General features: G+C 34.1%; 16 protein-coding genes and 1 non-coding gene across 27 annotated transcripts; 6 read left to right on the top strand and 11 right to left on the bottom strand.

Moving 5' to 3' along the window:
- Positions 1-5,815: 5,815 nt before the first annotated feature.
- On the top strand, positions 5,816-7,823 carry LOC140882631 (DNA-binding protein S1FA-like). The gene is made up of 2 exons (XM_073288746.1): positions 5,816-6,010; positions 7,403-7,823. Exons 1-2 carry the CDS (start codon positions 5,957-5,959, stop codon positions 7,616-7,618), a joined length of 270 nt encoding a protein of 89 aa, XP_073144847.1. The 5' UTR covers positions 5,816-5,956; the 3' UTR covers positions 7,619-7,823.
- A 1,663-nt stretch (positions 7,824-9,486) lies between these two features.
- Positions 9,487-10,398, bottom strand: LOC140878110 (uncharacterized). The gene has a single exon (XM_073281715.1). The coding sequence runs from the start codon at positions 10,396-10,398 to the stop codon at positions 9,487-9,489; it is 912 nt and encodes a 303-aa protein (XP_073137816.1).
- A 1,474-nt stretch (positions 10,399-11,872) lies between these two features.
- On the top strand, positions 11,873-15,576 carry LOC140881329 (protein OSB2, chloroplastic-like). The gene has a single exon (XM_073286537.1). It carries the CDS (start codon positions 13,877-13,879, stop codon positions 15,290-15,292), a length of 1,416 nt encoding a protein of 471 aa, XP_073142638.1. The 5' UTR covers positions 11,873-13,876; the 3' UTR covers positions 15,293-15,576.
- A 1,130-nt stretch (positions 15,577-16,706) lies between these two features.
- On the top strand, positions 16,707-21,090 carry LOC140883874 (ribonuclease MRP protein subunit POP4). 3 transcript variants are annotated; one of them, XM_073290488.1, is made up of 9 exons: positions 16,707-16,962; positions 17,936-18,150; positions 18,673-18,708; positions 18,797-18,873; positions 18,996-19,258; positions 19,844-19,912; positions 20,005-20,063; positions 20,224-20,325; positions 20,808-21,090. In XM_073290488.1, exons 2-9 carry the CDS (start codon positions 17,955-17,957, stop codon positions 20,909-20,911), a joined length of 906 nt encoding a protein of 301 aa, XP_073146589.1. In that variant the 5' UTR covers positions 16,707-16,962; positions 17,936-17,954; the 3' UTR covers positions 20,912-21,090. The 3 variants fall into 3 exon arrangements, with proteins under 3 accessions (XP_073146589.1, XP_073146587.1, XP_073146588.1); XM_073290486.1 differs by having other exon boundaries at positions 17,912-18,150; XM_073290487.1 differs by having other exon boundaries at positions 17,899-18,150.
- A 973-nt stretch (positions 21,091-22,063) lies between these two features.
- Positions 22,064-27,446, bottom strand: LOC140883408 (uncharacterized). Of its 2 annotated transcripts, none has more exons than XM_073289855.1 (9): positions 27,215-27,446; positions 26,721-26,894; positions 26,355-26,624; positions 25,481-25,515; positions 25,257-25,394; positions 24,669-24,813; positions 23,897-24,558; positions 22,801-23,648; positions 22,064-22,406 (listed from the first exon to the last, which is right to left on the bottom strand). In XM_073289855.1, the coding sequence occupies exons 1-8, from the start codon at positions 27,303-27,305 to the stop codon at positions 22,839-22,841; spliced, it is 2,325 nt and encodes a 774-aa protein (XP_073145956.1). In that variant the 5' UTR covers positions 27,306-27,446; the 3' UTR covers positions 22,064-22,406; positions 22,801-22,838. The 2 variants fall into 2 exon arrangements, with proteins under 2 accessions (XP_073145956.1, XP_073145955.1); XM_073289854.1 differs by having other exon boundaries at positions 22,831-23,648.
- A 1,951-nt stretch (positions 27,447-29,397) lies between these two features.
- Positions 29,398-32,965, bottom strand: LOC140880342 (PWWP domain-containing protein 5-like). 2 transcript variants are annotated; one of them, XM_073284697.1, is made up of 2 exons: positions 32,717-32,965; positions 29,398-32,527 (listed from the first exon to the last, which is right to left on the bottom strand). In XM_073284697.1, exon 2 carries the CDS (start codon positions 32,516-32,518, stop codon positions 29,717-29,719), a length of 2,802 nt encoding a protein of 933 aa, XP_073140798.1. In that variant the 5' UTR covers positions 32,519-32,527; positions 32,717-32,965; the 3' UTR covers positions 29,398-29,716. The 2 variants fall into 2 exon arrangements, with proteins under 2 accessions (XP_073140798.1, XP_073140799.1); XM_073284698.1 differs by having other exon boundaries at positions 29,398-32,502.
- Positions 32,966-36,981: 4,016 nt separating this feature from the next.
- On the bottom strand, positions 36,982-39,719 carry LOC140880344 (nuclear transcription factor Y subunit B-1-like). The gene is made up of 6 exons (XM_073284699.1): positions 39,581-39,719; positions 39,223-39,483; positions 38,561-38,696; positions 38,246-38,323; positions 38,086-38,136; positions 36,982-37,283 (listed from the first exon to the last, which is right to left on the bottom strand). Exons 2-6 carry the CDS (start codon positions 39,468-39,470, stop codon positions 37,239-37,241), a joined length of 558 nt encoding a protein of 185 aa, XP_073140800.1. The 5' UTR covers positions 39,471-39,483; positions 39,581-39,719; the 3' UTR covers positions 36,982-37,238.
- A 4,478-nt stretch (positions 39,720-44,197) lies between these two features.
- LOC140880650 (large ribosomal subunit protein uL4-like) lies at positions 44,198-46,737 on the bottom strand. The gene is made up of 2 exons (XM_073285271.1): positions 45,558-46,737; positions 44,198-44,517 (listed from the first exon to the last, which is right to left on the bottom strand). The coding sequence occupies exons 1-2, from the start codon at positions 46,674-46,676 to the stop codon at positions 44,404-44,406; spliced, it is 1,233 nt and encodes a 410-aa protein (XP_073141372.1). The 5' UTR covers positions 46,677-46,737; the 3' UTR covers positions 44,198-44,403.
- Positions 46,738-52,992: 6,255 nt separating this feature from the next.
- Positions 52,993-56,461, bottom strand: LOC140879623 (probable protein phosphatase 2C 38). 2 transcript variants are annotated; one of them, XM_073283415.1, is made up of 5 exons: positions 55,703-56,461; positions 55,213-55,598; positions 54,567-54,934; positions 53,887-54,123; positions 52,993-53,682 (listed from the first exon to the last, which is right to left on the bottom strand). In XM_073283415.1, exons 2-5 carry the CDS (start codon positions 55,538-55,540, stop codon positions 53,446-53,448), a joined length of 1,170 nt encoding a protein of 389 aa, XP_073139516.1. In that variant the 5' UTR covers positions 55,541-55,598; positions 55,703-56,461; the 3' UTR covers positions 52,993-53,445. The 2 variants fall into 2 exon arrangements, with proteins under 2 accessions (XP_073139516.1, XP_073139515.1); XM_073283414.1 differs by having other exon boundaries at positions 55,213-56,116; positions 56,349-56,453.
- Positions 56,462-70,299: 13,838 nt separating this feature from the next.
- Positions 70,300-72,706, top strand: LOC140884755 (protein ALUMINUM SENSITIVE 3). The gene is made up of 3 exons (XM_073291603.1): positions 70,300-70,759; positions 71,765-72,010; positions 72,251-72,706. The coding sequence occupies exons 1-3, from the start codon at positions 70,526-70,528 to the stop codon at positions 72,563-72,565; spliced, it is 795 nt and encodes a 264-aa protein (XP_073147704.1). The 5' UTR covers positions 70,300-70,525; the 3' UTR covers positions 72,566-72,706.
- Positions 72,707-72,804: 98 nt separating this feature from the next.
- Positions 72,805-73,596, bottom strand: LOC140885134 (pathogenesis-related protein 1C-like). The gene has a single exon (XM_073292068.1). It carries the CDS (start codon positions 73,530-73,532, stop codon positions 72,918-72,920), a length of 615 nt encoding a protein of 204 aa, XP_073148169.1. The 5' UTR covers positions 73,533-73,596; the 3' UTR covers positions 72,805-72,917.
- Positions 73,597-74,215: 619 nt separating this feature from the next.
- Positions 74,216-78,275, bottom strand: LOC140880600 (uncharacterized). Of its 4 annotated transcripts, none has more exons than XM_073285178.1 (11): positions 77,937-78,273; positions 77,692-77,804; positions 76,855-76,961; positions 76,655-76,691; positions 76,419-76,514; positions 76,005-76,201; positions 75,720-75,803; positions 75,437-75,487; positions 75,350-75,394; positions 75,007-75,132; positions 74,216-74,861 (listed from the first exon to the last, which is right to left on the bottom strand). In XM_073285178.1, exons 3-11 carry the CDS (start codon positions 76,881-76,883, stop codon positions 74,411-74,413), a joined length of 1,116 nt encoding a protein of 371 aa, XP_073141279.1. In that variant the 5' UTR covers positions 76,884-76,961; positions 77,692-77,804; positions 77,937-78,273; the 3' UTR covers positions 74,216-74,410. The 4 variants fall into 4 exon arrangements, with proteins under 4 accessions (XP_073141279.1, XP_073141280.1, XP_073141278.1 ...); XM_073285179.1 differs by having other exon boundaries at positions 75,350-75,390; positions 75,445-75,487; positions 77,937-78,271; XM_073285177.1 differs by having other exon boundaries at positions 75,350-75,487; positions 77,937-78,275.
- Positions 78,276-79,661: 1,386 nt separating this feature from the next.
- LOC140884726 (ABC transporter G family member 20-like) lies at positions 79,662-81,860 on the bottom strand. Of its 2 annotated transcripts, XM_073291572.1 has the most exons (2): positions 81,599-81,815; positions 79,662-81,553 (listed from the first exon to the last, which is right to left on the bottom strand). In XM_073291572.1, exons 1-2 carry the CDS (start codon positions 81,813-81,815, stop codon positions 79,662-79,664), a joined length of 2,109 nt encoding a protein of 702 aa, XP_073147673.1. The 2 variants fall into 2 exon arrangements, with proteins under 2 accessions (XP_073147673.1, XP_073147674.1); XM_073291573.1 differs by having other exon boundaries at positions 79,662-81,860.
- Positions 81,861-88,736: 6,876 nt separating this feature from the next.
- Positions 88,737-89,840, top strand: LOC140885140 (probable membrane-associated kinase regulator 4). Its single transcript, XM_073292074.1, has one exon. The coding sequence runs from the start codon at positions 88,815-88,817 to the stop codon at positions 89,751-89,753; it is 939 nt and encodes a 312-aa protein (XP_073148175.1). The 5' UTR covers positions 88,737-88,814; the 3' UTR covers positions 89,754-89,840.
- Positions 89,841-92,272: 2,432 nt separating this feature from the next.
- LOC140881960 (ankyrin repeat-containing protein ITN1-like) lies at positions 92,273-95,261 on the bottom strand. Its single transcript, XM_073287656.1, has 4 exons — positions 95,024-95,261; positions 94,079-94,654; positions 93,470-93,879; positions 92,273-93,339 (listed from the first exon to the last, which is right to left on the bottom strand). Exons 1-4 carry the CDS (start codon positions 95,043-95,045, stop codon positions 92,515-92,517), a joined length of 1,833 nt encoding a protein of 610 aa, XP_073143757.1. The 5' UTR covers positions 95,046-95,261; the 3' UTR covers positions 92,273-92,514.
- A 999-nt stretch (positions 95,262-96,260) lies between these two features.
- TRNAR-UCG (transfer RNA arginine (anticodon UCG)) lies at positions 96,261-96,334 on the top strand. The gene has a single exon. It is a non-coding gene; the product is annotated as a tRNA-Arg (tRNA).
- Positions 96,335-97,198: 864 nt separating this feature from the next.
- LOC140881800 (uncharacterized) lies at positions 97,199-101,947 on the bottom strand. 2 transcript variants are annotated; one of them, XM_073287390.1, is made up of 7 exons: positions 101,824-101,947; positions 101,403-101,679; positions 100,657-100,742; positions 99,677-100,538; positions 98,553-99,583; positions 98,089-98,275; positions 97,199-97,882 (listed from the first exon to the last, which is right to left on the bottom strand). In XM_073287390.1, exons 2-7 carry the CDS (start codon positions 101,449-101,451, stop codon positions 97,302-97,304), a joined length of 2,796 nt encoding a protein of 931 aa, XP_073143491.1. In that variant the 5' UTR covers positions 101,452-101,679; positions 101,824-101,947; the 3' UTR covers positions 97,199-97,301. The 2 variants fall into 2 exon arrangements, with proteins under 2 accessions (XP_073143491.1, XP_073143490.1); XM_073287389.1 differs by having other exon boundaries at positions 98,553-100,538.
- Between the last annotated feature and the right edge of the window lie 30,102 nt (positions 101,948-132,049).

The raw sequence follows: 132,049 nt of genomic DNA, 5'->3' as shown, positions 1-132,049 counted from the left end.
GAAGCATTCTTCGGAATACCCCAATTCTGCACTGCCTCAACCTTCGACTGATCAACTGCAATCCCATCTCTCGAAATAATGTGGCCAAGAAATGCCACCTGCTCAAGCCAAAACTCGCACTTGCTGAACTTGACATACAAACGATGCTCTCTCAAAGTCTGCAAGGCTGTCTGAATATGCTGTCTATGCTCCTCGATGCTCCTAGAATAGATCAAGATATCATCAATGAAGACTATGATGAACTGATCTAGATACGGCTGAAAGACTCGGTTCATGAGATCCATGAAAACCGCTGGAGCATTGGTCATCCCAAATGGCATCACTAAGAACTCGTAATGCTCATATCGTGTCCTGAAAGTAGTCTTAGACACATCTGCATCTCTAACACGCAACTGATGATAACCAGATCGCAGGTCGATATTGGAGAACACCGAAGCTCCCTGCAATTGGTCAAATAAATCCTCTATCCTCGGCAGTGGATACTTGTTCTTCACTGTGACCCTGTTGAGCTCTCGGTAATCGATGCACAGTCTCATACTGCCATCCTTCTTCTTCACAAATAACACCGGAGCTCCCCACGGAGAAAAGCTAGGACGAACAAAGCCTTTCTCTAACAACTCCTGAATCTGCTTCTTCAACTCTTTCATCTCGGTAGGAGCAAGTCTGTACGGTGCCTTAGAGATAGGCACGGTGTCTGGCACCAAGTCGATGCCGAACTCCACATCTCTCACTGGTGGAATTCCTGCAACATCCTCCGGAAAGACATCCGGAAAGTCACGAACCACCTCTATCTCTGATAATGATCTGCTAGATGGCTCTGAAGTCGTGACGATGCTCGCTAGAAACCCCTGGCAACCTCGTCTCAACAACTTCCTCGCCTGAATAAGAGATATCACATGAGGAATATCACTGCTCTGAGATGCATGAAAAGTGAACGGGTCGCCTACTGTAGGTCTCACTGACACTGATCTCCGACGAAAATCAATCGAAGCTCCATTGACTGTCAACCAGTCCATACCCAAAATCAAATCGAAACCACTCAATGGCAAAACCACCACATCTGCTCGAATGGAGTGTCCCTGCAGCTCCAACTCCAGTCCTCGAATAACCTTCGAGGTAGAAATAATCTGCCCTGACGGCATAGTAACATCATACCCACTGTCAATAATCTCAGGTGTGATGCTTACCCGCCTGATAAACTCCAGGGAGATAAACGAATGCGTAGCTCCTGAATCTAGCAACGCAAACGTGGAGTTGCCTCCAACTAGAATTCTCCCTGCACGCAAAAAATTCCCAACAATTTCATACCACTACCAAATTTTCCCCAACGAGTCACTACTAATTCTTAATTCTAATCACAAGTAAAACATGCTTCCTATTCTAACATGCAGTTAAATAACCCAAATAACAACAATTTCAAAATAAAGACGAAATTTTAACCAAAGGAAAATTATTAAAATGTTAGGGGTAAGATATACCGGTGATCAAGGAGGTGTCTGGATTTACCTCCTCGGCCTGCATGACGAACACTCTACCAGCAGTGTCCTTCTTCCTCGGGCAGTTAGCTATCTGATGCCCTGGCTCCCTACAGTGATAGCAAACCCCTGCTCCCAACAAACACGGTCCCGAATGCATCTTCTGACACTTCGGGCAAGTAGGAAAACCTATGGCATTAGGGGCCCCGCCCCTCTGCTGCTACCGCCTCTGCTGCGGATTCGGGCCCTTAGCCGGCCCTGTAAACTGCTTCTTCGCAGGAGGCTGCGAAGATGGTCGCTGATACCCATCCTGAAACTGCCTCTTCCCCTGCTGCTCCCTCTGGATCTCTCTCCGACCCTCCTCGGAACGCAAGGCTCTACTGACTGCAGACTCATAAGTAAGGACATCTGCCATGCGAACGTCATGTCTGATATCTGCCTTCAGGCCCTCCACAAACTGCCTCAACTTCTCCTGCGGGCTATCTGAAATCAAGGGCACAAAGTGACAGCCCCTCTCGAACTGTCGCACATACTCCACCACTGATCGGTCCCCCTGCCGGAGACTCATGAACTCCCGGATCATGCGGCTACGCATATCCTCGGTGAAATACTTGGCGTAGAAGATACGCCTAAACTCTGTCCATGTCAGTGTAGGAATGTGAACTCCCCTGGCAGCACCCTCCCACCATAGCGCTACATCTCCTCTCAGCATGTAAGTCGCACAGTTCACCCTGTCGGCGTCTGTGATCCCCATATAAGCAAAGATGGACTCCAGAGAGCGAATTCACCCCTCAGCCACCAAAGGATCGGTGGTACCAAGGAACTCCTTCGGTCCCTTCTTCTGGAACCTCTCAGCAACGTCCTCCTCATGGGACAACCTAGGACGAGTAGCCTGCTGCTTTAACAGAGCAGTAATCCCTGCCATCATATTTGCATTGGCCTGCTCCAATGCTGCTAGAGGGTTCTGCGGAGGTGGAGGTGGAGATCCCCCACGTCTGTTCATCGGTCTGGGAGGCATTCTGCACCACCACATATTTCTTTACGTAAATCGCCATGCATAACTAAGTGGTTTAAAAGTAATGCCAACTTAAATCCTTAAAAAAATAAATCATACTATAAACACTTAAAACTTACAGACCGGTAGCGTGGATTTCTGAGCTCGCATAACAGTAATGACCCCTCCAAGGACCATGCTCTGATACCAACTGAAACGACCCTAACTCTATAATTAATAAATAAATATGCGGAATTTTTTTTTTTATATACTTACTAAATAAAATATGTACATATATGCCCATACATATATGCACAGAATAAAAAGATTTAAAAATAAATAAATAAATAAATACTTAAATAAAAATGCATTCTTTAATAAAATAAATATCTGAATCTACATTTAATTAAAATACTGTCATGAGGAAATAATTAAAAACTGCATGCACTAAAAATATTTAAAAGTAACATTCCAAAACCCAACCACTGAAAAATACTTAAAAAATGTAACATACTAAAAATATTCAAAACATGCATAACGACTCAGACATCTATCACGGTCACGGGGTCACTGCATGTCCGCTCATATGTTCTCGCCGCCGGTAGGAGCTACATCCTCCTCTACGTACTCACCTGCACCATACCAGTGTAGTGAGCCTAGAGGCCCAACATGCTAACATAACAAGAGTTTAAAATAATTTAAATCAATTTAATACTAATACATAACATATACATGAAGGTGCATGCTTAAAAACTTCATAACATATCATAACTTAAATTATCTTAAATAACATAACACATAAATATTGTTGAGCAAATTATTTTCTAACATCGCATGGTTGTATCCGTAGTGTAACCTTAAATCATACATTAAATACTGATCAGCGTGGAAACCAACGTACGTGGCGGTGACGAATCACCTCTTAAATTGGCAGTAAACTGCCCTTCAATAGATCACATATGGGGACAAATCCCCCTCAAATCTCAAATTGTCACACTACTTCAACTTTCAACATAAAATATTTTTTTATTGCTCAACCTTAAACATTTAATCGTACATAAAATTATTTCATGAATGCATGTACTTAATTAAAATGTGTGTCCTTCATATATATTTAATTTAATTTCATACTAACATATAAATATTAAAATAACTTCAATGCATGAAAAAAATAATTAAATATATATTCAGCACACATGCAATTTCTCATGGATTGTACTGAACTGCTGGCCCTAACACTCAAGCCCAATTACTTAAATCTGGCCCATTAACACTGAGACTGACCCATTAACATACTTAAGCCCAATAAAATTATTCTAAGCCCAATTAAATAATAAAAGCTCATTAACAACCTATTCTGGCCCAATGGGCCCAAAAGCCCAAAGACTGGCCCAATAACTTTCATGGGCCCTAAAGCCCATAAAAAAAATTAGTGGGCTCCCTTAATTAAAATAATTAAGCCCAAATAATTAAATTCAACCCAAAAATAATTAAATGGAGCCCAATTAAATTTTGAGATTTAATAAGGCCAATTAAACCTTTAATTAAACTAAAAACTTAAAAATAAAAAAAATACCCGAGCCCAACTAACTTAACCCGGACCCGGACCCAACTAACTTAACCCACTAACTTCCAGACCCGACCCGGACCCAAGACCCGACCCGGACCAACCCTGAAACCCTAAACCTGATCAGCCCTTCCCTCAACTCCTCTCGGCCGCGAGCAGCAGCCCTAGATCCGGCCGCCCCTGGCCGGAGCCCCGCCGCCCAGACGTAGCCCACGTCTGGGTGGTTCGAACCTGGCCCCTGAACCTAACCCATGCAGCCCAGACCCTAGCCGAACCAAGCCCCTCCCGAGAACCCTAATCTGCGCACCATGGAGGGCAGTCCGACCTTTGTGGCTTTCCTGGGCTCGTTTGGCTCGAACCACTCGAGCCATTCGAGTCCAGGCCACACCCACACACTCTCTGGACGCTCGACCAGCAGCCAAATGCAACCACGGAAGACAAACGTGAGTATGATAATTCAAAACACAAGGGCCATGCATCTTCAACAATAAAATTCGAACTCTTTCTGAAAAAAACAACAAAATTCGATGCATACACAATCCACACAACATAGTATCTGATAGGTACGAAAAAAATGAAAGAAGATCATGCCTTTCACCGAAATTAAAGAGAAACAACGTGCGTGAGACGATTCCAGGACGACGAACGACCAACTTGGAGCTTGAACAACCGAGGCTATGGGGTTTTTCTGTGGGAAGCCGATGAAGATGATGAATATGGTGGGGTGAGGTGGCTGAGTGAAGGGAATCGGTTGTGGGGTTTGGGTAGATTAGGTTTGGTTTTTGTTTTAATTAAAATATAGGTTAATTAAATATAGAAAAAAAAAGTTTTAAATATAAAAATATACAACTTAATCTTTCAAATAAAAGTTAAAATCTGATAACTCAATTTAAAAATATAAAAATCCCGAAATTACAAATTAAGGGAATTTTAAAAATAATTAAAAGTCATTAAAATGGCTAAATTTGGATAAAAATGGACTCCTAAAATTATATAAAATTAAATACTAAAAATTTTGAGGTAATAAAACTCAAAATAATATTTTTGGGCTCTAAAAATGCTCATGAAATAAATTGGCTAGAAATTTGTCATCTCGTCCGTCTACGCGATCAAAACAATTAAAATACTAAAAATCGTAAAATCACTAATTATGGGTTAAATGCTTAAAAAATAAATTAAATCATGCACAAATAATTCACATAATTATTTAACCCGTAAATCACAAATTTAAATAATTAAATATCATACTTATGCATGCGGATTTACGTATTTAAAATACCGGGTGTTACATATTTGGTGCAAAAAAAATATCAAAATATTTGTCCAGTCGCATGAGGGGCGCGTGCGCAACAAACACTCATGTGAAGGGGCGAGTGTGCTGATTTATTAAAAGGTTAGGGTTGAAGATGCCTATTAAAATTTCACAGGGGAGAAATATGCATTTTCAATATTTCAAAGGGGTGGTTTGTGCAAATACCTCTATTTTAAATTCACATAAATTAACAAACAGATGATATGAAATTCCTCTTATATAAATCTACATGACAAATAATAATCGAATAGAACATGGCTTCGAATCACTCTTTCATGGCAAGATCTTTAAAGCATATAACTTGTATGGATCTCCCAGTTTTAAAGGGAGTTAGATAGGCCCAATATCACTGGGCTTGATCTTAGTACCGAGATTGGGCTTACGAGTTTCAATTTTCGTTTTGGGCTAATATCATGTGGCTCATTTCGTAAATATTAAAAAGTGGAGGACTTGAAAGAAAACTCTGCCGCAGAGCAGAACTTCCACAAATACCGAAACACGCGCTTAATTGAAGACCCATCGGCACTTGTTTCTCCAGTTTTTCTCGTCCGATCTTATCGATTTCTCTTGTTTTTCTTTGATACGTGTCAGTGTCAACGTTGAGGGCCATGGATTACGAACCAGATTTTGACGATCGCGCGCCTCCGTCTTTTGATCGAATGGTACCTTTTTTTTTGGGTCAAAATTCATCTAAATCTTTGCTCGTATTTGTAGATCTGTTGTTCTTGGAATTGATTGAGTTGATTTCATCGAAGATCTGTGGATTATCGCTGGATTCGATATCGTATGTATTTATCTACATTTATTTTTGTAAATATCTGTTCTTGGGTTGATTTGCTTGAATTATTTTGGTTTATTGGGTTTGCTGTCGAAATTGATGAGTAGATGAGATTGCGGTTGCATGTTTTTGGTTTGTCGAAGGGAAATTGGAGAAATGATAGAATTCAGTTACAGATGCTTGGGCTCATTCTGTGAACATATAGAAAGAATCGTTTTTTACTCGAACACTATATCAGGGAAATTGGAGAAATGATAGAATTCAGTTACCCAATGCACATTCCTGATACATGGCTGGTTTGATATTATTTTCCCATGTTTTATTGATATGGCTTTGTTGGTCCAGTGGGATTTATTTCATGTCTATTATATGTGTGATTGACTGTGATGGCTAGCAGCCTAGCATGCATGTTACGTATATGATTACCCTGTGTCTGGTGGATCTGAATTTTATTCCTGTACATCGTTATATATATGGAGGAAACAATGTTTAGAATCTGTTTCCATGGCACCAATCAAATCCTGACACCACGGCTTGCTTTACGGATTCAGTTTAAAGCTGATTGGCTGATCTGATTTTAAGTTCATCTGCTTGGATGATCTTGTTTTGCTTTTTTGAGGCTAACTCTTATTTTTTCCTCATTGCTTCCTGTTCTCGATCTTGTCCAACTTTCCCCCCCTTGCATTTGACAGTGAAGTAGATTTTTTGGCATTAAATAAAAGCTACATTCAAACTAGTATAGGAGATTAGAAAGCCTCGGCATAATCTATTGATGCCCTTAAGGTCGATGCTTTAAAATTTTACATGGATTAAACCATTCATTTATTGGTTTGTTGACTTGTGGTTTGTCCGTCCCTGCTCCCCATCACCTGATAGGTGGCTGAATTGAAATCGATGGTCATACCTAGAAGAATTTTCTCCTTTTATATCATGCTACAGCATTCAACTATTAGGTTTTATTTTACTATTGTCAGACTCAGCTGATATTGTTGAGATAATTATTAATGCAATGCATAAAGCATCCACAAGATTATATATCTTCTGCGCTGGCTCTCATAATTTCCTCATGTCCCGTTCACTCAGTTTGACTCGTGCATTTTGCTTTGGCTAATAGGTATACAATTATGTAATATATCCTTCAGCATGGATTATGTTGTAACATGATTCTGCTTGAATCAAATATTGCATTAATTCGAATGTAAACTTGGCAGTTATATGATTCAAAATTTTGGCGGTTATTTTATTGCTCTTGATTTCTCATTCTATGGATCAACAGAAAAATGTTGCCCAGGACCTTGAAGCGAAGGGATTCAACCCAGGCTTGATTGTCCTGCTTGTCATAGGTGGGCTGCTCTTAGCATTCCTTATTGGAAACTATGCTCTCTACACATATGCCCAGAAAAACTTCCCTCAGAAGAAAAAGAAGCCTGTTTCAAAAAAGAAGATGAAGAAGGAAAGGCTGAAGCAAGGAGTATCGGCTCCAGGAGAATAGATTGAGGTAAAATGGGATGGTCCCCCATAGGAAGTGAAGTTGTTGTTCTTTGGATTTTTAATGTTAAAAACTTTGTCAAAAAATCATTGCATCGTTTTTAGGACCTTCGATGTCATCCAGCATGGAAAGAACTTCACTTGAGATTAGAATTAGACTCTCGGCTTTGCCTATTGATTGAGAAGGAAGATTGTTGTTTGCGTTTGTTCATCTTGTTGCCTTTCTTTCGAATTTTGACATTTTAGTTTTGTTGGGAGACCTAATACATTACGCTTGCGCGCACACACTGTACAAACTCACAAGGGACAGATTGGTTTATCTTGGCTTTTGCCTCTCCTCTAGAGACCTGTGCCATTACTCTCTCTTCTATGGGTGGATAAATTACTACTTCAATTCTAAGTTACCTTCTAAGTCACCATTCCAATGGAACTTTTAAAAGGTTCAAATTTTCATAATGCCGAATGACCTGTGAATATTGGAGTGAACTGAATTCACTCTACAAAAACCAATGAGTTGAGCTCTCATCTATTTTCAGATGTGGAGCTAAAATTTCTCTCATCCATATGAATTTATGTGGTGCATAATTTTTTTAAAATTAAAATGGATGATATTCACGTAATTTGAGTGGAAAATATCGTTATAACTATCTGAGTATTAATAAATTTTTTCCCCCTTTTTAACTTTAGAATAATATCTTTGTATAAAATAATCCTTTTAGTATACAATGGAGAAAAAATAAAATCAGTTTATGTTCACAAAAAACTCTTTTTGATGTATTATGGATCAATTTTGTGAAATGAATATCTTATCTGTGTTATTTATTAAAAAATATTAATTTTTTGTCAAAAGTTTTGATTGTTATTGCAAAGTTAACTCATCTCACGGACAAAGATGAACAAAGATTAGTGAGACAATGTAAAAAAAAAAAATCCCACTCTTTTATGTTACAGTCAGAATTATAATTTTGGGACAGTTTTTGTTTATGTAAGTGGGGGATAAAATTCATGCATCCTCAGTGGCACAAATTTATTTAAGAAAATTGAAGATTCAATATTTTTTTTTACAGAATTTGTATATGCCCTTCTGCTCTGAAAACTGGTTTGGACTTAATAACATGATCCATCAACTATATATATATGTGAAAAATGCACATGCTTTGTATGTATAAAATAGATGTTTTTTTATATGTAATTTTTTTTTGAAAACAAAAAATGGAGTGAGTGGGAGGTTTAGTGGGATAATGGATAAGAAGGGGTAATTATGAAATAAAAAATTTTGATTTCCTCAAAATTAGTTCATACAGAAACTCATTTTTTATATAATAGTATAAATATAAAGTTCACCGTTATGACCCAAAAAAAAAAGATAACCCAAATGAGATGGTAATTTTTTTTTAATAATTTTTTAGAGATCATACAAAAATCCATTGGATAATTGTCTCATAAACCATGATGGCGGCGAAACATTTTCGAAAATAACCAGCACAAAAAAATAAATACAAATGGAGAAACAAGATGGGATTTTAGGATGATGAACACGATCATTTCACAACCTGAAAGTAACTTTCAAGTATGGAATGACTTCACTGTATGTCTTCCAGTTCTCATTCGATCTTTGCTCAAGTTTTCTGCGAAATTTAATATGAAAAAGTTGCTTCATTGCATATTACTTGTATTTGTAAGACCTTATTGTGTCTTGCTCTTGTATCCTCATGTGGCAGTGGGAGTTCATCATCATTAAATACTCATGAGTCATGACAATGCTTCCACCAAAAATGCAGCAAAGATTATTAGATACAAGATCAATTTACATTATTTTATTTTCTGAAAGAAGCAGAAGCAACCATTTATTAATTACTCAAAGTTGGGATGTCAACCAAAACTGCGCTCTGGATTAAGCCTCTCACCTGTTCTTGCTGGTTCTGATTTACTTCTCGTCAGTACTAAAGGATGAACTACTTCACCTCCTTCAGTTCCCTTCGAATCTTGATCATTACTTTCTGTATTTGCATTTTTTTCAGTTTCCAACTTCGTACTGTTTCCGGGGCTAATTCTTGATTCCTCCGCCGCTTTCTCTGGAGAGGGATGAGATTCTTGCTCTGTTTTTGCCTCGATTTCAGTTTTGGCCGCTTCTGTTCCAGCAGGTTCAAATGGAGACCCCCAGATTCTTGCTGCCAAAGATGAAGATCTGTAAGGAGCAGATCTGCATCTAGTCAAGATTAGTGCATTTTTGGGTGGGCAAAAAACGAAATCTTTGGCACTTTCTTGAATCCCAACTCCAAGCTTTTCACGTTTTACACCGCCAACCTCATTCTCGCTACTACTACTACTACTACTACTACTATCATCATCGCTTTTATTAACCGAAGCACCATTGTCATTCTTTTGGCATTTCTGATTGGTATTAGCCCTGAAAGAATCCTCTCTTGCATCCACTTTCTTGCAATAACAAGACTTACAGAACAAAAACCAGCTGCCAAATCTTGAACCAACTTTGCTGCAAGACAAGGCTTTCTTGTGCCGCCACCAGGGACGGTGGCTTGCGGCGGCTTTGGCCTTCGCATTGGCGGAGCGGCGAGCAGAGACTTGACCAAAGCAAGTTACTTTAGGAGAAGATGGCTCTTGCGTAGTTTCAATCACACCAGCCGCGTTCTTTTTGGCTATCAGCATCGGGCTTGCACGTGGCCTGCCGCTGCTTCTGCTTCCCAAATCTCTTTTCAAGAACCTCATCAATGGCGGAGGAAAATTTTCGGCCCCAGCCCTGCTTGGACTCGAGACTGGCATCGATAAAGATTTCATCTTGCAGTGAGAATCGATTCTTGGCTTGCCTTATTATGCCGACGTATTGTGTTTTATGCGCGTCTTCTCTGGTTTGTTCTGGTGTGGGAGGAGGGGATTGAGATTGAAGGGGTAGGCTTTTTCTTACCGTATGCTATTTTTTTCTGGATTTTAGTTTTTGTTACTTTGTTGATTTTTGATATGACGTTAATGCCTCCTCGTAGTCAGTGTAGAATAAACTGATATAAATGTAAACACCTAAATATATATATATATATAGAGTTCTTTTATGGTGCCCAACTCATATGCCCAACTCCATGCCCACCATGTACAATATGTGAGTTGACCAACACAATTGATGAGTTGACTTATCACATATTGTACATGGTGGGCATGGAGTTGGGCATATAGAGTTGGGCACCATAAAAGAACTCTATATATATATATATATATATGTAATATAACATATTTTATGTTAAATTTGGGTTGCTTAAGAAACAATAATTCAATAAACGTGATTTTCCATCATGACTATGGTTTTAAGTTATCCTTTTCTTGATATGCAATCTCTATCATCGGTTGTTATTATGTTATCACTTTATGTCATGAATTTATAATCTTTTTAAGCATCTCATTTCACTTTTTTAGTTAACTACAAACACATTTTTTAAAATTTTTAAATTTATATTTTTTGTACACGTATTACGTGTGCATATAAAAAATATATACAAGGAAGGAATTACTTTCGGATATTAAACTTTACCAAACTAACTCTATGCAAAAATTAATTGATAATTTATATGATTAATGGTAGTTAATTATACATTGAGTCATGCATCCATTACGTTTGAAATTTACGTTTGAAATTATGAAATTATCTTTAAGACTTAAATGCATCAATAAAAATTTCTCTTCATTAGAATATTTTTTAATTATAAAAAAATACGTAACCGTGTGTAACTCATATAGTACCTATAACATTGGTGTCATATATTAAATTAAATAATCAATGCGGCATTGAAATGTAGATGTAATTGAAAGTGGAATTTTGCTGACCTGATTTTTACAAGAGAATCATGTCAAGGGTTGAACCATTAGATTTTCAACAATTGAATCATTAGTGACCCAACTAATTTAACCAGATTCAAATCAATAATTAATAACTTACATGACTCGACATAGATTCACTAAAGAACAAAAATTTCAAGATTTTGGAAGGAGATGTATGTTTGTAGAAGCAATAACTAAGGTAAAAGGCAACTTTGTCAATCAATAAGATAAAATAATGAAGTATTAACCATTTTTTAGTACAAACAACACTTTCTTTTGAAAAAAACCAAACCACATATACTCAGTGACTCCACAAGTGTGAAGAAGCCATTCTGGAAGAGATATTTTCCCTTTACATAATATGGCTGGTGATCCAAAAAGGGACCATCGAGTGAGCGACAAAAAGTGGATAAGAACATAGAATCTAATCACGAATTTGTTGTTCTTACTCAAACCCAGCATCCTAATAAATTTGAAAGGAAAATCCAAAAAAAAAAAAAGAGCCAAAAATAAGAACACAATCAGCCAGATTGTGTTAACACGAGGATTCCAAATGCAGCCACAAGGGAGAGGGCATGAAAGAGATGACAAAATTTCTGAAACAGAAAGCTCCCCCACACACAGTGGGGGCTCTAGTTTCCTTCATATACAGGAAGGATGTGAAAAGCGGAAAACTTCATGCGGCTTCATGAATTTTCGCTTCTTTTACACGAGTTACATCACATATAGTGAGTGTATGCTATAACTCCTTCGGTTTAGATTATTGCAGTATATGTTGTTGCTCTAATCGAATAGATCAAAAGTTCGAAATGTTTTTAAGAGAAAATCATATTATTTTAGTAAATTGAGTAACAATATACTAAGAATATACTGAAATCAAGATAGCTCAACGTTTGCTTGCATACAAAGCTCAAGCAAGTTCAAATGCAGTAATTGAAAACCTTCACTTACAGAAAATATTTTTAGTCCATGCTACAGCTAAGTCGGACAGCTGAAATGAAATACAGAACATAAGCTAAAAATATGCAGGTTAAGCATTTATAAATCATGTGTAAATTAATGGGATACTTATTGAAACCGAGTACCGATTGTTTATAGTGGCCCCTCCAGCAACTTGACCTATATCCCAAAACTAAAAGCAGGAGTAGAAAGTAGAGACTTCAGATAGCAAAAGATTCAAAGTCCTTTGAGGATTGTCTCCTCAATGCGATCCTTAAATCTCGACAAGCAACAATAAGACATGGATAAAAATTATGAGAAAAAGCAAAGTGTTCATGTCGTATCAACTCTCGAACCAACAAATTCAATATCAAACAAAAAAGCTACGCAACAGAAAAAGTACAACACATAAAGAGCCTCTTAACAAGTCATTCGAATCTTTTATTGTTACCGTTTTCGAAAGCAAGCAAAGGGAACTTGAATACATGATTCTCGTAACAACACTACCATAGACAATCACATTTTAAAGTTTTGACCCTCCACCCCAACTTATCGGCGTCAGCTAATGCACAGTCGTACTATGGCGAGTAAGGGGAGTATATTAACATAGGTATATTAACAGTAGTTTATTGTGCCTTTAGGCAAATAAAAACAGATAGAATCCAAGAATTGATTAAAAATAGAAATCACCCAGAAGCCTTCCTGGTGTTTTGTTGGAAAATTAACTTACAAAAAACAATTTACGCGCTTGGAAAATCCGAACACATCAATCCAAGTGGTTGCAAGACGCCTGTTTCTTAGCATCTCTTGCATTTTCGTTTTCAAACTTGAGAAATATTGAAATATGTGTAGTATCCTTCACATTCAACAGCCGGGAATTGCACAAAAAATCAAGTTATTCATAACCCAAAACAACCCATCCGCCCAGCGCTATATGCAAAGTGGCATCAAAGAACACCTGCGATACCGAAAGGTACCCCAAATAAACTCTCGAATACAAGGTCAGAGTCGCCAAAGCTCACAGAACAAGGAGAAAACATGCGCTACGAATGGCTCCTTCTGGACTGATTTCTTGATTACTTCGTCGATTAATTCTGTAATCAAACGGGCAAACCGAAAAACATGCCTTGAAGCTAGTTTAGGCGAAAAATTCGACGTTGTTTTTTTCTGGGAATCGTAGCACAATTAGCGGGATGGAGGTGAAAGACGAAAGGTCGGATCTTTGTGCTGGGTGAAATCAAACAGCTTGTTTAATATTCTGTTCAAAGTGTCGAGCAGAAGGCACACCTGGCGGACACTGTTATTTTTAGGTAAAATCGTGTGTAATAAAACAACGACTTTAGTTAAAAAGGTTGCATAAAAGCGTGTTTGAGCCATCGAGTGTCTCCCTTCCCTCTCCAAAAACCCAAAACCCTAACCAAGAAATTCCCTTGCAAATTTTTCCGTAGCATTTCTGATCAGAGTTTTTTTGCCAACTCCATAGTTTCTAATCGCCATGAATCTCTTAGCTAAAGCGAAATCATCGGCCCGCCTTTTCATTCCTTCTCCTTCATCAAGAAAGCATCCCTTTTTCATCAACCACATTACTTCCCTTCAACAATCCAATCTCTATTCTACCAAAATTACTGATAAGACCCAGAAAGCACAGCAATCTAGCAATCCTAAAACGCAGAAATCTTCTGAACCAGCCTCGAGTTTTTCTCAGAGAGTCAAGAAACAAGTGGAGGAACTCACTCTCTGGGCTCGGCCGAGAGAGATTCCATATCAAGCAAAGGTTGCGAATTTTGTGAATATAATTGGTCGTGTGAAGATTCCTGTGAAGTTCGAGACCTCTTCTGATGGGAAACACTGGGCTGCGACGATCATTTCGCAAGATAAGAACTCTTTGTTGATTCCGGTTGTGTTTGAGGGTGATTTGGCTCATGTTGTGGCTCGTCATGTGAAGGAGAATGATTGTGTTTTTGTTTCTGGACAGCTGAGTGTGGATCCAGTGCGATTGGTGTTGAGCGAGAGTCTTGGGAAGTTTCATGTCGTGGCGGAAAATCTTAACTTTGTTGAGGGACTGAAAATGACTATTTCGAATTATACGGGGAAGAAAAAAGAAGTTGCAACTTCTGATGTAGAAATGGATAAGCCTTTTAGTCCCGAGGCTAAAACGTTAAAGGTGAACATTTCTTCTGAAAGTGGCTATGATGGGGGCGATGGTCATGCTTCTCTAAATTCGGCATGGAGGGACTCGTTGGAACACTCAAAGATGACGAGTATGGGCAGGACAAATGAACGGGGTTCTGGGAATTCTGCTCCGGGTTTTGTTAAATCACCAGTTTTTGATGATTCGGAGGCAGCAACACCCGTTCAATCTTTGCAAGGTGGAAACAAAGCCGAAATGGTTTTCAACGATAACTCTAAACTGGAAAAAGAGAAGGAGATGAGTGGAGGGACTACTAGCAAACATAAAGATGGGGATTCTTGGAGGGATCTTGTCATAAATCCCTTGCAGTGGTGGGATTATCGTGAGCACAAATCTAATGGATTGGTTAAAGAAAAATTCCCAGATTTTAAACATAAGGCAACTGGTGAGAGTCTTTGGATCAATGGGGCTCCAGAATGGGTGTTGGCTGGACTTGGAAAACTGGAGTTTGATGTGAAACCAATCTATGCTAAGAAACAACAACCAGCAGGTCCAGGGACTGATGAAATAAAAAGGGACGAAAAGGGTGGTGATTCTTGGAAGAACTTGGTGGAGAATCCAGATAAATGGTGGGATAACAGACCAAACAAGAAGAATCCAAAAGCTCCTGACTTCAAGCACAAAGAGACTGGAGAAGTGTTGTGGTTAAACAGGTCACCAGATTGGGCCTTGTCAAGGTTACCACCGTTGCGAGATGGCCAAATTTCTCGAAGCTTCTGAAGAAACAGGCCGACCAATTAACAAACGATTTTCTGCTATTGAAGTTGGGTATAAACCATTTTGATGCTCTGTGAATCTCCCTGTGTTGGCCATCTGAACTTTGGCTGGAAAATGAAAATATGAAAGAATGATGGCCTTTGTAATTTCAATTTCCTTGTCCCTTCATTCCTGTGGTATTGTCTGCTGTTGTAGAAGTTTTTGGGTGCTAACTTCTTGTGCATATTGTGCGGATTTTTGGTCAGAGCTATGATAACTCTACTTTCTTTTAACTAGGAATTGATATTTGCTTTTTTTGTTGTTGCTTAATGCATCATATCATCATCACATTCAAAAACCATACTGAGATTCTTGTTTGAGTATGCATCAGCTCCATCTCCCTTGGAAACTCAAGAAAGTTCAGAAGATCTGAAATGGTTTCAAACCAAAGGAAAACGAGCTCGGAAAATCTTGTGATCCTAAATTTCAAATAGAAAAACAATATGATTTTACGAGTAATTTGCTGACAGATTCAAGTTTTGCCAACTGAAAATCTTTAAAAGTAGTTTCTTTACTTTCATAACTTAGGAGTATTTCTTTCACTAGCTCTTTGTTCCATTGGATGTTGTGGGTCTAATATTTTCGGACGATACATCGTTTGGGGAGAAACTCTAATGTGAAAAGAATTCAAACTTACATTTTTAGAATCTGTGATTGTAATTTTTTAATGCTTTAAAAAACTATCCAAACATGAAACATCTGTAAACATTTTAAAACACTTTTTTTGGTTAAATAAATTGCATTGATTTGTAAAGTAGGAGTTAATCACTTAATCCTTTAGTTATATCTAGTTGATTACAACTATGAAGGTAAAACAACTAACTGAAAAGGAAAACCATTTGAGTAGCACTGATAATAAATTTTTGAGAAACATAAATTATAAACAAAAAAATAGCAAATGACAATAATGAAGACTAATAATACTTCATCGGTGGGATTGAGATTTGAGAGAAGATAAATCTTGTGGATTTTCGCACTTTGAACGTTAAGAGGTTCCAAAATATTCTATTGAACATAAATATTTGGTTAAATAAATTTATGATTTTTGAAAAATTATGAAACTAGGATGTAGAATAACATCTAAAATTTTGAGATGCTCAAAAGAATAATGTCAAAGAAAACTAAGCATAAACATTATCCTCTCGAAATTTTATTTATAGAGATTTTTAAAATTTTAAAAGCTTTCGGGTGGATTCCCATTGGACTTACAAGATTTAATTGAAAGTTTAAATATAAATGAGTTGAAATTAATTGGGCTGGGCTTAATCTAAGTTATAGGTTAGGCTTTAGATCAGGAGCCCGAAACATGATTCTATAGTTCAGGAGAATATATATTAAAAAGTAAATAAATAAAAAAGCAAAGCAAAGCAAACAAAATTAAATTGAAGAAAAATTTCTCAAGCCGGCGTCCTTCCTCCCCACGCCTCCCCACGTCCTCCGGTTAGCCACCACCGCCTGAAGTTGCCGGAACTGTGACAGAAAGCTAGAAAAGGAACAACGGACTCTGCGGGAAGCAGTGCCGCGAAGAATTTGGCTGTGATCAGTCGTTTTGCTTTTTTCCTCAAAACATCTCGTCATGAAGACATCAATGGACGTTGATAGGCTGTTTTCGAGCACTGTTCAGGCCTTGTAAGGTATAAATATCGACTCGAGTTTATTTTTCATCTAACAAAGAGTTTTGGGCAGATTTTGAATGTTTTGATTTCGAAAATGCACGCAGCCAATTTTTTATGTTTGAACATTTATATGAATGTTATAGGGTCGTGTTAGGATTGAGAATAGAGCGGAGAAAGGATCTATAAGGCTCAAAAGAGCCGCAGATAAGGCCGCACATGAGCAGTCCTGCTGCATCTGTGACCTGCTGTTTTATAGCACAGAATTAAGTCCAAAACAGTACCGTAGGTTGTAAAAATTATGTTTTTGAGAGTAGTACGAGAACAAGTTTTCGATTCGAAAAGGTTGCATTTTCATACCGGAAGACCTTAACTTAAGTTCTGACCTAAAAGAAACATCTTAAATTCTTTGTTCAGCCTTTAAAAGTTACTTTGGCTTACTTTTGAAGTTTAAAAATGTTAGTTTAAGTTCTCCAAAACCGTAATGTTTATCAGATTGAGTTTTTGATGCTTTAGAGCCATCATTAGGAGATCCTCGTACAAAATTCCAACAATTTCAGGACATTGTGAAATCTGAAACTTTGATGCTATTTTAGGTGAAATTTAGAGAAACTAAGTAGTTGGTATTCGTTGACTAGGAATTAAATAATTATTGGGTTCTATTTTTGTAGAAAAAAATTGAGAATTACGAATTTACTGTATATTTGGTAAATTAAGCTATTTATCATGTTTATGACAAAATTTTGTGAGGTTATCCAAATGATATTAATCTCATAAATTGTCTCCCTGGTTCTGCTGTTTGATGAGTTTCACATCTGACATGTAAACTCTCGGTGGCTGTATTTTTTGAGTGATACCGTTATTAACCTTTTTTTAAAATGGTACTTGACTATTTGACTGCTGCTTTTACATTTGTATTTTTTTCGTTATTTCATTTAATTCTAGTTCACCATCCAGCTCTATTCTGCAGAAGTGGTTTGTTTACTTTATAAAGTATTTTGAGTGGGCCAACAATGGAGGATCAAAGGAAACGAACACTGGAAGCCCTGGAGCGAAGGTTTGCTCAAGCAAAGGAAGAATTTCATGCACAGCAACGGAAGAGCAAAAAAAGGCCAATTGAAGATACAAATCCAGTTACTTCTGATGTTGAACGTCCACCTGCAGATAATGTGGTTATAAAACCTTCCTTCAAGGACTCATCTAGAAAAGGTTTATTTTGTTTTTGCTTCTTTTTTTTTATTAAAAAAAACGAATAATGGTTGATTGATAGGAATGCAAAATTCCTAGATTTAATTCAGTCGTTGAACTGTTCAAAGTCTAGAGATAACATTATTTTCGGATCAGCATATTCTAGGGTCTGTTTGATAACTTTATAATAATTTGCCGTTCAAAACTGATTAAGCTACCAAAGATGGATGAGTGGATGTCTGTGTCAAAAGACAAAAGTAGATTGCATAACCTTGGTAAAATGACTGAATCACTGTCGTTTGTTTTATGAAGTTTGTAAGTTGACTCCTTGCCCTTTTCCCATAAATTGTGGATGTGTTTGGGCTTGTTGGGGTTATGTAAGAAGTGACAACAGGGTCATGCATGTGGCTTGTAGCCTCTAAGTACTTCATACATTTGAACTTTTACTGTGTCATGATTGGACTTCTAATACATTATAGTTGTGTGAACTCATTAGTGTATGAGTTTGTTATTCCTCATTGAGCTACTTCCTGATGCTTGCAGGCAATATTTCCTTCTGTGGTCGTACTTCAAAACAAGGTACAATTGTCTGGCGATTCCTATTTCTATATGTGTGAGGAAAATAAGTTTGGCAATGTTGTAATAAAACATGCACTGTAATTTACAGATCTGGAAGTAAATGAGCCTGCATACTTTGAACTCTCTCACTCTGTGAATGAAAAACTGCTACCATCTTTTAACCAGGTTACTCTTCACCATAGTCTGTCTCTGGGAATTTTGATTTTTGTAGAAGTTTTATGCCAATACGAACGAGACAGGAATTCATTATATTTACACTAATTCTTATTTTGCTCTTGTATATGCAGATTTCTGATAGAAAGGCCACAGTTGATCATATCTTGCATGATCTTTTTCAACATGGAGATTCTGCTCAGAAGTACATTCAGGGATCCAAAAGTATGAGAATTGAGAATACAATACTCCTTGATAATTATGTCGAAAAACGTGGCTTCTCCAACCATTCCAGTGTTCAGGTCCATCAAAAATCCTCAAAGCGCTCCAAAAAGCATATGTCCTTGAAGCAGCATAAGAAGAAGGGGACATTTGACCTGCCTGAAGAGTTCCATAAGTGAGTCATGTGGTCCATTTGTTTCATTTCTTGGTACTCAATTTCGCTGTTTTGTTACGCATTATTCTCTTTACTTGTAGTCAAGTATATTGGTTTTGTGATTGCAAGACAGATTTCTGTTTTGTTTTTTTTATGTATTTTCTTTTAGCAGTAGAATACTATTTAAATAAATCAAATAAGGCAAGAAAAGTTCTTTCAATAGGGAATTGCATGGTTATAATTTGCACCTAATTTTATATGTATAAACCCTTGTATAGGACTTCAAATAATTTTGTTTTACGGTCCTTAATCATCAATGCTGCTAATTCTTAGGAAAAAATGCCCATCATTTGCTTTTCATTCTCGTGGAACCACACAACTGGGATATAAAAATATGGAGGCGCAATTAAAGAAAACATATTTGGCTTATCTGGAGAAGTTATTTGAGCGAAATTTTTTAGACCTAGGTTTTTTGTGTCTTCTGACTAAGTTATAAATTTATAATCTAACTAGTATAATCAATGATATATATAAGTTTGTGTTGTTGGTTACTAAGTTTTCATTGATTTTTTTTAGCACTTCTCATATAGTTTGACTTGGTTTCAGATTCGAAATCTTCGAGTCTATGCATGAAAAGTGGAAATCTTACATATTGCGACTGCTGAATAATGTTGGGTTAGTGGCAATCTTATTATTTTCACTTATTATGTGTTATCATATCATCTCATATATGATGTTAATTTTTGTGTGGGTGGATGCCCTGACAGGAAAGATCATTTGGCTCAGTGTGTTCTCAATGCAGATCTTCATGGTGCTACCATTTTAGGTTAGAAAAATAACTCTGTCCCTGTAGCTTTCAGTATATGTTAAGAGACCCCTAAAGTGTTTTGGTACTTTGAACATCTGTAGCTCTAATGTAGCAATGGGTTTCTTGCATCATTCTATTCCAAGTCATATGATATAAACTTTCTGTTTAATTTTTTTAGTTGTTCAGTGTAAGGTAGTTTCCTACATTGGAACACGTGGCATCATGATTCGAGAAACTGAGCAGACCTTTGGAATTATTACCCAGGACAACAAATTCAGAGGTGGTGCCCTTGATCTTGATGCTTGTTTCTACAAGAACTAGTTTTGTGTTTGTACTTTCCATCTTGCACTGTTGATTGTCAAAAAAGAGTGTAAATGCCGGTTAATCATTTTTCATTACTCTGTCTCTAATCAAGTGTCCACGATAATACTGGGAAAGGGGCCCCCTAAATTCATATCTACGTCGACACTCTTCTTCAGATAATTCCAGTTATCCATGCTGTGTATTTGTCGCCTGGCTTTTGGTACATATACTTGAAGCCGCTTGCTCTTAGTGCTAAGCTAAAGCTTAGAGAAGACATTTAATTCATTAGAGATGCTACGCGAGTGTGTCTTGTTATATAGGATCAGGTCATGAGCCGTAACTACCATTTTATCGGTCGTATCCGCTGGGCGCTGGGCCCTGCTCTTCGGGATGTTCTTGGCATATAGTTGCACATGTTTTGATTCCATTTTGTTCTGATCTTATACTCATTCTTTGCAGTTGTGCCGAAAAAGTTATCGGTATTTGTGGTACTAGCTGATTGCTGGAAGATTACCCTACTTGGTGATAGACTTGGATCCAGAAGATTAGTTCCTTGGTCGTGATGTTTGTAGGAATCTATATAGTCGTAAGGTTCCAGTTTTTATTTCATTTATCCAACTTGTCATCATCGCCATTTGAAGGTCGTCGCGGTTGGAGCATACAAGGTTGGAAACGATTTTAAATCAATTTATTTAATTTTAAATTTTTTTGTTTATATAATTTTTTTTTGCATAAATCAAGTTTTATTTCTAATGATGATGAAATTAGTAAAATTTACCACGTTAACAACAAATAATAATCGAGTCTCCCAACGTGTAACTGTAAGATACTCAAATTTAAGACTTCCATGTCGGATGAGCTATAAGCCCGACAAAATAGATTGCATTCGTCCATGATTTAAACAAGTAGCCTGGCCCAAGCCCATGATATTAGTCTATAATTTAATCAAAGGCCGAAATCCATTATATGACACGTATATATTGGGCCTGGAGTCGAGCGGACTTCAGTTGGATATTAGACCAGCCAGCCATATGTTTCAATCAATCTATCCATCGTTGTCTATGAATTGTTTCGAATAAAAATGTTATTGTTGTTTTTACACTTTCAGGTTTTATTTGAATATGTATTTTAAAAGCGTTTTTAATATTTTTTAATTAAAAAAAACTTAAAATATCTGTTATGATAACATTCTTAAAAAATGTTTTAATTTTTTTTAAGTGTTATTCAATAATAGGTTTTAAAAAACATTTGAGAGTTACTTTCAAATGTTTTTAAAATAAAACTATTGATAGCAAAGATTAACAATATTATTTTTGAAATGTTAAAATATTTTTATAAAATAATTGTCCAAACACATTTATTCTTAAAACAACTTTTAAAACATTTTATAAAAATAAAAAAATTTTAAAAAACATTTTTATAAAAATATTTTACAAGTACATATTTAAACGTACCTCATTCTTTATTTATTTTCCCAAAAGGACGCACAAACAAGAGCCTGCATTTTTTAAACAAAAAATATTTCCAAAAAACCAATCTTCTGCATTCTCGGATTTTGGCATTGAAATTCCATCGGATCTTTGACAGATTATGACTTTTGTACAACTTAATGTAAAATTTTCGACAAGCATTTAACCTACAATGAGTGAATTGAATCAAGAAAAAAGAAAGAAGAGATCAACTAAATAATCAAATCCAGCGATCAGAAACCCTCGTACGATTCTAATACATACCTCTCTATTACAAGAAAAAAACATAGTAACTTTGCTGATTCTTGGGATTCGATAAAATAAAAAACACAACCTAGCTGTGACTGGTACCGGGAGATGAGCAGAGTTGACAATTTTAACTTTTGGCGAATATAATTCTCCTGCCGAGATTTGATATACATGCCAATGAAATGACAGGAAAAAAAATCTCCAAAAGCTAACCCATCCTCGTACCTATCGAATAAACGAGAATGTCATGACAGCACAAAGCATCAGTTTGGTGAATTAGAGACATTTTTCGACTGCTAACCACGCTCTGCACTTGATATCATTCTTCCAGCAGCCATACCTTCACGAGAAAAAAAGCAAGCCAATTCTTCAACAGACAGCTTGTTTCAAGCACCACAATCCAACATATTGACAAAAACAGAGAAAAAAAATGGAGCAACTTTCAAATGCAATTTATGTTGTTAATAAGATTTAACTCATTCTGTTTCTTGTATTCTTTAGGGGATTGGAGAACCGTTGAGATCTTTCGATAAATGGTGTTTCATGCATGTAGACGACACTTTGAACATGATTTTCCAGACAAGGATAATTTGTTTACATAAGCATAACAAAGCATGATGTCATGCCCATCTATGGCAATCCACAAGATGTGAGCGCATAAAAGTTGATATTGTGAAGTAACATCAAACAGTAAATTTCATGTAATGTTTTTTGCAAGAATCATCAATACGCACCGAGTACCCCGAAAGAAGAATACAGCTGACCTCTATTATTAGTTGTTGTTTTCGACCAGAGGCAATAGATAAGCTGTTTTATCTGCAACCATGCTGGCAGATTCCTTAGATATGTCAAGTAATTCTTCATTGTCACAGACATCATTCCTCGGAGCAAATGGGGATCTGGGGACTGCGGACTCGGTGGCAGTTTTAGGTGAGAGTTTAGCACAATCCGATATTTCCTTTAAAATTTCAGCCATGGAGCTGGGTATATAGGGATTTACATCTACAACATGCCCTTTTAACATCTCCCCTGGATCAGCATGATGATTTTCCTTGTCACCGGTATTGCAAGTTTGATCTGTATTATTCTCAAGGTGATTCTGCTCAACCCTTACGCCTTCATCCACCCTCCAACCAATACAAGGATTGATCCCTTCAACGAGAGGGATTTTGACACCCCCAAAGTCCATATTCGCATTCAAGCAAGTTTCGTTATTCAAGCCAGCTAATTTCTCATTGACATTTGCGCCTGAACCTGCACCAGCATCAACAGCTTGTTTCTGTGCTTCTGAGCAACTTTCTCCCGTTTTATAATCTTTACCTGTAAGAGACCATGCGGGAGAATCTTTTTCATCCTTCACAACACAAGGATTGAAGGATGTTGGAATCGTGGTTTTTGGAGAATTAGGTTTAATACTTGGCCCAGCACTAACTGTTCTAGCTGTTGAAATCTCGTCACTTTTCAGCTTGATGTTTGAGCCTCGATTTAGACAGCAGACAGCTGACCCACTCTTGGGAATCACAGTATGCAAGCTAGATGGAGATTGAACTGTTCTCTTAGGGGTGCAAACTGATGATTTCACCTGCAAAGGAAGGATAAATTGAACTCCCAGCGTTGTCAAGAAATAGTAACTTTAGAAATAAATTTTAGTTTTTTGTATATGTATCAGATGCACTTTCACAAAGCATCTGAAGATAGCAGCAACAAATATCATTTAACAATTCCTGTTTTAAATGAAAAAATTTACTTCATTTTCATTCATAAGCTCCAGAGCCATCCATTGTTGAGGATTTACAATTAAAAAGGAATAAGAGAGAGACTGAAGCTAACCCCATCGAAGTACCCAATTTTGGGGGATGGCATTCGTAATCCTGATGGTCTCACAGGAGCCTGAAGGGTGCTCACACGCGTTGAGGATTTTTTTGTTGAACTGTTAACAGACAGACCAAGTTCATGATTTTCTTGTTCATCTGCTAGTTGATCAGCAGAATGATTCCTTGGATCTACAAGAGTAGTGTCACTGCTTAAAGATCTACAAGAATCCGTCTCTAGACTGGTCCTTGAGTTACTAGATCTTTGTTTAATTACGGAAGAAGAAGATGATACTGAAGACCATTCACTAATCGAACTAGCTGGTGAGACACTAGAGGAGATCTTAGTTGACTTCACATAAGCCGAAAGAGTAGCTTGTGATGGTTTGTTTCTCAATGCCCCTTTAGATGGAACCTTGGGAATAGGACTACATGAAGCTGAAAAGGAGCTGCTGTTCTTGACTGTATTTCTTCTCGCTGCCACTAGTGAAGATTTTGCAGTGGCATTGGAGGACATACTACTGTAACTATCACTTGAAGTGTGGGATCTCGTAGATTGCACCCTGCTGGTAGTCGAAGAACGCAATGAAGTAGATTTGGATGGCAATGCAGGCTTTGGCAAAGGCCTTTGAGCACCACAAAAGATGGAAGGTTTGGGCGGCTGAGCCACCTTCTCTGAAACTATCAAGATCAAGATGATTAATAACGTAAACATCATTAACTGATTTAATTCTATGTTAATCACGTTCCAAAAGTACCAAAAGTAAATGACTAATGTTCATTTGCAGTACCAAGTTTTGAGCTTCCGCATTCGGATTTGGCATGAATTCTCCCCAAAGCATCCTGCTTTATTGCTGCTGTTGAATCTAGGGTTGACCTGCTGATAGCCTTGGGTGGCTTAGGTACTAAATTTGATTCACCATTCTTGGCCGTAGACTTCATCAATTAAAACAAATTGTTGGTGCTAGTCATCAATGAGAACAAATTCTGTTGTCTATGAAATTAATAAAATAATGAAAGTAACATTTCAACCTTCTCAATAAAAGAGGGGGGAATTAAATGTGTGAAGGGCATAGATCCAAAAGAACACAAAAGTTTCAACATAAACTGCATCTCAAGTCGAATTACACACCGACGAAGCAAATATCACCATGTTATTTGGTACATGAGAATCAAATGTTAAATCAATATTTTTTTATAGTATATCAAAATAAGGATAAGCAAAAATAGGTTTCAAATTAAATAAACTTGTTGGCTCTCTTCATATTAGTTTGTGATAATGGGATGTGGACTGGCAACACCCAAAGTTCATTTCTTTGCTTCGACATGATATTAGATCAGATGTTTCAGTGCAATCGAGTTTCAAGTCCAAAACATACCTGTGCCACCTGTGAATGACCACCATCCTGCTTAACAGCTTTCACAGAACCCAACTTCGATATATTCTGCTTAGGCTGACCTTTTGACAACCTAATAGTTTGCAAACCACTGTTTTTCTTTAAAGTTTGTTTAGGATTCTGTTGCATTGCCATAGTACCCAATCATAAGAACCGGAATAGCTATTGTCAACAGATATCTTTTCAGATGGAAATACCAGGCTCACCTTAGTTTCAGAAGCAAGGTTGCCCTTATGCAGAGCTGTTTATCATAATTGTATCAGTTCAAAAATATTTTAATACGCGATATAAACAAGAAGACCACCGTCAGGTTGCATGAAATTATATTAGTCGAAGAATAATTTAATAAGCAAGCTAGGTTCACACATTATAAACATCAAGCAGAACTGGTCAACTGCAGTTCTAAAAGAATGCAAATGGTTTCTTTCAGAGAAAAACCAGGGAATGACAACAACCCAAAGTTTTGGAAAACGAATATTGAGTTGGGACACAAAGCAGTAAATGTGCCCTTCAGACAACACGTTTTTTCCTCATTACTTTGGTCTAAGCATCCAAAACGTGCATTTCCTAGTTTAGTGCATTTGTCTAGATGCTTACGCCAATGTACTGAACTAGCAAATACACGTTTGCTTTCTAACAAAATAAAAAAAGTATTTTATATAACCTCAGATCCTGCATGTCCACCAGTAAAGAAACTTTAAGTACCAATATTATTAAAAATAATAGCTCGTGATAAAAACTGGACATAGCACCAAGACAACATATTGACTTTAATATTGTACTCTCTCTAACAGTGTCTACCTATAGGATTCAACATCTTGCACATACTTCATGCGCAAACCTCCAACACTTAGCTGAAACTAAAAGAGATGTCAGATTCGTAATAAGTGGCATAAAAGATACTACCCTAAAGTTAGTTTCTCCCAACTGATTAATTAACTTAGAGATAACCAATCACTAAGATGCAGAACATTACGTGAAAATCTAAAATCCCCATCGAGCACCTAGAGATCCGAAGAAATATCCTTACAATACATGAGGATATAAAATAACCAAAAGATCATAGAACTGTAAACTCACATGAAATGGCAGTGCTATCTGCCTCCATAGTGTTTATCTTCGTGCTAGAGTTTGTTGAGTTGGATGCCTTTTTATTGGATCTCTGGATGGAAGCTCTAATGTCGCCAAACAAGTCATTTTCGAGACTATCTACAGTCAAAATATCAGTTTCAAAAGTGGATATTGACTCATTTGACCCTGAAATATCTTCTTCAATGCTAGGCAACAATTGCTTCTCTCTTTTTTCTGGTCCTTTGAGCATGGTGGATAGTTCTTCTGGATCTAGAACACCTAAACATTGCAAAATAGACTAATTATTAGCTGCAAGTAGTGGATAGGACAGTTCCACAAACATTATTCACTTGAGCTTCAGTAGACAAATAGTACCTGCACTATTAAAGAAGGCACTGTCCCAGGCTAAACTTTTACGCAAGTTATACTTCCCTTTCCTGGGGGTTATTTCGGGTTCCATAGTTTCATGAAGTATGGGAAATTGCTCAGGTCTTCCTTCACCACTTGCATCTCCTGGAAAATTATGAGAGTCGTGGTCTGCCAAAATTTCTGAACAAAAACGACAAGTCAATGAGGCGTATAATCATATGTGCCAATGGTCATGGATACTGAATTCAACAAAAAAACACTTCACTATCGCCAAGTGACGAGGGCTTCGTACTTGGATTCAGTAAAACTACATACCCTTGGAAGAAAAAAGAAACTAAATAGTCCAATTCTATTCACATTTCTGGGATCCTAGTACTGCGTACTTTCACAAACACGGCGGGGTTCAAACGTCAGACCCAGAACGGACAACCAACACACACGTGGACGATCATCTACTTCACCATCCCAATAAAAAAAATCCAGAAATCACAAAAAAGTACCTGAAAATTGAAAATCGTTTTGAGTCGAAAGATCAATGAGACTGATGTCTATGGCTTCGAAATCAATCTTCTCGGGCAAATCCATCTCCATCTTCGCAATGGATCAGAAACTGTAAATCCTTGTACTGCGATCGTAATACCTGAATCTCGGGATTAAACTCGTAGGGTTTGATAGGAGAGAACACAATGGGAGAGAGTGTACAATGAGATGAAGCGAGAGCGCAAAAGGGGAAATTTTTTGAACTGCCTAAGAGGCGGTTTTCTGAATTATAATTTTATAATTAATTAATAATTAATAAAATAATTTACAAATGAGTTTGAATTTAGAATATTTGTGTGGAATAATTATAATTTATATCATGCACAAAATTCTTTTAAAAAAAATTGATCGATCTTATATAGCTTATTAGACATCAATATTTAAAGTTTGAGGTAATATTTCAAATTCAAAAATCAAGACTCGATTCTCTACCCGAGGTAAAAAAGAAGTCTACTTTTAAAATTAAGGAAAAATTACAAATTTAGTCCGGTATATTTGTCATTTTGTGATTTTGGTCCTTTATGTTTTCATATTTCATTTTTAGTCCTTTATGTTTTGATTTTTGGCAATTTCGGTTATTTTTTTTTAAAATGCTGACATGGCACTGTACACGTCGGCTTCACATCAGCATTGAATTGGTGCCACGTCAGCGCCACATCAGAAAAAAGACTAAAATTGCCAAAAAAATAAAGATAGCGGACTAAAACTGAAATCTAAAAATATAGAGGACTAAAATCTCAAAGTGACAAATATATAGAACCAAAAAAATAATTTTCCCTAAAATTAATTGATTAAAAGTAGCAGTTTAATTTTTATGCAATAAATTTATTTTCACTTTCGTCGCAATTGTTGTTCAAACAGTAATTTTGACGTTTTTATTAAAACCATAATTGTTTTGAATTTTTTTTGTTCTTTTAATTGAATTTTTTTTTCCTATAATTGGACTTTCAACTTGAAACTTTGATGCGAACTTAGTTTGTGAAATTTTGGTATCAAATAAACTATAAATCATCGTCACGATTTTGACATGTATGTGTGTAGCGAAGGTGCGCGTAAATTGTAAGTATATCTATTTACCATTTTATGATACTATTTTGTGTCACTACTTAATAATTGTAATCATCTAATTTCTAGTATATATCATATAAAACCTAAAACGAGTTAATGGAATGAAAAGTAACATAACTAGTAGTTACCAATCTATTGCATTTTATTTTTTTTTTAATAATTGGAGTTGATTTTAAAAACCTAGCCTGTTTATATATATATGCCGAAGATATTTTTTGTTATATCCTCTTGCATTTATAACAAATGATAATAATCTATAAATAATTTTTAACAAAAATTGATATTTATTTAATAATTTTATTTACTTGTATATTACGAAGATTGAAATTTAAAATAATATTTTTAAACATGTCCTAGAACATTAATTTTTTAATGATGTTACTGACCATTTATTTTGCTTCAATCCATTGTTTCTATTCACAATGCTGCCTGCTATATATATATATATATATCATATATTATATAATAAAAATTAAAACGAGTTAATAGAAGAAAAATAACTAGTAAATAGTAATTACCAATTTTGTTGAATTTTTTTTATATATATAATTTGAGTTAATTTTAAAATTTTATTTATATACCAAAGATAATTGTTGTAATATCCTCTTGCATTTATAACAAAATGGTAATAATTTATAAATAAAGTTTTAAAAATTCGATAATTATTCAATAAATTAATTTATTTACTTTACGAAGATTGAAATTTAAATTAATATTTTTAATCATGTCCAAGAACATTAGTTTTTTAATGATGTTACTAGACCATTTATTTTGCTTCAACCTATCGTTTCTCTTCACAATTCTGCTACTACGATATTCATGCAACCATACAGCACATGCTAACATATAATTTATTATCATTTATTTTTCGAAAAACTTTAAACCAGTTATCAACATCAAATAAACATCAATGACAAATCACTCTAATCTAAAATAACATCCAAACAAGTGATTTGAAATCTTTGTAATAAATACACAGAATATGATGCCTATAGAGGTCAACAAGAATCATAATGAGAACGAGAAGTTGAACAAATACAAGCAAAACATAAAGCAGAATATTCAGTACAAGAACAGGTATATATATAATATATTTCATCCACAACCCAATCAACTTTTCAAACCACCAACTAATAAAACATTGAACTAAATTCAACACCAAAAAGAAACAATAGGACAGCTGCTATATCAAACATATGTGCAATGAAGCAATAGGTGCACATATGTTTGATATAGCAACTCAATATTTCATCCACCGAAACAATAGGTCAGCTGCTATATCAAACATATGTGCACGCTGTTCTAACACTAGCCCAACGTCTGCGACGAATATTAGATTCTATAAAACATAAAATGGCTAAACTGATGCCCATGAGTTCAAAATGCAAAGCTTCTCATGGAATTGTGTTTCTTTTCCCCTTTGAGGTTGCACGGGCTTTACTAGCAGCATAGTGAAGGCGGTAACTTAGGAGTGAAGGCCCGAAAGTACTGTATTTCCCTGTACTGCTGAAAGCAGCTTCAGCGTCTGCTCTTCTCAAGAAGACAACCTTTGCTCGCTTGCTTTTGCTTAATATTTTAGTCTGTGTCTCATCCAAAGGTCCATAACGCCTGAATATCTCGTTCAGATTCACAACTGGTGGAATGGAATCTAAGTTTGTGAAGTTAAGGAGTAAAGCGGTTTGAAAATATTCATCAGACCCTTCATCAACTTGAGCAGAGTTTTCTGCTTCACAATGCAGACTAGCAGAACCTCCTTGCTTTTGATTGTCCAAGATCGCAGTCACACCAATACTGGACTCAAATTCAGCACCAGCGGCATCCTTTGTAGCAGGCATTTTTGGTTCTAGAGTCACCTGTTCTTGAGAGTACCCTTGAATCATTCTATCGGTCCAGTATGAGTCTTTTGCACCTTCAAAACGAAGATCAGCAGCCTCCAAGCTGAATAATTTTTCTTCTCCAGACTTTTCCAGGCATGCTGAATTTCGGAATTGTCTAAGCAAGCCAATTATTGGAGTTAAGATGAAATACCCTTGCCTGGGATTTATTGCAGCAGAGTTCAGCTTTAAAAGAACCTCATCAGGGTTGAACTCACCGGGAATCATTTCCTCTATCGTAGATTTTCTAGCACTAAAGAGTACTTCTGACTCACCACCACCGCATATGGCCCGACTAGAACATGTATCGCTAGGCCCAAGTGACGACATGTTTTTTTGTCTTTTTTTAGCATTAGAAATGGAATTGACCAGTCCACGTTTTTTACCAGCAGAAACAGCCTTCATGCCACTCACGGCATTCTTCTCATCATCTTGTAAACTCAAGTTCGCAGGTGCTTTCAAGACAGGTATGCACTTTTTCTTTATCTTTGAGGATTCATCATTTGATAAGTTCTTACGTTTTCGAGAAGAGACATCTTGAGAAGTCGATTTCCTCTTTTGAGATGGACCTTTAATGGCATCAATTGAATTAGAAAGGTATCCATTCACCAAATCCTGAGAATTCCTCCCCACCTCCTCCACAGTAAATTGAGCATTACTTTCTAGCAATCCACCATGTTCTTGAAAAATCAAAAGCTGGTTGCAACCTTTCCACCTACTGAAGGCCAAAAATTGAGCTTTCGCTATCTCAAATTGCAACCTATCTGTTTTTGACCTTGGTGCTTCAGCCAAAGACTTAAAAAACTGCAAAAAATCTCCAGGTAGAAACGATGCTGCCGTTGATAAAAAGTCTCCACCATATCTAACGCTTGATTCTTCTTTGACACCAGCATTTTGAATAATTTGGGACTGTATCTTATTATGCACCTCCTTGGGCAAACACTGACATGACAGCCCGAGCTCAACTCGCCTAGCAACCTCATCCAAAGCACAAGCAACACCACGGCAAAATCTTTCTGTATCACTCTGTTTCTCCATCTCTGAGAAATGCATCCGAAAAGGCTTGATTTTTGACACTTCATTCCACGCAAATGTCTGATCCCCAAAATACGCAATTAAATAAGTATCTTTCCTCAAATGTTTCATTGCCTTATCTTTCTTAAAATGTGTCATTGCCTTATCTGATGCCGCTGAAGGTGGAAAAATTTGCCCTGGCCACCATGGATGGCTTCTGACCTTTCCCCATACAAGATCTGACGCGTTATACACTCCTTCCCTTTCGGTCGAAAACTTTTCTCCACGTCCTCTCTGCAACAACACGTCAGCACTATTAACATTATTTAACCCCTTGCTCTCCAACACACCATCTGGCACCTGTTCAATTAAGACCGAGTGTAGCTTTTCGCTGAGACCAGCTCCCTCACGTGAACAACCTAATTTACTATCTAAATCTGTGCTGATAGCGGTTTCATTAATGGCCCTTCCATCTTCAAAGAGTGGTTCACCGACCAGATTCTGCCATGCGTTCCAATCCACTTCGCTGTTTCCATCATGGTTGGTACCAAAATTCTTCACATCTTCCATCTCATCGGCCACAATGCTATAATTCCCGGTTCCAAATTTCTTCACATTGCTGAGACCAGCTCCATCAAGTGAGCAATCTAAATCTGTGTTGATAACGGTCTCTTCAACGAACCTTCCATCTTCAAAGACAGACTCGCCGAACACATCCTGCCACGTGTTCAAATCCACAACGCTATTTCCATCATGGTTGGTACCAAAATTCTTCGCATCTTCCACGCCATTAGATACGCCCACGGTGCTATTTATATCACTCCCCATTCCAAGTTTCTTCACATCTTCCACCTCATCGGAAACAACACCGTTTATATCATTCCCAATTCCACATTTCTCCACGTCTCCCATTTCATCATCCATGCATAATTTACCGCCCAACACTTTCCCAACCAAATTCAGAACCCCCCATGATCCCCATCCATCATCACGTGCCATCATTTCCACAACTCTATTTTTCGTTTTATCAAGCCTGTCAGTCATTCTAAAACCCATACCACTTCCACCTTCTCCTGATTCAATTTCACTTTTTGCATTCACCAGTCGCTCTTCCCCAACAAAAACTTTGGACTCCTCTAAAATTTTATTTCCATCAGCCAAAACATCGCCACCAACCTGACCCGGGTAACCAGAGCTTTGTACTAGGGTTTTGCTTTCTGGATCTTCGACCTTACAACCATTCACCCCTTTGATACCTTCCTTCGAAGACCCAGCATTTACGCCCATTCCACCTGATATCGTAGACATTTAATGAACCTAGAAGCATACCATACACAAAAATCAACCACGAAACGAAATGCCCACAAACATAAATACATCGAAAACCACAGATTTATTGCCATAAGCACAAAAAACGCACACATACATGCTTGAACATTTACGGCAAATGCAAACGCAAGATTACAAAAAAAAAACAAAAACAAAAAAGAATGCATAGCGGATCACCTCCTGAGAATTGACGCTGCCGCTACGATAACAAAAGCTAATCCAATTGAGGATTTCTATTGGTTTCGCCTTTCTTCCCCACGTTTGAGTGCAGAAAATGGAGAAGGAAATTAGAGTGGAGGAAGAGAAAGGAAGCAACGGCGCTTTTATAGGAGGTCTGGGGTGAGCACGTGTCACTGTCTTGTCGAATGCTGACAGTAGCCCGCCGGTCGAACGACGCCGTTCTGGTGATTAGGTGTGAGCGGTATCTTTTTCATTAATGATTTGTTCCCCTTCTCGTGAATATCAATCTCAAGAGTAGATTTTTCAATTATAAAGTTGATTTTTTTTTTAGGCAATTATAAAGTTGATTTTGGCTGGTCTTTTTTGATTTCTTTCCATGGATGATCCTCTATCACAAGCATAAATTTTAATTGCCATCGAAAATTGTTACGCATAGTGAGTGCATTTGGATAATGCATTCGGTTCGGTTATCGAAAAATATTTGTTTTCGACATCGACCTTATTTTCCGATATTTGAATATTTTATTGTTCCGTCGAAAATTACTTGAATCGGGGTATGAAAATTGGAAAGTATTATAATTTAACATGACCTTCATCGTATATATGTTTTTCTGGATTTTATAACCCTGGTAATATTTGAACGATAACGAAGATACGTTATTGGCGTCATGCAGTACTCATATTTAGAGACGACGAGTGACAACGGTCGTGTTTTGTCAAACTCGGGACTTGCCAACTCGAAGCCCCGGTTCAAATATGTAATTTTTAATTTTAATCACTACAAAATAAAAAAAAACATATAAAATTGATTTATGTTAATAATATTTAAAAATACAATAATATAAAAAATCTATTGGTACCGTTTGGTAGCCTATTTTTTTAATTTATGTATAATTTATTTTATCCAATCTCGCGTTTTTCATATTATTTATCCATCTATTAATTATTTATTTTACATCAATCAAATCATTAATTATTTATCTTACATCAATAAAATTATTAAATTTAAATTAATATATTATCCTTTATAAATAATATTATTCATATTTTATTTATTTTTAAAAGGACAAAACGACAATTTATCATGTTTATATAAAATTTAATCAATCAAATCAAACAAACTATAATCTATCAATCAAATCAAATACTATATTAACTATAATTTTTTATTTAATTTTTATTACATTATATTACTTATCTATGTATTATATATTTATATGTATATTTAATCATTGACAAAAAAACTCATAATCATATTTACCATAATAAAATAAAATTATTTCAATCATAAAATATTATAAACTGGTATATTAGAGGTTAAGATAATTCTTTATTCGATATAATAACAAATATAAATAGACTCTTCATAATATTTAATATATATGTCCCAATGTCTTGCTTATGTGTCATATTTGAGATTTTGCAGACGAACATACCATGTACCGCTTTTATTATTTTAAATATATTAATTATAAAATTGAGTTTGTGGTTGGAGATGAGCTTATGATCGTAACAATTAGAAAATAATAAAGGTCATTTTTTTTTACACCAAGAGAAAAAGCTATTTGGTATGAGTCATTGATTTTTCAATTTCAATGGATAAAGGTCAATTTTTTTTCCTTTTATAAAGAATACGTTATTATATATGAAAGTGATAATCTTATTATGCATACGTCGTAAGTTGTTATTGATAAAGATTAAAGACTATAATCCTTGTAATAGAGATAGAATAGATTATTTTTGCGTATAATAATATCTTAACTAGTTTCTTTTCCCTTTTCTTCTTTGATACTCAAAAGTTTATTTATCAAAGTAAAAAGTAAGTTGTTATTGTTAAAGGCAATAATTCTTGTAATAAGATAGAATAGATTATTTATGTTTTTTAAAAAAGTAGAATATATTATTTTTTTTCCTTTTGTGTTTAATAATATCTCAACTAGTTTATTTTCCATTTTCTTCATTGATACTCAAAAGTTTATTTATCAAAGTAAAGAGTAAGTTGTTATTGTTAATGACTATAATCCTTGTAATAAAGATAGAATATATTATTCTTGCGTATAATACTATCTCAACTAGTTTCTTTTCCCTTTCATTCTTCAATAGTCAATACTCAATACTACAAAAGTTTATTTATATATCGAAGTAAAAAAATTCCATTGAAGTACGTACATGCATTCATCAATCATCATACACGACTACACGAGAAATACAAGATATGAGATAATGAGACATGGGTTAACCAACATTATAAATATTTTTTTATCGGTTACAAAATTAGCAGTTAAATTATGATAAACATTTGTTTTATATAAACATTAAGATATCACAATAAAAGAGCAAGAAAAAATCAAGTATGAATTATATAAGAAACCATTTTTTTACCATTTAAGCAAAATATTCATCCTCGTCGTAGAAACGAAGAAAAAATTATCATATTTCACATTGCCTTTCCATCATATATTTGTCTCAAAATCTCTGCTGTATAATATTCCATCAAACACAATTACGTAAGAGAGGCCCTTTTTTTCAAAAAAAAAGATAGAAATAAGGATGCGAATGAATCGTTCATGAGCTCTTCGAAGTTGGAGTCAATAAAAACTTGTTTGAACTCGTATAATTATGTTTGTTCATATACGCCTGAGAATGTTCATTAGAAGACCCATAAGTGATCACTCTTAGATAGAAAAATAATAATTTTGATATTTGATTTAAAGATTCCACCCTTGTACTTATGACAAATATATAAAATATATATTAAATTTATTTATTAGAATAAAATTACTAATTTTAATAAAAATATTATATTTTTCTATAAATATAAATTTTAGTTTCTAATGAATTTACTGAATATTTAAATTTATAATGTATATTTATTAAGATTATTTAAACTCGATTGAAGCTCGAATAAGCTCCGTGTGTAATGAATACATTCATTGAATAAAGCTCGAGTTCGACTCGATTATAAATATTCAAACTCAAACATTCAAGATTTTGGCTCGTTTCGCCCGATTACATCGCTAGATATAAAGGCCGCCGGACCAGTGGCAGAGCCACAAGCCCGAGTCACACAAATTTTTTTTGAAATTTTTAATATATTAATTTTTAATGATTTTGGATTAAATTTGATATTAGCCCGAGTAGCTCGATTCAAAAAATTAAAGTATTAGAGGGTTTAAAATTTTAGCCTGGGTAGATTGATATTTATGACTCTGTCATTGCGCAGACGAACTTCAAGTTTTGTCATTATTGTATGTGTTGCGTTCTTTTGAGAGAAAGAAATCAGTTAATTTTTTCCAGCATTTCTGCAATTCAGTATCAGGATGTTTAAGTAAAAATCTATACGTACCTAGCACTGCAGTAATATTTGAAACGACATGTGAAAATTAAAACTTCGATTATGAGTGTCTATTTTTAAAAAAATATTAAAACAAAAGAACTCCCAGAAGCAATTTTGTGATGTAAATTTTTTATTATTGTCTCATGGAAATATTAATTTTCTGATATAAAACTTTTTTTTCAGGAATAAAATATAAGTTGTCATATTGGTCTTTCTAAAATGTATGACCAAAAAATTTGTATACAATCTCAAATTTTGATCAAATGTTTGTTTAATAGGGCTCGACTACATCAACATGGAGCGATCGAGACAAGTGCATGAAATGTCGTAGAATTTAAAAATATTGGAGTTTCACTGCCAACTAATTTTTATTAATGTACGTGTTCGATCCTACTTTTTATTGTTTAATTAAAAATCTACCACCTTTAATAACTAATTTTCAATTAATATGAAACCTTAATTAATTTTACAAAAATAATCTCAAATCCTCACATTCTTTTATAAATCTCCTCAAATTTATCTTGAAAATATATCGTCACTTATCCATCATAATTTATCATATCATATTTATTAAAAAACATTTAGATTTTTAAATCACTAAATATAATTTTAATTTGGCCTAAACTTTTAATATTTAATTTATCATTTAATAATAGTAAACTATCGAGTTTATTCGAGATCTCGAGATTAAAAAACAGCATTTTCTGTTTCAAAAAAAAAAAAAAAAAACAGCATTTCCATCCAATCATAGAGAGCTTGGCCTGGAACGTCAATTTGATGATATTTAACCAAATTCAATTTTTCTAATTTGCATATGGAAAAATTACAACCCTTTTTCTACAGTTAGATCTCTGGGGCGATTCTATTTTTACGTACTTCATACTTCATAGTTCTAAAGGAATAAGAAGCAACTAAAACAAATTAATTACTATGATAAAAAAATATAATATAATATATATAAAGTTGAAAATTTATTTAACACATCTATATTCAGAAAGATTTGTAGTAATAATAATATACAAACTCCAAGTGCAATATAACTGACAAAACAAAACACAGAAAAAAAAAATAATATGCAAGAGTTACAGCACAAGAATACACAAAATGTATCTTGAACTTGAGCAAAATATTCCCTAGCAGAGGATGAAATGGTGACCTTGAACAAAGAGGCGCCAGCAACATCTAATCCATTCCATGCATTGGAACCATCATGTGCTGAGCTTGTGACTGCAAATCACAAAACACAACCTGTTGAAATGCAATATTTTCTAAAAGCCTAAGAAGCTTAGAGCCAATAATGAATTACGTGCGAGATTTCATGTTTTGATTTCAGATGTGGCGTACAATAGGGAAGATATATTCATACAATATATCCAGAAGCTAAGTCCTCGGTAAGTGAAGCTGTTATTCATACTCAAATTTCAGATGGAGCACAATAGGGAAGTGATGACCCATCTAATCAATCCAGCAGACTGATTCCTGGATGATAATGTCCTAAAAACAACAGATCTAACTCGATTCGATGACTCGATCAAAAGATATAATGATGCAGTTATTATCTTGCGCCTACTAACAAATGGATCAAGGTGTGGGCAAAACAAAGTTAGGTGTAGCTAACTGTAAGGTCTAGTTTTAAAACCGATGTTTTAACAAAAATAGTTCTTGGATTGAGCCACACCAAATTAGAGCAAATAAGTAACAGTGGAGGTCAGAATATCTTGATTTGTAAGTCACAAATTCAACCTTATTCCTTAAATTATTGATTACTTCAATCAACCTGACAAGAAAACACCAATTTAAAGCAGTTGAGAACTTTCTTCACAAAGTAGTCTCATTTCATGTTTCAGCAACAGATAATTGTTATGTCAATCCATCAATCAGATGTCAAAGTGTTTAGAAAGCTCCTATACAGAGTACTTACATGCATGAGTAACACGTACATAATAAATAATTTGATATACGAGAACAGGACATAGTGATCAGAAACAGTGATTGGCTAGAGAGTGACACCAACAGGAACGAAGTGTACCTGAGAGTGACCATAATTCATGCCTTGTGAAAATGAACCCTGGTTAACAAGCTGTCGAATTAACAGAAATAGCGATTTAACATTGCCCGTCAATAACCATTACTAATCTTGGTGGAAACAACAGAAAACAAATGAATATGAGATCGATATGATATGTGACCTGAGAAGCGGAAGTAGGTTGCAATCCATCCTTCCTTGCAGATCCATCACCACTCTTAGCAGATCCTTTGGTATCGCCCTGTTAAGGAGCAATGAAAATATTCCAAAAATTGTCACAGAAAAATACAAAAAGAAAAACAAGCTACCGAGAAATTTCATTGTTTCACTGACCTCCATCTGCCACACCACCATGAGCACCAAAACAAAAGAAAAGGGAAACAATCAGTTGCAGAAAGTAAAGATAAACCGACTAATTTACTTCAAGCAAAAGGGAGTAAAATAAATCAAGAAAACCCATAGAGACTGGAGGAGAAACAATTACCTCTCTGTACCTCGCCAGGTACATCTTGAGTGGATCAATGTAATCTTCAAAACCTAGAGTTGCCATAGCCCACAGCAAATCATCCCCGTTAATTGTCTTTCTTTTTTCTCTTTGGCACTTGTCACTTGCCCTTGATATTAGAATCATCCAAAAATGAGTAAGCTGTGTGTTTTCATTACCGTAGCTCTAAAGTATACCCACATTAATACACAAAACTATGAACATAGATATCCATGACTCACTTGAACTAGCCAACAAAACAATTCTCTGAACATACTCATACAAAATACAGAGACAAGGACTGCATATAATAAGAATAACTATATGCTTTAGTAAAATCGTGCATAAAAACCTGACAAAATTTTGTGCAATCATATGCTGTTCTACTCCACCGTATACTAATACGCATACTAAAGTTTGTTTGAGGGCAAAAACATAACTTTGGAGGAATTGTCCATGAAAAAAATGATCTTTATTTTGTTTGGGGGCAAAACATACACTTTCGAAGAATTGTCCATAAAAAAATGATTTTTTTTTTTTTCAATTGAAGGTATAATCGCGCAGCTGGAACTGCCAACTCCCCAAAGTTGCGCATAAGCTCATTCCCAAAGACAAGTAACCACACGGACATAATCATCAAAGCTCAAGAACCATACTCGCTGGTGACGAAACTGATAAACTCGGAGACACATTCCTGGACAGTTTCTTTGGCATCCTTGGCGACTTTCCCATTGGCGGGGAGCGCCTTCTTCATGATCCTGCTGATGTTAGCAATCGGCAGAAACCTATCCTGTTCCCGGACGCCGGCGCGAGGGCTCTGGTCGCCGCCGCTGTCATGGCTTCCACCGACAGGACTTCCCGGGGACACATGAACAGAAGAGCCAACAGGATGCCCGTCCGCCATGGAATCGAAAACCCTACCATTTCCCAAGAAAAACCCTAGATCAATTGAGCACACTCACACGCAGATGTGCGTAAAGAAGTTTAGTGAGCGGTGAATAAAGATACACGTACCTGTAGAGTTTTGTATGAGAATCGGAGGGTGGAGAATTGGGGGAAGACGACGACTCAGATGAAAGATTGGGTTTTTGATCTAAGATTATCAGCACCGTTGGTTTGTTAAGCGATTAACGATATTTAAGTTGGGTGATACCTGGTCTCCCTAATTACGACGACGTCTTCGCCTTATTATTTGAATTTTCTGATTTTTTTAAATAAATCGTGACACGTTTTTAACTTGTATTACTTAATTTCAATAATAAAATTTTTACTATTATATAAAATAGAGGATATCATTAACTTCTTTTGTCTGATTTAATTACACTAATATGATTTTATCTCAACCATGAAATTCACTTATTTTATTGGCAAAACGGTCATTAAAAAAACTCTCTACTTTTTTTCCGCTCACTCTTCTGCCTGCAAAACAGTTTTCCATGTTTTGTTCTTTTTTTTTTTTTTTTTTCTCTATTTTCTTTGTGCTGATTTTGCAAATATTGCATTACCATTCTACTGATTTTGCAAATATAGCAGTATGTAAATATTTTGTTTCTTTTGATTATATATACATTGTGTGTGTAGTTACTAATCAAAATTAATGTTGCTCACGTTCAGAAAACGAGAAGTGAATTCTTAATTATATATGAGTAATTTATATGCGATGATCTCACAAATATTTATATGTGAGATGGGTCGATTCGATCCATATATAAATTAAAAAATAATACTTTAAGCATAAAAATATTATTTTTGTATGAGTCAGGTATAAAAAAATAATCACTTACCCAAGTAACTTGCGATTATATTATTAAATAGACTTGATTCTGATTTGGTTTTCTCAAATATATAATCAAATTTCTAGATTTAGTAGAAAAAAATTGTGTTTTTCTGATATTATTACAATCATAATTTAGAAGAAGAATGAGTTGAATAAGGAGAAATTTAAAAGTTTCTTTATTTCTTCGTCAAATTTTAATGACTTTATTAACATATTCATATAAAAAATAAGTCCATATATTTTGGACATAAAAATAGGATTAAAAATTAATATATTACACGAACTATTAATTAAATATCAAATTTGGGTACACAAACTTTTGTTAATGGCTTAATTGATACATGTCTGTCGGATTCCGATCAATTTCTGATGACATTTATGTAAAATATCCAATTTGTCCTTTATTACAAAAAAATGTACATTTTATTTTAAATTTTAATTAGATATATTTGTATATTATATTTTACACGTAAAAATTGATTTGATTAAAAATTTTATTTGTACATAATATTTATTATATTAGATAGATTAAATAGATTATATATTTCAACGAGAAGAATTAGATAAATTATATTAAGGCATACAATATTTAAATAATTATAAATAAATAAATTGATATCATAGAAAATAAATAAATATTTTTTAGCTAAAATTCTGATTTTTGTATACATAATTTTCTCGATAATATTTTGAAAAAAATTATTAAATAAATAGTGATTGTGATAAAATATTTTTTAATATTTTAACTATGTAAAAATTTATTGAATATATTATTTTAATAAAAATATTACGTAAGTATTACTAAAAATTAATTTAAATTTTCAAATTATATTTATAAGAAAAACTCATCAAAACACCAATTAAACCGCGTCATAACGTGTCACATGTATTTTAATCAACAAATTAAATATTTAAAGTTTATTGAAACACGATAATTTTATAAGAGAACATAAGCAATAAAAAATTGAAAGTCGTTCTTGGTTTTTCTGACGGACAAAATAATGAAGCTCATTTTGAAACTAAAATAATATTTTTGCTTTAATTAATTTGTATTATCAAAATATTATTATACTCTTTTCTTTCTCATAATTTGGTCAAAATCAGGTAGACATGTACCAATTAAGGCATTAACAAAAGTTCGTGTACCAATTTGACATTTAACCAGTAGTTCATGTATCATATTAATTTTTACTCATAAAAATATTATTTCATGTATACTTAACGGTATTTTTACCATTTTTCATTTACTATTCATATGATCATATCATTAATTATTTTAGTTATATTCTATATATTTTAGCTCAATATCTTTTCTTCTTATTTATTTTTTTTTATTTTTACTAAGAGAAGAGTTACAATTGAGTCTTGAACTCAAAACTTCATCATACTTGGGATCTAAGCTCAATATCTATTAATACTAAATTTACCATTTAAATTTCTCCGTGTATCACACATTATTTTTACTAGTAAAAAATGCACACGCTTATTCGTATGTAAATTAGAAGTTATTTTTATATGTATATTTTTTTGTGGGTGGAATGAGTGAGAAGTTTAGTAGGATAGTTGATATAAATGAGATGAGAGAGTAAAAATACTAGTAAGGGCATCCGTAGCAGTAAACTCCACTCAGAGATTTATGTTGTGTCACGTCATTGCCACATCAAAAGTTAAAAACCTCACTTATTTTTAAAATTTATTTTTTTTTATCATAAACCTTTCCAACAATTTTTTACAGGTCCCACTGTCAATTCACTTATTTTATTTATAATTTATTTGTTTTTATTTATAATTTTATTAATCATAAATTATTAATTAGTGGTTTTAATCATATAATATTTAAATTTAATACATTTATTTATTTTAAGAATATTATGAAAAATTTACTAAAAATGATTTTTTTAAAGAAAAATCGTTACAAAAAAGAAACAATATAATTGGGAAATTAATAATAAAAAAATATGATAAAAAATTTTAAAAATAACAAATTGAAAAAAAAGAAAAAAAAGAGCAGCACGTGTCCCAACATGCATTCCCTTCAACAAATAATAAAAAAAAAACAAACATAAACCGGTCCCAAAATCCTGGGATCGGTTTATGAAAACACTTTAAACCCCCCCGAGGGGTGGGGTTTGTAGTGGGAGGTTTATATTTTTATTAACCTATCACTATAGATGCCCTAAAAAATGCACACGCTTATGCGTGGTGTGGAGTTTATAGTAGGAGGTTTATATTTTTATTAACCTACCACTATAGATACCCTAAAAAATGCACACGCTTATGCGTGTCTATTAATAAATTTTTTGAACACTATTATATAAAAATATTTTAACATTTCAAAGTAATATGTTTTGAGTTATATCATTGTTTTCAATTCTACTAATATCTAAAACCACCTGACAATTGTTTTTTTAAAAACTATAATAATTGGTGGAAGTTCAAGACACGGTCAAAACAGGGTACCAAGCTAAGATGGGAGTTTTTCGATCACATCCAGAGCAATCTTCCAATTCCCGACACAACTTCATTCCCTCGGAATTCAACCTAGCAAAACATCATGTTCCAGTCTTGGGTACGTGCCCCATTTGTAAATATATGCTTTGGCTTCAACATGTCATGTTCTGTTTTTCTGCCATATTAGTAAACCAGTTTGGAAAAATGAATTTTTTTGGACCTTTCTTCGGTTGTACCAGGAAAGCTCTTTTATAGATATAATCTATGGGGTGGCTAAGTCTTTCTCGAAAGATGAACTCTGTTTATTTTGTGTGCTCTCTTGGGCGATTTGGTGTGAAATTTGTCGAAAGAAACATGATAACTCCACTCAGTTTTCGCCCGAGAAGGTGGATTGGGTTAGCTATTTTATTTTGGAGTTCCAAGGAGCAAAACTAAATACAAGGTTGTAGGATTTTGTTCCGGAAGCAGAAGTGACTACTCGATGGGAGAAGCATCCGTTGGGTCAGTTTAGGTTGGATGTTGATGTGGTCTATAATGAGAATAGATGATGTTTCTCTATTGGAGCTATTATCAGAGACGGTTAAGAACGTATTGCGGTTGCCCTGGCTCGACCGATTAGCAATCCAGGTTCGAGGAAAACTCTGGGCCATCTTGTACGGGATGAAGCTCAGTATTCAACGCAATATGAGGAATGCTCGAATTTTTTCTGATTCCGTGGAGGCGACTGCAGCGGTACGTGAAGATTTTGAGTTTTTGGGTCCAGACGAGAGACTGACTACTGTATCAAAGATTTGTGGTTGAAAGGAAACTTCAATGAAATCAATCATATAAGTCGACTGGCGAATATGAGTGTTCATACATTAACTCAATTTTCTCTCTCACTGGTTGCTCCAAGCTGCTGAAAAAAAATAAAAAGGCAACTAGGGCTTCTAAATGAAAATGAATTCTGGAAAACAAATGAAAAATGAAGGATCAATTGGAAACCAATTCAAGACAATTGGATAATGGGAGATTAAGATAGTGTTTGCAACCTCTAAAAATAATTGATTATGAAGATTTTCTTCATTAATTTGTGAAAAAAATTTCCATAATCACTTATTTTTAGAGGTTGCAAACGCTACCTAAATCGTAAATGGAAGACTGATTTAGGACAATTGGAAAATGAGAGACTAAATTGGGATAGTAACTTAAAACTGAGATACTAAATGGTATAATAGGCAAATCTTGCATACAGGAGTTTAGACGATAAAAGCGAAAACATGCTTCGACTGAATTTCATTACTATTTACTCCAAGATATATACCTATGAAACACGGGTTCATAGTATATTTTTATTTTAGATTTTAAATGTGTGTGGCGATCAATTATTATTATGAATACTTAAAACGTGCATCAACGGAAAGTATAATAAACTGTAAATTCCTCCAAACAAATGTCTAAACCAAAATTTTCAGGGTTCACGATACTTTAGCAACAAAAAAAGCAAGAGAAGTTTTCAATGTCGTCCCGATCTCACTTCAGCTGATCAATGTGTTTCAACTCCAAAAACAGTGAACAAAATAAAATGACAATTTAGATTCTAACGGAAATCCGTAACAGAGACGCTCAATTACTGAGACACACCCAACCACTTTGTAAAGTTCTCAAATTCTGTGTAGTCGCTATCAGAGATCATCGTCTTATACCAATTCCTGCTAGCAGATTTGATCGCTGATGCCTCCTCCTATAAAGAAGAGGAGGGAAAAGGGAAAAGAGCAGCAAAATTATAAGTCATGGAAGCCAAGAATGAGGATATGAAGCATATTATACACATAGGGAAGACACAGTTAAGGACAAAATCTCAATAGTTATGAATATTGTCCATGCAACACGGATTTTACATTAACTTTTGTCAACACACAACACTTTATGCAGAAGACGACGAGACGTAATAAAAGATAACTGGAAGGAAAAAAATGAAATATTATGGACACACACATAACATCTCTGATTATCGTAAAATCAATGTAATAAAATGTTAAAAACATGTGTTAACAGTAAGGAATTTGTACATAGCATACAAGATTGCAAACTCTTGCAGGTATTTTTTTTTTTGGGCAACCATACAACTAAGTAAAATACGGATGTCTACAGACAGACATGAGCATACAACAAACAGAAAACAAAGACACAAACTTGCAACACATTTTTCATGAAAATCGAAATACAATCATTCTATCATAACTTCAGAGTTCCAATCTGATAATAAAGCAAAGTGTTTGAACTGATGGACAACACCCATCATAAACAAAATGACCAAAGGCTATGTTAGGATTGAAGAAATGGTTTCAAATCCATAATCTAAATTACTCACACTTGTTTGGATTCATTTAAATTCATAAGCCTCAAATTATAAACTTGGATAAATTGTTGCAATTAAATATTTACCACCTGTTTGCCTAGATGTTAATACTTAAGAGTTAGTAACCTGGGAGATTAAAATAACATTAAGTAGACACACACAAAAAGAAATGCCACAATGATCGAGAGCAAACAAAACTATTGGAACCAGACCTGCAAATGTAGCACATAACAGAACAAACAATCAATCTGTAAATTGTAATAACCACACGTAATATTGAGGCACGCAACATTTGACATCACACAAAGAAATTACTGTATAATATCGATCAACGAGATAACAGAGACTATCAGAATTAGAATAAGACAAGCAAGAAATGAGATGAGCTAAAAACAACAAGGTAATAACAGTAAAGGAAGTACCTTTGTGATCTGCTTTCTCTTCTTGTCCAGCTTCTCCTGCTTGGCCTTAACACGATCTGCCTCAGCCAAGAGGGCCATCCGCCGAGCAGTCTTTGCATACGGATTAAGCTTCAACATAACATTCAGATTCTTCAACGGGTTCTTCTTCAAAGTTGCCCTCTTGATTTCCTTCTTGATTGGTTTCACCACAGACTGCACCTCGTCGGAGTTGATGATTCTTGCCAAATCAGCATTGACCATCTTAGCCCGCGGCAACACGTAGCCCTTCTTCTTCTCAGACGGTTTATCAAAAGTACCGTAAACCTCATCCAACTTCTCAAAAGCAGACTTAGTCCAGACAATAAACCTCCCAAGATGACCACCAGGAGCGAGCTTCAGTAGATTTAGGCGCGAAACATGAGCAATCTCGACGCCTGGGATGTTGCGGAATGCGGTTTTCAGCTTAGCTCCTTCAGTACCATAGACGATAAGAGGACCCTTCCTCGAGATATACCTACGGTTACGCATTTTCCCCTTACCAGGACGAATAGCGTGGCTGTCCTTGGCCTTCTCAGCATCAGGAAAAGCTCCGATTTGCTTCAGAATTTTGATGGCGGCGTTAGTCTTCTCAACACCTTCAATAGAGTCTGACACAACCAGAGGAAGCTCCGGAACTTCATCGATCTTGTGCCCTCTCGCCAGTACAAGAGAAGTAACAGCAGAAGCGGCGATCGCCGAAGCAATGGCGTGTCTCTTCTGATTCACATTCACCGCTCTATGCCAGCGGCGCCAGATCTTCGTCGGAGCAAACATCCTTCCACCACGGCACTGGTTTCCGAAGGCACCCTGACCGGCGCGATGGGTTCCTCCACCTGGAACGCGGGGAATTCGCGAAACTGCGCGACCGGTTCCCCAAGACTCCGCTGAGGTTTGGTGTCCGGCGCGTTTCGACACAGCATAAGGCTGGCGTGCGTTGTTTGAGATTTGACCGTGGACAAATGTCACAATGTCAGGACGGATCGACGACTTCATAACGTCGGGGAGTGGCACAGAATTGGCCCCGGCGGCGGCCCCATCTGTGACCATGTCGTTCTCCAGGGTTAGCACGGAGACGAGCGGGCGAACGGCGGCGGCGGCCATTTTTGGTGTTTCTTGAGAAGCGCAAGGAAACTCGAGGGTTTTTGGTGACTGGCAAATAGGGTTTCAGTGAACTCCGCTTTATATTGTTCAAGGCCTTGATCAAAATGGGCTCTCATTTATCCGTTTACTTTGATGAGCCCAAAAACCGAAAACATTTAATTAGGCTTTTGGGTTCGAGTTATTTTTCATTTCCTAATTCATTTTATGTGCTTGCTTCGAGAAGGTTTGGATATCTTTAATTACTATACTAGTAAAAAATGCACACACTTTATGTGTATAGAAGTAAAGTTTTTTTTTTTTTTTTTTGCCCACAGGGGCATAGGCGAGTTGGTAAGGCCTGAGGTGACGTGGGAAGAAATTCCCCAGCGTTGCGGGTTCGATCCTCGTGTGGAGCATATTTCCTGCTGAAATATTGTGGGGAGTATGCTCTGGGGATTGGGCATGTGCTCCCTCCTTCAGGTCCCTGCCGCTCGTGCACATCCCTCGATTTACCCTCCGCATGAGCCAATGGGCCTCTGACTCATGTGGAATGGGGTCCCCTTCGGGGTCAACCTTTTTTTTTTTTTTTTTTAAAGTAAAGTTTTTTTTAAAAAGTAAATCATGAAGTTAGTGGGAGGTTTTTAGTTAAATATTGGGTAAAAAAGGTAATTTTGGAATAAATAAATTTGGTGTGCTCAAGGTAGTTACTATAATAGGCACATCTTTTATATAATGGTATAGATAACAATAACAACAACAATAATAATATATTTGACTAGAGATTTATAGTTTATATTATAATTAGTTGAGAAATAATATTTTTTCCTTGATTCTAAAAGATATTATTGATATATATTTGACTAAAGATTTATTGTTTATATTATGAGAAATGCTATGTATACATAGAGTTGTACACATGGGATTACATAATTTCTCATCAAAATCTTTTCAGCTAGACCTTAATTAATATCTAGCGATATTTTTGCTAACTTTCTCAATTATTCTACTAATCCAACTCAGAAGATCCGCTCACTGATTCGCTTCCCTCTTTCCATTATTCCTTTTTCCATTTATTTTTTGTGTGACCCGTTCATCTTTCGACCAATCATATCCCTGTCTCGGCAACCTCCCTGATGTCTGATAAGAGCATTGTAAATTCTGATCTGGATCTGGTATTTTCTTACATTTGACATAATAATTATAGGGTGTTCATCACCGTCCTTGGAATATCGATTACGGAGTACATTTAGTATCCAACTATGGAGTTGATCAAGTATCGACAACACTATGCTCATCAAAATGGTGTTCGAATGAGGATGAAGTGATGGGATCCGACGATGTAATCAGGAATGAAGCATGTTAATTGGACATGCAATTAGTACTTGAATTTAGATTAATATTTATATGTTGAAAGAGTCTGATATTTAAAAATTTTAAATTTATTCCACCCAATTTGATGTAGTGTGGTTTTTATATTCAGTTCGTGCACTCTATTTAGTTTGTTGACTGAATTTACTAAGAATTATATTGTTTTCATCAAATTTTATAAACAAATAAAATTTAATGTGTTCAAGTTACTGAACTTGATAGGCCAAATGCCAAAAAAAATGAATGTAATTATATTAAATTAAAATAATAATAATATTTGGGAAGTATAAATTAATTTCTCATGTAATTTAGTCTCTCAATGCGAAATTTGTAAAAGTGGACAATAAAGAATAAAGAATAAAGAATAATATTTTCATTAAAAATATTTTGTTAAAGCAAGACAAAAAATTGTTTGCGAAAAGTATTAATATTTTAAATAATTTTGAGATAAAAATAATATTTTATAGTTGCGTGTAATACTCTATGTATAACTCTATGTGCACGTAGTATTTTTCTTTTTTAAATTTTTTTTACATATACACGGAGGATTACATGTTGGGTTACAAGTTGCACTTGAAATTACATAAATATATTTAATGTATTTTGGAAAGAATTTTTTCAAATAAATTAAAATAAAGGATACATTTGTAATTTTATGTGTAGTGTGTAACCCAATATGTAACTCAACATTTACAATTATCATTTCAAAAAAAAAAGGCATAGAAAGCGTATCACTTGTCATTTTCCTTCAATTAATCGTAAATAGATTCGGAGGACATACGTGTTTTTCCGGCCTTCGAACCTTAGAAGAGATCATTTTATCCATTTCACATGATATCGGGGTGGTTTTTCGGTATACCATATTAAAAATATTGGTATGAAAAAAATTCATACCGATATCGATAGCAAAATTTTGAAATTTTGGTATGAAAAAAATCCATATCGATACCGTATAGATACCGAAAAAATGTCTGTATATCGAAAAAATTTCGATACGGTATGCCAAAAATTCGGTATTTTGATATGATATGTCAACCCTAGTTAGGGGTGTAAACGAATCAAACATGTTCGTGAGTTTTTCAAGCCGGCTCGATAAATATTTGATTCGTATTCGACCTTATCGAACTCTTACCGAATTCGAACATGTTCGAACTTTTTTCAAGCCGAGCTCGAGCCAAAATTATTTTGTTCGATAGTTCGCGAATAGTTCGCGAGCCTTAATATTTAATTAATATAATATAATTATATAATAAATATATATACATTTCAAACTTTTTCGAAAATTTTGAGTTTTTCGAACCATAATATCCGAGCAATAGTTCACGAATAGGTTCGAATATTTCGAGCCGAACTCGAACTTGAACTTCATTTCGAGTCGAACTCGAGCCAAAATATTTGAAATTATCGAGCTTCGAATCGAGCTCGAATTCGAATATACTTATATCGAGCCGAATTCGAGCCTTAAAATTTTAGCATTATTCGGCTCGATTCGGTTCGTTTGCACCCCTAGCCCTAGTCATGACTTATATAATCAATGCATATAGGATGAGTTATTATTAATTGGTTCAAGATTCCCGTCAGTTGAATTTGAACCAAACATATATATGATGTTTTAATTATTTGCCTCGTTTCCCTTAAAAAAAATCTATACCTTTATATTTAAAATAAAAATTATACTTTATGAATATAAATTAGTAACCAAATACTGAAATACAAGAGAGGGTAACCAAATACTGAAATATAAGAAAGGGGCCAAAAAATTTAAGTTATTCTTCATTTTTTAATGCGTGAAGACCCAAAAATTTGTGACTCATAATTTTTAAAAAATTGAAGCCCAGACACTAAATTTTTAAACCTAAACGCAAATGAGTTTTAAGTTTTTTAAACCTAAAAACAAATTGTTGAAGCATGAATCGTTAGCTTACAAGCTTGTGAGTTTGACTTTGATTTTACCAGGTGCAACAACTGTAGTGAAGAGAATTTTTTTTATGTGAAGATTATTACGAATATTATAAATTACTTATATTGAAAAATATATATTTTAATTTGTAGTTTGTCGAATAAAGTTATTAATAATTTTAAGAAAATGTCAAGTTGTAGGGGTAAATTGTAAGTTAAATTTGAAATCTAACAATATTATTTAAATTAGAATACTATATTTAACTTTTGTTTTGTGTGTGTGTGTCTATATATATATATATATATATATATATATATATATATATATATATATATGAGTTTCTTTCAAGTGCCCACCTATTATGTCCACCACCATGCCCACCAATGATGTGACACTATTCTATTGGATGTGATAAAGATGTGATAAACTGTAGGTCCAATAGAATAGTGTCACATCATTGGTGGGCATGGTAGGTGGGCACTTGAAAGAAACATATATATATATATATATATATATATATATATATATATATATATATATATATATATATATATATTTGTGATCTTTGGTTCTGTCTGTCTGCCCTCTCAGCTTGATAAAATTCTTGGAATCTGCATTGATCTCTACTAGTGAAATTTGACATTAATTAAGAGTATGTTTCACATGAGACAATCTCACATATTTAAATCTATGATACAGATCGACCCGATTCATATCTATACTAAAATTTTATACTTTTATATGTATTAGGTCGATATACAATTGATATAGGGTTTATGATATCGAGTTACAATATTTATCCAAACAAGTATAAAATATTAAGAAATAAATTTGGATCTAACCCAAATCCAAAAGCCAGCTAGCTCCATGAGAAGAATTGTCCTATACTGAACTCAGAGAACTCTATCCGGACGTGAGTCATATTTCAACATAAAATGGCTGATGAAGGGTATTCCAATAACTTGATTCAAAGGGTTGAGCATGATCATCATCTCCAAAAATTTCACCCAGGTCTTCCATGTCATCGTTCTCTATATATTTCATCATGTTTACCTAAGGCGTCAGGATCTGCCATGCATTCATCTCCATTAATTATGTTCCCAATCTTTTCTCCTGAATTTGCAGATGTGTCTTTCGCAGCTTTACAAAGCTTCATATCTTTAGGTTTACATGCGTAAACGATAATTGCTGCCGTTCCATGCTCCGTTGACATCATACACAGACAAGTGACATCGACAAATACTATTTGTTTCATCCTAAAAAAGCTAAGTTAGATCAATATAATACAGATATATCAAGAACATTCAGAACATAAGAAATTTATATGGTTAAATATATATGTAGATGCATTTGTTTTTTAAATTTTGAAGATTTCATATTAATATATATATACCTCACGCATCTCCAGCATGTATTGTTCGGTGTCTGTTACGAACTTGAAAAGCTTAAAATATACGTCAACAGATCCTTCAATTGTTGACGAGCCTCTCTTTTTGCTTGATTCTGGTGCTAATGTGCCATTTACAATCGGACAGCTGAACCAGCTTTGTGACCAATGCTGCATGAATATATAGACTTGATCATGTTCCCAAAGGCCAAAACAAAGAGAGAGGAAACTTCATTTTTTATGGAAAGAGAATATATATATATAATATATATAGATTATAACTTACATGACTTGTTGGATCTTCTTGTTTTTGGGAGTTTTCCTCTTCCCTGGATGCCATCACTTTCAAGATATCGAGCTGTTGTTTTGTTTGTTTGTTTTTTTTTCCGCTGCTCTGATTCAAATCAAAACTCACGGATGTTCTAAGAAATGAACTGCAAAATTTAGACTAGGCTAGCTAGGACCAATCGGTCGGGGGAGTAAATTTAAGGTTGTTTTGTGGGAAGATACAAGGGCAAATTAAAGTAGTCTCACAAATTAGATAAGGAGATATTTGTTGTTGTGAGTACATGAACGTGGGAGGGGCTCAATTTATAGATGTCCAGGGAGAAAATTCCACAAGATTTTGTAATATTACAACTAAATATTTGCTTTAAATTTTTGGATTTTGTGATTAATTCTGAGACGTAATAATAGTCCTTATTACGTAAGTAGAATGATTTTTTGAAACACAATTAGTAAGTGGAACAAAATATTTTGTGTTCTTTCTGGCAGAATTGAAATGAAGATTTGCTTAATGATTACGGATTTTGTAATCGAAAGATAGAATACAAATAGATTCTTATAATTATTTTTGCTTTTAAGGGATAAAAAGTCAGATTTTTTATTTAATTTTGTAGATTTACTGGAGTGTGAAATTACAATGAAATTAAAGGCATTTAATTCGGGATTTTTCTAATTAGATTTGGTGTGGATCATTCCCTCTGGCATCAAATATTGTCCAAGGGGCCGATTTTGTACCCGTGCAACTTTTTGTACAAGAAGTTCACGAAAACATCTCATTTTAAAACAAAAAAAAAATGTTCTCGTGGATATTTTGCAGAGACACACGAGGAGTATTGCACAGTATATCCTGTCCAAAGGGAACGTATTCAGATTTGTGTAGGGTCATCCCATCAAACAAAATAATTTTAGTTTTAATAGTAAATTTGATTTATTAACACTAAGGTTTTACATTGACACGGCCTTGATGCGGATGATAAGATATTGATGGATCAATCATCTTTATTTTGTTGAATGTTTGACTCAAGTATTGTAAAAAATTAGCGTGATGCATCATTATATTATTTAAATACGTTGATTTATCATCTTTATATTATGTATTGCAACCAAATTTGTTAGAACTGTTTGCAATCATAAAAATACATTTATAAAACATGCATTTTGAAGTCCTTGGGAAATGACAAAATCACTCTTTGAATATTGCCGATTAAGGTAAGAATACTGCAGTATTTTTCTAGCAAATGCTCTTGCCTCATCCAATTCGCCTTCTCCTGGAAATGGTAGATATGTGGCTTTGTGCGATAAATTGCTCACAGTTTTCTTGCATATAAGCCATGTTTTTTGTATCATTTACAAAACCAACAAAATTTGTCTTGTTTTTTTTTGTTTCAAACATAAGAGAAAAGGCAAACAATCTGCTTTCACAAAATCACCATGCGGAGAACATTTGTTTCTTGAAATACGAAATATATTTTATATCACAAACTGTATGTAAAGAAAGAAATCAACCTGTACAAAGTTAAGCGTTCACGCTGCTTTCTAAGACAAAAAATTTGGATACCCTTCACAGGAAAACAGAACAAATTGCATCCAAATTAGTAACTTCGAATTGTCGATCATCCTAATGACTTATTCCAGCTAATAAACCAGTACTCACTGCCTCACAAAAATCTACAAACAACTGAGAGGGAACAAGGCATTCAAGCTAACACTAACTGAATGAAACATCATCTGATCCACGACTAAAAGCGTACTGGAATATACTCGCCATCATGGAATACATGAGTGGCCAACATCCAGTTAATATGGCACTTCAAAAAGAGATTCACAAGAAGTATAAGATGGAGCTATTCTTAACAAATCGAGGAGGGAATGGCGCTCCCGCCTCCGCCTCTGATCGAAACAGTGGAACTAACACAAGAGGCTCCCCTATTCATAGCAGATGGATCAATAAAGACCACCACGACTGTGATATCATCGTGGAAATGCCTCCTCACACCCCGATCGATTTTCTTCAGGTCTGAATATCGCATTTCTCTTTTCTTTGCTGCTACTCGGAGAGCTGCTTTCACAAGTTTCTTAGCAACACCCTGCCCCCAGAAAACGAACTTCTATTAGTTGTAAAGCAAAGTTCGCAAAGAGTAAAAAGAGGGGCGTAAATTTGATTCGGTAGTGGCAGAGAGCATGGGAATTATTAAAAACCTGTTCTTTTTCCAGATACTCGTGGAACAATGATGGTTTGAATAGATTAACAGAAATAAACGTCATTTTGCAAAATAGGAGACCATTTGAACCTGATGCGGGTGGCTGTGGACAATGTCAACTGCTTCTTGGTTGCTAAGTTGCTCCCACAAACCATCGGAAGCAAGTATTACAAACTGATCCTTGGGATTGAGTTTGTGCGTAAATATTGATGGCTCTGCACTAAGAATCGGTTTGCTGAAGGGCTCGGATAGCCTAAACTTTGCCAATAGGGGTTCTTTATTGAACTCTGGCTTCTTGAGATAAGCATCCCCAATGGATCTTGATATCTGGTATGACAACAAAATACCATGCGTAAAAGCTCGTCAATTTGTAGAGAAAGTTGTCTATAAAATCTGGAAAATGGTTTGATCTATTAGATTTGAATACTTTTACATGGCAAATCGATGAAAAGTAGTTACAAGGGGAACTCTGTGAAAAGTCTCATTTTATGGCCTCCACCTCGTTCTCTGAAACACTGACAATTTGTGCTTTTGATAGCCAATGAAACTACTGGTGGAGCTACGGATTCTACAAAGGACTTGCTAAGATTCTTTCAAATGCAGTGAGTGATATTACATTTGCCTCTATGTTTATGAAAAGATTACACTGGATCAAGAAAATTTAAAAAAAAGGGGAGCAACTATCGCCACACCAGCCACTCCCTCCCTCCGCCACTGAATAAAAAACAAACTTCATCTGAAGGGAAATGAACAATATCAAAAGATATTACCTGTATGATACCCTTCACACGCCAAACTTTGTGCTTGAGAACCACTATTTGTGGATCATCCGAATGCAACGATCGCAACTCATCCCTGATATATTCTAGATTGGCATTGTGCTCGGTTGATAATTGAATAGCGGTCACCCCTCTAATAGCCTTATCTGCCCTGCCTAATACAGCACGCGAGTCTCCTGCATTGGCAATGTGTAGGAGTCCATTGCTTATTATCCCTACCAAACAACATGTTCCCACCGAAGCCATTTGCGGTTTATTGAGCCATTGCTCCCTCACCAGGTCAAGAAACTCGTCCTCAGTTTCCAAGAAAGCTTGTTTGATAACATTTGCAGATATTTCTTGATGCTGTGAGGCAAACTCTGTTAAAAGAAAAGGTCACAAACAGGATTATGACAAACATTCACATGCAAACTTTCGAAATTTCAAGATGCTACAACTACATTTTTTCCACGTTCATGGATTATTTGAACGCTGATTTCAACCAATATGCTGACTTCGCCGAGTCTTATAACATCAATGTAGCAGGCATCAATATATATAATAATGTGGGAAATGCTATATAGTTGAATATTGAATTCCAAAAATCTTGGGAATTAAAACTGATAAAGCTAGTAACTGAAGGGAGCAAGAAACTCACTCTTGAGATTTTTGAACAAGCTCTGGTTGACGTATCGAGATGTCTCAGGTCCTCCATGACCATCATACACTCCAATAAAAGTACCATAAGGCCCCGAATCAAGCGAACTCAATGGCCCGGATTCAAGCTGGCTTTGATCCTCCATCAAACCATTGGCCTGAATCACTGCCATTGAAAATTCTCCATTCACATGATGCCCTAAATCCTTATACCACAACAATCCATCATTCTTGCCATTCAAATCGCCACCTCGGCGAGTCCCGTCACCTCTTCTCCAACTTACATCACCCTCAACCAACGGTTTCCAACAAGGCTTCACCATTTTCATTCAACCACTAGATTTGAAGTAGCGATTTCACAATCTACGAGCTACATGTCCGAATGATCTAATAAACAACATGCACAATTTAACGACGACTCCAAAACTCTTACAGTAGTCAACGCCATCTATATATTTATGTGTGAATCAAATCAAGCCTAAAAAAAGTACCTTATCCAAACGAACCAGCAAACAATATATTCATCAATCCCAACCTCAACTCCAGCTTTTGCTTATGTTCCAAACCCACAACCCCGATTCTCAAAACTATATACCCACCAGCACTACAAGGCCTAGACACCATTAACGTGCACCAGACAGACAAAGGAAGATAAAATAATAAAATAATAATAATAAGAGGCTAAAAAGGTATGGGCAAAATCACACCCTGAAAAAGTGTCTCCAAAAAACAGAGAGAAACAGTAATCCGGGTTAGTTCAGAGAATATGGAGGTTTTCTTCCGCCTTTGAATACCTTGAACCTTGTTTGAATACGTGTGGACCTTCCATTTTATTGCGTTACCTTTCAACAACAGCCTTAGCTGTACAAACCCATATCAGATTTTGATGGCGACAGATTTTGTTCCTAGGTCAGAGAAATCAAATGGGCAAATGGATAATAAAAAGAAAAAATTGGGTCTTGGAATTTTTCGAGCGAAATAAAATCTCCAAAGATTGTTGTCAGAACTGAGATCACAGATTATGATTATGGGGGTTGAACGTAGATAGAAAAAGGGTTCGAGGAAAAATTTTCAGCTTAAACAACCAGTTTTTTGTATATATATAAGTTTGGCTTGGAAAATTTGTTGCAGTATTACCATCATTGAATGATTTCTGGCTTCAATTTTCCCATCAATGTCTCTTCCTCTCCTCTCTTGTAGGTTTCTAGGATTTCTCCCCCAAACTTACTTGGTCAAGATTTCATCTTTTAACCTAATGTGTAACAAACCACCATTCTAGGCAAATTTTGCTCATCTCACCTTTCACTAAAAATAGGGTCCCACATAAACTCTTCAAAAAAATAATGATAGGAAGAGTATAAAAATAGGGTCCCATATTATTTCAACAAAAATAATAAATAAAAGAAACTCATTGAACCTTCTCACTCATTTTTAAGAAAATTTTATTTTCACCCATTTATATCATCACAAAACTCTTATATAATTTCTTGAACCGAATCCTTTATATAAGTTATTCTCGAAAAAATATTATTTTTCATATCAAAAACATTACCTTTAATATTTGATATATAGGTTGCTCGATTATGCTAAATAATAGTGTAAGGTACACTACATTGGCTTGATATGTGACTGAAAAATAAAGTACCAGTAGCATGTAGGCATTGTCAATATATTTTATAGGTGCATTTATTATAAATAAATGTAATTAATTTATTTCGCATGTAACAATTAGTTAAACTAAATAAATAATTTGAGCAGAATATTTTTTACAATATTTTAACATAATAATGTACATAGCTGGCATATCAAAAGCGCCTAGTTTACTCTCTGATGACATACCAATTAGAATTAGATGGCTTTATGATCCTCTGTTTGTGCGCGCACATATATATACATGTATATTAAATATTGACATGAAAATAAATATAATTGAAAGAAAAGACAGGGATAACACATATTTATATTCAATTTACATTTATATATTTTAAGTTTAATTTTGTCCCTTCTAATTCATATATCCCCAAAGCCTATTCATAAACCTTTTCAGCCAATATATATCCTAAAATATTGGGTTTATATATACAAATAAATGCATCAAGTGGATATATTTGTATATAAATAATAAATAAATAAATAAATAAATAAATAAGGTAACTTAAAGTCAAGTTGTGCGGTCTACCTCCAATTAATCAAACTTCTAATATCAAGCAGAACAGTGAAATTTAGTGTAAACTGAAAATTTAAAGTTTTGGCTGAGCTTTGAATTTTTCAATTTTATTTTAAATCATTGATCTGTACGGCAGAAGAAAATAAAAATTATATATATGCAAATCCCATCAATTTTTCTTTTTTTTATTTTTGAAGATAGTCCAATGTAAGTTGTAGCGTTCTTTTGTTTATATTTTAAAAATAACAATATTTAAAATGTTCATCTGAATATCAAGACGTCAGTTAGGCTGACACGGAAATGACATCGAAATCACAGTTTTTTTTTCTCCCAACTAGCACCCAACTTACATCGTTTATTTTTATTTCTTTGTTAACGTTGTTGTTGTCACCACTGTTTTAAAAATCGGATCGGACCGGCCGGTTCGACCGGGAACCGGTCACTGGTCCGATCCGAAATACCCTTAAAAACCGTTTTAACGGTTCAACCGCTTAGAATCGATCAAGAATCGGTCAAAACAGGTCGAACCGGTCAAAAACCGGCTAAGAACCGGTCATAAGAACCGGTCAGAAAACCGGTTGAACCGGTTTTCGATTTTTTTTTAATTTTTTTTAAATTGTTTTTTTTAATTTTAAAATCTTAATTTAATATTTTATTATATATATACAAATGCTTATTTGAAATTTTTAATTCGTTAAAAATATTATTTCTATATTATTATATTTTTTAATTAATTTTTAAAAATATAGTATATATAGCTATAATTAATATTTTGAATATATTTATTGTAGTAACCCAGATTCCATTTTATGATAATAATATGTTAAACATGATTAAGGGTTATTAATTAAACAAACCAGAGCACAAGTCAAGATCAAAAACACATGGTATAAAAATGAGCTAGGGTTGATGGATTTGACCATGGGCTCGGGTCGGTCATGAGTGGCTCGGGTCGGACATGGTTGGCATCAAGAGCTTGGCCGTGTGTGTGACTTTGACTAGGGCTCGGGCATTGAGCTAGAGCTCGGGCATGGAGCTTGGATTGAGCTCGGGTCTTCCTTTGGGGGCTCAGGTCGGTCATGATGGGAACCAAAGGAGGGTTCGGCCATGAGGGGTTCAGCCAAGGAAGGACATGGCTCGGGTCGGGACTTGGGTGCTCAAGAAAATGGAGGGTTTGGACTTAAGATCTCGGCCAAGAGAATTTGTAGCTCGGGTCGGGTCTAGGAGTTCAATAAAGTGTTGTGCAAGGCCAAGGTAGTGTTCGGTCATGGGAAGAGCACATTGTGTTCAGGTCGGGAATGAACACTTGTCAACAAAAACAAGCCTGAACCCTCAAGGACAGGCAGGCAGGTGTGTGGACGCTTGCATGTGTGATTGCTGGCGCCTAAGCATGAGCTGTCAAAAATGATAGTGACTCAGCTCAAGCCTTTGATACGTGGCGTGCATACATGAGCTTGGACGTCTCGACATCGACTCGAGAATACCGAACACCCTAGTTTATTTTGTCTATAAATAGGGGCTGATGGTTCAGGTATTTTCACACACTTCCATCTCACTTCATATCTCTGCCCAGAAAAGAGTAGCTCGGTAGTTCGGGAAAGAGTAGCTCGGGAGCTCGGGAAGGAATAGTTCGGGGTCGGACCAAGAAACCAGGTCGGGTCGGGCTTAAGACCAGGTCGGGTCGGGAGTTGACCTAGGACAGCTAGGGGTTGTCTTTTTCCAGCTTAATTCAGACTTCGGTGTTAGGTACATACACATTGACTGAGATTGCCAGCGAGTATACATGTTTATATGTTGCATTTATTTGGCATTATTATGTGACATGATGTATGTTTTACCGCTTTCTATACTCATATATCATGTGCACATACACGTTGAGCCTATACCTTGTTATACCTGATTATAGAACCGCTCAGCTCTATACTCGATAGTCTGTCACTGAGAGTACCGCGACGGCGGGGGAATTTATGTCTGTCTACTCTGGTGTACTAGACGAGTGTGGTTGCACCCAGAGGTTGATCCGTGCGGTAGCAGCACTCATGTGGCGCCGGTACTGAGCATGACTTTTCAGATGACCCTTCGTCTGTCATCATGTTGCATGCATTATATACATATGTTTACTCATGTCTATGTACTGGGCGTTAGCGCTCACGTCCTAGTTGTTATCTTGGACACCCTATTTCACGGGGCAGGTCGCAGGATGGACGGAGCTGGTGGTTCAAGGCAGAACTAGGGAGCTGGAGCCTTGATGAGATTTTATACAGCAAGATTTGTTTAGCTGTATAATGTTTACTTTTAAGATTTTCGATATGGTTGTATTACTACAGTATTAAGCCTAGACTTATTTTACTAAGCTGATATGTAAATTATGGATATGTTTCCGCACGTTTTTACTCTGTTAAGCATTTTGCTTTATTAAGTTATTGCATGCCATTAGTTGCCAGTTAGTAGGTGATTCCATGCAGGGTCACTACATTTATATAGTTATTTATTTTTTAAACTATGATAAATATATTTTTGTTTATTTATATACATTTTTAGATTTTTAAAATTTAAAAGATATTATTAATTATATTATATTATATAAACGGTTTTCCGGTCCGACCGTCCGGTTAAAACGGTCGAACCGGTTGGACCGTTTTTTTAAGGTAGACCGGTTCGATCACCAATCTGGTTATTATGAAAACATTGGTTGTCACTTGTCACCCATGTTATCAAGAATCAAGATAACAAAACTATGTAACCCCACATATACAATATAAGTGACCTGAAGTTTTAATTAACTCAAAAGTCTATTAATATTCACACAACGTGACAACGCCAAGGATTTTTTGATTTAGTGTTATGATCCGGTTGTCGATCCAGTTACAGCAGCTCACTCAATTTTTTTTTATTGTTTACTTAGTATTACATAAAGTGTAAGAATTTCCAAAAGTAAACATTTGATATTGTATAAATAGAATACACGTATTGTTTGGTATACATGATAAGAGAGTGCTTAATAAATTATCATCTTTCATTTCATGATTGATACATTTTTAAAAAGCCCATGATAAGTCAATAAGCCATTGATAAATGCTTTGACAAGGGGATCATGTATCACTTTGATTTGGTGTGATAAATTTAATATAACTAAAAAAAATACTACAAAAATACATGATTATCCTCCACATATCAAAACATCTAAACTCTAAACACGCTTCATTCTCCTTCACATTACGGTAGGATTAATTTTGTCATTAAAATCGAATATATAAATTTAATCACTCTTATTAAAATTATACCAAACATTCAATATAGTATCCTACCATTTTACTTATCCTTAATTTATCGTTATATTATATATCCTATATTTATCCTATGTTATGTACCAAACTATGTCATAGCACATTAAATCAAAATTGATAGTTTGTCTCTTTATTTTAATTATTATGAGTTGCAGATTCACTCGATTGGTTTTTTTCACTGTTTACCATACATTTCATAATTTTTTTCTCTTTTAAAGTGAGTGTGTGGAGTTTTTGCTTTTACTGTAACACGCCGGAGGTAGGTGCGTGACTTAATTATATCACTCCTAAAAATAAAAATATGGCGTGACTCAAAATATTATTTTTTAAAAACTTGAAATCACGCCATTCAAATTAGCGTGATTTCAATTTGTTAAAAGTTTGGTTGCCTCGGTTAGTGTGTCTAGGCAAACCTATTAAATCGGATTGTTTTAATGATTTTATTTGTTAAATCAGACTAATCTATTATGATTATAACATTTTTTACAATTTCAGTTATTATTTGTTGATTCATTATCTGTTTAATCTCTTATAAAATTGTGTATCCAAAAGTTGGTTAATTGGATTATTTTAGTGATTCTAAAATTTATTATTATTATTATTATGAAACTAGTAATAAAATTTTATTTTTATTATCATTATTATTATTATTATTATTATTATTATTATTATTATTATTATTATTATTATTATTATTATTATTAATATTATTATTATTATTATAGAATGTTATAAAATTATTTATCAAAAAGTTGGTTAATTAGATTATTTTAGTGATTATTATTATTATGAAACTATTAATGAAATTTTATTATTATTATCATTAATGGAAAAAATGTGAGCCCCCAACTTATAATAAAAGTAGCGAAAGTATGTACAACATTTGACTTTACAAGATTAACAACTAAAATACTAATATCATGATAGGATCTTGTAATATCACGGTCGCGCTAAACCAACATTCCACTTCTCATAATTTCGTTCTTATTCGAGGTCCTGCAAATTGTATCTGGAATTTATAATAAATAGAAAAAAAAATAGAGGTGAAGTATTAAAGACTTAGTGAGATAATAAACTGTAACACCCGGTATTTTAAATACGTAAATCCGCATGCATAATTAGGATATTTAATTAGTTAAATTTGTGATTTATGGGTTAAATAATTATGTGAATTATTTGTGCATGATTTAATTTATTTTTTAAGCATTTAATCCATAATTAGTGATTTTACGATTTTTAGTATTTTAATTGTTTTGATCGCGTAGACGGGATCGTGAACAGACGAGATGACAACTTTCTAGCCAATTTATTCCATGAGCATTTTTTTGAGCCCAAAAATATTATTTTGAGTTTTATTACCTCAAAATTTTTAGTATTTAATTTTATATAATTTTAGGAGTCCATTTTTATCCAAATTTAGCCATTTTAATGACTTTTAATTATTTTTAAAATTCCCTTAAATTGTAATTTCGGGATTTTAAATTTAGTTATCAGATTTTAACTTTTATTTGAAAGTTAAGTTGTATATTTTTATATTTAAAACCTTTTATCTATATTTAATTAACCTATATTTTAATTAAAACAAAAACAAAACCTAATCTACCCAAACCCCACGTTAATTCCATCAGCCGCCACCCCACCCCATATTCATCATCTTCTTCGGCTAGCAACCTCCACGAAGAACACCATAGCTCGATTTTGAAGCCTCCAAGTCGGTTGTCATCGCCCCGTCGTCCCGGAATTGTTCTACGCACTCCTTTCTCTTCAAACTACGGTGCAAGACATGATTCTTTCCCTACTTTCGTGTTATATCAGTGGTTAATAGTGTGCGTGTGTATGCATGAGAATTACTCAAGGAAATTTCAGAAAAAAAAATCGTTTAGTTTTGATTGGGATGCACCTTGTTCATGTTATTCTTCCATGTTCACGTTTTCTTGCTTCATGTATTGTATGGCTGCTGGTCAGAGGTTGAAGGGGGTTCCTTAGGGTCCCTAGGTTGGTGTGGTTTGGCTGGTTTGGGCTGGAAAGGGGCTGAGGCACGCTGGTTCGATGTTGGTCCAAAGGGGGTGCAGTTTAGGGTTCGACGGAAGAGGCCTTCGGGTTGGAGGTAGGGACCGTGGCTCGGGCTGAGCCACGGTAGGTTAGCACCGCCCAGACGTGGGCTACGTCTGGGCGGCGGCGCTCCGGCCAGGGGTGGCCGGAGCTGGCCGGCAGCAGGCCATGAAGGCCTGCTGCTCACGGCCGAGGGGAGGTCGGGTAGGGGGGATCGGGTTAGAGGGTTTTGAGGGATCCGGGTCGGGTTGTTGGGTCCGGGTCTGGTTCAATAAGTCATGGGTCAAGTCTAGTGGGTCCGGGTCCGGGTTAAGTTAGTCGGGCTCGGGTATTTTATTTTTAAGTTAATTATTAAGTTTAGGTGTTTAATGGGCCTAATTAAATCCCAAAAATTTAATTGAGTTCCATTTAATTATTTTGGGTTGAACTTAATTATTTGGGCTTAATTAATTTAATTAAGTGAGCCCACTAATTTTTATGGGCTTTAGGGCCCATGAAAGTTATTGGGCCAATCTTTGGGCTTTTGGGCCCATTGGGCCAGAATTGGTTGTTAATGGGCTTGAATTATTTAATTGGGCTTAGAATAATTTTATTGGGCTTAAGTATGTTAATGGGCCAGTCTCAGTGTTAATGGGCCAGATTTAAGTAAATGGGCTTGAGTGTTTAGGGCCAGCAGTCCAGTACAATCCATGAGAAATTGCATGTGTCCTGATTATATATTTAATTATTTTTTTTATGCATTGAAGTTATTTTAATATGTATATGTTAGTATGAAATTAAATTAAATATATATGAAGGACACACATTTTATTTAAGTACATGCATTCATGAAATAATTTTATGTATGATTAAATGTTTAAGGTTGAGCAATAAGAAAATATTTTATGTTGGAAGTTGAAGTAGTGTGACAATTTGAGATTTGAGGGAGATTCGTCCCCATATGTGAACTATTGAAGGACAGTTTACTGCCAATTTAAGAGGTGATTCGTCACCGCCACATACGTTGGTTTCCACGTTGATCAGTATTTAATGTATGATTTAAGGTTACACTACGGATACAACCATGCGATGTTAGAAAATAATTTGCTCAACAATATTTATGTATTATGTTATTCAAGTTAATTTAAGTTATGATATGTTATGATATTTTTAAGCATGCTCATTCTTGTATATGTTATGTATTAGTATTAAATTGATTTAAATTATTTTAAACCCTTGTTATGTTAGCATGTTGGGCCTCTAGGCTCACTACACTGGTATGGTGCAGGTGAGTACGTAGAGGAGGATGTAGCTCCTACCGGCGGCGAGGACATATGAGCGGACATGCAGTGACCCCGTGACCGTGATAGATGTCTGAGTTGTTATGCATGTTTTGAATATTTTTAGTATGTTACATTTTTAAGTATTTTTCAGTGGTTGGGTTTTGGAATGTTATTTTTAAATATTTTAGTGCATGCAGTTTTTAATTATTTTCTCATGATAGTATTTAATTAAATGTAGACTCAGATATTTATTTTATTAAAGAATGCATTTTTATTTAAGTTATTTATTTATTTATTTATTTTTAAATCTTTTTATTCTGTGCATATATGTATGGGCATATATGTACATATCTTGTTTAGTAAGTAAAAAAAAAAAAAAAATTTCCGCATATTTATTTATTAATTATAGAGTTAGGGTCGTTTCATAAACTGTCTTAATACATTCATAACGAGACAAACGATATCAGTGCAGTAATTCAATATGAGATGACATGAATCAATGGTGATGTATTGATACAAAATATATTGCTAAGTGAACTGTATCGACAATTTAGGATTCTAAAGTGAAATTCATAGGCTAAAGAGGTGGCTCACACCAACATTCGGTGTATCACTTTTCCTCATTTACTCAATTAGGATCCGTACAATCGATCATTTACGAGTCAATGTGAACTTATATTTTCGGACCAAATTCACGCTGTTCAGTGGACTAGCAATCCGGCATATAGACTATTGTTCAGGCTCAATTCAATTCATTCATTCATTCAATAGTCGACCTGAACAACGTGAATAATAATAATAATAATAATAATAATAATAATAATAAAAAATTCATTAATCTTGTAAAGTCAAATGTTTTACATGCTTCCGCTACTTTTATTATAAGTTGGGGGCTCACATTTTTTCCATTAATGATGATAATAATAAAATTTCATTAATAGTTTCATAATAATAATAATCACTAAAATAATCTAATTAACCAAATTTTTGATAAATAATTTTATAACATTCTATAATAATAATAATGATGATAATAATAAAAATAAAATTTTATTACTAGTTTCATAATAATAATAATAATAATAATAATAATAATAATAATAATAATAATAAATTTTAGAATCACTAAAATAATCCAATTAACCAACTTTTGGTTACACAATTTTATAAGAGATTAAACAGATAATGAAATGAACAATTAATAACTGAAATTGTAAAAAATGTTATAATCATAATAGATTGGTCTGATTTAACAAATAAAATCATTAAAACAATCCATTTGATAGGTTTGCCTAGACCCGCTAACCGAGGTAACCAAATTTTTAACAAATTGAAATCACGCCACTTTGACTGGCGTGATTTCAAGTTTTTAAAAAATAATATTTTGAGTCACGCTATATTTTTAGGCGTGATATAATTAAGTCACGCCCCCACGCGCGGCGTGTTACACTAAAAGCAGAAACTCCACACACTCACTTTAAAATAGAAAAAAATTATGAAATGTACGGTAAACAGTGAAAAAACCCTCACTCGATTGGTCCCGCCAACTTGAAATTAATCATCAATTTATTTACACAATAAAGAGTGACACTGAATTTAGCCTCTTTGAGCAAGTTGGTAGATGAGTGAGAGACTGAGGATAAATGCGCAATAAATCGACACTATATCTATCAATGTTTTCTTTGATATATACCCCACGAAGCTTCAATATTAGTTAAAATTAAATAAAAAAAACATTATATAGGTTTTTTTAAATATGATTTAGGTTTTTCTATAGCAACAATGCAACATTGTGCTGATAAACTGATAATAGACGTTTTCCTTTAATGATGATGTTCATGATAAATTTTATGTTAATATTAAATAAGAATAACGAATCATGACAATTAGAGGATCTCAAATTTGATGATTATTATAAGTTAAAATTTAATATTTATGTAACAATATAATAAGAGGTAAATAGACAAGTTTTATTATGTTTAGGCTTGTTACAATTTTTTTTTAAAAAATTTCAAATTAAATTACTCTCTTTGTCTAAATGACATAATTTTAAATTTTTTGCGTTGGGAAATATTATGAAAAGTAGTTATTGGGGACTGAAAAAAATTTATATTTGATTATTTTTTAGAATCATTATCTTAATAGCAAGGGCTTGTATACAATCCCCACAAGCCCAATATTAGCCCATGAAATTTCAGAAGCCCATCCTCTAATGGACCATTATGACGTGCGGAATAATATTAGCCCAAGTAAAAACATCAACGTATCAAGCTCTTTTCTTTCTTTACCTTTTTCTTTATAGTTTTGGGGAATGCATACATTAAACTTCAGACCAGGGAAGCACGTAGAAAGTGGAAGCAACAAACGCAGGTTATCGTTGATTAGGGTTTCCAAATTGTTTCAAATTCTTCAAGTAGCTGTCGAACGGCCACCGTGAATTACGTTTATTCGCGAAAAGGTCAGTATTGCTTCCAATTTTTTTTTGTAAAATTTGTCAGGCTTTTGTCTGATATCTACATTTCTTGTTTTACTCCCTGTGAACCGTTTATCTTTAGCGTTTAATTGATTTGATTTGATTTTCTTCTCTGATTTAATGATTTGCGTATCATTTCAGCTTAATTGTTGTGAATGAGTTTTCTCTAGTCTCGTTCTTTTTGTTCGTTTGGAAATCTTTGATGCAAAAAAATCTGATGTGGTAATTGAGAAAAGCTTCGGTTGTCAATGTCTATGATGAAATGAGTACGCACAAATTTTTGTTAGATCAAGTGTGGAGTAGTGGAATTGCGCCTTGTATGGGCAATGCAGGATGTGGAAGCTGGAGCATTGGCTGACAGAGGATTTTGCCTTTATGGTGGTTGTATATTCGGAGATGTTGTTTATTTTCTAGTTCAAGGAGAGGCTACAGAAAGACTTGATTAAGCTTTTGCTTAATCTGTTGTGCTAGAGAAGAAGAGAGTTTGTTAATGCCCAGATTGACTCAAGGATCAATTTGAGGGAGTGACTTGTATTTTAGAATAATGACCCAAGAAACATGACATCTTTTCTCCTTTGATCTGCAGGATATCGTTGTCTATAACCATCCAGCATGACTTTGATATTGTACAGTACTAGAAAAGGATCATGGAGGTTGATTTTTTAAAAATCAAATGACACTACACTGAGCACCAAAACTTTGTTTCACTTTTAAATGTTGCTTATTATGCCTAATTTTTGGCAACATATGGCTGAGACTATCATGATCCTCTGCGGAGAAATCCTTTCTTAGCACTATAATGGCAGCAATATCAGAGCACTGTTTTTGCATCTCATGTTCCACCCTTGCATTTGTTCATAACTAATATACTCTAGCATGGTCCGAAATATGGTAATAAGAGCATGTTCTTGAAATGGTCAAATCACTAAATATTGTGTATGTAGGTCGAATTCTTTCTACCAGCTTTCAAAAAGAGGAATGGATCCGGATAACTCTCGCAATGATGATTTATTAGAGGCTTCATCAACCGGAGTCTTTGAGATACCTGGAGAACCAGCCATCGTCATAAATGGGCTACCCTACCCGCCTGCAAGCGTAGCCAAGATCCATCCCTGCATTGTTACCGATGCGCAGCCTCACAGACTTGCTGGCTTTGGCAACTGGTTGGAAGGAAGAAGCGTTAAAAAATTGTTTGGGGAGCAATTCTTTTATGGTAAAGTAATTCGATATGACAAGGAAACCGGGTGGTATAGGGTAGAATATGAAGATGGTGACTTTGAAGATCTCGAGTGGCATGAGTTGGAAGAAGTGCTTGCACCGCTAGATGTTAACATTCCTTTGAGAACATTGGCAATGAAGATGATCAAGATGAAACATAAATCTGTTCAAAAGTCTGAAAAAATGTAAATTAATTTAGGATGAACAATAGTGGGAAGAGGATATAGTAGTGGTTTTTGAGGAAGTAACACAAGTACCGGAATATTTTCCAGTAATCTTTGCAGAACAATTTTGTGCATTGATGATGTATGAGTAACATGAGAAAACTTTTTTAGTGGAATATGGAAATTTTTAATTTGCGGGTATGTGGATAAATTATTTTAGACTATGTGATTTATGCGTGGACCCCATACATCCGCCTAAGTCCCATATCTAGTCGAAATAATTCGATAGTAAATATTCTTTCTTGCACTCAAACTTGGATCATAAAGTATTCGTGTTGCTACTTTTTTTTTTTGAACCTCAAAAAGCTTTCATTCATTGCGAACTAGAATCAGCAGAATACAAAGTCAAGAGCTCACCAATACAATCTGGTGTCTCCAACCAAATAAAAAAACTAGTATAAAAACGAGAATGCCTAGATAGCACATGTGCAATCTCATTAGCTTGTCTACGAACAAAGTGAACAGAGAGACTAGATTGAGTTGCTACTATATTTCTACAAGTGACCAATAATGCCTCCAAACTCTGTAAGATCAATTTCTTTTGTTTTTACTGCATGATAGATCTGTTGTGCATCTACATTGGACTCGTGAATCAAGTTTAAGTTCATAAATTCCGAGTAACTTGTTTTATTTCATGTTTTGCAATCTATATATTATATTAATGGGAAAATTGGGATATAATATCACATTTCATTTTTGAAAAATAATTTATGACATATTAATCGTTCTTGTATTATATTAAAAATGAGACTTGGACCTAACTCACCTCAAAAGCTAGCTCTAGAGGTGAGGATTGCCCTTGTCTATATTAAGGGCTCTCAGTATTCTATCCTACCAATGTGAGACAATATTTCAACACACCCCCACACGCCTAGGAATGAACATCTGGAGCGTGGAGAGAGATATTAACGGGTGATCTAAACGCCCAGGAATGAACATTTGGAGCTTGAAGATTGACCTAATTATAGGCAGTTCAATTATGGGCGATCCAACACACGGAGAACCTGAGCTCTGATACCATATTAGAAATGAGACTTGGACCTAACTCACCTCAAAAGCTAGCTCTAGAGGTGATGATTGTCCTTGTCTATATTAAGGGCTCCCAGTACTCTATCCTAGCAATGTGGTACAATATTATATTATGTATATGTATCATGTATGAATTAACGACAAAAGTGATTTCTAGCATCATTTAAATATGTAATTCATGAAATAATAAAACAACCACATCGAAAGATGGGATAAATGAATAGATTGATCATCTAATATATTATTTTTGATGAGTATAAAAATATACGAAAGAGGTCCAAACACAATTATTAAAAGAAATCTTTTAAGGGTTGAGAATAATAATATAGACATAGATATAAATATAATATTATATATATATCATACCCACTATACGGAAAGTTTGTCTTGGATATGTCTTAACGTGGGCAAAAATTTAGCACCAAATATTAATTTGCTGACAAAGGATGGAGGAGGTTCTATCTAGACCGATTTATTCACAAGGCATCAATCACACGATTGAACTTGACAAATCAGAATCGTTGTATCATTTTCAACTGAGCCACACGTAGGCATTTACGCCATACATCATCTTTATATTATGGATTTTTCAAAATTTAATCTACGAACCAAACAATGCTTCTGACGCATAAAAATAAGATGCCAAAAATGATATTATTGTACACTTGCTTCTACAATGACTGTGCGACTGGGGATTTTGACACCCTTTTTCAAGATCATGTACACAAAATAAAACAATACCTTAATTATTATTGATATTGATATTTTATGGAAGTGAAATTATTGAAGGCTAAGTAGGTATAAACGGGCGAGATGTGATGAGGATCAATGCAGTACATATGTGATGAGCAATTCCGTTTCATTTCATTACACCACCTATATATAATAATGATCAAGTTTCTACTTGTGGGTATTAACATTGGGACGGTCGCTATTTTTTTTTTACTTTAAAAAAACCTTTAATTTGAAATCAATAGCAATAGAGTTAATCCAATGCAATAAACATGTCATTATCAAAGATAACTTGGTCAAATTTTTTTTTTCGATAAAAAAAATAAAAACCATCGACTTAGTATCATACACAACCACTAGGTCTACATACATCTATACTCTCCCAAAACTATACAGATTAAGTATCTCGTGAGATCGATCTCATAAAAAATAATAAATTTTTTGGGATGATTTTAAAAGACTCATTTCATAAAATTGATTCGTAATACTAAAATAGTAAGACTGGTTATGATTAATATGAATGTGGTTAGCACTAAATACTTTGTCCCCAACTTTTTTACTGATTATTAATTAATTTTAAAAGAATCTCCCCTAGGAGTCAACGAGATGGATCCCCTAGCTCCAAGTGGTACCTATTCCGGATGTATGTCGTACGTACTTTTTTTACACTAAAATGTCCTGTCCCAAATCTCATCTCATCATCTCTCAAACTCTTTAACATGGGAAAAGGTTTGAGCTCATCAGGGGAAGGCCTTTTCTGATTCCTTCACACAAACAAATAAATATACGTACGCCACCAGATTTGTATCCCCACATCTATATATTTTCTTGCCCACGTTTGGGGTTAACGGATCCAACTGTGTTATAGCAATGGACTGGCAATGGGTGCCGGAATTCTTGAAAGGGATGATACAACCGGTGCTGGCGTTGGCGGTGGTGGTTCTTGCGGTGGTTCTGTCTTATTTGCAGCGGCTGGGATTGGAGTGGGAAATGGTTTACTCCATTTTCAGGGCTTTTCTTCAGCTTTCTATCATTGGCTTCGTTCTGCAGTTTATTTTCAATCAGAAAAATGCTGCGTGGATCGTTCTTGCTTATCTTTTCATGGTATGAAATTAATCGATCGATGCTATTTAATCCCCATTCTCATGCTTTTTTTTTTCCCTTTCGTTTAAAGATCTTGAAAACTAATATATTTGGTTGTCACATATCATGATTCATGGTGTTTTGTTTTTCACCGATCTCCTTTTGTCAATAAAAGAAAAGAAAACATAAACGCTAGTGTTATATATATATATTTTCTTTTTCTATTTTATCACTTGGTTCGCAAAATGGGTCGCGGAACAGGTGGAACGGCCGTTCCGGAACGGAAACGGCAGCTGCCGCGACAAAGTTTCAGTTGAAAACGATTGATTAATATAAAACTGTTCTTCTTTAAAATATCGACGATTTCGCGGCCGTAATGGAACGGCGATTTCATGAATTTCGCGGTCATCGCGGAACGTTTTATGTAATTTTTTTAATTTTTTTGAATTAAAAATATTCCAAATTATATAATTATTTATATTTTTATTATTAAAATACTTCGCGACGATAATCGCGCCCGTTTCGTGAAATATCAATGGAACTGGAATGGCAGCCTCCGCGACCGCGATTGCGAACCATGTTTATCAGTGCATGATTTTTAAGAGATTTTTCATCATGAATCCAGCTCCAGGTACTTAGTTGTGTACGGAATAATTTGTGGGTGACTCTGCTTTACGTCTTCTCTTAATAAAATAATGAATATTTTTTAACTAAGACAGGCGATGTTTGGTGGTTTCTTGCGCCACTTGAGAAACAAAGAAATAGCAAGGAAATTGCTTCGATTACATGTTATTAACTTATGGAGTATTAATTTAGTGTTGCTGATTTGTCTTATGGTTTGGTCAATGGAAGTATTTTATCGATATTTATTAGGAATAAGACACGATGCTGTTGGAAGAATGTTTGATAGTGCAAGCTATGAAGCTATATATATATATATATACTGTCTTTGTCTGAAAATGAACTGGGGAAAAAAAGAGTTGGTATTGGCCTAATTTTTACAACATTTTTTATGGTCATTTGAAGGTTACTGTTGCTGGTTACACGGCCGGGCAACGAGCAAAGCATGTTCCAAGAGGGAAGTATGTGGCGGGGGCGGCTATACTAACCGGAACGGCGATCACTATGTTTTTGCTAGTGATTTTACGAGTCTTCCCTTTCACCCCACGATACATCATCCCCGTTGCAGGGATGATGGTTGGGAACGCGATGACAGTCACCGGTGTCACGATGAAAAAACTCCGGGACGACATCAAGATACAGATGAATCTGGTATATGTCCCGAAATGTTAAAGAAAGGAAAAAAAAAGTGTGTTTTATGTTCTCTTGTTATGTTATATGTGTGTTATTAAGGGACCAGTTCATGCTGCCCTTAGGGCTTGCTACCCCAAGGCAGCATGAACCGTCTAGATCAATCTGCAGATCAATGCTCACCCTTCGATCTCTCCTAGGGTAGCAACCCCAAAGGCAGCATCGACTCAACCACTAAGATTATATGATATACTTTTGCAGGTGGAAACGGCTCTGGCTCTGGGGGCTACTCCGCGACAGGCGACGTTGCAGCAGGTGAAAAGGGCACTGGTTATCGCACTTTCCCCGGTATTGGATAATGCGAAAACTGTAGGACTAATATCACTTCCGGGGGCAATGACTGGCCTCATAATGGGGGGAGCCTCTCCTTTGGAGGCCATCCAGCTGCAGATTGTGGTTATGAATATGCTCATCGGGGCTTCCACCGTGAGTAGCATCATGTCGACTTATCTTTGTTGGCCTTCGTTCTTCACCAAGGCTTACCAGTTGGAAGTGGCAGTGTTTTCTGTAGATTGAAATTCGGATTCTTTTTCGAGTTCTTGAACCAGATTTAACCCATTCGCTTATGTTACTTGATGCAAATCCTTGCAAAATGCTTGTTGGAATTGTACAATATCCCATTTCCTCTATGAATGAATTGTGTGTGAGAACGTTTTCCTTCTCCTTTTTGTCCACAACGCATATGTATGTATGAACATGAATTCAAATTTCAAAGCAGGATGTGTTTGAAGAAGCATGACACTTGTAATCAATCATATAAATGAATCTTTGTCATATTCAAATGCATATAAAATGGAAACAGAGTGTTAATATCTTCAAGAAACTTTCCATTCTTTCGTGTGTAATCTTACAGAAAATGGAGTTTTTTTCACGATCCAGCAACAGCGAAAGGGTCCGCACCTTCGATCAATCCAGCAGGATCATATTGACAAACAACATACACGCCTTTGTTTCCGTCGCAATAGACGGCGCCGCTGCACCCGACCCGTTGCGTCGTGGCCCAGACAACGTTCAAGAAATGGCCGCATTCGCAGCCGTTTCTCTCCGGCAGGCACCTGCAAACGTTTTTTGCGGCGTCGTAGAACCTCTGCTCGTCGAACCAGGATTGAACCACCTGCGACGGCGTGTGGACGTCGTAATCCATCCAATACAGGTTCTCGCCGTATCGGTTGGGAGAGTGGTGGCGGAAATCGCAGTCCACGCGGCGTTGCTCCGCCCAGGCGTGGGCCGAAGCAGTCAAGGTGGCATCCCACGTGAGCGGGAGAACCCCGACATTCCGGCGTAGAAAATTGTGAGCGTTCAGGTATTCTTTTTGCTCCCAGTTGAATGTGGGCACGAATTGCTGCGGCGGCGGGAGGGGTTTGATCGGGTTGCGCCTTTTGAGCTTGGTTTTCGGGACACGGTGCACCAACCCCGCGACGGCGGGGGAAGCGATGAAGGCGGCGGCAATGAATAAAAACAAGAGAATTTTAGCCTTCCACATCGCTTAATTTTCTTGTCTTTCTTTTGTTTTTTTGGGCAATGGGTTGATATTCTCTGAGAGCCACTCTCTGTAAAAAGAGCGCAGCGTCAAATGAGAGAGCCAAAACTTTCATATAAATATATTTACCTTTCAAAAAATATATATATTTTATTTTTTGAGGTCTAAGGAAACTACTTTGTTAAGAAATGAAAGAGCGTCTCGATTTATATTAAAGTATGAGTTGACTAATCGATTAACGAAAATAATAGAACTATAGTTTGACAATCCTTAGTTATGGACCAACATTTGGATTTTTCATTTTTGGGAGAAATGAGGCATTCATCTAAGCATTCATCTCAAATATCTTTCGATTGAGTCTCATGCATATCCATGAGAGAGCTTTGCAAAGCCCCATGGCATAATCCATTCATTCTCCTTTCAAAATATATATTTATATTTATTCAATTATTGATCATTGAAGAATGAGAAAAACATATGATTTATGATGATCAATTAAACAAATAAACTTAAACAGTATATTATTATAGAAATCAATGGAGAAATTTGGTTACATGAAGGAATATGTTCTTCAAAGCACAGAATTTGAGAATCTTCATCCCAAATAACGTATCTTGTTCTTTTTTAACCTGATGGTCTTGTCGACAATGAACATAAAATAAAATTTCTTTGTGTGTCGCCTGAAAATAAATGGTAGTAGTTTCTTTTTGGAAAGCATTAGTGGTTGTTAAGTTCCATACACTTCTCACGTTAGAATACATTGGAAAAAAATAGAGTTAAGCGTTCTAGTTTATTAGTACCAGTTAACCTAAAACATAAGAGCGACAGCGAAACCAACGTTCTCAAGAACCCACCGTAACCGAACAAAGTTTCAGCAGCTTTTACACCACTTGTTTAAGGCGACCTGCTACCTCTGGGAGAGTGTAATTACCATCATCACGGATAGGACTCCATTCATCCTCCCGGATTGGGCTAGGGCTGCGGTTATTACCATTTGCAGTTTCGTACCTTGTAGTTGCTGGACTTGTGGGGCTACCACTAGTCTCCTTGGGACTGTCACTATAACCGTTATTCTCCCTTTCCCTTCTGCCTCTCCTAGGCGAAGGGCCTTCCTGTGGACTGTTAATGTAGCCATCTTGACCGGTTTCGTCTTCTCCTTTCCTTGGAGCACGGCTTCCACTTTCTCTTGCACTGTCTCTAGCAGGAGTTGAGCTGTGTTTCCCAGATTTGGAGGGTGAGGCACGTCTCTTCCGCTCAGAGCTTACACCAATTGGACTCAATGATCTCCTTTCATCATACACAACATCTCGACCTCTTTTATACCTCGAATGGCTGGCAAAAATATTTTCAAGTGAGATTGTATATGCTAAAGAAATTTTTCTGGATTTGTTAACAATCAATTATCCAATCTAATCTGAGAGTTTTCTTTTACATTTCATAACATGTTCCCAAAAATAAATTTAATAAAACCACCTACCCGTAACTAGGATTTTTACTGAAACTTCGGCTCCGACTCCGACTCCGACTCCGATTCCGTCTCCGTCTCCTGCCACGTCGTGGAGAACGTGTCCTCATGGGTGAACGTGAATAACTACGCTCACGCCTAGAACAAAAGTCACATGAGGAAACAAACCAACCAATCACATAGCAAAGCTAGGTTTCTCAGGAACTAATGATTAGCAAGACTATAGGCTCATTGAATTTAAATAAAACTAACAGACGGTGAAAAACCAACTTATGCAAGCAATTATCCAATCTAATCTGAAAGTTTCTCACATTTCATAACATGTTCCCAAAAATAAATTAATGAAACCACCTACCTGGGACTACGATTTTTACTGAAACTTCGACTCCGACTCCGACTCTGACTCTGACTCCGACTCCGACTCCGACTCCGACTCCGACTCCGACTCCGGCCATGGCGTGGAGCACGTGACCTCATGGATGAACGTGAATAACTACGCCAAGAGCAAAATTCACGAGAAAACAAACCAACAATAACATAGCAAAGCTAGGTTTCTGAGGAACTAATGATCAGCAAGACTATAGGCTCATTGAATTTAAATATAACTAACAGAGACGGTGAAAAACCAACTTATGCAAGCAATTATGCAATCTAATCTGAAAATTTTCTCACATTTCAATGATTTCATAACATGTTCCCAAAAATAAATTAATGAAACCACCTACCTGTGACTACGACTTTTACTGAAACTCCGACTCCGACTCCGGCCACGGGGTGGAGCACGTGACCTCATGGGTGAACGTGAATAACTACGCATAGAGCAAAATTCACGAGAAAACAAACCAACAATCACATAGCAAAACTAGGTTTCTGAGGAACTAATGATTAGCAAGAATATATGCTCATTGAATTTAAGTATAACTAGCAGAGACGGTGAAAAACCAACTTATACAGGCAAAATTCAATGCAGAAAATAAAACAGGTCACTATAGCCTTAGAAACAGAAGTACCTCAGCTTTTTAGGATTGTTCTCGCAGTCTTTTACTATATGACCTCTCTTACCACAGCGATAACACATATTTGTCCAATCTCCAGCTGTGCAATCTCGGGCCCAATGGCCATCTTGGCCACAGTTGAAGCAACATCCAGAACCAGGTGTGGGACCCCTGCCTGCAGATTCTCGAACCCCTCCAGCTCCCCGAGGCACCTGCACCACAAGCATGGAAATTCACACATGAAATTTTCATGAACAGAAATAACAAAAGAAATTATTGCAGTAATTTCATACATTCGACATATATCATTGAAAAATTAACGACCTGGTGCATGAATCTGTTGATAAAATAAAAAAAGCAGTCATTGCTGTTTAAATGCAAAGTAATACGTCAAAAGAGCTTAACCGAAAGAGAGCAAAAGGATCTTACCCCTTTAGCAAATTCAACAGTGATCCGACGTCCATCAACATCTCTACCATCTAAGTGAGATATTGCGTTATCAGCATCCTGATGATTACTGTATTCCTGTAAAGTATGCCATGGAAACAAAACCAACGTAGAACACCAATACGGAACCATTGAAAAATGCCCAGTCAGCCAGGCACAAAATGAAATACATATAGGTTAACAAATTTAAAAGTAAGAAAGAGAGTGGTGGTACATACAATAAAGGCATGGTCTTGCCTCACGTGCACGTCACATCTGCGGAAATGGTTGCCAGAAACAGTAAGGCCATCAAAACTTACTCAAGTACTGGGGTGCATGACACTTGGTCCTCAAGAAGAACAAAACACCAATTTGATTGTTGCAAATTCCATAAAAACATCAAAACACAACATAGAAAGACCCGTCAAAAGCTTCTAACAATGAGTGAGATTCCATCCGATCCACCATCTCAACATTGACCACCAGGTCAGGCAAAGTTCACCCTCCCACCAATGACCACCAGATGAGGCATACACGCTCAGAAACCTTCAACAGAATCATTCTAGTTAAATTCAAAGACACCTACAGGCCCATAGTTGCATCGCAAAAAACACAATCATTAAAATCCCCAGCAAGAACAATGCTAGGGAAGCAACTGCTTTCTTACATGGAGATAAAAAGGAAAACCACATCCATAGGTAGCTAAACTCAGATGCATATGCAAATAGAGGCAAAAACTAGGTTTGTTACGGAGGATAAAATCCATTATTCGTCGGATATCTACACAAACCAATTTTTAATAGCTGATTTAAGTTTCAGTGGGAAGTATTAGTTAATTTCACATCATCACTAACTAGTTTCTAGTTCAGTTTTGCATAAACTTCAAGCTGTCTCACGGCTTCTGTTCCACAGTGATTCATTGTGAAATGCTGCAGAAGAACCATAATAAAAGTAGTGCTTGGAACACCCTATCATCATTATTCTAAAAAAGAAGCTAAAATGTAGATTTCGTTGTCCAATACAGAAGTACACCTCGAGGACACCCCGCCGAACATGGTGGCAAAGAATGAAGAGGAGATGTATTAGAGCATCAATGGTAATGTGTACTGGAAATAGATATAGGTTTTTCTTTACTAGGACAACAATGTATAATAAAAAATTCAAAACTCATGCAGCCACCGATTGAATGTATAAGCAGGAAATTTGAAACGATTTCAAAACTAAAGGAAGCACAAACACTGTGTAAAGCCAGGGAGAGCCGAAACCCATTAGTTACCTTCCATATCTGCTGAACATATGCACTAAATCTCGAGAATGGGTCCTTGAAGATAAGTGACCGACATACAGGCGAGAATTACCGTTATAACAATGACGACGAGGCATTTCAATCTGAAGCATCAATGATCAATGTTTGTAAATTTAAAAGCATGAGAAATGCAATGGAGGTCAACAATTATATCAAAGAGAAATTAGCAAAAGAATGCAGTGTGTAAACACGAGGATGAAAATGGAAATTTCTACCATTCTTCAGACAAGAACCGGGACACCTACACTCAGACAAAATATCTCTCATCTCAGGCATGAATTTTTCACCGAAAATTTCAACTACATCCGTACGAATGCTTTAGCAATCTTCATGGAAGAAACCCCAGACTTAATGATACAATAAACAAACGCTTCATCAACAAAGCGCGAAATCTTTAAACACGATTTCGGGTGGTGGCAAAAACCTTTAAGCAGGAAACACCATCACGACTCGGCAAAAACAAGAAAGAACAAATACATTGAAAAGAGCCGCGAAACCAAATCATCGCAACGCAATCATGAGTTCATGACACTATAACATCATAATCCATTCTAAAAAAAAATCACGACCACAAATCACTACCATTACACAAGTGGGAGAATAAACACAAATATCCCGAAAGAGTGCGAGATTACCTACAGTATGAAATTTCCAAAGGGCTTGAACTTGATGCTTGAATGCAACTGAAACTTCTGGGAATAGTTAACTTCCGATGGGAATGAACCGATGTCAGTTGACGGTTCGCATTCTGAAATCAAATTTATACGGGCCGGACCCCAATTAGGCTATTAGCAAGGGTATATGAACGTGACGTAACTAAATTACAAGTAGACTCATATGTTAGGTCTCAATAATGTTTCTTTCTAAGCCCAATTATTAGGTATAAATCATCTTTTACCCATAAATGAATTTATTTTTGTACCCGTAATAGAGGAAATTGCTTTTTCATTATATAAATTTCGTTCTTTGTCATTTCGATCATTTATGTTATCATATTTCAGTTTGAATCCGTTAATTTTTGTTTTTTTTTTTTTGTAATTTTAGTCATTTTCGATGTGATTTTGATGTGACATATTTGCAGCGCTGATGTAAAATAGTTGACGTGCATAGTGTCACATTATTGTTTTCAATGAAAAATGGCTGATGTACAGTAGTTGACGTGCATAGTGTCACATTATCGTTTTCAATGAAAAATGATCAAAATTGTAAAAATTCGAAACATGCATGAATAAAACTTAAATAAGAAAATATAGAAGACCAAATTCAAAATGAGACAAAATTACCGGACCAAAATTGTAATTTTTCCCGAATAATATATTGAGGAGAACTATATTTTTTTATCATGTTATTTGCAGTTTTTTTTTTTTCAATTTTGGTCCTATTAACATCGATTTTGAATCTTCAATCTTGTGGCATGTTTTTTTTTTTTTTTTTTCCAATTTTGGTAATGTTAGGATGCATTTTAATTTTACTCCTGCATTTTTATATTATTCTCATTTTTTTCCTTTAATTTGTATGCTAGTTTTATTTTTGGTATTTTTATCGGAATCTATCGTGCTTTTCTGATCATAAAATGATCGAAAATGAAAACAAAAACAAGTCAAACGATATAAAATGAAGACAATTTGCAATTAGTTGTATGATTAAAATTGAAAATTCAGCGTAACTGGACCAAAAACGAAAAAAAAACATACAAGTTACAGGACTAAAAATACAAATTTATGAAAAATTATATAAGAAACAATTAAAATTGTTTTTCATATCGGATACTCTTATTTGCTTACATGTGTACGTATACATTCGAACATGACAATTGCAATCAAATCTTAAACATTTCCCCAAAAAAAAAATACATACCACGAGAATTATATAATGCATGCTTTCTAATTTGGTGGTGGTTTCCAATTCCAATATTATCCATGTAGTACTAGCTATAATTTTCACCTCCTCTTGTTTTTACTTCCAAGTAGCAAGGCAAAGTAAAACAAAATCCTGAAGAAAAATCCTAGAGCCACAATGATACACAAGCAACTCCATTTATTGATATCAGTAACTCCACTCTGCTTCAATATATCTTCCCCTGTAGTCAAGCATGTTGATCCTGTGATATTCATTCCCAATGCCTTGCTCATGGATTTAAGCATCTTGAGTTTCATTTGATCGGGAACCACCTTCAATGGCGACTCGTCGAACACCTGTATCCCCCGCACGAAACATTTTGAAGGATCATCGAATTCATTCTGCAGCACTCCTTGATAAGGGTACTTAACCAGAGAAGCGTAATGGAACCAAATCCAGTACGGTGGGATTCGATCCCGGGTGATGAAGAAGCCACTGAAGAGGAGAAAATAAGCCAATATGGCTACAACGATCGTGTAAGCCATCATGACGTTGAAGATTATGCCGGAAAGAAAGGTGACAAACGAGCTTCCGACCCAAAATGAGGCTAACATGAATGTGGAGAAGAGTAGGAAGCCGGAGGTTCCGCCGTCTAGTCCAACGGCCCAGTAGGTTGTGGCAGAGAAGGTGAGCGAGAGGATGAGTAAAGAAGGGATGGATGTTATCGCGTGGGAGAGGACGAATGAGGAACGGCGATAGGCGTTGTAAGCTGTTTCTCTCATGAAGATGTATCTTTGGAGGAGGAATATTGGTATGGCTTCTGCGCAGGTGTAGAATGTTGTTGACATTGCGAAGGCGAAGAAGCCTATTCTTTCTTGAATCCCTCTAGGTGAGTTGTCGAGCTTCCGGAACATGGTGGCGAGTATCATTCCTGTGACAAGAACGGCGCCAAAACGTACCACAAAGAGCTCTGGAGCTCTTCTGGAGTTTGTGATTGATCTCTTGGCTATGATTAAGATTTCAGTCCAGAGGGAGTTTGCAAACATTGGGAATGAGGATGAGTGGTTGGAGTCCATGTTGGTGGCTCCCGAAACGAGTTTTCCCATTGAAATACTCGCACTTATCGCGTCTTTGAGGGACGGTTTAGGGCCGACGTTTGAGGGGATATATATAGTTCTCTTTTGCCATGACTTGTTGAAATCCACCAGATTCTTGGTTCCTCCGGGTGTACCCTCGAGCTCTCGAATGTAATCTAAGGCAAACTCTGTTTTGTCTTCGTTTGAAGGAATCGGGTTCCCGAATTCTGCAAAGAATCTTGGAATACTCCCTGGTGAGCCGCTGAACACAGTTTGGCCTCGAGATAGAACGATCAAACGGTCTAAAAGGCTCAAGATTCTATAACTCGGTTGATGAATGGACATGATCACAATGCTTCCACTTTGTGCTATTGTTTGCAAGACTTTCACCACCATGTAGGCGCTGGTAGAGTCCAGCCCTGATGTGGGCTCATCAAGAAACAGCAATATGGGGTCGTGAATGATGTCGGTACCGATGGAAACACGACGTCTCTCGCCTCCAGAAACTCCCCTGTGGCCTTCATCTCCGATTATAGTCTTGGCAGCACTGCGTAGGCCAAGCTGATCGATCAGGACTTGAACTCGAGCTCGTTTGCGAGACCTAGGCATGGTTCCTGGCAACCTGAATTCAGCTGAAAACATGAGGGTTTCTTCTACTGTCAACATTGGAAACAATAGGTCATCTTGCATGACATAAGCTGATATTACTTTGACAAGTTTGGACTCCAGGACTTCACCATTCAAAGATATGGTCCCTTTGAGACTCTCTCTTGATATGCGGTTCGCTAACGCATCAATCAACGTTGATTTCCCCGACCCACTGGCTCCAAGAACAGCCAAGATTTCGCCTTCCCGGGCTTCACCAGAGATGTCATTCAGCAAAACTCTCATCCTAGGATCGTTTCCGGCCACGGTCCCTGATGGTGGTTCGCGAATATTTGAACCACTCCGGCTGCTAAAACATGATGCAGGACGGAATTTTCGACTAATTTTTACACTGTATGTGAGGTTGTGAAATGAAAGAGTGAAGGGAACTAATGTAGGCTGGAAAGTTTGGCCCTGGACCTCAACAACTCGATGATGTTCATCATTTGTGGAGTCTCCCACGCGTTGCAAAAGCTCGTCTAACGTGCGCGAGCCACTGCGTTTAGGCTTTCGGCTGAGTTCTTGGATCTCCATGGCTTGTCTGGGGCCTAAAAATGGAATGTCACTTGCCATGGAGAAATTGTCGTCGCACTGATCACCTCGAAACATATGATTTTTCGCGATGTCGTAGTTCTTTTAGTAATCGAAGATGACTGTGAAGATCAATGGTTTTTTCAAGAAAAGGATCGACATTGGATTAAGGAGGATGTTTTCATTTTGGTCTCTTCAAGAATTTGGATCAAACAATCGATCTATATATATGTAAGCAATTTGTGACCCATCTTGAAGAGTTATTTTTGTGTGGTTTTTGAAAGTTGAGTTATATAACGATATATATGGCCTCGGGTTAGGTCAGGAGTTGCACTAACTTTCCCGCGTTAGTTGTATATATGTCATGTTTTAGCAAATATATATATAAATATTGTGATTATTAATGCCAATTAATCCAAAGCCCTAAATTAATTAGATGGATGAACAACCCAACGTCACCAATCTATTTGTCATTGGATCCCATTCTTTATCAATTTCTTAGTGCCACTTCTTAAAATAATACTATTTGTTAATTCCATCAATTTCATTCCCGCAAAAACATAACTAAATAGTACTCCTGAAAATAATATTTGAATTACTTTAGTACTGAATGGTAATATGTACTATTTTCTTCTTCTTTTTACGTAATTCTCTCATCGCTTAGTCCAGATGATATATAAGACATTGATGGATTAATTATTTTTTCTTTGTTCAATGTTTGTCTCAAGTTTTATAAATGATTAATGTGATACATCATTATATTATTCAAGTATATTGATTTATCATCCTTAGATTATGCATCATGCATCAGTAAGTCCCGCTGCCACTAAACAATCTCATATTACAACATATATTCTTTATTTTTTTTAAAAAAAATATTACATATAATCTTAGAAAAAAATATGTTTACAATTTACTTTCTCGTGTTATAAATATATTATTATTATAGATGATTATCTTATTAAATATATGTGATCAAGATAAATATGTCAAGATAATATTTGCAAAGATTTGTATCTTGTAATTTTTTCCTATAAATAGGGGTGATTGAGTTCAATTAAATTTGCACCTGAATATTGACTCATATGAATTATCTCTAATATCAGAATTCTCTCTATTCATCTCTCTAGTTCTATTGATTTATAGCACCCCGTAGTTAATTTGTTCCTTAATGATAATTTTAGTCTTTTAGAGCAAACTAAACTAAATCTTGTGGCTGACATAAGCTGATAAGCATACATTTCTACAATTTAAAAAGAGATCGATCGGAGGTGTTTTAATATTTATTATTGCTTTCTTTTTCTTTTATTCTTTTTTCTTTTCTTTTTTTTTCCTTTAGAATGAAAGTACGTGGGTAGTTATTGTAGCTCAACCAGCAACCCCTACGCATACAAATAATATTCTCAACGCCGAATCCCTTCCGTGCGTAGTGTATTATCCAAAATTCATAATCTCTTATTATTTATTAAGTCTAAGAACCTCATAAAAATTGTTGGTGTCATGGTCTGTTTTCCAATTACCCAAAATTGCCCCTTACCCTCCCACGTTTTTCTTTTCCTTTTCAATTCACCTTTTCCCTTCTCAATTGTCGGTAGTGTATACGGTTGATTTTTTTTTTCTTTCTTTTTTAAAAAAAAGGCTTCAATTCACTATTTTTTTCCTGTCTGGAGTACCCATCGCTTTCTCTCAAACAGATAACTAAGTTTCCCACGTTTCTCCTACATTTTCTCCCAGTGGTTTATTATCTTCAATTCAAATATTGGAGAAACTACTAGATTTATTTGAACTGTTCATGCCAGATTTATGACTGATCGTTCACAACATTTTGCAATTGCAAGAGGTGTTTTTAAATTTTTAGTTTTCTGATTTTCAATTTCCTACCACGATAATTGCAAAACATACTCAATGTTTCTCCTGTTTATTGTGATTTTGTGATTTTAGCAATGTTTATGGTAGGTGAATTATTATGCCTACAACATGTTTGATAAAATGTATACATATAAATTTTGTATAAATTTCTTTACATATTGTATCCATACCTATTTTTAGTGTATACCTCCTGTCAGATTGATGTTGATTTCGTGAAATACTGGGCAATTGTTGTGATAAAAATTTTCATGTTTTATTAAATGCAGGTAAAAACCTTAGAATATGGTGTTGTTCAATATTTGTTTCCACATCCCAATAATATAAATTATATTCCTTAAAATCAATAATGAAATAAAATTGTTATAAACGAACGGAAAAGATCAGAAAGATCATACTGGCATCAAATTAATTGGAAATAATGAGATTTGAAAAAAAAATGGTTGGATTTATTGAGATTATTGGTTGGAGTTTTTCGGTATGTTGAAAAAAAATTGATTGTATTTATTGTATTTCATCGATTATTTCTTTTGAGATTTCACCTTCATCTGTTGCATTAGGATAATGGTAAATATTCAATTTTTTATTCTCTATGAAGAAGAATAGAATATAATTGTGCCTTAATTGTTTGACGTTTAACAAAATTCAAGTAACTAGGGTCCAGAACTTGCATTAAATTTTATTTTTCAAATTTAGGAATAGTCAAGATTTTCTATATGTCATCCCTTTTTTTGTATAAAATGGCTTGCACTTTGTACTTAATAAACTTATTTGTTTTTTAAAGATGAATTTGCATACAAGAGAAAGTACAACTGTTATATTCAAGAGTATACATGTTTACAACTTAAAGATAGGTAAATCTAAAGGGTTAGGCAACAATGACAGTGGTTAAGAAACAAAACTAAGAATGTTTAATTTATTTTTATCCACATATTCTTATTGATTATCCTTCCCTTTCAAAGACTGATTGCATCATACAAAAAAAAAATTAAAAATAATGAATACGTCTTTTAGAGGAAAAAATAATCGTCAGTATTTAGTGTGAAAAAATCTTTATATATTGGTATTTAAGCAGTGTTTGCTACTTTATATTGATGTATATTCTTTGTTTGCATAAGAAAATAGGTAAGTTGAACTTGAGGTTTTTTCATAGCATGCAAATGAGATTACTTTGTGTTTGAGAAGTATATGACTTTCAATTGTTTTTTTTTTATTATTATTTATTCTTCTATGATTTAGGTACAATTACAAACTGATCTCTTCCTAAATGTACATACCTGCAGGTTTGAGCAAACTAAGGAGAAGGGATCTGCGTGGTTACAATGAAATTATGTGAGTTTCCCCCCTTATCCCTTTCACTCATGCTATGCAATACCTTAGTATAATTCAAGATTAGAATTAACTTAGGAATGATTCTTTTACAAGATTTTTTAAATGTCATGCATTTTTGTGTATAATTATGGTTTGCTCAATGCAGTGAATGAACTTCTTCTTTTTTTTTTTTTTTTAAAGATGAATATTTACATGCAAAGGGAAAGGGGCAACTTTGATTCAAAGTAGGCATATTTACAACTTCAATAGAGGAGAATTTAAAGTTTGGGCAACAATTGCAGTGCTTAAAACACACAATGTATGAACTCTATTCTCTCTTTGATTTGAGCCGCTATTATCATTAGTCAGCTAAAATATTTCTTAAACTTTATTTTGAGAATAAAACGTATGGAATGCAAAGATATATTCTGAAGGTTAAGATTATCGAATGTCATTCCAATGCTTTTGTGGAACAAATACATTTCTATATTGCATATAAGATACCCAATTCAAGACTACTGTTAAATTTCATAAAATGTAAAACAAACTATACAGATAGAAACATGAATGCTGACCGATACAGTACAAGTCAAAATATCAATTAGCATAAAAACTCACGTGACTTAACTCATCTACGATTGCTATGCAAATCGTGGAATATGAGAATCTTAATTAGTTTCTAAATTTTCAAATCAGGATGTCAATACAGGTTGAATACAATCTATTTGTTATCTTAGTGGTTCATGGGTTTCGTATGAGTCCGTAAACCATTTACAAATCATCATTGCAAGCATTTTCCTTTTCTATGTTTTTGATATGATGATTTTTATATTTCAGGATTGGGGAACAGTCGTTGAACCTTATTATTAGTTATGATAAGAATTTTTGTTAATTTAAATTGTGTTTTGCTGGTATTTAATTTTTTAATTCGTTATTCTCATATTTTAGTTATTTTTCTCTCATATCTGAGCACATATATATACTCGAATCTGTACAACAAAAAGATCTCAACTAATATATGAAACCATTAAAACACGCTCTTTTTGGTGACGAGAGTAAGTGATCTTAATTAAACGTGTGACATTCTTTGATGAAGTAGTGTAATTGAACCCAAGTTCTCAAGCTTGATATTTATTGTTGCAGGAAATCTAAAAAAAAAAAAAGGTCATGCAATTGAGAATTTTGAAAAGACTAAATGATGAAGGCAATTATGACATTTACGGTTGTGCATTTTCAAGAGGATGTTTTCGTAAGCGATTGACGAGAAAATTGAGAAGGCCAGTCAAAATATTACAGTTTTTTATCCAAATTTTTTTAAATAATTTTCTTATATTATCTCAAAATTTTCAATTTTCGAAAATATATAGAAATTGATTTTCCTTCTCCCATTGTTGTCTTCCCCACATTTGGGTTATGATTCGATCAAAATTTTTTTCCTTCAATTTTATTTCTGAATCATTTATTATCAAAATTTTCATTGAATCGTATATCAGTTGGATTAACTTGATTTTGATTTTTTTTTTGCCATATTACATTTAATATGAAACAATCATAATATTAAATCTTATTCGGTATACACACGCAACGCGTGTGCCTCGACGGCTAGTATATAATAAGGAGTTGGTGTGAGTGGGAGCTTAATTTGCAATTCTAAAGTTTTATGAATCTCTTCCATACATTTGAATTTAAGAACTATAATGTGATCGAGCTCGAGGTGTAGGACTGTCGTTTTACCAAAAGTAATAGTTAATTGTAATTGAGTAACTTAAATATTTTTAACTGCACAGTAGTGTAAACGTCATGATTCGATCGTTCTAACCAACAGAGACTATTATTGCATATCAACCGACGCCATTTCTATGATTTATCTATGGCACAAAAGCTCATTCATATATATCATCGACTCAAAAACTTGCCATGGGGCATGAATGATAAATGCCTGTCATGATTTTGGAAATGCAACACACAGTACAAACCTTAGAAAGCGTGTTTTCTCGTAATCACTATTTATTACCAATGCGCTTTTGCCACGTCGGACGGAAAACATTCACTTTTTTAAGTTTGTCAGATGACATGTGACTTATCTGGTGTAGGCCTCCTTTACTTTTTTTGTTTGTGAATAGAAATTGACTCCCCAAAGTATTTTTAGATTTAATAAGTCATTCGAAATTATTGGTCTGATGCAATAATTTAAATAATAAATAATTATACAGAAGTATATTCTCTTTGAGCCAGATTTAGTTATTATCAAGACTACATACAATAGGGAAAAAACCGTAATAATCATTTGAAATAAAAAACAGTATTTAATCAAAATGCTAACTAAAATATACTGGTCTGCATCAGTAACCGTGGATCCCTTCGTCATCATATAAAAATAAGTTAAAGAGCTAGGACAATCACATATGTTTTTACAAATAAATATTTTTTTCATTGACTTGTTTTGTTTTTTATTAACAATTAAAAATTGAGAAGAATTATCTATCCATTAAATACTACATAGAAGTTATCTCGCATTGTAACTTAGGGGAAACTTGTTAAAATTTTATATTTGAAGAACTGTAGAATATACGTGGATGGTTTATTAGTTCATCTGACACTAAATTTTAAAATTAAAACGAGATCTCAAGTTTTTTTTTTTAATCATTTTACAATGTTTTTGGGTTAACACTTTGACATTTGAAAAAAAAAAAAAAAAGTGTAAAAGATATGGTCATGTTCTGACCAAGTCAACGTGTGATTCAATGAGAAATCAATTCTATCCATTAAATGACATTTAATAGATCCGAAATACCAGGTTTTGAAGAATGGGCCGCTACATAAATAGCTTTAAAAAAATAGAACATAATAAATTAAATCGAATAAAAAACATCTTTTCTGTCGAGGATTAAATGGTTTAATATGAAAAGAAAATTAATTTGAGAAATTATATGATATATTGAATTATTCTCATTCAAAAACGGACAAATCATTTTCACAAGTATCTGGCTTCATTACAATCATTCGAAAAGGAAATAAAATCTCCATAATTTTTAACCGATCGAAATTTTGAAAATCCCGTTCATGTTGATGTAGTAATTTAAGCCATTTTACGTTATGTGAAAAGAACTTCAAATTTTTTAACAAATTTGATTTTCCCCTATGGTAAACGATGAATCTACTACATTCAAGTAATTTGCCATTTTTGAAAACAATAAATGTGTTGCCCTGTTTCTTTGGTACTCTATTTCTTGCATATTTCACCCATTCCAAAAGTTAATTTATTTTAGGGAAAATTAAATTTTGGTATGATATATTTGTCACTTTGCAATTGCGTTACTCTATGTTTTCATATTTTAGTTATAATCCTGTATGTTTTAATTTTTGGTAATTTTATTTTTTTTCAATAATTCTTACGTGATATTATAATCATTAGCTTTACATCAGCACCACATCAAAAAAGACTAAAACTGCTAAAAAAACAAATATAACGAACTAAAACTGAAATAAAAAAACCACAGAAGACCGAAATCGCAAAGTGAAAAACATTAATGATAAAAAAAAAAATTCCCTTTATTTTATAACTCTGTATCACATACAAATTTCTTATTTAATCCGACTCATACAAAAATTTACTTTTCCATCATAAATATGGATTAAATACGAGTTGAAACAAAAGAGAGTATATATTTGTACTGACACAATTTGAAAAGCTTTTTCTTCTTCTGACTTGTATGTGTTGTATCCACCATCTCTGTTTTAAGAGGATGCTCTGCCCATTCTCCTCCATAATTTTATCAACCTTATTATTATCATCTTCATCAGTACTCCCAAAGAATTAGAATCATGGCCAAGAATCTTGCAACAGATGAAGATTACATCGACATGGAAGTCAATTCCACGCCGCAATATTGCAGAGAATTCGAGTTCCAGATGTCTTCCGAATCCGCCGTTTTCCCAGCTGACGAGCTTTTTTACAAGGGCAAGCTCCTCCCTCTCCACCTCCCTCCGCGGCTGCAAATGGTCCAGAGCCTCCTCCACACCGCCGCCGCCGGAGAAGAAGAAGACGACGACTTCTATAACTACACGATGCCGTTTCTGCCCACTTGCTCCACGGCGCCTTGTACGAACTCCAACACCCCTCTGGGCTCTTGCAACATCTCTCCATCGGAATCTTGCAGGGTGAGCTGCGAACTGAACCCCGACGATTGTTTCTTCGAATGGTCCGCTGATTTAAGCACTTTCGTTGTGAATGGCAATAATATTCACCACCCCAGAAAGAAGTCTTGGTCCAAGAAATTCAAGCTCATCAAGCGTTATGGGCAGAAGCTCAAAGCTTCCAGAACTTATTTGAAATCCCTGTTCACTAAATCTGCAGCTTGCAGCTCCCACGATCCATCTTCTTCCAAGAAAAATTCCATCGGAGCACAGAATGCAAGAGCTGATTCGTATCCAATCACAATAGCTAATATAATCAAGAACTTGGATAAGGAAGTGAGTGATGAGGATCATCGAGTGGAGCATAGGAAATCGTTTTCAGGGGCGATTAAAAGGCGTAATTCTCCGGCCAAGTGTTCGTCTTTATCTTCTTCGAATTCATCCTCCACTGGTTCGTCTTTGAATTCGAATGGCTTTCATGAGTTACAGTCGTTGGGGAGGAGTAGCAGTGTCACTGAAGTTGAGTGTTCGATTGAGGCAGCCATTGAGCATTGCAAGAGCTCTCAGAAAGCCATGGATTCAAGAAACATATCGAGGGATGATTCTGGGATTTGTTGCAGCATTTAATATTTTTGTTCTGTAATATCTCTGAATAATTCAGAATCTATGTAAATAATAAAATGGTTGCTTTCAATCATTTTTTAGTTATCTCATTTTGCCAATTCTGTTCTTTCTTTTTTCGGCTTTTGGACCTTATTATGATTATTAGGCAGTGTTTGCAACCTTTTCAAGTCATAAGATAAAAGCCATTGTCAGTATCTTTTTTTGATTACAGATTAAATTTGTGAAGAAAATCTGCATAATCATTTATTTATTTTTAGAGATGTTGCAAACACTACCTTAATATCAAGATACAAAAATGCTCATTAATTTAAAAATCATACCAGATTACGATTAAATAAGTTGAATTGGTTAGCTATCTCATATCGGTTAGATTAAGATCATGTGATTTGTATATCCAAATCACTAATACAATTGCTGATTTTTTTTTTGGAACTGTATTATGATCATTAGTTATGGAACAAAATCAAGATACAAAAATGCTCATTAATTTAAAAATCATATCCAAATTATGTTAAATAAATGCTCGGTAATTTAAAATTTTATATATTTCAAAAAATAAAGCTGAAAACCAGACCCCAACTTGTTAGATACGTACATATGTTCACACGTGATGCGTCCATTTACATGTATTTCATTGATTCAAATGAATGAAAATGACCTAACAAACCCCATTACGACTCGACGAACAATATTCTGTCCCAAGGGTGATACCGTCAATTCAAACTTTTTTTTTCGCCTTTGAGCTTTATATTCTAACAACTAATCACGGTTCAATATCAATTAATTTTACAAGGCCCCAATATAATAATTTACTTCAAATGACACGTATTCGAAGAAATATCCTTCCAATTAAAAATCTAGCTTTAGTTCATGACCTGAAACACGCTTTCAGGCATAACAGAAAAATAATGAGGCAAAAAGCGCAAGAATAAGTAAGTATTCAGCACTTTTTAGATATGCAAATATTTTTATTAAAAAAACACGACTTTAACACACTCCTATGATTACAACACCTTGAGGTGGGGTTCAACCTTTTCTGTTTCCCCATGGATGCTGTGTAAATTTCTCTGCAAAAGAAAATCTTCGAATAAAGGGATTGTAGATTTTCTATTTTGATATACGGATCTCCTAATTAAGTCACACATGATAATGTATTATTTTTTATGTCAAAAATATAACAATATGAGTGGATTTAACTCGTCTCATGAATAAAGATCCGTGAATCCGTTTTAAAAGAGACCAACTCAATTTTGTTTAACTTAACACAGTGGTACGATTTATGTCATCCATCAATCGATCTCATACATTTATCGTATCCAAAGATTTTTTTTTAGAGTCAAAGATGTTTATTTTATTGCAACAACACGATGAGCTCGATATTGCTGGTATATTTGAATCGGAATATATAATTGGAAATTTTTTATAGAGTTTTGAAAAATGTATTAATCAGATTCCAAAAGCGTTATATGGATCTACTCCTTTATTTAGTGGGTCCGGGCCGAGTTGATAACGTACACCTTCGTAGTTTTCAAAAGACTACGTACGTACATTATTCATGGCATTAATTTTAATTTGCTGTAATAATTTCATGCATACCAATGATGCAATATACTCAATTATTTTCCAGATATAATTCCGGGTTTTGTGTATGCATTAAATCCTGTCTGAATACTGAACCTGACTGTATATATCTATAATAATGGCTGCCAAAAATGTCCAAATGATTGAATTTTTTTTTTAAGACCCCTGTTTCTGTAATTTATTATCTGCTGGATTCTTCTAATTTTCGATCTTTAATTAAGACAATATTATATATATATATATATATATATATATGTAGTGTATATAATTTATATTATACTTCCAAGAAGGAAGGAATGAATGCATGAATATAGTCTAAAAAATGGAGGATAAGGGACGAAAGGTACAATGATTTAGCAAGTGAGTGTTGTTTTTGTACAGTTGGAGTGATCCATTTTGTTGGATTCGGACACGGGCCACACCCGGTTCAATGCATTTGCAAATGAAATGGCAAGTGCCCGATTCATTCAAAAGTTGAGCATTGACCAAAACAGTTTCAATTATCCCATAATTGGTTATGTCGTTGTCATTTTGTTTCCACTGATTAGGATTGCTTATCCATCTTTTAATATTATATAAAAAATATATATATGCCCTGTGAATAAATATATATCATTCCATACTTTTTTTCTTTCAAAAAAAGGAATAGCTTTTCCAAGTGATTCATTGAATTTTAATGGGTTTCCATATCGGTTACCAGTAGGTTTGAAAAATGGGTTTCCACTTTGTGTTTTTTTACAAGAAGGTGGAAGAATAGTCAATATACAAACAAAATAACATAATTCTTGATCAAGAGCTACATGTAGCTCGAATCAAGAAGATTTCAGAATCTTTCACAAGTCACGGATTCAAGTAAGCCATAGCTACAACGACAAATCAACCATAAGGATTAATTGCACAATGTAATCCCTCGGGGAAATTACGACATGGAACCGAATCGATTCTACGAAAATTTGATATATATATATATTGTGAAGGGCTTGATCCCAAATATCCAGTTCAAAGAACCTCTTCCAGGTTTATACATCTTTTACAAAACCTACGAAGTAAATAAATACATTGGTCTAGGTGATTTGTTGGAGAACCAACGTGGTGTCGCATTTTGAACCTTCCTTGTTATCGACTATGCGACATCAAGATCAATATTGAACACAATCATCCATTGCCAAAACCATGGTTAGCATCAAATAGCATATATTGGGTTGACTTCTGTATCGGTATCTGAGTGTCGCCATGAATTAGTTCCACTCCTCGAATACTTCTCCTTCTTCCTCACTCGTCTTATCCTTCTTGATTTCAACACATAATAAGTCATGGCACCTAGAACCCCTGCCATCGTAACGCCCCCTATGATGGTAACAAGAATCGCAGCCCATCTATTATGCCTACCCACAACTATATATGACGAAGCAATGAAAGCCACTGTTGTGCAGACTGAGGCCAACCACATCAACTTATTGATCACCTCCACAACCCGTCTTTCGGATTTTATTTCACCTCTAACCACAGTAATTTGTACAACAACAACAGCCAACGACGTAAAAAGGGCGATAGCATTAGAAATAAAGAAGACTTTGAACGATGGGTTGCTTACTGTTACTGCCACACCATGATCGTTATCTCCACCTGGAACGGTGAAAATGGCAGCAAAAGCCACGGTGGCAAAGAGAACAGCCACCACGGTCACCGAATTTGTAGCATTGTTGATTCCATCTCTATGGAGTTTCCTTAGTTCCTTTGCTATACCATTCACGTTTTTGTTTGTTTTACGGGCCTGTTCAAGTTGAGTATGGACGTCTTTCTTGATTTCTGAGACGGTTTCACGAAGCTCATCACGTGGTTGATTTAGTTCATTGGCTCTGACTGCACCATATCGAGTCAAGCACTCTTTTATTTCCACCGTTTCCTCTGATAGAGGGAGCCCTTGGGCTATGTCAAGAGCTGTTTTGTGGTCTCTTGTCAAGGCATTTACATTTGTGTCACGGAGCATTAAGAGCTCATTCACAATCTACAATTACACAGCATTAACAAAACTGTAAACTCGGACTATTATCTTGGTTCGCACAACACCTATCAATCGAAAGGCCTGACATCAAATGAAAAGAGTGTGCATATTCAATCTTGGAATGATAACTAACCTCAGCTCGTTTTTTCCGAGTGGCTATGTGCAATGCTGTGTTACCGGACCTATCTGGGAGCATCACAATGGCTGCATCTGCATGCAGAAGCAACTTCACGACTGCACAGTTAACGCCTTTAACAGCCATGTGCAGGGCAGTCTGGCCTTTCTTGTCGGTTCTTCTAGCCAATTGAGGGTCTTTCTCAAGTAAAGTTTGAACAATATCTACATGGCCCTGTCGGGCGGCAAAGTGTAATGCATTTTTGCCATTAGATCTCGATATCTCCAGCAAGCTAGGATCCTTTAAAAGCAATTCTTGGACCACTGCTAGATGCCCTTTTGTAGCAGCAGATATGAGCGGAGTTGCATTCGATTGACCAACTGTTTTGCTTAGCTCTGGATCATGGTCCAGCAGTATCCGAACAATATCTGTAAACATATAGAAGCAACAATGCAGTATTATATTATTGTCAAATAAACTAAAGTTTTAAAATTGATCCTCTAAGTCGTCCTCAATTTTACCCCCCAAAAAAAATCATGTTAACCGCAAGGAATAGACCTATATGATTTTTTCTAAAACGCCGCATGATATAAAAGCTAATAGAAATGCATTCTTATATTCAACTACCATGATGGCCTTGATTCGCTGCAACATGCAATGGATCAAAACCCGACTTATTCTTGATCCTTATTCCTTCTTTAGTAGAGTAAGGCAGCAACTCTTTCACCACATCAACGGAACCCTTTTCTGCAGCTTTGAAAAGCGCGGTTTCCCCCAATTCATTAACCTCGTTCACAACAGCAGCCCTTATCTCTGCTACCTCAGCATCAAACTCAGCTGCACTCAACGTTTTAAGCATCTGCTCATTGATCTCGCCTAATATCTCCCTCACCGCCACAATGTCACCCCTCTGTGCTGCCAGATGGAGCTCTGTGTCATTGTGTCGACCAGTAACTTGTTTCACATACTTCTTTTTGCCAGATTGGTCAATTCTTTTGCCTGAATTTGAAAGAACCAATGCTTTACCGGAATTGGAAACAATCAAAGATTTGCCCGAGTTCGAAACTGCCAACGCTTTGCCGGAATTTGAAGCCGTGAAATATTTGCTGGAGTTTGATACCACTATCGCCGGGGAACGTGGGGAAGGCGAAGGCGAAGGCGTTCGGGGTTCAAGATTTAAGCCCATTTCCAGATCCTTCTCACCTGTTATCAATGACAATAATCAGATTACAATCAACAAATCTGCGTAAAAATTCTGCTGCAGCGCATTCGGGATTAAGAGAAACATCAATTCACAAATAAGTCTCAATATCGTAGGACATTCCTAGTTTTGAAAAAAAAAATGGATCTGTTTGTTTATCACCGAGAAACCCAATATTGCATAAAAACTGCCATCAATATACAACGATGATTGAGATTTGTCAAAAATAAAAATAAAAATTCCTTGCAGACGAAAAGAACATGCTCCCCAACAGGACACCAAATTGGCAGCTATCATTATCAAGAAAATCAATATATTGGCAATCAAGCAACGAAAAATATCATAAGCGTAAAAGATGATCAATCGCGTACCTTCTTCATTGAGACCACCCATGATCACGAACGAAAACGGTCTCCTCTTCTTTTCTGTAGTCTTTGTCAATGAATCATTTGTTTTAATTCATTGTAGAAAAAAGAAATGGCCGAGGGAGCGGCGGCGAACGGCGGAGGTGGTGGTGGTGGTGGTGGTGGAGAATTAATGAATGTGAGTGGTGGGCCTGAAAACAGGTTGACGCTTGGGGGGTTTTAATCGTTTTCCATTTTCAACGACATTTTGCAAAAACTCAGAGGAGAGAGAGGTAATTATCATTATCCACTCTGCTTTTTTCTAGAAACTCGTAATGTGACAAAAATAATAATAATAAATAAATAATTTATATTTTAATTAAATATTTCGTGTTTATACCCTTGGGTCCTAAAAAGTAAGCTTAAAGAACGTTGACAAAAACTAGTAGACTGTAGTCTGTTGTTTTTTGTTTTTTGTTTTTTCAAATAACTAACAAAGAGTATATTAGAGAGTTGATATAATTGGATTTAGAAATTTTGTGCAAGTATTTCAACTTTAACAACAATTTTCCTTTTTGGATTATTTTTCTTGTACGACTTAATATTAAGAAGTAATATGATGTTTTGTTCAAAAAAAAAAAACAATTTTCAAGAATTTAATTTAAGAGTAGAAAGTTGAGTTGCATAATTCATATTAATGTTTTCAGTGCATGTGCTACATAATTCATATCACATATATAAAAGTTGACTAGATGTATTTACTGTAACTGATCAAAAGGTTTACTATAACTTTTAAAATTTCATACCACGAGACCAATTTTGTACATCTCAATTCTCATAGGTTCTTATATATTTCATTGAAATAATAATTTCTACATTTATATTTAGGAGTGGTGATGTCTCATAAAAAAAATGAAATTAATTATTAATTCCTGATGAAAACATTGAGACTAACAAATTATGTTTATATAAAATACCTTTTGTTGTTAAATGGTAATGTTTCTTCGAAAATAAACCAATGATATTTTAGTGGGTGTGAGGTGAGGGTGTACGCATTAAATTATAGTTCTTTCTCTTTTTCAAAAGAAAAGAAAGGAATATGACGCATTATTTTTTGTTAAATAATAAAAGAGTAAAGTTATCACTTACGCATCGAAATCTTTCTCTCTTTTTTTTTTTTGCCCCCGGTGTAGGCTGGGAACATGACAGTCGTTGTTATCTATAATATTATAAGTAGAAAAACATTTCATATTCTTTCATTGAAGACCGCATAGCGCAGTGGATTAGCGCGTCTGACTTCGGATCAGAAGGTCGTGGGTTCGACTCCCACTGTGGTCGAAAATCCTTTTTTTTTTTTGTGTTTTTTTTAAAAAATCCTTCAAGTTCAAGCCCATTTGTTTACGTAAACTATAAGTTTTATTATCTTTTTTTACAATAAAAACTTGTAACTTTATTGAAGAGAATTAAAATCCATCGTTACAAGACTTTAAAGTAGCTAATTTAATTGTTTAAATAAAGAGCTATGTTTATAAAGTAGCTAACTTAATTATTTAAATAAAGAGTTATGTCATATCTACATTCATGAATAATGAATACTAGTAAAAAAATGCACACGCTATGCGTGTGTAAAATAAAACTTATTTTTAAACATGGAATAAGTGGGGGATTTAGTGGGGAGGTTATGGATGGGGGATCATGACTCACATAATTACAAAGTTATGAGAGTGAAGATTGATGTGTAAGAATTATTAAGATAAAAATATGAAGAGGGATAAAATGGGTAAGAAAGTTAGTGTCCTCAAATCAACGGTTATTCTTGCTCATTCAACTATTATAAAATAGTAAGATACATACTTGAAATTAACGAACTATTTTACATGCATTTTTGGAAAAAAAAAAATTCAAATAAAGTACATAGATAATTTTGTAATTTCAAAATGAATATGTACGTACAATATTTTTTTTAAATAAATTGCTTATTATATAAGTTATTATACATATATATGTATGTATATATTTGAGTCGATGATGGGATGTTACAATTGTGTCTCTAACTCGAGATTTAATCACATGTTTGAAACATTGGTGCTAGATGAACTATAAATCATGAACGTTATTATATTATTTTAAACACCAATTCTTGTTTAAGAATGTCTAAAAGACTAAATTAACGTAAAACAATAGCTTATTATTAACATGATATAAAGTTTAAATTTCATGATTCCGTCTCCCTTAAACCAAGCCGTTCATCTCTGCCTATAGTACAAATAAGCTACACAAGTTAGTTTGAAAATGTCAACATTAGTTACATGAAAACTTCTAATATCAAATCATCTACCAGTAGCTCTTCAATTTCATTGCCTATCACATTGATTTCTTCTCTCGAATCAAACCACTTCATCTCTGGATCGAGTACTCTCTCTGGTATTTGCTCGGTCGCGAAGTTTTGCCCCATCAATTTCTCAAAATCTTCTGTCAACTTTTCTTTCTGCAAATTTGGAAACAACTCCAATCTTTTCGGTGTCACCCACGGGCACATGTCGAGATGCTGCTGGAAAATCTCCAAGAGGGCAGAGTTCATTCTGTCGAAAAGTAACTTCCTTTCACACTTCAACATGGTTGTGTTATTGTTGTATTTCTTCTCGAGATCTTCAAATAACCTGGGATTTAGAGGGCACTCTGGGGTGTACCAAGAGGTTTTATGCATATCCAGACCAGATTCTTCAATACCAGAGTCCAACAGCACGTCAAGAATGTAGGAAGATTCCCAGGTATCGGACACTGAGATGTCGAGCCCTTCTGAACACATTGGAGATTCTTGTGCAACTTCCTCCTCGGTGTATTTGCCGGACTCCATCTTGAGAAGTTGCAGCTGCATTCGAAGTTCTGTGACAAAAAATGCAAAGAAAATGAACATCCTGCAAAACTCGTTCTCATTTGATCTTTTTAATTTTAATTATAAAGGGACTATCTTGAGTTAATGAACTATGAAGAACAAACATAATCAGTTTTACAAAACGGGTTATCTTGGACAACCTGCAAACCAACCGGATTCCAGTTACTAATACATTATAGTACAACTAATTTCGTACCACGAAGTTCAGCACCAACTCTCTCAAAACTGTCAGTGTTTGATGTCATATCTTCTGTGAAAGGGATTTCAAGGACTGAAATTGGACTGAAATGATCAGCCTCTTTCGAGCTTTCTGAAGATTCCACCTCATTTCCCTGGTACTCCAATGTAGAACAATCTTGATCAGATGGTACCTTGTGAGGTTCCTGGAACATCATGAACAATTAAATGAATACTTAAATTAATTGAATAAACATTAAACAACCTAAAATATGAGTCAACTTTCGCTACGAAGTAAAATTTATATCGCCTACATGAAAGACGAGCAAAAGAAATATAAGAACTTCAAGAAGACAAAGCCTATAAAAATCAGGAGAAATAGAGAACGACAGAGACAAGCCACACAGACTGACATGCTCATACAACTTTTTCCAATCATGCAGTCAGAATACTGAATATGGTCCAAAAAAGTGAAGATCCAACCTGTAAAAGGGTATGTTCTTGGTTACAGACAGCGGAGTCTTTATCCACAGCCAAGGATTCTAGCTCTGGAAGCAACTTCGAATATCTCTGAGGCAAAACTAAGCTTCCGTTTTCTGCAGCCTTTATTACATCAGATTCTGGAATCGCATGGATTTCATCTTCCAATACGGTTTGTAACATCGGTTGTTTTTCGGATAAGTTCACAATCTTAGCCTCCCTTTGGATGTCCAATTTGTCTAATGGAGAATCTAGACCATTAGTAGGTCTGTTCAGGGAAGGAAGAGGCTTCTTGCTCCAAGATTTTGAATCTTTGGACGAAGTACCTTCTTTCAAACCTTGATTTGCTTTCACAACCTTACTGCAACCATTACTAACAGGATCGCCGTGTAACAGATTTTCGGCTGCAGACAAAGCATCACGACATGTGCTTCTTCTCTGGCTTCTCCCACCAATATATGGTGGAAGAGATCTGGATCTAAATGAATTTTTCTTTATTTCATCCTTTTGACCATCCCTAGAGCTGATGCCTACACGACCATTCGACTTAGCAATTCCATTATTGCTACCAAGTTCTTTCCTTGTACGGTTGAGACTTGTCTTTGCATATGAAAACTTGGGCTTAATTTCTTTATCATGCTTGTCAAGCATTTCACCTAGTGACCTCCCCTTAGCAACAATTTCTGCATCTTGATACTTGTGAGCCATCTTCCACCTCTCAGATAATCTCTTTTTTGTCTCTATATTGTAATGGGACACAACAGAATTAGAAGATGCATATCCACACCTGCTATCAAAAGAATTTCTAGACGACATCTTAAACATCTCTGATTCGCTGTCAGATTCACTTTCAAAAGAATCATATGAACTCTCATCTCCCGCGTATCCTCTGAACCCAGAAGACATCAAATCCATCGTCCCATCACAGGCATCTTTCATTTGTCTTGTAATTTCCATGGCTTTTCCTCTAGCTACACTTGACATGAGCTTTGGGAATCCCATATTATAAGATGAATCTTTCCTACCAAATGATTCTGGCACAGTACAATTAAAACTTGAATCTCCGTTCATTTTCCTGAAATGTGGGAGAAAATCATGCAAGTGATCAGGTGGCAAAAGAGGTGCACCTGCATTCTGAACCTTCACGAGATTGGGCTTCAGAACGACAATCCTCGTGGGTTGAATCCTTTTCACATTGTTGTCTTCTGGTCGAACCTTTGATAATTTGCAAGAAATGTGAGCAATATGGCGATTATGTGGGTCGAGAAGAAGACCGTCTTCGCGGTTTGGATTAGAACAGATGTCATTTTTGGTTGAAATATCTCTGGCTGATTTCCATGCTTTGACCTTCTTGCTGTCATAATTTGTATAACCTGAAGGCTTCAAAACTGCCACATGACCATGAAAAGAACTGGAATGGTCAACTTGCAGATCATGCAAATCCTTCATAACTAAAGAATCTGGTTTCTCGAGAAATTTCAGTAACATGGTCTTACTGGAATCTAGCAAACCTAAGGTTCCATTCATCTCTTTCAAATGCTGAAATTTTTCGTCAGCAGAAATATGTTTTGCATCCGTAAACTTCCGCTGACTGTGCACCTTCTCAGGTTTCATTAGTGTTGAGCTTGTACTCCATTTTGATGAAAGACGCTGATTAACCACATGCGATGCTTCCAGATCCTCATATACATCCTTAAATTCTAGCTGCTCCATTGGACTTTTGCAGTTCGATCGCTCATCATAGAGTAGGGTATTCCTTTGGGCTTTAATTGGATGATTTTTTGGCTGATGGTTTTCTGATAATCTTTTCTGTTGTTTATGAACATGACTGGGGGACGGCAGACCTTCAAGGCCCATCAATTTGGCAATAATACTTGGCGAGCGTCTCTTTGGTTCAACTTCTTTTGCTAGTTCACATGCCAGTAACTTCTTCATTGGTGTTCCAGTGGTTCTTCCTGAGGTGCTTTGGCCAAATTCCAGCACAAATGGCTAGGGCCAAAATAAAATTAGCAACTTTTAGAACCACGGCAGCATTTAAGCAAATAACAAATGATTTTCCTAATTTCTTACTGTTAAATCACAGAGACTAAAGCTAAGTTAAACTCACCATATCTTTCTTAGAGCTTCCATCGATATAAACACGAGAATCCATAGACAATCTTGAGCACTCCTGCTTCTGAATCTGCACATTTCCTGTAAAGAATACAATTTCTCAGCAATCAAATCAAGCCCACAAAGGGTTTGGAAAAAAGTAACAAAAAAACATAATTAACCATTAAAAATCATAGTCGAATTCGTCAGGTGAAGAGCTTGGTATGTTCAGATATCAATTCCTGACTGATAGATTTAATACAGTTTCCCTGGAGGAAGGACATGGCACAACAACTATGGCTTATCTTAATGGAGAGAATTCCACTGGGGAAGGAAAAATACTAATAAAACGAGATTTACAACCCCACTTATAACTCTTGCAGACAAAATATGTTTTAGACACAGCATGAAGTCATTAAGAAAACCAATATTGAGCTCATTCTCATTCACTAAATCCACGCGTCATTGAGGCAAGATATATGTTCAACATCTGATTTCATCAGGATCTTGACTCCTGAGACTGAAAATTTTCGGGGTTTTTTTTTTAAGTTTCTCTTCGGGCGTAACAGGACAAAGAAGTAGAAACTGTTCAACTTCGTCGTCCTCCTAATTATACGTGAAGGCTAAAACTTTGGATTAACATTTCAAAAAAATTTAAAAAAATACATAAATACCCAAAAGCAAAACTTATGAAATCACATAGTCGGAAGCTAATGGATCGGAAATTGCAAACAGAAAAATAGCAAATGAATGAAACAATACCATCTACGCCAGAAACACTTTTGGACTTCCTGTGTCGAGCTCTCTCCATTTCCCTTTCAAAATTTCCAGCCGAAACCCGACAGCGAGAGACAAACAAAAAATCTGAAACAATATTATAATGAAAAAACTTTTTCTTTTCGAGTAACGAAGCCGAAGTTTCCGAGAAGCAGGGCAGAAACTTCAAAAATCAGATCCGAATTCTCGGGAAAAAGCTCGACAGCACCTCGAAATCCTCCGCCATTACAAACCTAACTTCTCCTCAGCTCAATTTAAACACCTGCAAGCAAAAACAAAAAAAACAAAAACAAAAACAAAATTAGTCCCATTGAACAGATCTTTCAACACTCAGAAAAGCTATAAAAATGCGTAAAAAATCAAATATGAAGAAAATCAAACTCCGACGAACACTAGAACAACATACCGTTGGAGGAATTGGATACGAGAGAGAATGCGTAAGGATGCTGGCGGACATTAATGGAGTTTGTTCAGTGAGTCTCATTTTCAAACCAGAGTTTGAAATTCATTTGGGGGAGACCACCTTTTTATGTATCCTTTCATATATTTAATATAAATATATATATATATATATATTTTTTCAAAAAATATATATATATATAAATTAAATGCAGAATGTAGATATAATTTAGTTTGTTATTTTTTATGTATTTTTTCCAGATCAGATCAATTTTTGAAAATATATAACTTTCTTTTGTCTCAAATTTTAGATTTATTATCCCTTTTTCTCAGATTCAGCGTATACCTTTTTAAAATTACTGATATATCACAATCTATATTATCAGTTTGAAAACAAGATTTGGACACAATCAATTAATTTGGACATTTTTTAATAACCTGAGATAAAATATTTAAGTCTAGTTTCATCATTTTATTAAAAGGGAACTTTGGCATTAGTTTGTGGTATCATGTATAATTTAGAATGCAACATCTACGTCATAAAATTTAGTTTGATTATGTATTTTCATGGATGAAAATCGATACAAAATATTAAAAATATAATGTTAATATGTCATATTTTAAGTGCTAATTCTTTCAGATATGATTTAAAAAAAATTCGAGTATAACACTGGAAAACTTTATTAATATTGAAGCTTAATACACATAATTGTTTGGTGCGAAACATTTACATTAAAGCGCTTGTTCATAATTAAACTGAACACACGAGTTAATGTTAAGAAATTTGAGTATATGAATATTTAATTTATGCATTGATTTATATATTTATGATATCAATTGTCTCAAATTGACTACAAAATCATAATTTATGTTTTCAATTTTTGATAGATAAAAAGTGAAAACAATAAATTTGGATAATTGATACCCGGAACATATATTTTTATATTAATATTAAATTAATTAATACTCAAAATTCATATATTTATATTTGATTTTCAATTATATGTGCTTAAAAATTTTAATATTTTGATTATGTATATTTATATCCTAACTAATAGTTTTTCTACAATATTGTTATATTACAACTTTATTCAATTTTTGACGTGGCGTTAATGTATCGAAAAATAGTTAAAATTCATTAAAAAAAACAGTTTTACCCATAATTATTTCAACAGTTCAAAACACGTAAAATTCATTACTAAATATTGATCAATGCAACTGATTTTTATCATGTGATGAAATTAATTATATCAAAATTTTTGCTAGTAAAACTTGTTATAGAATGTAATTATACTGGAGTAAATTGTTTTATATCTAACTTTATTCTAGGTTTTTTTTTTAGTTTATAGATTTTCAATAAAAAAAAATCAAACGCATTTAAAAAACCAAAGCTAAATTTATATTTATATTTATATATATAATCTCACTAATAAAAATTTATTTATTACTAATTGAAATGTATAAAGATATTCCACGTAAAGGGATCATGTGACAATGTGTCATCGTGGGGGACCTGGCTGCCACGTGGAGGGCTCGGACTGTTCCATGAGACGAACGGTTAGAAAATACAGCGACGTGATTTAAATGTGAGCAGACTCGTGGGGGCGTTTGGGGGTTATGTTTGGCAAAACATACCCCACAACATATAATTGGTTGTGGGTTGTTGATTTTTTATTTTTTTTTTTCGAATTATACAAATATAATATCTTCGTTTTTCAATAGCAAATTGTTATCATAAAAAATGAGGTACTCGTAGATCTTAGTTTATTTTAAGTGTTTTTAAGTTTTTTAATTAATCAAATCTCGAGAAATTTTGTATAGAAATTGATAAACACTTAGAATAAACGTTTCGAAACACCATCGTAAAATAGAGCAAGCTTCTTATAAGAATATTGTTGCGTGCATCTTTATCCGTGAGACGAACCTAACTCTGTTCATATTTATAACTAGTGGTTAGGATAATGGGGATAGTGAAACAAAATATGAGAAGTTTTTGAATAAAAAATTAAGAATGATAAAGAGTAAATTTGAAAATATATTTAAATGACCAAATATAGTTTTTTATGGGTTTTATGTATTATAATATAGTAAAGATAAACATAAACAGTTTTGGCATAATAAGTAATATTTTTTTATTTAAAAAGGGTTGACCCCGAAGGGAAACCCATTTCACATGAGTCAGAGGCTCATTGGCTCATGCGAAAGGGTAAATCGAGGGATGTGCACGAGCGGCAGGGACCTGAGGAGGGAGCACATGACCCAATCCCCAGAGCATACCCCCATAATATTTCAGCAGGGAATATGCTCCACACGAGAATCGAACCCGCAACGCTGGAATAAAATTATTCAAAAAAATTATTAATATAGTATCTGACAAGTTTCAGATAACTATCTTCAATTTGAAATATTTGCAATCAGGGTGAGACTATGCTGCACCTGGAGTTCTTCCAGGTGCAGCATAGCCCTTGGATCAATAGGACCCACATGATTTCATGTGGGCCCTCCCATGATCCAAGGACTTAGCTCCACCAGGTGTAGCACACCTGGTGGAGCGTAGTTTCGCCCTTACAATCAGGTTATAACGTACTTGAGAGAGACGCATTTTTCTCCCAAAATAAAACATGTGCCTGGTTTTAATTTGGGAAAATATAACTGTAAACAACAAGTTGTATAGTAAATCATTTGATAATATTATTTGGAGAAAAAGAGCTAAAAGCAATAACCAAGCAGGATTTACAAGAAGATAGCGCTTGATCAGATGTCAAGTTCGATTATCACAATCAACATCTTATTGGATCAGCATGTCATACAGGGTTTTAGAATGGTTTACTTAACTAGCTTATTTTACAGGCTATTGCGTTAGGCCGAGGATTTATAAAGTACACATCGAAATATAGCGATGTTGGATTCTCACGACGTCATAAAAAAAAAATAAAAATATATGTTTACAAAAAACGATAACTCCTTATTAAAAACGGTAAACCCGGGAGGATCTATGTTCTAACTCTTATTAAAAATGGTAAAAGTATACCATTTATAAAACTTGAACAAAACATAAATTCTAATTAATATGACTTTAATTAATCACACGCTTAATTTTCCCTCTACAGAATCAATGTAAAAACTTTATATTAATTGTGAGTCGACCTACCAAGACAATGTGGAGTCGATTTCGTGAAGTTAATGTATTCACCAAATATCGTGAAAAGGGGGCCATTTTTGCCAATTTAAATATACCAATAACAAAAAGCCACAGCAACAAACCCATTTATGGCCTCCGATATATATCATCTCTACAACAAATATGTTTCATTTTTTTTATTTCGTGCATCACAAGAAATTATGCATATATATTTATCCACGTACATGGTTTTCATATTTCAATAACGACTAAAAAAAGAATAGCATGCATAACTTGTACAAAGTTCCCCAAACATTCGATGCAAATTCATTACTTTTATGAATGCGAGTTTATGTTTACTCGGTATAACTTATAAGGCTCCGTTTGATAGCATTATTATTAATCAATGTATAGTTTATCTTATCTAATCTTATGTTTTTTTTTCCATATTATTTATCTTTCTATTAATTATTTATTTTACATCAATCAAATCATTAATTATTTATCTTACATCAATCAAATCATCGAATTTGAATTATTATATTACCCCTTATAAATAATATTATTCATATTTTATTTATTATTAAAAAAATAAAATGGTAATTTATATTTTTATATAAATTTCAACCAATCAAATCAAACAAACTATAATCTATCAATCAAATCAATTATTATATTCACTATCATTTCTTATTTATTTTTTATACATTACATTATTTATCTATATATTATTTTTAAATTACTATATAAGTTGATTATACTTTGTTATTTGATGATGTTATTGAATTATTTGTGATTGATTCCACTCTATATATTAGACGAATATGAACGCAACTATTAAAAAGAATTGGAAAAAACACATTTACGAACTATGAGTTATTACCTATTTATAATGTGTATGATATAAACAAATTAAGATTGGTAATGATCACAATGAGTCACCAAACATAAAAGAAGCGACAGATTCTTTTATTTATTATTTGTATGATTAGATTATTCTGTGGCTATACAGTGAATATTGCAACTTGTGGAGATAAAGATTAGATTCAACATATTATGGACAAAAAACTATTTAATGCCGCCCGGCGACATACTATTATTTATTTTGTCTGGTTTCGTACTGCACGATGTACATTGATTTTTTTTTTAAAAAAAAGTTGTGAAAGTAGGGATAAACAAACAAATTTAGTCGTACGTAAAGTACTGAAGAACATCATGAACAAATGAATGAATGATTTAAATCTTCAATGTTATTTTGTCAAATTCTGGAAGGTAAATTATGTAGCTATGAATTTAACATTTACAACCATTTTTACGAAAATGAAGGAATTTTACCCACATGACTAGAAGAAGAAGTATACATTATACACCTCATAAACCCATTAATGTTACCTCAAAACATTTTTGCAACATGAAGCAAAATAATAAAATTTTGAGATATATATATATATATCTTTTACTATATTATTAAGTTTAAGCACCCTATACAAATCGTTTATGATGTCATAGTGAATTTTCACCTATTTATTCATTTTATACCCTTACATACTAGAGATGACAATTTTCCACGCGGATTCGAGTACCCGCGGGGAAAACCCGAAATGGGGTAGGTTTGGGGGAGTATTTTCGGGTATATGTTCAGGTTCGAGGATTTTTAAAAATCCTCGAAACATATTGGAGCGAGTATGGGGATGTTATCACCATTTTCGAACCCGCCCCTATAATAATAATAATAATATACAAATATTTTAATTATCAAATTTTATTAAATCTAAAATATTATTAAAAAATTAAAATTAAAAGTATTATTATTATTTAGTCTAAATATATGTATATATTATTTATTTTGATAAATTTTGAAACAATATATAATCTTAATAAATTTTTGATACATGATATTTTCTTTAAAATAATAATTTTAATTTATAGAAATATTTTGTATTTAAAATATTTTATTAGTTTTAAAAGTTAATATTATAATAAAAAATTTGACCCAAATATTTTAGGTATTTTATTATAAAATTAAATAATAGTTTTTATATTCCTATATAATAAAATTTACTAATTCATATATATATATATATATATATATATATATACATATATATATATATATTATATTCGTGTATGGGTATGGGAATGGGGATGGGGAATTGGTTCCCGCAGAAATGGGTACGGCAAATCCCGATAAAAATTAATGGGGATCGGGGCGGGTATGAGGATCGGATTTGAATTCGGGGACGGAGATGGGGAAGACATCTCCGTCTCCGACCCGTCCCATTGACATCCCTATTACATGCACGATTATCTCTCTCCAAACTTTCTTCCCACTTCTTACGTCTTCCAACAACCTCATCTTTCTCCAAACTTCCTCTCCAGTCCACTACTTAGGTCTGCAACGGACTCCATATATTTTTTTACACTATATTTTTCTGAATTTATTTTTATTTCTGTTTTGTGTAGTTATAAGTTTCAACCTCTTGATACATTCATTTTTTAAAGTAGCAATACATCTCTTATTCATTTAATTATATTTGATCACATACATACATAATTATAAATATAAAAACTTTTAAATATTTAATTTTCACCATTTTTATGTTTTACACACAATGCGTGTGCCTGCTGTGTTTAGTTCCCAAGACGAAATGGTAAAAATAGATAAATAAATAAATAAATAAATATGATTTTGACTTTGGCCTCACTTCAAAAGCCGACAACGATGAATGGAATGGATCCACAAATTTGGGCGTATGGCGTGTAAATCGAATGCACTATCGATCTAGGTTATTTTCTCACAAATGGACAAGGCAAAAATAGATACCAAGCCTGGAATTCCGGAATGTGTTCCAATCATTTATATTTTTTTACATTATACCATTAAATATGACCCCTGCCTCTTTTTTGAACTGTAATTTGTGTAGCATCTTCTATGTGTATGTAATTTTAAAATTATTTTACACATACAAACCTCACTCGTCAAATCACATAAAATATGAAGTTGGAAATGAAAATTTTTGGAGTGTTCTACACAAATGTCAATTTGTCAAAGATACCCACCCAAACACGACACGAGTGTGTGGTATGGACATATCATGATATGAGAATAATCAATGCAACCACAACATATTTACAAGTGGGAAAAAATATCGGGGTGATGTTACATGTACGCAAATGATTATAAGATGGTTTACATACTGTCTTTAATGTATTTTGGAAACCATTTTTTTCAAATAAAATAGAGGGATAATTTTGTAATTTCGATTATAATATGTAATCCAACGTGTATCATCCGTGTACATGTAGCATTTTTCAAAATTTCGATTTAATTTTTTACATGAGATGTTCGAGCGAACAAAACACTTAAATATAAACATGTGAGATTCATTAGTTTTTTTTTTTCATATATGATTGTTCATCTCGTACAAAAATACAGGAATTTTGAGGCGAATAATTGAAATTGTTCAGACCAGCTATATAAGGTGTAGAACACCCGATGCACGCTAAACCAATGATATTTATGAACCCAACATACAGACTTACAGTGCATCTAATAGTCGTTACCCACGGGTGTAAAGATTTTGCCCCTTGGATTGGGTAAAACCAAAACACCTGAGGGGTGAGGAGATATATTTTCCCCTTGGAATTGGTAAGCCCAAATCTATATCTATATATATATAAAAGCAGATTTTTTACTAAATATAGTAGTTTCTCTCCAAAACATATTTACTATAAATGAAAATTATGGATGAAATTTTGTTAAAATTAGAGATAATGTTTTCGGTTCAAATAATAATAATAATATGATGATTAAGGTTATAGATAATGTATTCGGTTCAAATAATACTAATAATATTTTTGGTTAAATTTGTAAAAATAAATTTATATTTACTACTTTTATCGATGTTTGTTTTTTAATTTTAATTGATTTATTGTGTCCATATACAAATTAATCTTACCAAAAATATCGTAAATAATTTAAATATCGTGTATATATATGTCAAATTAATAATAAAAAATTTACGACACAACCTAAAACATATATATATGCTTGCATATAGTTTTCATAAATGATATATATATATATATGTGTGTGTGTGTGTGTGTTATATTTTAATATGATAATTTTTGCTAATTTTTTATGCCTATACATATGCAAAAATTTTCATTAATTACTAACAATATTGGCACACACATGTGTAACAAAAAATGTGATAAATGCGTTTGTGCTTAATTTAAACATATTTGATATAGTGTTTCAAAAATTGAGTTAGTTTTGGTTTTCTCTTTTTGTTTTGCATAAGAAAGATAAATATAATGCTAAGTAATAGAAGAGAGAAAAAATAACCGCATATACAAAGAAAATGGATGTGGGAAGTTATTTTTTGAAATGTGGATTTTACCGATGAATATTATCTACTTTTTCATTGTTTTTTTCTGTAAAATAGTAAGTAATTATTTGAAAATTAGAAAATGTCATACCAACTTACCAAAAAAATTAGTATGAGACTCACATCTTTAATATAATAATAAGAGATATTCACCTACCAAATATAAAATTAATTTCAAAAATTTTCAAATTCATATTGAGATTGAAATTAAGAACATTGAAAATATAAAATAACTTTAAATATCTGCATCGATTATAATATTTCATTAATTTTTTTTTATTTTAGGTTTATCGATTGTTTTCTTCTTATTATTATTATTATTTAATTGATGTATTTTTTTAAAAAAACAATAACATTCATAATTATTTCTCATATATCTATATATCTATATATATCTATATATATATATAAAAGCAGAAAAATCTGCTAAAAATAGTTTCCCGCCCAAAAGTAATTTCTAAAAATAGTAAAGATATTATCATTAATCATTAAATTTAAAAATAAGATATGATTAAATTTAAAATTATAGATAGAGATAATATTGAAGATTAAAAAAATAATATTATGAGTGATAAAATATTTGATCTAAAAATTTTAAAAAATATATAAAAATCCGATTTAATTTTAAAAAATTAAATTACTATTTATAGTGATCAAACAAAATTTTTAATTTTTTTTAAATAATGTGGTTGTTTTGTATATCTATCTATATATCTATGCATAAGAGCAGAAAATTATGCTAAAAATATAAACCAACATTATCCAGCTAAAAATTTGGTTCTAAAGAGAGTATAGACATTAGCATTATATTTAAAAATACAAATAAATATATGGCTGAATTTCAAATTATAGATAAATGAAATATTGAAGATTTAAGAAAAAAATATATGAGAGTTTTAGATTATTTTATCTAAAAATTTTAAATTAAAGATAAAAATACAATTGAATTTACAAAAAATTTCAAATAGTTTTTTTCGTGATCAAACAAAAATTAAATTTTTTGCTTTTAATAATGCAGTTGTTTTGCCTGTATACTTATATATGTACGCTACAGATATTCAAAAAAAAAAATAAAGATGATTTAATAAGTGATAGACTATTTTATCCAAAAAATTTTAAATATAGACAAAAATATGATTGATTTTTTTTAAAAATAAAATAGCATTTTTCCTAATTAAAAAAATTTAGTTTTAGTTTTTAAGAGCTGATTGTTTTACCAAGCAGTATACACATATAGTAGAGATTAAAAAAATGATATTATTAGTGATAAACTATTTGATCTAAAAATTTTAAAATAAAGATAAAATTAAATTAAATTTTAAAAAAACTAATTGTATTTTTACTATATGTATGGTTTATAATCAATTTTTAGGTTGTATTTGGATTGAGTCATTTTAAATCAGGGATTTGGAAAGTCAAATATAATTGAATTATACAAAATTATCCTTTATTTTCGTAATCATGAATTAGCTCATAAAAAAATCACAACAAACTATTCACACTTACAATTATGTGCAAATTCAATTTATAAATAGTTAATTTAGCTATTCAAAATTAAACTAAAACAAAATAATTTTAAAAAATTGTGCTTTCAATACATGAATTTTCAATCCCTACAGGAAATTAACAACAAATATTAATTAACATCTAACATGAAATTAAAATTTAATTGAACGTCTCATAAATCAAATTTTAGCATAACCAAAGACAGAGAAAAAATATCCCAAACAACTCAATCTAAGGACTCGGTGCTAGGAAAATCGTGATCACGGAAGGGCAATGTGGAACAATGATCAACGACAAACAACACTAGAGTAAGAGATGATGAACGGAGCAAATAATAAATATTGGATAAATAAATTCCTTAGAAAATAATAAAATTTTAAATATTAAAAGATAATTTGAAAAATAAAATATTAAAATAATATATTTTTTAAAAATATGGTGTAACAATTTTTTTTTATAAAAACATCTTAAAAATATCAAATAGCTTATTTAAAGCGTTTAAAACGATTTTCTAATAGTTTTCCAAAAAAATTTACAAACTTTATAAACTCTTTCAAACATCCCTCCAGCCACAATGAATTTAAATTGATTTAAATACTCTAAGAATTTGAAATCCATTGTGATTATCTTATTATAGTGTAATAAATATCAAGATGAATTTTATTTTATTTTTTAAAGATATCTAAACAATGAAGATACAAATATATTGGTAGATTTCAAATCATTTAATCAAATTCAACTTTAATTTATTTGTATTTTAATTATTTATTCAAACACTCATATTTACTAATTTTTTCAAAAATTACATAAAAAGAACACTATGTGCATCGCACATGTGGAATACTAGTCTATATATATATAATAACTGAGTTTTTGCTAAATATAGTAAAATCCCGCCAAAAACTTTTAGCTAAAACAGGAAACAAACTTTATTTAATTCTATTTATATGTTTAATGCACCGAAATTCATTTTAAATATTACTTATTTATAAATAGTTTTCATTTTAATATATATCTATATATATAATGCACAAATATAATTGATTCAAATTAACTTACTTTATAATAATTTGATTTGCCAAAAACTTACGATTAAATTGGTAGATATTAATTAATACTATAAATATAATAATAAATCAATTTTCAATTTAAAATTTGCTTAATCACTTTATACAAATATAATTAATTATTTGAGTTCATATATATTTCAAAATCTCTTACAATACTATAAATAATAATGTACAAATGTATTATATAACAAATTCTTTCATTTAGTATTTCGAATTTGCTTCATAAACAATTTTATACGGAATTAAATTCGTCTGAATACATGCTCCTAACGCCAACAAACAAACTTTTCAAAAAATTATCATATATATGTGAAATCTTCAATAAATGCTATAATAATAATAATAATAATAATAATAATAATAATAATAATAATAATAATAATAATAATAATAATAATAATAATAATACAACAAAATTTTGAAGATTTCCCAATTATATATAAAATTTTCAATAAATGATAAAATTTTTGTAATTTATAATTAAAATTTATATGGGTCAAAATTCATCTGAAAATTTGCTTCAAATCAAATTTTGAAACAAAGTACCACATATATGGGAAATTTTAATAAATGCTATATTTCAATAATAATACAACGAATTTATAATATTTCTCAATTACATATAAAATGTTCCATAAATAATACAATTTAACTATTTTAGAATTAAAATTTAGAAAGTTTACAGAATTAAGGAGGTTAAATTTGCTTAAAAAAATACATAAGATAATATTATTTGCAGAAAAAAATTGATTCGTTTTAAAATATTTACCATATTTATAAGAAATACTTATATCATTTGAGATAATCTTTAAATGGACATACCAATTTTATGTGATTACATTAAATTATTTATCTTGGTTGAGATAACTCTTACTAATAAAAAATATATATAAAGATATTATAAAAAATCATATATTATTTTTCTATCAGAATTTTTTAAAAATAAATATTTTTCAAAAAATTTAAATTTTTGTCGATTAATAAATTTGATTAAAAATGTTAATTATTTTTTAGAATATGTTAAGAAAATTTATATCAAGGTTCTAATTAAGATACATAATATAGATTTATGGAAAGTCAATACACCAAATATTCTAGACGACGCTCTTTTAAAAAGTTTGAAAATGTAATATATATATATATATATATATATATATAATCTATATATATATAATAACTGAGTTTTTGTCATTTTTAGCAAATTTCCGCCAAAACTATATTGCCAAAAACGGAAATAAAAAATTCCATACTTAAATTGCAATATTAACTTAATTAAAAATTGCATAATCTTTGCATATTTATATATACATATATATAAATTAAAACTTCCATAATCTTTGCATCTTTTATATACATATACATATACATATATTTACAATATTTTTTTTCCAAACAATATTTATGTATATTTACGTAATCTTTGTCTATATATATAATTTGTAAATAAAATAAAAACTATAAAAAAATCACTAATTATTTTTAAACCCGTAAAAAATAGAAAAAATTTCAGATTTTAATTACTAAATTAAATCACAATATTAATATAACTAAACATTCCATAATATTTGCATCTATATATATATATATATATATATATATATATCCAATTAAAATTACACAAAATTATTTACATTATTCCCTAATTTCAGCATTCTTTTTTATAATATTTGCTTTTAAAAAAAATAAAAAATAAATATTTAAAATAAAATCCAACATAAGATTCGGAAATAAAAAATTTTCAGAACAAAAATGGGAAAAAATAGTTTTAAAAAATCATACTTTTTAAAATTATATTAAATCAATTATTCTAAATTAAGCATATTTTGATTATGGAGGATTTTCAAAAATTTAAATTTCAGGCTTAATCAAAATATTACGTAATGAAAAATTGCATAATATTTTAATTTTTAATTTTGTATAAAAAAAACTATACAAAATCATAACTATAATTAAAACTATAAAAAATCACTATCTATAATTGCGAATTAGAAGCATACAAAATCATTACCTTAATTAAAACTATAAAAAATCACTACTAACTTCTCGGTCATTCTTAAATACAACAAAATCTAAAAATTAAGAAAAATATAGAATAACTTAGGTTTAACCAAAATATAAAGCATTTCATATCTTGATTACGAAATTAAATCAAAATATTCATATAATTAAACATACATAAATATAAGTAGAATTTTTTTCATTTTGGCAAAATTCTGACAAAAATGTGTTGCCAAAAACGAAAATAAAAAATTCTATAATTAAATTGCAATATTCATGTAATTAAAAATTCCATAATATTTGCAACTATTTATATACATATATATATACATGTAAAATTACACATGATTATTTTCATTATTCTTTGATTTCAGCATTCCCTTTCTAATATTTATTTAATTTTCTTTTTGTCATTTTTAGTAAAATCCCGCCAAAACTTGGTTTCTAAACAAAAATTTTGTGAAAATCGGAAAATAAATTGTTTTAAAAAATTATATCTTTTCAAATTATAATTCTTCATATTTGGCATATTTGGATTACGAAAAAATATTTACAAACTATTATATTTCTAAATTGAATCGTATTATTCATATAATTAAAAATTTTATAATATTTACATATATTTATATACATATATATTCATTTAAATTACACAGAAATATTTAAAATATTTCATTATTTCAACATTTCATTCATAATATTTGCTTTCCAAAATATATAAAATTCATCAATTAAATTTTTAAAAAAATCCAACATAAGATTCGAAAAATATTTAATATAAATTTATACATAGACATATATATATATATATATATATATATATATATATACACACACACAGAATTCGGTAATATAATTTATATACATACACCTTTAAGATCTATAAATGTTATTATTAAATATAAATGTAATTTCTTAATATTTGCATAAATTAATATACATAAATATCATCCCGTAATATTTGCTTTCTAAAACATCAACAATTCTTCATCTAATCACAATATTCATGTATAAAATTAAAAATTTGTAATATTTACATTTATTTATATACATATATATTCATTTTAAATACGAAAAATATTTACAAACAATTAAAATTCCACATTTCTAATAAATATATAATATTTCAATTTGAAAACACTTATAATTACAATTAAAGTGCACTTTTAAAATATATATTAAATAATATTGCTAATTTACCATGTATGTGTGAATATATTTATAAACATATGTATCATAATATCAATAAACATTTAAAATACCAGATAAATTTTAAATATACATGTATATATGAATTAGATAATGGTTCTAATGTGAAAAAACAATACTAAGAAATACAGAATGTTTCATATTTACCATATATGAATAAATATATTTATATATAAAATATATATCATAATATTAATAAAACATTTAAAATACCCGATAAATATTAAATATACATGTATATATAGATTACACAATGTTGTTAATTTATCATATATGTATACATCTTAACCAAGATTTCAGCATTCCGTATACGATAATTGATTTCTTTTTTAAAAAAATTAAAATCATATTTTAAGATTCGAAAAAAAATCACATTTAATACATTCATATATTTATATGCACATACAATATTTTCTTTCCAAAAAATTGAAAATTCCACCTCTAATTTTTTTAAAAAAACAATCATGATTTTCCTAGGGGTGGAGTTTCGGTATATCGTATAAAAATATTTGTATAAAAAAATTCATACCGGTACAGATATCGAAATTCTAAAATTTTGGTATGAAAAAAATCCATACTAATACCGTAGAGATAACGAAAAAAATTTGATATATCAAAAAAATGTTTATATATCGAAAAAATTTTGGTACGGTATCTCGAAAAGTCGATATTTTGGTTCGATATCGCATCCCTAGATTTTTTCTGCACACAATTAAAAATTTTAAAATTTAACAAAACTGACCGAGCATTTCCAATATTGGTTTGAATAAACTTAATGTATAAATATATTTATGTGCAAAAAATATTATTTAACATGATCAACTACTTCAATAAAACAGTCACCAATCAATTGCAAACCAAATGACACATTTGCTTAATGTTATTCGTGAACTATGCCCTTCAGACTAGCATTGATCGTTGAAACATAGTTAGTATGTTGTTAAGATCTACTAGATAGCACACGATAAAACCATATTTTAAGATGTTGATGTATACATAAATTTTTTTGATTTATTTTTATGTTCTATTTATGTTCGTTCAAATGTTTAATCTTACTATTTTTTTTATCATTAATTGTATAAAATAACATCATGTGCATCGCACGACACATTTTTTAAAGATTTTTTTTAAAGTTTTTAAAAGTATTTTTTAACATTATTATTATTACTTATTGTAAAATTAAATTTTTTTATATTTTAATTTCATATTCAAAATTTTTATATTATCCAATTTAACCATATTATACATGATATATAGTCCGTGCATCGCACGGGTGAATTACTAGTAATAATAATAACTGAGTTTTTGCCAAATATAGTAAAATCCAGCCAAAAATAATTAGCTAAAAAAGAAAAACTAAGACAACTTATTTCTGTTTATGTTCTAAATGCTACGAATGGTTTAATTATTTTCATACATTATATATATATATATATATATATATATATATATATAATTTATAAAGATAAGTCATATTGCATAGTTTATAACGTTTTCATTTGCTAAAATTTACACTTTAAATGTAGAAAAATAAATAATACAAATATAATAATAAATAAATTATAATTTTAAAATTTTCTCAATTAATCTATACAAATTCAATAATTTTAGTAATACGTATATATTAAATAAATGCTTTAATATATAAAATTTTAAATTATTAATATATTTCTTTAATAATATAACCAATTTAGAAGATTTAATAATTACATATAAAATGTACCGTAAATAAAATAATCACTTGATTTATTTTAAATTTTAAACATTATAAAAAGTCTTGGTTCAATTAATGCCTTCAAATAATTAAATTAATAAAATACAAATAGATAAAATAGTGTAAATGGTGAGCATTAATTATTAATAAAGAATGTCTAACTTTAAATACAAAACCTAATAATTAAATAAACGATTCAAAACATCTATAAATAAAACTGAATATTTAAATAATCACTTAATTTATTTTAAATTTTAAACATTTAAAAAGTCTTGGTTAAATTAATACCTTCAAATAATTAAATTAATAAAATACAAATAGATAAAATAGTGTAAACGGTGAGCATTAATTATTAATAAAAATATCTAACTTTAAATATAAAACCTATTAATTAAATAAACGATTCAAAACATCTATAAATAAAACTTAATATTTAATTTAATTTAAATCTCTACATAAATACATATTTTAGTTTCAATCAAATACATGCAAATATAATACCTCCCATAATAGATTAAAAAATCAATGCAATAATTACAACAAAATACGATCAATATTATCACCTAAAAAAATTTTCGAACATATTTATTTTCTTTATACACAGTATCGACTAACAAATCAAACATTCATCATTATGATTTTTTAATTTAATTTAAAATTCAACAATAAAAATTCATTGTCAAAGAAAATCTTTAAAGTGTGAGATATTCCATATTAGATTTAAAAAATGCAAGTTAAATTGATACAAATATTGTAATAATTTTTTTACCGGCCAATCAACTTAGCAATTAAAATAGGAAAATAGGACTCAATCCCTAACCGTAAACATACAGATAAATTTTATGACTTTAAATAACTTAATAATGCATAAAAAAATTTAAACACTCGACACTAAACAATGAATATTATGAAAAATGGTAAATATTTATAACACGGTAGCTTAGGAATAATATTTACTAATTATTGTTGTAAACAAAGTAATAATGTTGAAAAACAAACAATTATGTCAATCAATACCATAATATTTGTCTTAGTTTTCTAAATATAAAACCACCAATCAAAATTTTAAAAATCAATCAAAATTATTTCTTATTTTAATTATTATATATTCAACACAAATACACATTTTACTTTCTATTTTTCGGACAAATAAGGCACATCTCACAAAAGATTAAAAAAAATTAAAATTGGAAAATTCCATGTAAAATTATAAGAAACTGTGACCAATTATTTCACAAAAGACTAAAAAAAAACCTGAAATTTGGAAATTAAATATAAAATTATAAGACATTGTGATCAATAAAAAAATAAGCAATATTTCCTTTCTTAATAAAGTATATCATTTAAAGATTTTTCAAATCAATCAAAATAATTCGTAACTTAAATCTAACTAAATGCCAGATTTAATTTCAATCAAATAACAGCAACTAGGATATATTCCAAATTTAGATTAAAAAAATTTAAGTTTAAAAATTTATAATAAAATTGTAATATATTTAAATCAAAATAATTTTTTTTTAAAAAAATGAAAACATAGGTTATCCGTTATTGAGTCAATCCCATAAGTCATGATTCTCAAATATAGAGCATATATAGTTAAATCACTCCTCTCACATTATTCTTGAAAACATTTACCATCGAATCACAATTTCGAGAAATTCAAAACACAAGCTCAAATTCAAACTCACATATTTTCATAAGCAATTATCTCATAATCATAAAAAAAAAAATTCAAGATCGGCTATAAGGTTCCCACAATGATATAGCGAAGAACATTCAAACATATGAAAGGCTGCTGAATTTTGAAGAATCAAAATTACTATGGAGCGACTGACAAAATCTACGGATAGGCAACAAGAGACGGAAAACTAACAATCAAGCAAAAGATAATTAAGTATACTTTTAATTTACTTTTTGGGATTGAATTTTTGAGTTATTCATACCGTATATTTAATGTTTGAAATACAAGTTGAAAAATTTGTCCTTACGCATCATTTTTCAATCGAACTCCTTCTGCTTATATGCATCTGAAATTGATATATAGATGGATAAACATCAACTTAAAATGATATCTAGATGTTTATCAATAAATTTCTAATAAAAATGCATTATCTACCATAGACTTAACTTTCTTGATAAGATATAAGTAGTCCTTCTAAATTGATAACTTGAAAATAAACAAAACATTGTTGAATTAATATTATACTTGTGCAGATGATTATATTAACTAATCTAAGATTCTAAGCTAACAATCACTTTAAATCATTTTCAATATATGCATATATCGAATCCTTCTAAGAGAACATTTATAAAATAATTACCTAAAATCGTTTATAATTAAAAGCAACATCTCAAAGTATTGATAAATCAAGATGTAACATACATAACATGATGCAAATAATCAATATAAAGAATTAACATATAATAAAACTGTTTTCAGCCAACATAAATTAAGATGGTATTGACAACATCAAAATATCCATTAAGTGAGATCACAAATGGTATGATATTTTTTTCATGCGTTATTTTTTGTTATTTGTCTACTCAAATTATTATATTTGTTTTCTTTTAACATCGGTATACGTGCAGCTACTTCATCGAGCTTAGTTGATATAGATTCTTGTTGGGATCGGTTCAGAGGGTAGAGGGGGGGGGGGTGAATACACTCTGAAACTTTTCTTCTTTCTTTTCAAAATGATTAAGTAAAGTTTAGTTCACTTAATCTGTTTTCTCAACTTCTAAAACGGTTTGAACAACTTAAATAGTGCGGAAATAGTTCAGAAGTTTTAGTGATGCAAAGTTTATAACACAATGTATGAGCAATATGTAAGATAAATAGCAGTAAAGACTAAGGCACGATTTATGGAAGTTCGAAGGCTTAATCCTTCTACGTCTCCCCTTCTTCCACTTAGGAAGGAATTTACTAGAAGACTTTGGTTATTACAACGTCTTGCAATACACCCACTTCAGACTTAGGACTTATCCAATGCCTAATCCGAAACTCCTAGATTTACACAGATAAGATTCTCAGTTCTTATCAGACTGGTGGAAGCTTTCAGAGTAGCTTCAAGTCTCTTCAATAATGAGTACAGTCCGGTTGAGCTTCTCAAACTGCAGAGCGGTCGAGAGGCTTGGAAACCCTAGGATGATCCTTGAAGATCAGATGTGTAAACTGTAGGCGAGGGTTTATTTGAGCAGCAAGTGAATGATCTTGTAAGTGTGCTCAAGTATTGCTTCAATATATCAGATGAGGACTTCTGATAGTATTCAAGTGATTGAGTTGATTGAGATTTTTCGAGTTGCTTGTCTACCCTCCACTTCTTGAGCAATCTTCCCTTTATATAGGTCAATCATCAACGTCTTTATTTTGAACGTTCTGATGCTGCATTGAATGCACATTTAATGCTTCATAAATGCATTGATGATTCTGCATGAAGATCGTACACTTCTTTAAATGCAGACAACTTCCAGGGTCCAAAACTGGTATAAACGGTCGAATGCTTTATCCGTAGCCATTCTGCGTTTTTGCCATTTTAGTGCAACCTGTTGTCTCGATGCAAGAGTCAACAGATCTTCTGATACGCCGGTTCTGCTTTTGATAAAGATTTTGCAATGAACGTCTTGTCATAAGTACTTGTCTTGAGATATCTTGATAAGCAGTTGGCATTCTACCGGTAGATAGATTTATCCTCTGCTGGTTTGAATAACCAGTCGATAGGCTTGTGACTGCAACCGGTCGAGAGACAAAGGCGGTTGACAAGCTTCCAGTAGATAACTTGAATGGTTTAGACGGTTGCGGTAGGAGTTGTAGTAGATTCCTGAAATACAAAAGATTGGCAGCACATTCCTATACAATGAGTTGTTGTTTGTTATCACCAAAATGTCGGATTCAACAATTTCCCCATTTTTGGTGATGACAAAACTTAAGTGCTCCAAAACAATATGAAAGCATTAAAATGAACTTAATTGAGAGAATGAATTTCATTAATTACAATAAGCATTCTTATTACACCTACTGAAGAAAAACAAAATGAGATACAACTGCGATAAGTAAAGAAGAGACAAGTTGTTCATCTTTTGAACCAACTGGCTCCTCCTGACCTATCGCCTTCTCTTCTTCTTCTGTCGGCTTCTTCCTCACGTCTTCTTGCCTCTGCTGCTCTTCGTTGCTCTTCTTCCCCCTTTTTGTCATCACCTTGGTTGAGTCGAAGGATGATCTCAGTGAGTTGAGTGCCAAGGCAGGCTTGCATAGTATCAATTTTTGCATCTAGTTGAGCAAGTAGAGTAGCTTGCATAGTGTCCATCCGATCATTCAACTGCCTATGAAGGCGGTTTTCGGACCTGACAACTTGTTCGGAGACGGTAGAGAGCGTTTTGATTTGAGTGCGATGATGGGCAGTGATCTCTTTGGACAGATGAGCAAGGTCTCGAGACACGGTCTCAAAATGCCGAATCATCGTCTGGCGTGAATTGTCAACCGATAAGGATGAGTTTGTGATGTCTTGTGAAAAGGATCGAACTGTTTGCATGAGCTCATGAAGCCTATTTATCAAAGTGTGATCCAGAGCTGCGGCCATGGCTTCAATTAATGAGTCATCAGTCTGAAGCATTTGGCTCTGTGTGTCATTCCTTGGTGAAACCGGGCCAGACTCAAGATGATGTGGTGCTGGTGATCTGGCTGGGGAGCTAGCTGATGGACCTTCCAATAGTGGTACAGTTGGAGATGTAAGAGTCTCGACTGCAGCCAAGATGGTTGGTGGAGTAGCAGGATCAGCACTCGGTTCATCCATTATGAGATCTTCCACAAACTTTTCAGTAGATGGAGACGGTTGAAGTGCTGGGTCAGCATCAGTCACTGGCTGTTCTAGAGGTGCAAGTGATACAATAGTGCTTGGTATCTCTGTTGGGGGCACTACTGCTTCACTGCTGCAAGGAGCCTCTGTCACAGAGGTGACAGGAATCTCTTGTGCAATCACTTCGAAAGAATCTTGTGGACGACTGGGAGAGGTGTGAGCGATCGCCGCTGGAGATGAGTGAGCAGTCACAGCTGCTTCCGGTTGAGTTACTGCTTGGACTGCGGTTGAGGCGGGGTCGACCGATGAAGATGCTCCCACAATCGATCCTAGAGCGGATGACTGAAATAGGTCAGCAGTGATGAGACCGGTCAGAATCCCATCTGAAAGAGTAAGAGCAGAGACGTCTTCTTCACCCTGATCTTGGGTAAGAAAAGTCTTCATCATCACCTGTGCTTCCAGTCCATAAGCCTGTAAACAAGCTGCTGAAGCTGTCGTTTTTACGTTGTTAAGAGCTTGGAAGTGCTGAAGTAGTTGAGTGATTTGACGTAGACTATTCTGTAGTCCAGTCAAAATCACAAAGTCATCGGCGGCGGTAGGACTCTTGGATTTGAAGTTCTTGACACGCTCATGTTGGAGAACGCGGCGATCAGATCAATCAGGATTGATACCCGGTGCAGCGGAAGTTTAAAAATTTTATATGGAACGATTCCATAGTGGGTATCAAAACCTTACGATTAAATTGTGTGTGTAAAAATTAAATAACAATTGTAAATTTTTACCTTCAATCTCGAATCGAGATTTTGGACACCAACAGATTGCTCTGCTCTTGTTGTATATCCCTGGAACTGATGGACGAACTGTTCTTCAATCAGGTCCACGAATGGATATTTAATCCCTCTGATAGATTGCACTAGAAAATCTATCAGAAGTTTCTACGAAGAGATTAACGAATTTGATCCGTTAAACCAGACTGTAATTCAAAATTCACAGACTGGATTTTACCGAGCAGAGGGGGAAGGGGGCGGCCACTACTGAGAGAAAATAACTAGGTTTTTCAAAAATTTGTGACCTGTTGTATGTAATTTCTGTACTGCAATAACTTATTTATAATGTAGGCCACTAACAGCTTAGGGCCCATTAGTCATAAGTTCAAGCCCGACAAGCAAAGCCCGCATGTTCAGAAATTAATATAAAATTCATCATGACTCCGATTGATAAACCGATTTCACCAATGTGTACAGAAACCATTTCTGCACCTTTTAAAGTCAAGATAAATTTTTCTGAATCCGAATTCAGTGGTTTCCAAAAATGCCCATCCCTATGTCATTTTAGGAAATCTTACTCCTCTACTCAAAATTAAGAAGTCCAACTTCTTTGTTCATTAAATTTAACTCTTTAAATTTAACTATCTCAACGGGGATTAAAAATCCATTACTCTGTGTGACCCTCAATGGTTAAGGGATACAGCTAGCCGTGGGCTCACAACTCCTTGTGACTCGGAACAACAATTTCCGACTTGCCCATCGAATCATGGTAAGAGCGCCTAGCAACATCGCCCCATGATTCCCTAGGTATCACTGATAGTGCCTGCAAGAACCAATAGATTTTGGTTAGCGTACAGTACGGTCCCTTCATCCATATATCCCGATCGAATCAACAACCATTGGTATATCTAGAGTCGTTCGAGATTCGATAACTATGCAATACATCTTGAAGATCAAATAGTGACATCGCATGTGCTACTAAAAAATCATTTCTTAAACCACATCATGTACTCTGGCCAGAGATTCGTCACACTAATATCTCCTCAGATCGCATAGGATATCCACACTCGCAAGTATGTGGTGAATCCTTGACAACAAAGCATCGACTCCTATATGTGTTGTAACTGTACCCAATCCCGACACCTGATGACCCCAATAGAGTCGGTAAACGAGTCAAAGCACAGTACTAGCATATAGAGTCTCAATGATGTTTCAAGTAGTAAGGACTAATGGTGTACAACCAAAAACGCGGACTTTATCCACTCGATAAGTGATAACCACTTGGAAAGTCTGGATAGGGTAGTTCGATCATTCATCGTATGAATATCCATTTGCATGCTTCGAACATCTCTATGTTCCTTACCAATGAAACGTGGTACTCTGCATCGCAAATGCTAGTCTCAAACTCGAGCGATCCTTATCCTTATTATCGGACGACTTAATCGACTAGGAACAGTTTAGAATACACAGTGACTATAAGATGTGTTTCATGATAGACATCTCCATGTTCTACCACATCTTACATACACTATAGTATATTCAAGGTCTTTATCAAAACAACAATAGTATATCACAATATAACAATATGAAGAAAGATAAAGTCATTGCCATTGATAAAAGTGTAAATTATATTAAACAAAAAATTGTTTATACAAAGAGTCATCAAAGCCCTTAGCCACAAGTTGGCTCACCGGGCACCCACTCTTTCAATCTCCCACTTGCCCTAAAGCTAACTAGTCATACTACGTAGACCCATTGCTTCGCGATGTTTGTCAAATAATGGTCCTGGCAAGGGCTTAGTAAGTGGATCAGCGATATTGTCTGCAGAGGCCACTCTTTCGACAGTGATGTCTCCTCTTTCCACAATCTCCCGGATGATGTGGTATTTCCTCAGTACGTGTTTGGATCTTTGATGAGACCTTGGTTCCTTTGCCTGAGCAACGGCACCCGTGTTGTCACAGTACACCGGGACTGGACCAACAACTTCAGGAATGACGCCCAACTCTTGGACGAAATTCCTCATCCAAACGACCTCTTTAGCAGCAGCTGATGCTGCAATGTATTCTGCCTCAGTGGTGAAATCCGCTGTGGTGTCCTGCTTGGAACTCTTCCAAGAGACAGCACCGCCATTGAGCATGAACACAAATCCAGAGGTTGACTTCGAGTCATCCACGTCACTTTGGAAGCTAGAGTCGGTATAGCCTTCCAATTTTAGTTCTCTTCCTCCATATACCATGAACATATTCTTAGTCCTTCGTAAGTACTTAAGAATGTCCTTCACGGCTTTCCAATGCATTTGACCGGGATTAGCTTGATATCTGCTCGTGACACTCAGAGCAAATGCTACATCCGGTCTGGTAGATATCATCCCATACATGATACTACCTATGGCTGACGCATATGGTACATGTGTCATTTTCTCTATCTCTTCATCAGTCTTGGGACACATAGACTTGGATAGAGAAACTCCATGACACATGGGTAGATGTCCTCTCTTGGACCCATCCATTGAAAACCGTTTCAATATGGTGTCGATGTAGGTTGATTGAGTGAGTCCTATCATTCTCTTAGATCTATCTCTATAGATCTGTATCCCTAGAATATAGGATGCCTCACCCAAATCCTTCATCGAGAATCTACCTGATAACCATATCTTTGTTGACTGCAACATCCCTACATCATTCCCAATGAGTAGGATGTCATCAACATAAAGTACTAAGAATGTCACAGCATCCTTAACTACTTTCTTGTACACGCATGGTTCCTCCGGGTTCTTGATGAAACCAAAATCCTTTATTGTTTCATCAAATTTCTGGTTCCAACTTCTTGATGCTTGTTTTAGACCATAGATTGATCTCTGAAGCTTGCATACCTTATGCTCGCTTTCCATGGATGTGTATCCCTCAGGCTGCGTCATATAGATTTCTTCCTTAATGTTTCCATTAAGAAAAGCAGTCTTCACATCCATTTGCCATATCTCATAGTCATACCAAGCAGCTATGGCAACAAGGATTCTTATGGACTTGAACATTGCAACTGGTGAAAAGGTTTCATCATAGTCAACTCCTTGTCTTTGAGTATAACCTTTCGCCACCAATCGCGCCTTGTAGGTCAATACCTTACCATCAGGCCCAAGCTTTCTCTTGTAGATCCATTTACACCCTATTGGAACAATTCCATCGGGAGGATCTACTAAAGACCAAACTTGGTTTGTATGCATCGAATCTATTTCCGACTGCTTAGCTTCAAGCCATAAATTTGAATCCGCATCAAAAATTGCTTCTTTGAAGTTTCTTGGATCACATCCAACATCGGGTTCATCTTGATCCCCTTCAAGAAGAAGACCATATCGAATAGGAGGTCTAGAAGTCCTCTCGGATCTTCTAGGTACAGGCGTGTCTATCAATGGTTCCTGAGGTGTAGGATCGTTATTTTGTATTTCGGGTTCTTCTCGAATTTCTTCGAGTTCCATCATCTCGCCTTTCTTATCCAATAAGAACTCCTTCTCCAAGAAGGTGGCATTCCTTGAAACAAACACCTTTGTTTCAGCAGGATAATAGAAATAATATCCGATTGAATTCTTCGGATACCCTACAAAATAACATAAGGTGGATCGACTATCCAACTTATCTCCCACTGTCCGCTTCACGTAAGCAGGACATCCCCAAATCCTCAAGTACGAATACTTAGGAGCTTTGCCATTCCATAACTCGTATGGTGTTTTGTCCACTGCTTTAGTGTGGACGTTGTTCAACAACAATACCGCCGTTTCAAGCGCATAGCCCCAAAACAAAGGTGGAAGCTCAGTGAAGCTCATCATGGATCGAACCATGTCCAACAAAGTTCGATTACGACGCTCCGATACACCATTCAGCTGTGGTGTCATAGGAGGAGTCCACTGAGAGAGAATCCCATTCTCTTTTAGATAGTCCAAAAACTCGGTACTTAAGTATTCTTCACCTCGATCCGATCGAAGTGCTTTAATACTTTTACCTAACTTGTTTTTTACTTCAGCCTTGAATTCTTTGAACTTTTCAAATGCTTCAGACTTATATTTCATTAAATATAAATACCCATACCTTGAATAATCATCAGTAAAGGTAATGAAGTAGGTGTGGCCATATTGAGTACCAACTCTAAATGGTCCACAAACATCTGTATGGATCAAATCCAACAGATTTTGACTACGCTCAGGTTTCCCCTTAAAAGGAGATTTAGTCATTTTTCCTTTCAGGCAGGATTCACAAGTAGGTAGAGAGTTAATATCAGACATATCAAACATGCCCTCTCCCACTAGCTTGTTCATCCTCCTTGAGGAAATATGACCTAACCTAGCATGCCAAAGGTTTGCCGGGTTTTGGCTATCGATTTTCCTTTTGTTTGTTGTTGCCGGTTTATCAACATAATTAATTGGAACGTCTTTTAGTTTTAAGTTATATAGATCGTTTTCAAGTTGTCCATTTCCAATCAAACATTCATTCTTGTAAATATTGCAAATCTCATTCACAAAATTGCAAGAACAACCATCTCTATCAAGCATAGAAACAGAAATAATGTTTTTAATCAAATCTGGAACAAATAAAACATCTCTCAAAAGTAACTTAAAATCGTTCTGCAAAATTAAATAAACGTCTCCTACAGCTTTAGCTTCAACTCTGGAACCATTTCCGAGCCTCAGCTGGGTCTCACCCATTCTAAGCTTATTACTTCTTGTCATCATTTGCAACTCATTGCAAATGTGAGATCTACATCTGGTATCCAATACCCAAAAAGTAGTATTAAGAAAAACATTTATTTCAATGTAAAACATACCCTTTGCAGTTCGCAACTGCTCGAGGTATTCCTTGCAGTTACGTTTCCAATGACCGGGTTTCTTGCAGTGATGGCAAACTTGTTTAGACTTGTCCAATTTTGCATGTAACATTTGGCCTTGAGATCATGGTCCAACCATTTCTCTAGTTCGGCCAACCTTTCGGCAGTTACATCAGCCGGGGCTGTTTTCGAAGAAGCCTTTTCTAACACTTTAGAAAATCTTTTCCGAACTCATGACAATCTTAACTTATGGAACCATCCTGTATTGTTTGCGCCAGTAAGTTTGTTTTGTTGGAGAATTGAAACATGTGGATTACGAAGATTCATCATAATGATATACTGAGATGAAACAGACAATTATCGATGATTGTTTAATTAATTTACTAAGACATAAAATATGGCGAAATTTATTTTATGAATCTCACTCCCACTATTTTAACGATTTCACTACCCTCTAGTGAAAACGGGAAACTGTTTTCCTTAGTGGGAACATGGAGTCCAATTGACAAACTATGGTCCCGAATAATATCAGCCAACCATAATTCTCAAAAGGTAGAGCCCAATTGCTTCCAAAGCAACCTCCACGTTTTTACCTCATGTCCAATAAGGGCCCAATAATATGACGTCGTTTATTGTGACATGTCAAGATGACCCATCAATATTAAGTTGTGATGGACGGTCGCCATGTGGATCCCCCAATAATATGAGCCGATCCCATGGGAGTTCCACCCAACTTACAACATGTGTCGATCCAATGTACAGCTTTCCGACGAACGGGCCCCCCCAATAATATGAGCCGGACCGTATCCGCGGGTAGCATTTCATACATTGATCGTTGATGGAAGGTAGGAACATTTAAACAAATTTAAATTTCCTTTATTTATCTTGATATCAATTTTAAATCATATTTAAAATGAGGGATTTTAATTTTGAAAATTTGTCTCATCATTTTTAAAATTTTGTATGCTTGTCGGATTCACACAATTTTGTCTAAAACATGCATACAACTATAATATCACATATTATATAGGATGATCGATTCCATTTCTAATCGACCCGTGGTTGCCAATCACGAGTCTTAGTCCAATCCTAGGTAATATGCAGTATGCAATGCAATCCTATTACATTGAGCTTCCAATTTACATTTCTTCTGTCTTTATTGTCTGCTGGGCCCACCACCGTCTTCAAATCTTCATCTCCCACTAAATCTAATGTATTTACAATAAATAACAATGACAAGTAGGGGATACATTTTTAAGGGGTGGGAACGGGCCATAAACCAAGCCCACTTTTATTTCATATGACAATTCATATTGGGCCATAAACCAGGCCCATTAATAAATCCAACAACAATAAAAACAAATGTAAATTCCTAACATACACCTACAAAATTGGTCATGGCAATCGATCATCCTTATCCAATAACATTTAATTCAAAATTAATTTATTGGATAACATGCAATGACAATTTAAATTTAAAAGGATAAAATCATATTCCATATATAAAATCTTATTTTACATACAAAATCATATTTTATCTTTTTTATCAAATAAAATCATATTTTATCTATAAAATCCAATTTTATACATAAAATCATATTTTACTCAATATATCCATAAGATCATATCTTATCATCAATTGTACCAAAAATAATTAATTTCAAAATTCAATTTAACGGATAAAATATTTAAATTTTGCAAAAATTCAAATTTATCCAAAAATCAATTTTAAAATTTTCGGACTCGAACAATTCGATCCGATGCCTCGTGGACCAATCAAAAATAATTTTCGATCGGATCAAAAATAAAATTTTAACATATTAAAATTTAATTTAAAAATTAAAAAATTAATTTTTCCGCGGGCCGCCCAGGACATTCCCGGGCTGCCCGCGCCCCCTAGGGCTCGGGCCGAGCAGCGACGATCGCTGCCCTGGGCAGCGACAATCGCTGCCCCCCCGGGCAGCGATCCAATCGTTGCCCGGGTTTTTGCCCGAAAATTTTTTTTTTTTTAAATATTTATTTTGTTTCAAAAACCGAGGCCTAAAAATTTTTGTACAATCGATTAATTTAATCGCTTGATCTGAGCAACCTGTCTCTGATACCACTGTTGGAGAACGCGGCGATCAGATCAATCAGGATTGATACCCGGTGCAGCGGAAGTTTAAAAATTTTATATGGAACGATTCCATAGTGGGTATCAAAACCTTACGATTAAATTGTGTGTGTAAAAATTAAATAACAATTATAAATTTTTACCTTCAATCTCGAATCGAGATTTTGGACACCAAAAGATTGCTCTGCTCTTGTTGTATATCCCTGGAACTGATGGACGAACTGTTCTTCAATCAGGTCCACGAATGGATATTTAATCCCTCTGATAGATTGCACTAGAAAATCTATCAGAAGTTTCTACGAAGAGATTAACGAATTTGATCCGTTAAACCAGACTGTAATTCAAAATTCACAGACTGGATTTTACCGAGCAGAGGGGGAAGGGGGCGGCCACTACTGAGAGAAAATAACTAGGTTTTTCGAAAATTTGTGACCTGTTGTATGTAATTTCTGTACTGCAATAACTTATTTATAATGTAGGCCACTAACAGCTTAGGGCCCATTAGTCATAAGTTCAAGCCCGACAAGCAAAGCCCGCATGTTCAGAAATTAATATAAAATTCATCATGACTCCGATTGATAAACCGATTTCACCAATGTGTACAGAAACCATTTCTGCACCTTTTAAAGTCAAGATAAATTTTTCTGAATCCGAATTCAGTGGTTTCCAAAAATGCCCATCCCTATGTCATTTTAGGAAATCTTACTCCTCTACTCAAAATTAAGAAGTCCAACTTCTTTGTTCATTAAATTTAACTCTTTAAATTTAACTATCTCAACGGGGATTAAAAATCCATTACTCTGTGTGACCCTCAATGGTTAAGGGATACAGCTAGCCGTGGGCTCACAACTCCTTGTGACTCGGAACAACAATTTCCGACTTGCCCATCGAATCATGGTAAGAGCGCCTAGCAACATCGCCCCATGATTCCCTAGGTATCACTGATAGTGCCTGCAAGAACCAATAGATTTTGGTTAGCGTACAGTACGGTCCCTTCATCCATATATCCCGATCGAATCAACAACCATTGGTATATCGAGAGTCGTTCGAGATTCGATAACTATGTAATACATCTTGAAGATCAAATAGTGACATCGCATGTGCTACTAAGAAACCATTTCTTAAACCACATCATGTACTCTGGCCAGAGATTCGTCACACTAATATCTCCTCAGATCGCATAGGATATCCACACTCGCAAGTATGTGGTGAATCCTTAACAACAAAGCATCGACTCCTATATGTGTTGTAACTGTACCCAATCCCGACACCTGATGACCCCAATAGAGTCGGTAAACGAGTCAAAGCACAGTACTAGCATATAGAGTCTCAATGATGTTTCAAGTAGTAAGGACTAATGGTGTACAACCAAAAACGCGGACTTTATCCACTCGATAAGTGATAACCACTTGGAAAGTCCGGATAGGGTAGTTCGATCATTCATCGTATGAATATCCATTTGCATGCTTCGAACATCTCTATGTTCCTTACCAATGAAACGTGGTACTCTGCATCGCAAATGCTAGTCTCAAACTCGAGCGATCCTTATCCTTATTATCGGACGACTTAATCGACTAGGAACAGTTTAGAATACACAGTGACTATAAGATGTGTTTCATGATAGACATCTCCATGTTCTACCACATCTTACATACACTATAGTATATTCAAGGTCTTTATCAAAACAACAATAGTATATCACAATATAACAATATGAAGAAAGATAAAGTCATTGTCATTAATAAAAGTGTAAATTATATTAAACAAAAGATTGTTTATACAAAGAGTCATCAAAGCCCTTAGCCACAAGTTGGCTCACCGGGCACCCACTCTTTCAGCTCATTAATCAGCAGAGATAACAGGCTTCCTCGAAGCTTCAAGTCGATGAGCTATCTTCTTCCCAGAGCCTCCGCGATGTCTTCAGTATCAGCAAAAAGAAGCATCTTTTGCTCAATAACATTCAGAGCTTTCCACTTAGAAAATATTTGAGCAAGCGTCAGGTGAGTACGAGAATGATGCCATCTATCAAAGCGTTGTAGGTGACGCTTGACAGTGCGGAGAACGTGAGAGATGATCAAGTTGAGCTCTACAGTAGCTGCTGGTTGAGCCTTAGGTGAGTAGATCATCACACCTTTCCCTTTGTCCTTGGGATCAGCGAGAGTGACCTTTGGAGTTGATGAGGCACCTTCCCTGATTATCACACCCTTGGTAGGACGTGGAGCAGTAGTAGCAGCAGTGGTAGTAGTCTCAACCGTTGGCAGAATTGGTGTTGGAACGGTAGGAGCAAGTCCAGAAAGGGACTTTAACTTCTTGTGCTGCCTCTTCTTCTCGCCTGCAGGCGTGGATGACACGGCTGCTTTGGAGACAGAAGGAGATGACTTGCTGAAGGCTTGAATCAGTGGAACGTTCTCACGTGATTCGTCTTCAGAGTCAGACTCTATGATAAGTTGACGCTTGGCAGATTTCTTGGTATGGGCTGGTTTGGCCGCTACCGGAACTGTTGAAAGCGGTTGAGTGACAGCAACAACACTTGCGGTTGAAGGCAGAGTGTCGACCGCAACCTCTTTCTTGTTTAGAAACTTGAAGATTGTAGACTTGTTGAGCCATTTGGTGGGATGCAGAGGCTCAGTCTTGGAGAAGTCTACTCCAAGGACACTCAAGATGTGGCAAATTTGCAGAGCAAATCCCTCGGATTGCCCTTTTCCCCTGATCATTTCACATAAAGTAGTGGACAATATG

Source organism: Henckelia pumila, chromosome 2 (genome assembly GCF_033568475.1).
Source record: "Henckelia pumila isolate YLH828 chromosome 2, ASM3356847v2, whole genome shotgun sequence".
NCBI lineage: Eukaryota > Viridiplantae > Streptophyta > Magnoliopsida > Lamiales > Gesneriaceae > Henckelia > Henckelia pumila.
This window is presented reverse-complemented; position numbering and strand designations above follow the sequence as displayed.

Excerpts from the sequence above, each read along its gene's own strand:
- LOC140882631 (XM_073288746.1), top strand. The coding sequence starts at position 5,957 with ATGGATTACGAACCAGATTTTGACGATCGCGCGCCTCCGTCTTTTGAT. Across the intron at positions 6,011-7,402 it reads CTCCGTCTTTTGATCGAATG|AAAAATGTTGCCCAGGACCT; the intron begins GTACCTTTTTTT and ends ATGGATCAACAG.
- LOC140878110 (XM_073281715.1), bottom strand. The coding sequence starts at position 10,398 with ATGCCAGTCTCGAGTCCAAGCAGGGCTGGGGCCGAAAATTTTCCTCCG.
- LOC140881329 (XM_073286537.1), top strand. The coding sequence starts at position 13,877 with ATGAATCTCTTAGCTAAAGCGAAATCATCGGCCCGCCTTTTCATTCCT.
- LOC140883874 (XM_073290488.1), top strand. The coding sequence starts at position 17,955 with ATGGAGGATCAAAGGAAACGAACACTGGAAGCCCTGGAGCGAAGGTTT. Across the intron at positions 19,259-19,843 it reads CTGCCTGAAGAGTTCCATAA|ATTCGAAATCTTCGAGTCTA; the intron begins GTGAGTCATGTG and ends ACTTGGTTTCAG. Across the intron at positions 19,913-20,004 it reads CGACTGCTGAATAATGTTGG|GAAAGATCATTTGGCTCAGT; the intron begins GTTAGTGGCAAT and ends ATGCCCTGACAG.
- LOC140883408 (XM_073289855.1), bottom strand. The coding sequence starts at position 27,305 with ATGGAGATGGATTTGCCCGAGAAGATTGATTTCGAAGCCATAGACATC. Across the intron at positions 26,895-27,214 it reads AAACGATTTTCAATTTTCAG|AAATTTTGGCAGACCACGAC; the intron begins GTACTTTTTTGT and ends GTTTTTGTTCAG. Across the intron at positions 26,625-26,720 it reads TGCCTTCTTTAATAGTGCAG|GTGTTCTAGATCCAGAAGAA; the intron begins GTACTATTTGTC and ends TGCAATGTTTAG.
- LOC140880342 (XM_073284697.1), bottom strand. The coding sequence starts at position 32,518 with ATGTCTACGATATCAGGTGGAATGGGCGTAAATGCTGGGTCTTCGAAG.
- LOC140880344 (XM_073284699.1), bottom strand. The coding sequence starts at position 39,470 with ATGGCGGACGGGCATCCTGTTGGCTCTTCTGTTCATGTGTCCCCGGGA. Across the intron at positions 38,697-39,222 it reads ATCAGTTTCGTCACCAGCGA|GGCAAGTGACAAGTGCCAAA; the intron begins GTATGGTTCTTG and ends TCTAATATCAAG. Across the intron at positions 38,324-38,560 it reads CGAGGTACAGAGAGGTAATT|GGCGATACCAAAGGATCTGC; the intron begins GTTTCTCCTCCA and ends GCTCCTTAACAG.
- LOC140880650 (XM_073285271.1), bottom strand. The coding sequence starts at position 46,676 with ATGGCCGCCGCCGCCGTTCGCCCGCTCGTCTCCGTGCTAACCCTGGAG. Across the intron at positions 44,518-45,557 it reads AGAGAAAGCAGATCACAAAG|GAGGAGGCATCAGCGATCAA; the intron begins GTACTTCCTTTA and ends TCTTCTTTATAG.
- LOC140879623 (XM_073283415.1), bottom strand. The coding sequence starts at position 55,540 with ATGAAAATGGTGAAGCCTTGTTGGAAACCGTTGGTTGAGGGTGATGTA. Across the intron at positions 54,935-55,212 it reads CTTGTTCAAAAATCTCAAGA|AGTTTGCCTCACAGCATCAA; the intron begins GTGAGTTTCTTG and ends TTCTTTTAACAG. Across the intron at positions 54,124-54,566 it reads GTGTGAAGGGTATCATACAG|ATATCAAGATCCATTGGGGA; the intron begins GTAATATCTTTT and ends TTGTCATACCAG.
- LOC140884755 (XM_073291603.1), top strand. The coding sequence starts at position 70,526 with ATGGACTGGCAATGGGTGCCGGAATTCTTGAAAGGGATGATACAACCG. Across the intron at positions 70,760-71,764 it reads TTCTTGCTTATCTTTTCATG|GTTACTGTTGCTGGTTACAC; the intron begins GTATGAAATTAA and ends GGTCATTTGAAG. Across the intron at positions 72,011-72,250 it reads TCAAGATACAGATGAATCTG|GTGGAAACGGCTCTGGCTCT; the intron begins GTATATGTCCCG and ends ATACTTTTGCAG.
- LOC140885134 (XM_073292068.1), bottom strand. The coding sequence starts at position 73,532 with ATGTGGAAGGCTAAAATTCTCTTGTTTTTATTCATTGCCGCCGCCTTC.
- LOC140880600 (XM_073285177.1), bottom strand. The coding sequence starts at position 76,883 with ATGGTGGATCGGATGGAATCTCACTCATT. Across the intron at positions 76,515-76,654 it reads GGCAAGACCATGCCTTTATT|GAATACAGTAATCATCAGGA; the intron begins GTATGTACCACC and ends CATACTTTACAG. Across the intron at positions 75,488-75,719 it reads AGTAAAAGTCGTAGTCACAG|TTATTCACGTTCATCCATGA; the intron begins GTAGGTGGTTTC and ends CTCTTGGCGTAG.
- LOC140884726 (XM_073291573.1), bottom strand. The coding sequence starts at position 81,854 with ATGGCAAGTGACATTCCATTTTTAGGCCCCAGACAAGCCATGGAGATC.
- LOC140885140 (XM_073292074.1), top strand. The coding sequence starts at position 88,815 with ATGGCCAAGAATCTTGCAACAGATGAAGATTACATCGACATGGAAGTC.
- LOC140881960 (XM_073287656.1), bottom strand. The coding sequence starts at position 95,045 with ATGGGTGGTCTCAATGAAGAAG. Across the intron at positions 94,655-95,023 it reads GGGTGGTCTCAATGAAGAAG|GTGAGAAGGATCTGGAAATG; the intron begins GTACGCGATTGA and ends CATTGATAACAG. Across the intron at positions 93,340-93,469 it reads CTCGGAAAAAACGAGCTGAG|ATTGTGAATGAGCTCTTAAT; the intron begins GTTAGTTATCAT and ends GTGTAATTGTAG.
- LOC140881800 (XM_073287389.1), bottom strand. The coding sequence starts at position 101,451 with ATGGAGAGAGCTCGACACAGGAAGTCCAAAAGTGTTTCTGGCGTAGAT. Across the intron at positions 100,743-101,402 it reads AAGTGTTTCTGGCGTAGATG|GAAATGTGCAGATTCAGAAG; the intron begins GTATTGTTTCAT and ends TATTCTTTACAG. Across the intron at positions 98,276-98,552 it reads AAGAACATACCCTTTTACAG|GAACCTCACAAGGTACCATC; the intron begins GTTGGATCTTCA and ends ATGATGTTCCAG.